At 40.8% G+C, this 144,179-nt stretch overlaps 2 protein-coding genes across 2 annotated transcripts; one reads left to right on the top strand and one right to left on the bottom strand.

The window, feature by feature from the left end:
• The first annotated feature begins 17,975 nt into the window (after positions 1 to 17,975).
• LOC149298298 (nucleoside diphosphate kinase 7-like) lies at positions 17,976 to 67,367 on the top strand. The gene is made up of 11 exons (XM_089487482.1): positions 17,976 to 18,101; positions 18,575 to 18,741; positions 19,498 to 19,608; positions 24,749 to 24,799; positions 29,039 to 29,246; positions 31,331 to 31,436; positions 42,084 to 42,148; positions 44,403 to 44,471; positions 49,271 to 49,372; positions 61,360 to 61,467; positions 67,335 to 67,367. The coding sequence occupies exons 1-11, from the start codon at positions 17,976 to 17,978 to the stop codon at positions 67,365 to 67,367; spliced, it is 1,146 nt and encodes a 381-aa protein (XP_089343608.1).
• Positions 67,368 to 68,639: 1,272 nt separating this feature from the next.
• Positions 68,640 to 75,526, bottom strand: LOC149298299 (sodium/potassium-transporting ATPase subunit beta-1-like). The gene is made up of 6 exons (XM_089487540.1): positions 75,396 to 75,526; positions 72,759 to 72,887; positions 70,783 to 70,938; positions 70,053 to 70,234; positions 69,824 to 69,904; positions 68,640 to 68,906 (listed from the first exon to the last, which is right to left on the bottom strand). The coding sequence occupies exons 1-6, from the start codon at positions 75,493 to 75,495 to the stop codon at positions 68,640 to 68,642; spliced, it is 915 nt and encodes a 304-aa protein (XP_089343666.1). The 5' UTR covers positions 75,496 to 75,526.
• Positions 75,527 to 144,179: the final 68,653 nt, after the last annotated feature.

The following is a 144,179-nucleotide window of genomic DNA, read 5'->3' on the forward strand; positions in this document are numbered from 1 at the left end:
ATGTGGACAAACCAAACAGGTCCAAAGTATGCCTAGAGGAAAATCCACTTAAAGGGCAAAAAAGGGAATTAACACCAGAAAAAAATTCATTGGTTACTATGCCAAGTATTTCACTTTTACCTCTTGGTAGAGTCATGGCGTGACTTCTACATGCTAATAAAATTACAAATCGGAGGATGTTACATTCCAGTGTTTTAATACACTGTTTTATTATAACTTTTGTATTAATTTTATTTTTTTGACAGCTGTTCTTAAAGAACAATGCATGCTTTTGAACTTTTATTATCAATTCTGGAGCTGTCACGCTTCAATAGTTATGTAAGTGTGAGACTTGATTTTTCATGCCTTCAAGTCTCCAAGTTCACCATCTAATAAGAGTCTTCCATCCTTCATCATGCTTCATCATGCCACCTTTACCACAAGTCAGTTTATGCCCTGCTAGATCTGCCCCAGTCCACTGTAAGTGTTATTGTGAAGTGGAAGTGTCCAGGAATAACAATGGCTAAGCAATGAAAAGGTAGATCACACCCTTAAAGAGTGGGGTCATCGAGTGCTGAAGCAAAATCGTTTTTTATGGTCATGATTTATACAACAAAAATAAAGTTAAAATGGAGAAGCCATGAATGAAAAACTAGGTACACCTTATGATTCAATAGCTTGTAGAACCACTTTTAGAAGCAATAACTTGAAGTAATCGTTTTCTGTATGACTATCAGTCTCTTGCATTTTTTTGGCCAACTCTTCTTTACAACGTTTCAATTTATTGAGGTTTGTGGGCATTCGTTTATGCACAGCTCTCCTAAGGTCCCGCCACAGCATTTCAATTCAGTTGAGGTCTGGACTTTTACTGGGCCATTGCACCTTGATTTTTTTCTTTTTAGCCATTCTGTTTGAATTTGCTGGTGTGCTTGGGATCATTGTCGTGCTGCATGACCCAAGCATTAGCTGTCTGACAGGTGGCCTCACATTTGACTCTAGAGAACTTTCCTATATAGAATGGCTCATGTTGACTCAATGACTTCAAGGTTCCCAGTCCCTGTGGTGCTTGATAGCTGGAATGATTTGTTTGTGCTGATATGCTGTGTTGGTTTTTTGCCAAATGTGGCGCTGTGCATTATAGCCAGACATCTCGACTTTGGTCTTTTCAGTCCAAAGGATGTTGATCCTTAGCCATGCTGCCATTTTCTTTTTAGAGAGAAGAGGCTTTCTTCTTGCAACTCTTACAAGCCAAACAAGCCATACATGTTTAGTCTTTTTCTAATTTTACTGTCATGAACTTTAACATTTAGCATGCTAACTGAGGCCTGTAGAGTCTGAGATGTAACTCTTGGGTTTTTTGCAATTTCTCTGAGCAATGCACAGTCTGACTTTGGGGTGAATTTGCTGGGATGTCCACTCCTGGGAAGATTGAAAACTGTCTTGAATGTTTTCCACTTTTGAATAATCTTTTTCACTGTAGAATGGACAACTTTAAATTACTTGGAAATGGTTTTATAAACCTTTCCAGATTGATGGGCAGCAACAATTGCTTCTGTAAGATCATTGCTGATGTCATTCCTCCTTGGCATTGTGTTAACACACATCAGAATGCTCCACACCAGCAAATTTGGGCTTTTATAAAGATGGTCATGGTTAATCAAGGTCATTTGATTAGCAGCACCTGTCTGCTACTTAGCATCCTAATTCCTATGGAAACAGTAAGGGTGTACTCACATGGCTTCTCCATTTTGGCTTTGTCGTTGTTGAATAAATCATGACACTGTCACAGCCCCAGATCCCGTCACGTCCCCACGGGTCCCCGTTGTCAGTGGTCGAGTTTCCGCCCCCCTACTCAGGCGGCGGAAGGATCCGTCTGGGTAGGCAGGGGGATGCCAGCCAGACATGTACTTACCTGTTCTGTGACACAGGTTGGGGGGGGTGTTTAGAGCTGGTGCAGAAAAATTAATAATCCGGAAATGCTCTGCTCTTTCATCCTGTTGTGGTCCTATTCAGCATATTGAAGCCTGTGTTCCTGATCTCTGAATTATTGACCCTTTGCCTGCCTGACTATTCTATTGTCTGGTGATTTTGTACCTCTGCCTGTTCTCTGCGTGTACCAGTTTGACTTGTCTATGTCCTGGTGTACGGCCAAGGTTGTACGGACCCTTGGCTTGTGTTACTGCCCGATTCGTGAACCGACCTGGCTATCCTAACTATTCTGTTGGTTTTAACCCTTGGTTTGCTGAGTTACTAGTTGTGCATCCTGTCCTGAGCAGAAGAGCAGAAATGTTCATTTGTGTATAGTTGGCTTAATTAGTAATGTTTCTTTTTCCCAACAAGCTTTATCTGTTCATTTCATATTACCTCTTAAAACAATGACACATGAGTAGGGCCTTTCCACTTCAGCTGGTCTCTTCTACCTGTCCTTTCCTGGCTGCTAGAAAACTCAAACAGGTTCCTAAGATGTGCATATGTTTCTTAGGGTTAGGTGGGACACTCACTTGAGCACCCAAAGATAGAGGTGTGTGGAGGGTTATTTTGGAAATACACTCTCTTTGCCTTCTGACAAGATGGGCCTTGCAGGACTGGCAGGAGTTTTAAATATACTTGAAACATGTTTTAGATGGAGATGTTAGTCTCTCAGAAATAGTTTAATTCTGCATGCACTACCGTAATTCTGTCTTTCCAAACTTTTTCTTTCTCTTTATTCCCTGTGTAACATCCTCGGTGTGCATGTTATCTGTGATTCTGCTGTAGTAGTCCTTCTCACCATGTCAACATTGCTCTGTCGTGGTTACAAACCTTTTCTCTGACTACCACTAGACTGCCAAAACCACTCCTCCTTTATCAAGCCTCTTCTCTTCACACATACAGAAGCTTTCTAAAATGTCACTTGCCTGGTGAAGTGCATGTTTTGTCCTCGTTGTTCACAAGCCACTATGCACCCTTAAAGGAACAGTCATGTCACTTTTTTTGTATGATATCTGTCAAGCCCGTAGCTTCATCTAGCCAGACCACTAACCTCATGCCCTATTTGGTTTTTTGACTGCTAGAAGATAAAAACAACGTGTTTGTAGTAGCAAGAGCACCCACACCGAGAGAGCCCCGGCAGTTGCACGACCACAGAGCTTCTAAGCAGATAATCATGATTTTAGGACAACAACTGTAACCAAAAAAACTGGATAGAGATTCAGGCAGGTCTAGAAACAAATCTACCAGAGTTCAAGGAGGGAAATGAGCAACAAGGTGGCAGGAACATGGAAAGAGTTACAAGCGCTCCTGTAGGGTAGCACTGATCATCTGAAAGTATTGATACATTTGTTAACATTTTGCCCGCTATTATGATTTTTGTCTGTGTCAGTTGTGAAAGAAGGAGCCAGATGAACAATGTTGTCTTTGTACCTCATGCTATTACAAGAGCTACCTCTGCCAGGATCTTTCCTTTCTTCACTGAAACCTGGAGCCCTGTGGAGTTTCCATAATCTCCCAAAACACAACTACATGCTGTCAGCTTAAATAATTCAGAGCTGTCTTTATTCAATCAAAATGATTAACGTAGCCAGGCTTCTATTTCCAGTTTGTACAGTCTCTCTGAACCATGCCTAGTTAAGTAAAAAAAAATTAATTTTTTTTTATATATAGTTAATAAAAATGATCTTCTTTTGGTAGGGCGGTATATTTAATAAACCACAGTTTTCACCAAGCGTGATTGAATGTTAATAAACATTCAAATGTTAGATATTTGTAGCCTTTAATACCAAGGTGTGCTGTGATATACAGTGTTGCTGTGGGTGGTGATATTAACCAGCATTAAACAGCATGATGTACCTCTCATCAACTCAGGAAGGGAATAAGCTAAGACTGGTCAGACCCAGCAAAAGCCCAGTAGGGCACTAAGCTTTTGGGCTATAGCAGAGAATCCCATAAGCACATGTTAACACAACTGCAAGTAGCCTGGTCGAACAACAATCCTATCCGAGCCAGCTTGCTACTCCCAGTCCCTCACGCTGGAGTTCATGATAAGTATTGTAGAAGAGTGTGGTGCCTATGAAGCAGGAACAAACTGAAGATGAAAATGAGCACTGGCACTTTGAGGCCAGCAACCCTGAAATAACATGTATAAGGACTCTTTCTGAAAACATTTACAGTTTGCAGCCACATATATCCAGCTCGCCAAAGCATCGGTTCAACCATATAAGCAGCCGATCTGGTGGTTACATACTCCAGACTCGCACTCAGCATAAACACAATAAAGCTCAGTGCTGAGCATCTGGTAAGCTACTGTGTTCATATGAATTTATAAGGACCTGCCATTACTAAGTTCAGAACATTTCACCCTAAAGTGTGGTCTGTCTTTAAACAAGATGCTCCCTGACAGCGTCTCACTCAGTTGCGACTCTAGAAACAGTATATAGGGGGGGCACACAAGATACCACAGTCAAACTGGGGGGGGCATTAATAATTTCCACCATTAAATCATACCACTGAAAAAACATATATATATATATATATATATATATATATATATATATATACACACACACACCGGTGTGTGTGTGTGTGTGTGTGTATATATATATATATATATATATATATATATATATATATATATATATATATATATATATTGCCAAAAGTAATGTGCTATGGAATGATACTTTTGTTATTGGACAATACAATACTTGATCATTCAACATGGGAAGCCTGAAGCCACAATTTAGTACGACTAATCCTTGAAATCCTTTAAACAACACAATACCTTAACTTTTGCACTAAATGATTTCAGGGCCTAATATTAGATCCTGCTGCTGATATATATATATATATATATATTAGCCCCTGCTGCCCATATATATTAATATTAGTCCCTGCTGCCGATATATATAAATATTATATCCTGCTGCTGATAGGAGGTATAGATCAACACTAACACACAAACCCAGCTTTGCATGTATAGATCAATTGAAATTCACTTGATCTTGATCTCAGCACTGAAGGTATATGTCAAATAAACAGAATCCTGTATTTGCAGGTATACAATAATAATATATGAAATGTAGCATTGCAGGTATAGATCAAATAAATACATGGAAACAGCATTGCAGGTATTAATCAACTGAACAAGACATACAAACCCTGTATTTGCAGGTATACATAAATAATGTATGGAAACATAGAATAGCAGATATGGATCTACAGAATAACACAGAAACCCAGCTTTGCAGGTGTAGGTCAATTGGAATTCACATAAAAACATTTATATTTTAAACCCCCTAAATTACAGGCATAGATCACAGGTTGCACACCCCAAAGTCAGCCCTGGCGTCCACACTGCCCACATAGAACCTGACCAGCACCCAGATAACACACATAAGATTTGCGATCTTTGTCCCATATACACCCTGCCTGTGCCATCTTGGTCCCTAAGGCTCAAACATCCTGCTAGTGCCATCTTTGCCCTTCCACAATTATAAATCTATGATACACACAAACACATTAACTCATGCTCTCCCTCATTTAGACAATTCATCCACATATTAACTCATGCTCTCCCTCATTCAGACAGTTCATCCACATATTAACTCATGCTCTCCCTCATTCAGACAATTCATCCACACATTAACTCATGCTCTCCCTTATTCAGACAATTCATCCACATATTAACTCATGCTCTCCCTCATTCAGACAATTCATCCATTTTAAGAAACTACGCCCCTTGGAGCTTCAAATGAGGGGCTACATGTATTTCTAGGACAAAAGTTAACTGCACAAATAATGATGGAAAATGTCGCTTTGGCTAGAAAATATGTTTTTTCTAACCATAGCGACATGTTCATTTGTGTTTCGCGCACTCCAGGTTTGTACTAGAAACACATACAGCCCCTCATTTGATGCGCCAAGGGGTGTAGTTCGTGCAAATGTGTACATTTTGTACCATAATTTAACTTCCTACGTGAGCAGTAATGCCACGTCAAGGCTTCAACCCTAATTACTGATCATTCACACGCCTTCCATATCTCCATTCACTCGCAGAAGCACACACCATACTTTCCATACATTCACTCACAGAAGCACACACCATTCTTTCCCCTTACAATCCCAAAGAAATGATGGTAAAGGGAGAAAAAAAATCACTTTTACAGCAAAAATAGGTTTTGCAGTAAAAATGCAAGGCGCTCCAGGGATAAGATGGTTACTCACGTACCACACAGGCTTAATGGCTGATTTTATTAATATTTGCAGTTCATCAGGATTTCAAAAATTGCCTCCCTCTACTGTTGGCTAAATTTAACCCCATGATCAAAGGGATCATGGGATTAAAAATGAGTATCGGCCATTTTTAAAAAGGGAATGTGACTTTTTATAGCTATATGATCACTGTGATAACATTGGCTACCACAGTGGATCATTTAGCTAGAATACTTCAACTTTTTTTTTTTTTAAGTTAAACTACTTTATGTTTAAATCATTTTTAGGGGCGGATCGCCGGGGTAGGTGGTGATGGAGGTCCACAGACCTCCATCAAGGTAGGGTAGTGCTAGTGACGGCATGGTGCCGTCGTTAGCACCAGACTGGGACTGCTAGCGACGGCACCATGCCGTCGTTAGCAGTCAAGGGGTTAAAGTCCCATTGCGGGACTCCAAATTCGGCGGGGGGGCAACAGGGGGGGCAAGGAATATCCTAGGAGGGGCAATTGCCCCCCTGTAGCGACGCCACTGGTCTCACTGAATTTTAGCTCCAAAACTCACTGAAAACAGATTCCCCTACCAAGGCTACAGCTGATTTTGTGGTTCATCAACACTGAAGAATCAGTCTTGCGTTCCTACAGCGACTATGTAAAACTAGAAAAATAACGGGGGTGACTTCTACAACTGTTTTTTTCCCCATTTGTACTTGAGCTGTGACCTAAGAATACACACTTGATCAAATGTTAATGTTTAACTGGACAAGCTTTAAAAAGTAAACCCCATTCACTCAGCTACTTTTAGTGCCATGTAGTAAAAAAAGAGCTAAAACTTGTTGTACTTCTAAACATTTTACTACTATGTACTTTCTTTTTGTGACTGAGATAATTGTTGGTCCCTTTTTATATACTCTTCTTGTAAGATAATAAATTGCCAAGTTCATTATGTCCTCACAAGACTCACATTAAATGGAAAATGAATATGCACTTTGGAACATTCACGTTAGCCACTAATTTCTGACGCTCCCTGGTATCAGCCGGTTGAAGGTTACAACGATGCTTGATTAGTTACAACGAGTGCACACCTTCCAAGACACCCGTGTCCGGCGTAGAAAAAACGTAGAATTTTCTTCCCTCCTTATTAACATACCAGCGAATCGATCCATTTGGCTTACCAGATCTATAATTTAGAAACCTCCATTACCAGTTTGTTACAAAACTGTTTCCATCACAGTCTCGCCATAGTAAAATCATGTATAAAAATATATCTATAGTAATAACAAACTGTAACTGGAATATATTTGAGTTTATACTGTTGTTAAATTGAAGGTATGTATATGTAAGCACAAGTCTGGCTGTTGCCGGTCTTTTTGGTAAGCATTGGAATGTCCTTGGAAGAGGCAGAGCTGTGTATTCCCATTTCTTATGTGCATCTTATCTGAGACCTCATCTTAAGTTATGGAAGTTTATAAAAAGAAAATGCATCCAGCAGGGCACTACTAGTTTAAACCCTCTAGTCATAATGAAGAATTCTGAAGGGTCCCAGGGTTTTTATTCTACATTATGAATCTCAGGGTGAAAGGCCAAATTCTCAAGGGTCAACCAAGGGTCAATGGTGGAGCCAGGAACTGACACCACCATTTTCTACAGACCCGTCATGGCACTTTAGACAATCTGTATTTTGTTCCTTAGCAGCACAAGTCTCCTTGAGGGACATGTATAAAAAGTGATTATAGTGCTTACCATAGCAACCAACGGAATATTACAGATGATCATATAATTGCATTGGTTGCTACGATGATAAGACCACTTTTCAAACTTTACACAAGGACTAGAGGTGGCTACCAGCACACTGCTACTTGGAGCTCTCCCTCTTCTAGGATAGTGGCTTTGAAAGACACCGGCACAAGCCTCACATGGGGTGATGCTAGCCTTGGGTAGCCTTTTAAAGGTCAGTGAGCAGGGGAAAATGGGCTAGGGTGTAGAAGGGATTGGGCATGGTCCTAGGGGAAAAGAAACTGACTCTAAGACTCTGGATCAAATCCAGAGAGTCCCCAGGTATGGTAATAGCCAAGCTAGTGTTATGTGCTGCAGACCTCATCTCAGTGACCTTATTTAACCACACAGGTCACACGGCTCTGAGTATTAATACTGTCTAGCAGGAGACAAGATTTTCAACATGGTTACACAGTTTATCGTTGATAATTATCTTAGCAAGAGCATGGTGATCATTTGATCCTGTAACCTATTGTTTAACAGAACTGTAGTATAGGCCTGTAATTGCTATAGTAATGTTCTTGATATTTTCCACATTATAATCTTGTTAGTTGGTTTCATACAGTGATTAAGTTGGATAAGCATTTTTTGCAGAGCACCTTTGATTATATTATTTAAGGAGATTTTATGTTTTCTGTGTGGGATTGTGAATAGGGCTGCAACAACTAATCAATACAATCGATAAAAATCTATAATGAAAATCTTTTTCATTATCGATTAGTTGAATGGTTTTTGTCAAATATAAGATGAGGGTTTTTTCCAGAGCAAATGCTCAGAAAAATACCCCTCATTTTATAATCCGACCTCAAATAAAGGTTGGACTATAACACTAAGATCCAGATCCCCGGGGGGCGTGCCCAACCTTCAGGGAAGATGGCTGCTTAACCGACTCGCTCCGCCATCGCTCACCGAATTTTCGCTGAAATCGCGTACACATGCTGCTATGGGTCGCAATAAGAAGCCTTCCTCGGACCCCTCCACCCCAGCTGACCTGGCCTCGCAGGCCTCTGAGGACCACGAGGCTGGTTCCCCCGCCAGTTTGTCTTCAGCTGATGATCCCCAGCCTGCTCCTCCACTTCCTCGGCCTCCTCCCACGCCTGAGGCACTGCAAATTTTTTCCTCTGCGCCGTGGAGGACAGACTTCTCGAACCTCATCGCGGAGCTGAGACAGGTTGTCCGCGATGAAGTGGCGGCCTTGCGCACCGACCTCTCCGTGTTGGAACGCCGGGTAACGACCCTGGAGGACACCGCGACCTCGCACCATCAGGCTGCTCGGGCCACCCAACGTGCTACTGACCACCACCACCGGCTCTTAACCTCTCTCCGACGCCGCCTCGAGGACCTCGAGAACAGGGGCCGCCGCCACAACATCCGCATACGCGGGATGCCGGAGGGCGACTCTACGGAGAGCCTACCTGACCTACTCATGGCCCTCTTCACCGACCTCATGGGGCGCCGTGTGGATTCATCTCGGGAGGTGGACAGAGCGCATCGGGCCCTGAGACCCAGAGGTAATTCGGCGAGCCCACCCCGGGACATAATTTGCCACTTTGTGGATTTCTCCGTGAAAGAAGCCATTATGGCTAGGGCGCGTGAGGTCGGCTCCTGGTCCTACCAAGGCCGTACTATCACCTTCTACGAAGATCTCTCGGATCTCACTCTCCAGGTGAGACGAGTCCTGCGCCCTCTCACGTCGGAGTTGAGCAGGCTGCGCATCCCGTATCGCTGGGGTCACCCCTTTTTGCTTACGATCAGGCATGGCGCTACCTCCTACCTCGTGCGCTATTACCGCGACCTTCCTGCGGTCTTATCTGCCTTGGGATTTTCGGACATCACCATACCCGATTGGTCCCTTTTGGGCCTCGACCCTGAAGCGGAACCCTCCAGACCGGCGTCGTCTCACCAACCCAGGCGCTCCGATCGCCCCCGTCGGCTTCCAGACCGCGCAGCTGCTACGCCCCCTCCGCGCCCACCACCGCAGCCTCGGGATGCGGAAGAATAGAGGACTCTTTTCCGCTAACACCTGGGACTTTTCGTATCCTTATTGATGTGTGCCCCCCGTGCGCTTATGTATGTGGGGGTCAGCTATTGTGTTTTTGGTCCGTTCGCCTGTTTATTTGTTCGCTGGTGACACCCTGGGTTCACCTTAGTTACGCTGTATGGTGATTGGGTTTTTTTTTTGTTTTGTTATTTTATTTATTTTTTTTTTATTATTATTTTCTCCAAATTGCACATGGTGCTCTGCAATGGGAGCGGTCGTTACCCGGGATGGTCCTCTTCGCCTTTGGGCGCTGGTTCCAACCACACTGTGGCCGTCTTCGCTACACACCTCATGCCTGCCTTACACACATGCCGCGGACGGCTCACAATCCCATATTCGCCACTTGTACACGCTCCTGGGCGCTGGTTCCACCCACACCGTGGCCGTCTTCGCTACGCGCCTCAGACCTGCCTCACGCGCAATCCCATACTCAACATTTGAACACGCTCCTGGGTGCTGGTTCCAACCACACTGTGGCCGTCTTCCCTGCACACTCATACCTGCCTCACACACATGACGCGGACTCACCATATTCAACATTTGAACACGCTCCTGGGCTGTGGTGCGTCCGGACGCGCATACCTCAGTTCGTGTGTTCGGGCCCCTGCGCCATTGTGCCACTCCTTGCGGCACGCCTCATGGGTTTGCTACACGCGGGGGGTGGGGGGGTGACGGTCCTTTTTTTTTCCACTGTACTGCTCATCACTCATGGTTTGGCCGGTACTCTGACCTGCTGTAGTTACATATTTACCGCCTGTTCATGTATTATGGTTTTCCTGTCTCACTGCATGTGTCGGGATTGTTCTGCACCTTCTCATGCTTTTGCTCTGTATGGTACTGGCCTTTCATGTCCGGCTGAACTTGCCTTCCTGCCTCCTTTGGCTGGTTCGTCACGCACCATTGCTGTTTTTCATTTATTTATCTATTTATTTACTTATTATTGCCTATTTTCTTTTGTTTTTCTCTCGTCCTACCGTGGGGCAGCGTCTCTGCCTTCTACTGTTGCCCTCTTCCGATTGCTCTAGGGTACTCCCCGTGTTTCTGTTCTGCTGTACTACTCATCACTCATGTTTCTGCCGGTACCTTCGCTCGATGTGGTTGCTTGTTTACCGCTATACTGTACCGTATGGTGCTGTTGATCGTTTTTTGTTTTTTTTTTACAATATATTTGACCGGTATTGCTCTGTATCCATTGACCTCTTTTACCTGTCCGGTTGATGGATTTTTATGGTTACTTCTGCCGATTGGTTGCGTACCGTTGACACAACACGATTCCTCTCTCCACACACATCCATGCCTCCTCTGGTGCGTTATCTGGACCCTCTACTAGCCACTCCAGTTGCACCTTCACGTGTTTTGCTGTTGCTTTCACTTCTGCTGGGCGATGGCGGATGCCTTCGCTGTAGTTATTTATACCTACTACTTACCTTGCGCCGTTTTTTTTTCCCTTGGGGCTGTGTAGGCCCTGTCACTTTGCGCCCTCTTTTGTAGGGGCTGGGTGATCCCTCTCTCGCCTCGGCGTAGCGAGGTTTGTTTTTTCACCCTTCCCGGCGCACTTAGTGCCTTTTTTCCCTCCACGTTTCTTCCCTATCTCCTCTCCTTCCCCCTCCCTATTGCCCGTTTCTTCTTCTCTACTTCCCCCTTCTCTTTGTGTCTGTTCCTCCTCTTCCCCCCCTCTTTTCCCCCCCTTTTTTTTTTTTTTTTTTTTCTCCCTTTGCCTCCCGTGCCCACTATGCCTCCCCCCGCCCAAGAGAACCCGCTCACGTTCCTCTCCCTTAATGCCCGGGGACTGAATATCCCGGAGAAGCGCTCCCACTTGCTCTGTGACCTACGGCGGGGGCGGGTTGATGTGGCCTTTATTCAGGAGACGCATTTTCGGGAGGGTTCTGCACCTCGGCTGTCCAACCATAATTACCCCACGGGTTTTTTTAGCAATACCTCCGGCTCCAAGACAAAGGGGGTCGCCATCCTGTTGTCAAAATCTGTGCCTTTCCGAGAACTGGCCGTGTTGACGGACCCGGATGGCCACTTCCTGTTCCTCAAATGCCTCATTGCTGCCCAGACGTATACCTTCGCCAACCTCTACTTACCCAACCGAGGCCAACATGTGGCCCTGAGGTCCGCCCTTGGTCGCCTCAGCGACTTTAGCGACAGTGTCTTGGTGTTGGGCGGCGATTTCAATATCGCCCTCCACCCATCCTTTGACACCTCCAGTGGCAACTCCCGTTCCCCCACGCGGGTCCTGCGCAGGATCGTTTCCCTCCTCTCCCGGTATCGTCTTGTTGATTGCTGGAGGGCCCTCCATCCGGATGCTAGGGACTACACGTTCTTTTCCGCACCTCATGGCTCCTACTCCCGAATCGACTATTTCTTTCTCCCGTACCACCATGCCGCCCTGTTGTGCGGTGCCCGCATAGGCTTGACCACGTGGTCTGATCACGCCCCTCTGACTATTTCCATTGGCTCTCCCCTCCTTCGCTCTTCCGAGCGTACTTGGCGTTTCAACGAGTCCCTTCTGGCGGATGCCAGCGTCTGCGCAGACACGGCTGACGCGATCTCCCAATATTTCCGTGATAACCTCGCGGATGACACCCCTCGTCTCACGGTCTGGGAGGCCCATAAATGTGTCTTGCGTGGGCGCCTCATCAGTCTCTGCTCACGGCGTAAAAAGGCGGAGGCCTGTCGGTCTCGTTCCTCTGTGCCCAAATAGCGACCGCGGAACGCGCCCATAAAGAATCTTTGTCTGGGGAACATCTGCAACGTCTGCTGTTGCTTCGGAAAGACCTAACCTCTCTTTTGAATGCCAGGTACCATAGATCCTATTTAGGCAATCGGGCGCTTTTTCATGAGCACGGAGATAAGTCGGGTAAATTCTTAGCGCGGGCTCTTCAGCAGTCCCGCCGTCTCACTTATATACCCAAGATCCGTTCCTCGGATGGTGTAGTGCATCTCCTCCACTCGGATATCTCGGCCGGCTTCCTCAAGTACTTTACTGACCTCTACAATCTTCCCACTCCTAGGGGGGATTCGCCTTCTCGGGCTCCACGCATCCGCGACTACCTCTCGCGCACCCTGACTCGGCGTCTACCGGCTGCGGCGGGCCTAGATGCTCCCATTTCCCTCGCGGAATTCTCCCTTGCTATCACATCTTCTCGGTCGCGGAGATGTCCCGGCCCCGATGGATTCCCCCTGAAATATTATTCGCGTTTTCGCGAACAGCTTGGTCAGCATTTTGTGGATGCCTTTAATTCCATATTGGACGGCGGCCGGATACACCCGCACTTTGGCATCCATTACTCTTATCCCTAAGGAGGGCAAGGACCCGGAGCACTGCGGCAGCTACCGTCCAATCTCCCTGCTTCATGCGGACGTCAAGTTGTTTGCTAAAATCTTGGCGAACAGACTGAAGCCCTTTCTTCCCGCCTTGGTGCACCCAGACCAGTCGGGCTTTGTCCCTGGCCGTGAGGCCAGAGACTGCACTATCCGCGCCCTCAGCCTAATGCACTTGGCGAGGTCCTCCTCCTTACCCTCTGCCTTTCTCTCCACGGACGCCGAGAAGGCGTTCGATCGCGTGGATTGGACCTTCCTGTTGACCACCCTCGAGCACATGGGCTTTGGAGCCGGCTACCTCTCTTGGGTCCGCTCGTTGTACTCCGCTCCTTCGGCGCGGCTTCGGATTAATGGGCTTCTGTCGGACTCTTTTCCTATTAGCAATGGCACCCGGCAGGGCTGCCCCCTGTCTCCGTTATTGTTTGTGCTCACCCTCGAACCTCTTCTACAAGCTATCCGGTTGAACCCTGACATCGCTGGGATACCGGTCGGCAGCACCCAACATCTCTCGACCCCGGTTGTCCCTGCCCTCCATCCTGAAGGAACTGGATCTCTACGGTTCCCTATCTAATTTCAAAATTAATATGGCCAAATCTGAAATTCTGGGGGTGGGTGTCCCCGCGGCTGAGAGCGCTTCCCTCGCGGCCGCTTTCCCGTTCCGTTGGTGCAACGCAAAATTGCGTTATTTGGGTGTCTGGTTGTCTGCGGACTTCTCCCAACTCTTCCCTATGAACTTCCTGCCTATTCTCTCTGAGTTGCGCGCTGACCTTGCTCGGTGGTCTCGGCTCACTCTCTCATGGATGGGTCGGGTTAACTCCATCAAAATGAATGCTATGCCTCGGCTCCTCTACTTGTTTCAGACCCTTCCCATTCGCATTCCACCTTCCTTTTTCTCCACACTTCGCACTCTCTTCCTTCGGTTCATTTGGGGCCGTGGCTCCCCACGGATTAAATATGGTGTGCTCGTCCTACCGAAGGACAGGGGTGGCTTGGCTCTGCCTTGCCCCCGCACATACTATCGGGCCTATCACCTGCTACGTGTCCTTGAATGGTCCTGTGGGGTGCGACGTAAGCTGTGGGTGGGGGCTGAGAGTGCTTCGCTCCCTGTCCCGACGAGTTCATTGCCTTGGCTTGCCGCTGCCTGTGCCCGTCGTGTAGCCGCCTCTCACCCCTTTGTCTCTGCGACGCTCGGAGTGTGGCACTCCTTGCTCCGCACTACCACCATCTCCACCATTCCTTCCCCCCTCACGCCGCTCCGTGATAACCCTGACTTCCCTCCGGGGATGGGCGTGGACCTCTTCCCGGAGGTGGCAGCTCGGGGTGTGTCCGGGATCCGAGCCTTCTTGTCCTCACGTGATTTGAAGCCGTTGAGGGACCTGGTGACTGCTGATCCGCCGACCCCTCTCGATCGGTTCCGCTATGCACAACTGGGCAACTTCTTTCGGACCCTGGTCCGTAAGCATGAGGTCTGCCGGGCCCTTACTGTTTTCGAGAATCTTTGTGCGCGGGACGAGTCTCCGGCTCACGGTGTGTCTTTGCTTTACGGACTCCTTCTGCCCGCTATTTACACCGCTACCCCGCCCCATGTAGGTAGGTGGGAGAGCTCGCTGAATCTGTCCCTTACGGAGGGGCAATGACATAAGATGTCGATCCTCACTCACAAGTGCTCCATCAGTAACAGGGACCAGGAGATGTCCTATAAGCTTTTGGCCGGTTGGTACCGCCCTCCGTCCACGCTGGCCCGGTACAATCCCGATATACGGGATGAATGCTGGAGGTGTGGGGCTTCCCCGTGTTCGATCCTTCACTTATGGTGGTCTTGCCCTCGGATGCTCTTCTTTTGGACTACTGTCCATTCTACTGCTCAAGCCCTTACCGACAGGCGGCTACCGTTCACCCCAGAGTTCCTTCTGCTGCTGCATATGCCCTACCCTGTCTCTTGGTATAAATCTACGGTACTCCGCCATCTTCTGGTGGCGGCTAAATCTCTGATCCCCCTACATTGGGGTGACCCGGACCCGCCCTCGATTCGGGAGTGGATCCTGCGGGTGGAGCGGAGACGTACCCTTGAGGAGCTGATGTGCTCGGCGGACGACAGGTCTGACAAACATCTCCGTCTTTGGTTTCACTGGGCGCAATACCTGTCTGGTCCCGAGATCCGCCCCCATCTGGCGGCCGCACCCGTCCCATAGTCCCACCTTGCTTCCCCCCCCTTTTTTTTTTTTTGTCTCTCTTCTTCTTCTCTTTTTCTCTCTCTCTCTTCCCGCTCCATGTCTACCCTCTGCTCCCTGTCTCCCTTTCTCCTTCCCGGATCCTTAGTCTTACCGTCCCCTTCCCGGTCCATTGCGATACCGCGCTTGCCGCTCGGTAGGTGCCTTCCTTATGGTTGGTCACGGTGCCTCGATCACTGTGCTGCGGCTATGCCCCTGACGCTTTTCGCCTCTCTTGTGAGTTGACGCTTAGCTGTCATCGCCTTCGTAGTTTCCCGGATTCGCCATCCCCACTCCACACGGAGCCCTTCACACATGCTACATCCTGTTGTGTCACGGGCCGCGATGGCATCACTTCTCCGGTAAACTATCTTGATTGACCAGTCTTGCTTTTATTGTCATTCTGCTGACCCAGAGATGGTTTTTTCCCGAATGTATACCCAACATGCTGCATAATTCTTCTTCCTGCATATGTTGTGATGGATTTGGATTGTACCCTTCTCCGTGTGTCCCCCCCTTCCCCCTTCTTCTTTTTGTGCCCCCCCCTTCCTTTGTTGGATTTCTCCGAAAAATACTTAATAAACATTGATTTACCCTTAAGATCCAGATCCCCTGCAGCTCTGCAGGGGACCTGGATCTACCTCTCTGGCAACCGGTGCTTTGCGCGCAGACTTACTTTGCTACTGCCCTCCACTTAGTACATGCCAGCAGCAGCAGAGGTTGTCTGAGCGCATCGCGTAACCTTCACCAGCTGCCAGAGAGGAGGATCCTCCGCAGCGCTGCAGGGGACCTGGATCCTCCTCTCTGGCAGCCGCTGAACGTGACCTTGCGGTGCTCAGTCATAGAAGCTCCAGCGAAAGTGCCAGGTAACAGCAGAGGTTGTCTGCGCGCGTCACAGTCTGGAGCACGAGGTACAAGTCGCGGGGGGGGGCAGGGTGGCATATCTGGGGGGTATAAGGCATATCAGGGGCACGGTAGCATATAGGGGGTATAAGGCATATCAGGAGGCACAGTGGTAATTAGGGGGTATAAGGCATATCTGGGGGCAGAGGCATATCTGGGATATAATGCATATCTTGCAGAGTTGCAAGCCTGGGCTCAGATGTGCAAAACGGGGGGGCAGGTTGGGAAATAAAAACAAAAAATGCAGTTTTTATTCTGCTGTTTGTTTTTAACACCCAGTTTGTTCATTAAATTATTTTAAATAATAAAAAAAAATGTACAATTTTTTTTTATCCGATTAATCGAAAAAATAATCGTTAGTTGCAGCCCTAATTGTGAAGCTATGTAAAAATACTCCTGGACTCTATCACCATTACAAAAATACATGTTATCATGTGTGTTGTTCAGTGCTTTGTGTATGATAGTAGTGTATGATTAGGTCCTTTTAAGGACGAGATGCCTCAGACTGTATTGCGTCGGGGTATGTGTGTGTCTGTGCTGTAGTGAAATTTTTAGCCCCTTGGCAAATTGACTCCATGTCAAGAGGCTAGCAGTTTTGCCTAGTGCCTTTTGAATTTACTAGGAGCTCTATACAGGAGCTAAACTTGATGTAAACATGGTGGCAAGTTTCTCTTGTCCTCCACCTCTTGCCAATCCTCAGCTGAAAAGACCTTATGACCTTATACATTAACATATAGGGTAGTTGTGTCTCATAACTAAATTAAGGGTACAGTTAAATGTAGCTGTTTTTAGGGTTGTTTACCAATGGTCCTTTGAAGCAAAGACCAGTTTAGGCCTAAACATCTCAAAACTGTCATAACAAATCTCATATATCAGAACTCATGCCAATTCAACCATAATTGAGTAGATTCATCAGACTAATGCACAAAACAACATGTCTAAAAACGGAGACCAGAGCATTTCTCTATAGCTGCAAACTATTTTACTAGTAACCTTTCTTGAATGCAGAGAATGATGTTACCATGGTGTTTGGAACAAAAGCTGAATATCTGAAGCTTCTCAACACCGACTTGTGCATTAGAACAAGCCACGTGATCTTTAGTCAACAGCTATAAATACCTGGGAATGTGCTTTCTACATTAATTTGCCAGCATACAAATTACAAACTAAATTTAGCAGTATTTTCTAGAAATAAATGAACCTTGTGTTCCTAAGTTAGGAAACTGATTGTTCAATAAATGCTAAAGCCATTAGCTTGCTTGATGTTATAATAAATACATTCCCACCTCACATTCCCACTTCGCCAACTCTGCACTTCTCAGGTTTAGCATAAATTGCAAACCACAGTGACATTTTACTTTCATTACTATCCTTCTTATGGCTACATACCATAGCTGTGTGCCTCCGTAGCCAGGACAATAAAGAGCAATTAAGGAAACACCAGGGCCATAAGGAAGTTGTTATGTGAATAAATGGTCTGAAGTGGATACCCACTTTAATCCAATGAACCCCTTGAAAAATTTACTCTGGTTTTGCTTAACTTTATTATTTAATGTTAATTGTATTTCAGAGTGAAGAGGACAGATATGTGTTTATAGCAGAATGGTATGATCCAAATGCTGCCCTTCAGAGACGTTACCAGCTCATCTATTACGCTAAGGATCAATCTGTTGAAATGGTGAGATATTAAATTGTTTATTAGTTGTGTTCTTGCCTTATCTATGACTAGATCACACTACATTTTAGTCTTTCGTTTTGAATAAAAGAAAACATTACAGATATGTTCAGCTGTTCTGATTTTAGAGGAACAGTAATTATGGCCCTATTTTGCATATCTTATTTTTGTTTTTGATACCTCTCTTTTTTCTCCACTTGATAATGACAAAAAAGACCTTGGGTATTGTTTTGAGTGAAAAACCAGTCAGTGTTTAAAGTGGTTTGCAGGAGAATTGCATCTTCAAATCGTTGATCTCATTATGCATTACAAAGGACCAACTTGGAAAGCTTTCTCTGCACAAAGGTCCCTACACACTGCGTAATTCGGTCAGTGTGCGCAATCTGACTCATTCCCTCTGGAGAAACTCAACCCCTTTCATAACACTTAAGTCATTTATGAAAATATTCTGCTAATACTTATTATACTTTCAACAGTATGATGTGAAGAACCATCGAATCTTCTTGAGGAGAACAAAATATGAAGAATTACGAAAAGAAGATTTATTTGTTGGCAACAAAATAAATGTTTTCTCTCGCCTCCTCCATTTAATTGACTATGGAGATCAGTACACTGCTCGCAAGGTTGGCAGTAAAAAAGAAAAGTAAGTTGGGATTTTTTTTTTTGTTTTTTTTTTTTAATAACTGTTCATGATCTATGAGAACAAGAAGGGAAGTGAACTACTTAATAATATGTTTCATTATTTAAGTCACTTTATCAGTATGTCTCAATGCTCAAAGAGACTGTTTTTTATAGGTGTTATACCAATACATTCATCCCCGGAAAAGTAGATTGTTGTAAATCTTAAAATTAATAAAAACTAAAGGTTGTAAACAAAGGGTGTTTGATAAAATGTAGAAATGTAATCAACAAGTAGTGATAAACTGTACCACAGATAATTTTGGAATAAATAGGAGAAATTAAGTCATTGGACAATGGAAGCAGTGTTGAGACACTGGCATGCCTGAGAGGCTTCCAGAAGGCATGAATAGAGCGCCACCAGCTCTAGCAGTAGGAGTGTATGAAAGAGCGGCACCAGTGCGTTTGCATTTTTTTTTCATATCTTTGAGGCCCATTTATGTGCATCCCGAATGCTGTATGGATGACCTTCTTACCACAGCTGGTAAAATTGCCTTTCTATGACACGTTCTTCGGGTGATACAGTCAGTAATGAGATCCTGCATCCGTCCACCTGTGCGAACATACTCATGATGAGAATTGGCCAGTGTTTTAGAATTTAATAGTTAATAGTGACAGTCATATCACTTGGATGTGTGTGTTCTGTAGATTGATGGATGTGCTGGCTAAAACATAATTGTATATGTGAAAGTTATATTAATTTATTTGTTTCTTCCTGTAGGACGTTGGCTATGATAAAGCCTGATGCTGTAATGAAAATGGGTTCAATTATTGAATCGATCTTAGATTCCGGATTCCTAATCACTAGAGCTAAAATGGTTCTCCTCAGTAGGTGAGTAGCTGTTTCTAATTGTGACTTCATTGTAGGGCTGAAACAACTAATCGATAAAATCGATAATAATCGATAATGAAAATCGTCAACGATTTTCATTATCGATTAATCGAATCGATTTTTATCGATTATAAAAATTATAATCCGACCTCAAACAGAGATCGGATTATAACACTAGAATCCAGATCCCCCGCAACGCTGCAGGGGACCTGGATTCCCCTCACTGTCGGCCGGTCTCTCACTTCCGTCTCTCTCCCCCTCCCATACACCCCTCTGACTCCTCCCCCCTCCCATACATCACTCTGCCTCTCTACCCAGCTCCGTTACTGACTTCATAGAAGCCTCAGCGTAAGTGAAGGGCAGTAACGGAGGCTGTCTGTGCGCATCGTTTAGACCCCCACCGGCTGACAGAGGATCATCCTCTCTGTCAGCTGGTGGGGGTCTGCATCGCACAGACAGCCTCCGTTACTCACCTTCACTTACGCTGAGGCTTCTATGAAGCTGCAGTGAAAGTTCCTGTCAGTAACGGAGCCGGGTAGAGAGGCAGAGCGGTGTATGGGAGGGGGGAGGAGTCAGAGGGGTGTATGGGAGCCACCCTCCCATACACCACTGTGGCTCCTCCCCCTCCCATACAGCACTCTGCTTCTCTACCCGGCTCCCTGGTGTCTTGTGAACCTCCGTGGCTGACAGGAGGCAGAGTGGAGTATGGGAGGGGAGAGGAGGCAAAGTGGTATATGGGAGGGGGAGGAGGCAAAGTGATGTATGGGAGGGGGAGGAGGCAAAGTGGTATATGGGAGGGGGAGGAGGCAGAGTGGTGTATGGGAGGGGGGAGGAGGCAGAGTGGAGTATGGGAGGGGGGAGGAGGCAGAGTGTAGTATGGGAGGGGGAGGAGCCAAAGTGATGTATGGGAGGGGGAGGAGGCAGAGTGGTGTATGGGAGGGGGAGGAGCCAGAGTGGTGTATGGGAGGGGCAGGAGCCAGAGTGGTGTATGGGTGAGTTATAGTGGTGTATGGGGGGTATTATGAATTTCAGGGCATATAGGGGGTATAAGGCATATTGATATTAGGCATATCAGGGGGGCATAAAACATATCTGGGGTAAAAGGTATATCAGGGGGCTCAGTGGCATATAGGGGGTATAAGGCATATCGATATTAGGCATATCAGGGGGGCATAAAACATATCTGGGGTAAAAGGTATATCAGGGGGCTCAGTTGCATATCACTGGCATATAAGAGATATAAGGCATATATGGGGGTAGAGTGGCAAGCTGGGGGTCAGATGTGCATAACCGGGGGCAGTTTGGTAAATAAAAAAATTTTAAACAAGGCTTTTTTCTCATAGTTTTTATTAAATATGAAAAATAATTAACATATGAATTAATATTTACTAATAACTTTGTATTTAAACCTAGTTTGAGAAACACTGTGTTTGGGTTCTTGTAGATTTTATTATTATATCAGTAAAATAAGAAGGTGAATAGAGAGAGGCCATTGTGATAAAGAGATGAAAGTGTAAATTGTACGTTTTTTATTACATTATTTTAAATTTAATTTTTTTTTAATTTTTTTATCCGATTAATCGATTAATCGAAAAAATAATCGGCCAACTAATCGATTATTAAAATAATCGTTAGTTGCAGCCCTACTTCATTGTGAGGCTGTTTGGTGGAATGAGACCCACACAGATAGTCTAGGAGCACATTCAAACAAAGATTACCTCGATGGTATGAATGGATTTTTGCCTCCTGACCGGTTAATGCGGAGGATAGAGAGAGTGTGGGGCCCGCGTAAGATCGGTTGCCCTGGCTGCACCTCGAGCCCTGCTACTTATCTGTGGGAGGGTCTTCCGTACTGCATAGAGGAAGTGGAACCTAGCAGAGTTTACATGACATCACATGACTCTGCTCCAGTCCTGCTTCCTCTGTGCAGTACCAGAGAACGCAGAGGGAGGCCGCGCCCTCTGCTGAAGTCTTTGAGCGGCATCGAGGAGCTGCAGTGCAGGTAAGGGGGTGGGGAGGTTGTTTGACTGAGTATGCGTGATTGAGGGAATGAATCTGAATGAATGAGTATATGAATGAATGAGTGTGTGTGATAGCATGGATGTGTAAATGCTGGAACCTAGGCATGATGGGACTGTGATTGCTGTTAGCAATCACACTCCTATCATGCCAAGTCAGCCCGTACATGCTGAAACCTAGCTAGCTGCCCCCTTGTGTATTGATGCTGCCAGCAGTATGGGGTCTGCACATCACTTACAGCCACCCTGTACCAGCATGTACTGGCTGACTTGGCATGATAGGAGTGTGATTGCTCACAGCAAGCACAGTCCCATCATGCCTAGGTACCAGCATTTACTGGTTGCCTGGGTATGATAGGAGTGTGATTGCTGTGTGGGCAGTGTGGATGCCAGGGCTGGCTTTGGGGTGTGCAACCTGTGATCTATGCCTGTAATTTAGGGGGTTTTAAATATACCTTTTAATGACGTGTTTTTATGTGAATTCCAATTGATCTATACCTTCAAAGCTGGGTTTTTGCGTTATTCTGTAGATCCATATCTAAAAGTTTCCATACATTATTTATGTATACCTGCAAATACAGTTTGTATGTCTTATTCAGTTGATTAATACCTGCAATGCTGTTTCCATGTATTTATTTGATCTATACCTGCAATGCTATGTTTCATATACTATGGTATACCTGCAAATACAGGATTTGTATGTCTGATTCTGTTTATTTGATATATACCTTCAGTGCTGAGATCACAAGTGAATTTCAGTTGATCTATACGTGCAAAGCTTGGTTTGTGTGTTAATGTGTTGATCTATACCTGCTATCAGCAACTGGGGCTAATATTAATATATAAGGGCAGCAGGGGCATCAATACACAAGGGGCAAAAACACTAAGGGGGGTATAAACGACAATGCAGTGTGAAAAATCCATCCTGATGTAGACGTCTGTGACGTAGATTGTGTCCTGCTGTTTGTGTGTTTTTGGTTATCAGTGTAGCAGAGCCTGTACTCGGGTGTGTGTGTGTGTGTATAGGTGTTGGTGTGGCAGAGCCTGTCCTGGTGTGTGTTTGGGTGTTGGTGTGGCAGAGCCTGTCCTGGTGTGTGTGTTCAGTTGTCAGTGTGGCAGAGCCTGTCATAGGGTGTGTGTTTGGGTGTCTGTGTCAGAGCCTGTCCTGGTGTGTGTGTGGGTGTCTGTGTGGCAGAGCCTGTCCTGGTGTGTGTGTGTTTGGTTGTCGGTGTGGCAGAGCTTGTCCTGGTGTGTGTGTGTGTTTGGTTGTCGGTGTGGCAGAGCCTGTCCTGGTGTGTGTCTGGGTGTTGGTGTTACAGAGCCTGTGTTGGTGTATGTGTTTGGTCATCTGTTTCCTGGCACTTAACTTACTGTAGGAATTATTTAATTTATATTGATCCAGAGATAAAATGCCCTCCTGAAGTTGTAGTGACTTCAGGGGACAAAACGTTCAAGGACCTGAAATCATTTAGTGGAAAAGTTATTTATTGTGTTATAATATTTATTTCAAGGATTAGTCGCACTCAATTGTGGCTTCAGGCTTCCCATGTTGAATGATCAAGTATTATTTTAGCCCAATAACAAAAGTATAATTCCATAGCACATTACTTTTGGAAATTATGAATGCCCCCCCAGTTTGACTGTGGTATCTTGTGTGCCTCCCCTATATATTGTTTCTAGAGTCGCCACTGCTCCTGACCCAGTTCATTTAAAATCCTATTACTTTAGAGTGTAGAGGCAGTTATTTAAAAAAAACAGGAAGTTGAAGAGTTAATTGTCAGATATAAATTTTTTTTTATCTTTTGTACCCTTTGGGACAAAGGCTGTTTTAACACTTTTGTGGTGCTCGTGTTTCGCTGTACCCACACAAGTTATATATTGTTTTTTGGGGGTTTTTTAGGACAAAAAGGGCCTTTTTCAGATACCATTTGTTTGATCATATCATCTAATTTCCTAAAAAAAAAAAAAAAAAATATGATGAAAAATTAAAAAAAAAACACTTTTTCTTCTTTGAAAAATCTTTTACTCATCCAAAAAGCTGCTATATAGATTCTACTATTTGTCCTGAGTTTAGAAATACCTAATGGTTTTATCTTTTTTTGCTTTTTTTTCTGCAAGTTATTGGGCAATAAGTACAAGTAGCGTTTTGCTATTTCAAAACCAATTATATTTTTCCAAATCTGGTCATTCTGCCCCATGTGCTATTTCGGGTATCTTTAAAGCCGGCCAATGCAATTTACCCCATCAAACCATATATTTTTGAAAACTAGACGCCTCAAGGTATTTCAAATGCTGCTATTTTAACTCTTGCCAGGCACGTCATTGGTCTTTACCTGACCGTTTGTGTCTGACGTCATTGGTCCGTCATTGGACGTTAAGGGGTTAAAGTAACACACCTTATGTTTCTGTTTTTAGTTTATGTTGGATTTATATGTCCTGTCTACCCGTTGTACAGCGCTATGCGAAAGGATGGCACTATATAAAACAAAAAATAATAATAGCAAATAGTTGTTATTATTATTTAATCCATCATACTCATGTTCTAAATTCTCAGCCTGATAAAAACAAGGCTGTATTTTTTGTCTGTAAAACAATAAGGTTAAAAGAAAAATCATTGGGGGAAGAAAGGGTTTTCTATAACTTAGTATATGAAAAATAATACATGGGCCTTTACTTTTTAGTTGAATTGTGTAACTCGTTACCCAGTAGCCACTTCTAAGTGATTGTTATCTCATATCCATTATATTGTAACTGCTTGGAACTAGAACCCGAACTGGTGTTGGCTGAAAGTTAATGTGCACAGTCCAGTAAACTTTATAGGTTTATCCTTGGTATGAACAAATACTTCTAACTGTATCACACTATACATAGTTTAAATTAGATGTACTTTGAATAAATACTTTAAATGGCACTACAGGCTGTGTTTTAAATGTTCATTGAAAATATATTTTAATATTTTTTTTTATATAATTGCTACCTGACAATCTTAATGTTTTATTCAATGCACATGATGTTATATATATATATATATATATATATATATATATATATATATATAATTATATAATGTTTAATTATATGTTACACATGATACATTAGTATTTTTTATTTATTGTTTGCAGAGCTGAAGCAATGGATTTCTACAGAGAACACCACTCAAAATCCTTTTTTAAGTAAGTTGGTGCTTTAGATATATATACATATTTTTATAACGGATTAAATATTAACAAAGTCACTGATGGTGGGCTTGTAAACCATAGTTTGTTGTAGGATCTCTATAAGAGGGTATGGCTGATGCCAAGCCACATGGAATCCCAATCTGGCTCCTCTTACTGTGCCATACCAGCATATTCCTGATTGATGGTTAAGTAAAAAATACTGTTGAAAAGGTACAAAAAATTGAAGCTTATCCTAACAAGCAAATAAATTGAAACTTTGAGATGCTGCTAAGATGATCAATATATACACACAACAAAGCAGGGGCTTAGTGCATATGCATAGCACAAATGCAGTATGTCTACCTAAGTGTCTACCTAAACATTGGCTGATGGTCATCACAGCAGGATATATGTTTATAAGAAGAAAATATGTTTTGTAGAAGGAGGGGAAATGGATACAATGGACAGGAAAAGAGGGGTGAGTGAACTTGACAGACATGAAGAACTGAATTGAAGTGTAGGTAAGGGGAACATAAACTGATAGGAGGCTTAACAAGACAAGTAGGGGGACAGAAGATGTTAACGAGGCCCACTAAAGAGGGGTAATTTAAAATGAGGAAAGAAGATAAAGGTGAAACCGTGGGGTATTCTGGTCCAAATGTCTGATTGTGGCTCTTGTTAGTTGCACACCACCATTGCCGTATATAGTATTGGAAATGTGAACACTTTTGGCATAATGGTGTTTATTATTTAGATGAACAGCTGATTGTGGTGAGTTTATGGGGAAAAAATGCTATTTGTAGAATTGTAATATCGCAAAAAAAAAAAATCTCCTAAAGATAAGTTCTTACCAGCTGAGAGAGGAGCATATGAGTAAATCATGTCCATGAGAGAAGGGTTTTAATGAAAAGATTAGTTCTAGAACTAAAGGGCATGATTTAAACTGGGTAGGTACCTACCTACTAAGCTTCCAGTGGATGTAGTACAGGCAAATTTAGTTGTAAACAATGGACCTGGTGAAAAAAAAGAAAACCATCATTAAACATGTCTTGTGTTGTGTAGGTTTGCATATATCTACGTTGGTAAATATCAGTTTTTTCACAATTTAATAAAACATGGTAGTTCTTTGCTTTTAAGACTTATCTTACAACACGTGTTTATCTAGAGTTACATTACAGGAGGAGACAACAATGTTTCATCTAAGATCTTAGGAAGTGACACTCGGGCTAAACTGAACTGGAAGTATCAGCGAGCAGCAACTTGAAAGCAGAGCCATTTTTAGAATTGACTCATGCATTTGTTTCATATATGACAAGTTTAAAAAGATACCTTAAACTAAAATTAGTTTTTGATATGTAGAACAAGTAAGTAGTAGAGTACTTTTTAAATGTATTCTTGAGCCACCAATACTATGTTTGTATATAGCCTATTACAGCTAACACAATATTGTATTGTTTATAAAATGTTAGGACAAAGCAGAAAACAGTATTTTATGTATCGGTCAGCTTTTGATGATTTATGCAATGAGTCTGGTTAACTCATTAAAATCACTATCACAGAATCTGTCAGTAATGGGCACCAGACACTGCCAGGCACCGAAACTGTAATATAAAAGCTTTAAGCTCTATGAAGTGTAATAATAGAGACAAAGTTAAATTTGGATATAGTATAAACTAAAAGCGTTTTTTATTTATTTATTTTTTTATAAAAGCCTACATTTTGCAGCTGTATTCACTAAATAAACCCATGTAATAACATCTACAAATAAAATAGGCAAGACATCAATATTAAAACCTTGTCTTGTGTGTATACTATGAAAGAAGCCATCTTCACTTAATGAATTCAGGATCTATATGATTATTCCTCCAAATTAAAATATTTCTCTACTATTGTTAAGTTGCTGATGATTGGGACGATCTAAAGGTGGATTTCATAAATTAATTTAGTTATGATAAAAGCCCGTTCGACCTTGGTTTAGTCCTGTGTGAGCAGTGTGATCATCAACTACAGTAGGATTCTCACTTGTAAAAGTTATTGAAATATTTTCTTTTACATTAATGACTATACATGTAAGTTATATCCGGTTTTCTATCCTTACTCTCTACCACCTCATAAAGCCTTTCATTACATTACACCTGAAACATTTATATAACTAGCCGTGAACCTCTTTTGAACATGTCGAGAAAGTCTTCACACTCACTTGATCACCCTGTTTAGTGACTATGGGAATAACCTTATGTGTTTTAATAAGTTCACAACCCGTGGGTAAATATTTTTACAATATGTTCCCTAAGCCTTTCGACATTGCTCTTTTGAGATCCAGTAAAACCACAAATCTCCATCAGTTGGTCTAACGTCCAAAACCTTCAGTTTCATATAAAATCTTTATATCTTTCTAATTTTTAAATTTACTATCCACCATGCCCCTTCACAATATGATATTCGCCACCGCTGGAAACAAATACATCTACCCACACACACACACTAGAAAAAGTGGACATATATACTGCGGAGTAGTTGAATATCAGTGGTGGTTGCTGCCCTAGGCCTGGCCAGGGACGGTGGCTCTAGGACCTTACTCAAGCAGAATTTCTTATTCGCATAACATCTCCTCTGCACTGAGGGCCAGTGCTTTACCTCCGAAGGACGTGCAGTACATAGGAAGAGATGTTTTGAAGACCTCCATGTGTAAATGGACCATATAACAGGGAGATCATTGAGCAGCTGCTCACCCAATAGTGTTGGCCTTGGCAGGAATATTCCGCTTCTGTTGAGGACCTCATGCTGTCCTTCCAAGATAGTGGAGGTCAGAATGGATTGTTGGCATTCCTCCAGCCTATACGTAAAAAGCGTTTCTGGACTTGGTCCCTAGGACATGCTTGAAAACAAGAGAAATCTCAATATATTCTTCGTGGTAAATAGTGATCTTACAAAGATCTTGTAATTTTTTTGTGTGCTTAGAAAACTGATTCTGCAACTTTCCCAACACAAGGCAAGAGCAAGAGGCAGAAAACAAGCAAGAAAGCGAATATAATAGAATATATGTGGCAGTAAACATACATGTTTCTGTGCATACACAAAGAGACATTTGGGCCGCATACTTTTGCAATTGTATGCAGCTAGGGATCTGTTTAAAGGAGCAAACCATCAATCTAACGGTTGTGAACGTGCTATGACACATTAATAAGATGAAATGCGAATTTCCATACATGGAATCTGTATTTCTGCTACCTTCGCAGACCCTGAGTCTTAGGGTAAACCTTTTGGAGAGTTACCACGTGTGTTTTATATACATTTTCCATTATTTATGTGCATGTTGTCAGGGAGCTGAATAATTCTAGTAAAGAAATTCACACCGCAAACACACAGTTTAAGTTTGCTTTTAAATGTAGATGGAATTCTGCAAGGAAGCCTAATGAGCGTCCTTTCTGCTACTACACTCTAGCTTGTTATGTCGTTGCGTATCATTCAGTTGCAATACCCTGGAGCAGTCCTTCTGTTCCACTCAATGTCACGCCAGTAAATAATTAAAAGGTCTCAAACGTAGGCCCTAACACATACTTCGTTGAAACGTATCTTTCTTTTTTTTTTCTTAGTTGTCCATAAAAAAAACCCCAAAAATATACAGGAGGTGACTTATTATTCACTACTACAAAAAAAGTGCATGTTTATGAATTAAATCCGTAGAAAGGTTCTTGGATCATGTTCACATTCCTGCCTGATTACAAGAAAGGTCTATGGCCATAAATGTTGGCAAAAAAAAAATACTATGTTTGTTTTGGAGATTGCTAAGGTTTATTTAAACGTTGATTTAGTGAGAGTATTTATAAATTGTTTTACAAGCAATGTATTTTTAAATGTTATAATGTTATAAGTAAAAGCAAAATACTCTTTTGCCTGAGGGGAGCCGAGGTCTGTGGCAAAACTAGGAGGCAAAACTAGCGTAATTCTTAGTTTGCTGTCTTGAAGTCCCTTCCACTATCCTTACTCTGAGATATTTAGAAGAACTAGTGATGCGTTGACTGACGTCAGTGCCGTTAGAAGGGCCTCCTGCTGTTTTGCTGGCATTTTTTGTGAAGAGTACTAAGATCCAATGGAGGCTATATTGAAGAATTAAGATGGCTGATTTCTTTAATATAAAATCTTATATCTTTATTCTAATAGCATTTACCTTTCTTTGGAGGCGGAAAACATGGTATTTTTACAATTTAGTTAATAATTATTATTAAATTAAATTGCATTTCTGTTTTTTAGTGATCTTATTCATTTTATAACCAGTGGACCCATTGTAGCGTTGGAGGTGGTTGGAGATGATGCTGTATCTTCCTGGAGAAAACTGTTGGGTCCAACCAACGCTGGCATTGCAAGAAGTGAATCGCCGGAAAGCATAAGGGCAAGATTTGGTACCGACGGCACAAAAAACGCTGCTCATGGCTCAGATTCCATTGCTTCGGCTGCCAGAGTATGTTCAGATTTATTGAGCCAGACCAGTCTAAAATCCTGAAAAAGCAAATACATAGATCACTTAATGATAAGTTAGTTTGTTCATCTAATGTATAGTAATACAATGATGCTGCAGCATATTTTCAGTTTATAAGAACATTATCATTAACTATATACATAATGTTATTGGGTGTTTTTTTATCTTATTTTTCAGTTTTATAGTAAGGTAGCTGTCATTCATTTCTTTCCATCTCTGTTTTCTGGTTAGTGGCCATAATTTAAAACCTAGCTGACTAGTTTCTCCTATTTTTTCCCTAAAATCTAGGGCTTTTTATAGTCAAGTCTCACAAGTTTTACTCATCAAATCTGTTAGTGTACTGTTTTATATTAAAAAAATTATTTATATTAAGGCATACTTGGCCTATTAAACTGATACAAAATACCACCCTAAACAAAAACGTAACCTTTGTTTAAAGTTCTGGATGTTCCAGTTCTTATAACAAAAAGGGAACGGTAGTAAATATGCTCTTATGTTTAAGAAGTAACTCTAACCCACCCAAGCTATTTTAAGCTGCATTGCCATTAACTCAGAGGTATTTCATTGGACTTCCATATACTCAAGACATTTCTTTTATGGCTTAATGACTGAGCACTGTACCTGATTACCCATTGACTATGTTTAAAAATATCAGTGTAAATCCATGCCAGGACTGGCAGTAACCTTTGAAGCCTTACTTTTGGTCTCCCGCCAGTGATCCTTGCAGGCGTCTAGCTCTGCAGAAACAGCACACCAAGTAGAATGTGCTAGTTTGTAGAATCTACCAATGACCTACAACAGGGTCTCAATGACCCTTACACGGAAAATATCAAGAGGGGTTAAAAGTGATGTTATCTTGGTCTGATGAATATCATTAAAATGACAAATACATCAGGGTTCATCAACAACTCACGTTCCCATCTCTTCACTTAGCTTGACTTGAACGGGATGTTTGACACATCGTCTCGCACAAACAAGTTGGTATGCTGATATGGCACGAATTAGATTCTCTAGTTTAGATTACTGAAGTATCCGGTGTTTATCTGCATTTTCTTTGCATATCTGTTATGCTGCATGGCTTACACTTTTTGGATCTGTTCAGCAGAGGCTCTTATTTCTTTATCAGGTTTGATCAAGTGTCAGGACCATACCAATACAGAAACCAAACGACCATTGCATATCTCCAGTGTGGAAATTACCACTTGGCCTAAGTTTACTACCCAAGATTCCTGAGAGATGAACATAAGATGCTGTTAATGGAAATTCTTGACTTAGTTAAACATGAACGACTTGAGCATATAATATTACAATGCAGTAAGGAAAAAAGACAGGAAGACATTTTGTTATTAATTACTAGTTTGCTGATCTTGAGTTAGCTTATCGCAAAGTCTGGAACCATTTTATCTCTAAACCTCATTTAATCTATCATTATTAAATATTATGTTTTTACATAATTTATGCCTTCTAAACAGATATTGCATATTGAAGTACATTGTAAGCACTTCAGTATGCATTTTTTGAACATGCCAAAACTGCTTTAGGGGACTCTTCAGCCGCAGTGCTAAAACAGAAGACCTCCTCCGTGGTGCAAATCTTTGATTACAGATGTGTTCAGCTAAATAGCTGGGGTGCAAGAAACAGGGCAAATGGGTGTGGATGCTTCTGCAGAATCCCCTTATGCATTTGCAGTGGGTAGCCCATGAAAATGTAACGGGACTCATCAGCTGTCATATGCATTATGGCTGGAGTGTCATTTTAATGTTCTGTTGCGCATCATGCTAGGTCCCTTCATATCTAAAGCTTCTTCTATGTCCACTTCTTACTCCCCCACAGTCTGAAAACATCTTCAGGATAATTTATCATCAGTGATGATAGGTTCTTGTAGGTTCTTGTCTGGTTTTACCTGACCTGAAATAAGTAAGAGCCTCTGATGAAGATATATGACTATTTTCTAGGTTTTTGTAGAACAATAGATAAAACGTCAATAGTTATAGATCATATAGTCGTTAGGAATGAATTATTTTGTTGTAACTTGCATTAATATGTTTACCTTTACTTATCTGTAGGAGTTAGAGTTTTTCTTTCCATCAAGTGGTGGTCCTGGACCAAAAAACACTGCAAAGCTTACAGATTGCACCTGCTGTATTATTAAACCCCATGCTGTTTCTGAAGGTAAGAAAGTTAGAATATTTTTTCCCACTAAATCAGGGAACATAAGTATGTCACATTGAGCATATGTTAATGTATTTCACTTCTGCTTTTGAGTTGAAAGCTGTCCATGAAAAACAGTGTTTTGGGCACGTGGATGCCCAGTGTTCATGTAAAATATTGAAAGCCTCTGAAGCAGGCTAGGATGCCCACTTCATAGAGTGCAGATAAAAGTAACACATTTTTTGAAGAATTAATAAGTAATTGGAGTTTTATGTGCTTTTCTGTAAAATGTAAACTAACACTTTTTGCATGAAACCAGTAAAATATTATCTTAAACTAGTTGGTCCTTGATGTTGCTAGTCTTCCAAAAAGGCAACTTGACTAGTCTTGGCAATGTAACTATGTTGTGGCTTTGGGCAAGCCACAGCATTATGGAGCCACATAGCGTGCCCTGGCTTGGTGGAAAGTGGAGAAGCAAAAACCAGCGCTAAGCCAAACCCAGTTTAAGTTCTTCCTTGCCCTCTGGCAGTGAATCAGTCTGTCAGTCTTCTGGTCATGCGCCAGGACTATCTGTGATGAGCAACACAGCAAGCTCCACAAGTTAGATTGGAGTGAGCATTTACACGATTATTCTTCAACATGAGTTTTTTTTTCCTACTGTGGTGGAAGCGGCCTACTTATTCCAAGTCGACCTCTGTAGTATCATTTCTGAACTAAGGTGGAAAGCCAGGATATGATGTTGATTGAGGGTCTGCACAAAGAAGACCCACATAAAAGGAGGAGGGCCTCCTCAGCATGGTAGCCTAAGGTCAGGCCGATGGCAGCAACCCTGAGTAAATACATCACTGGTTCTGGTACCATTTGTAAGGATCGATTTTAAGTTTTGTCATAATATTATTATTCCTGAGGTAAAATTTTCCTTTATTTTTACAATAGACGTCTGTAATATAACAAAAGCACATGACATGTGTGATTTCAATAAAGTATCGATATAATGATGCTGAAAGAGACAGTTAATGCGTTTCTATTTTTTCCACTAACACTGAATACTGGCCAACTGTTCCCTTAAATATGCATTTAGTAAATACCTATAGTTATATATACCAATATCGTTTGACTTGTGTTTAGGTGCATATATTTTTGTATATACTTGTGCAGTTCATTTGCCGTTTTCTTAATACTAGGTCAATATTTTTGGACAATTAAACGTTTTCCTTCTTTCCAAAGAAATCATGAAAATCCAATGTTGCTTGTTACAATATCCCAGAGGGTAATTCCAATGGGTGGAAAAGTCCCAAGGAAGAGTTGGATACTATTAGTGTACTTTTCACTCCACAACATTGCATTTGTATTTGATTGCCAACACACGCTTGGATAATCTAATATTTCCCTATTGTCTTAAATCTAGCACTTTCCCGAAATAACAAGCTTAAAACATTGACCTTGTTCCCCATCACTGGTCCATGTGGCCATTACTATTTATTAGGATTGGTAAAGCATTGTTTTGCATGAGCATGAAATGGCAGGTGGGCATGGCTGCAGGTGGTCAGGCTGCTGTGATGTAATATTAGAGGAGGGCTTTGGAGGAATCATAGGACTCTTTTTCTAGGCAACTCTACTAATTCAATAAACCTTTAAGCACAGTTTTAAGAGACGGGGAGCATTAAAGATAAAATGCTCTACATGATGCAGAACTTATCTGGGGATATTTTGAGAGGCCTCTTAGATGGAACAGCACCTTTAAGCACCTGTGAGTGTGTGAGCATATATCGGCCAGCATAGCATTCCTTGTGCTTAATTTCTATAAGTAAAGCACACATATATACACACACTCACTGGCCACTTTATTAGGTACACCTTGCTAGTACCTGGTTGGACCCCCTTTTGCCTTCTGCACCGTCTTCATTCTTTGCGGCATGCTTTCTACAAGGTGCTGGAAACGTTCCCCAGAGATTTTGGGTTATATGGACATGATGGCATCACGCAGTTGCTGCAGATTTGCCGGCTGCATATCATGATTCGAAATCTCCCGTTCCACCACATCCCAAAGGTGCTCTATTGGATTGAGATCTGGTGACTGCGGAGGCCATTGGAGTACAGAGAACTCATTGTCATGTTCAAGAAACCAGTTTGAGATGATGTGAGCTTTGTTACATTGTGCATTATCCTGCTGGAAGTAGCCATCGGAAGATGGGTACACTGTGGTCATGATACTCGGGTAGGCTGTCCCGTTTAAACGATGCTCAATTGGTACTAAGGGGCCCAAAGTGTGCCAAGAAACTGTCCCCTACACCATTACACCACCAGCCTGAACGGTTAATACAAGGCAGGATGGATCCATGCTTTCATGATGTTTACACCAAAGTCTTACCCTGCATCTGAATGTCGCAGTTGTAATTAAGACTCATCAGACCAGGTAACATTCTTCCATTCTTTAATTTTGGTGAGCCTGTGCAAAGTGTAGACTCAGTTTCCTGCTCTTTGCTGACAGGATTGGCACCCGGTGTGGTCATCTGCTGCTATAGCCTATCTGCCTCAAGGTTCGACGTGTTGTGCGTTCATAGATGTTATTCTGCATACCTTGGTTGTAATGAATGGTTATTTGAGTTACTGTTGCCTTTCTGTCATCTGGAACTAGTCTGCCCATTCTCCTCTGACATCAACAAGGCATTTTCATCAACACAACTGCTGCTCACTGGATATTTTCTTTTTTTCTGACCATTCTCTGTAAACCCTAGAGATGGTTGTGCGTGAAAATCCCAGTAGATGAGCAGTTTCTGAAATAATCAGACCAGCCCGCCTGGCACCAACAACCATGCCACGTTCAAAGTCACTTAAATCTACTTTCATCCCAATTCTGATGCTCGAGATATCTTGACCATGCCTAAATGCATTGTGTTGCTGCCATGTGATTGTCTGATTACCTATTTGTGTTAACAAGCAATTGTACAGGTGTACCTAATAAAGTGGCCAGTGTATGTATGTATGTGTGTGTGTATATATATATATATATATATATATATATATATATATATATTTATCAGACACTCCAACCATTTTAATGAATATGATATGCAGATATGTTTAAAAAATTGTATTATTTTTTAAAATAACTTGCATATATTTATTGGTATATTTTGCTTTTATGGTAACTGAGCTGCTTTAACTCTGTCTTTGGGTTCTTTACAGTTCTGTGAGGAAAGAAGTGAAGAGAATGAGTGGTTAGTTCAGGACAGGGAAACAATTGTATCTGTGTATATTTAATGATGCTAAAATAATTGTGTGATGTTCACACTTTAAGCAAAATCTACAGGCAGAGTGTAGTTTCCAAAATAAAGCACGTAGAAACATCTGGAAAATAAGGAGCAGTCTACTGTAGATAAGAGCTATTAATAGTTCAAGTGTAGCATCGCTAGTAGAATGGATACACTGTGTGATATCTGTGATATAAGGGTATCAGAGTGTGTAAAATCAGAAGTATAAGCAATGCATGCTATCAAAAGAACTGAAACCGAATGCGTCTAGAAAAACAAATGTCGTTAGTTCAGCAGTGTAGATGCATGGAACGGATTAGAGCAGATTACAGAATACCCTGATGGTATGAGTTTGAGTTGAGTGCCAGAGAGTCCTTTTGTGAGTTTCTTCTCAAAGAAGGAGCAACTTAGTTTTTCATGATACATAGTGATACCCGGAAGCTCGCTGTGTGTGCCCCAGAGGATAAGCTGATTGCTTGGCCTTTAAAGCGGCTTTTGACTTTTCAGTATGGAGTAGTAATACTTGATCCCACCAACTGCCCACCAGCTCATGGATACGGATACAAATGCTCCTAGATTAACTAGCCCAACCTCCACTCATCAGTGTCTAATCATGCCTGACTCCATATAAAGAGGCAACGGTAGGCCTCTGGCGAACATGCTTTAGATATAGAGTCTTGCATCAGCTTGGTGCAGTTCAATTCCTTGTATTTCTTTTTGTTGCTTATTCATCCACTATTTGTTTTATATTACATTTAAGAACTTGTTACTTACCAAATTGCTTACCTTTAACCCCTTGATGACAATTGCCGGTCCGGGCACGTCGCGGAAAATCAAGGCCTTAACGACAAATGACATGCCAGGACCGGCACGTCTTTAAACGGGTGCAGAAAGCGATCTATTTTCGCTTTCTGCACCGAAACGGCATTTCGAGGCATTCAGCAACGCCATGATCGGCACAAAGGGGCCATCTCTGGCCCCTCCCCGGGGCGTCATCATCCGCCATACTTTGTATGGCGGCGGACGCCCGTTTTAAAAGCGTTTAGGAGGCGATCAACGATCGCCTCCTAATCTTAAATGGTGTTTACCTCTCGATGGGCTGTGACCGCTCCAGAGAGCGGTCACAGCCGCAGCTGCCGGTGATCCTCTCCATCTGCAAGATGGCGGCGGCCCGGGAAAAAAAACAATAAAGGTGAAAAAGTTCGCTAGATGGTCTCCAGACCATCTAGAGAACTCTGGCTCCACTTGCAGGTTGAATACAGGTACTGCATTCACCATGCAAGTCAATGGAGCCCAGCTTTCTAATCACAGTGTGATTAGTAAAAATAAATTAAAAAATAAAATAAAATTAATAATATTTAATTAGAAAAAAATAGTAAAAAAACAGTAAAATGTAAAAATAATTTCCCACTGATGTCACTATCAGGGGAACCTTCAAGTTGAAAATTTTTTTTTTTTTTAAAAAGGCAAAAAAAATAAATATATATATATATATATAAAAAATATATTTTTGTGAGCAAGTCCTAAAATTGGCATATTAGCTTAAAACAATTCTCACATGGAAAGAGTTAAAATACTGGCATATTAAATGCCCATGGGGTGTCTACTTTTAAAAAATTTATGATTTGATGGGGTAAATTGAATTGGCCGGGTTCAACAATGTCCCAAATAACACGGGGGGAAGAATGGCCACACATCTAATTTCCAATTAGAAAAATGCACACGTACCAAATGTGGCCTTTTAATTCCCCCCAAAAATGACAAACCCATGCATGTGGGGTATCACTGCGCTCAGGGGATGTTGCTGAACACATATTGGGGTGTCGTGTGACAGCGGCATAAACCAGGAGCTGTAAATTCATACATAAAGTAGGTGTGTGGGGGAAAAATACACACAAAAAAATACTACTGCAAACTTTGAAAAAATTCTGGTGGTAAAATGTGTGCATGCAAAGAGTTAAAATACCAGCATTTAAAATACCCTGGGGTGTCTAGTTTTCAAAAATATATGGTTTTATTGGGCATACTGAAATGGCCCGGCTCCAAGATGTACCAAATAGGGCATGGGCAGTGGATCCCCAAATGCCAAAGTTCAACATTGAAAAATGCGCATGCCCCAAATGTGGCCCTTTTGCCCCCAAACAGCCAGGCAAAATCATTCATGTGAGGTATCGCTGTACTCAGGAGATGTTGCTGAACACATATTGGGGTGTTTTGTGATAGTGACATATACGAGAACCTTTTAATTCATACCTGAAGTAAAATGTGTGTGGAAAAACAAATGCAAAAAAATGACTACCACAAAGTTTGACAAAGACTGGTGGTAGATATGGTGCATGGAAAGAGTTAAAATACTAGCATTTGAAATACCCTGGGGTGTCTAGTTTTCAAAAATATATGGCTTTATTGGGCACACTGAAATGGCCCGGCTCAAAGATGTACCAAATAGGGCATGGGCAGTTGATCGCCAAACACCAAAGTTCAACATTGAAAATGCGCATGCCCCAAATGTGGCCCTTTTGCCCCCAAACAGCCAGGCAAAATCATTCATGTGAGGTATCGCTGTACTCAGGAGATGTTGCTGAACACATATTAGGGTGTTTTGTGATAGTGACATATACCAGAACCTTTTAATTCATACCTGAAGTAAAATGTGTGTGGAAAAACAAATGCAAAAAAAATGACTACCATAAAGTTTGACAAAGGCTGATGGTAGAATTAGTGCTTTGAAAGGGTTAAAATGCTAGCATTTGGAATACCCTGGGCTGTCTAGTTTTCAAAAATATATGACTTGATGGGGTAAATTGCATTGGCTGGCTTCAAATATACCCGAAATGGCACATGGGGGGAAGAATTACCAGATTCGGAAAAAATGGCTTTGAAATAGCAAAACGCTACCTGTACTTATTGCCCCATAATGTGTAGAAAAAAGCAAAAAAACATAAAAACATTGGGTATTTCTAAACTCAGGACAAATAGTAGAATCTATTTAGCAGGTTTTTTCATTACCTTTTATAGATGAGTAAATGATTTTTCAACTAAAAGTTAGAAACAGTCATTTTTTTCTACATTTTTCACCATATTTTATACATTTTTTTTATAGTAAATAATATGATACAATCGAAACAATGTCATCTAAAGAAAGCCCTTCTTGTCCTGAAAAAAACAATATCTAATGTGTGTGGGTTCAGTAAACGGGAAAGAAGAAAATTACAGCAAACACGAGCAGCGCAGAAATGTTAAAACGGCCATTGTCACGAAGGGTACAAAAAGTAAAATCAGCCTTTGTCACGAAGGGGTTAATGATTATGTTGCAAGCAATAACTTATGGGTAATGGTACTCCTTTATATGGAAGAGATCTTTTTAAGTGTAAGGTCGCACACCAATAAGGCCGGCCCTGACAGGAGTCCCCCAGTGACACCAGCAAAGCGAAGCCCTGATATTTTGCCTGGCAAAGTAACTCTCTCGATGCAGCGCAATGCACACAGCGTGTCAGTTCTGTAATACAGAGTGTGGGCTGATGCCAGCTGTCAGCCGCTTGATTTCAGAGCTTTTTTTGGTAGCAGCTCCCAACACAAATCTTCCCTCTTTGACATGACAGCATCTCCTTGACACAGTACCTTGCTGTTGCTAACAGTCCTAGACAACAGAACCATTATCGCATTCTCCACTACTCCCTTTTTTGCATAATATCATGTGATCTTTTCCCTGAATCCTTTCATCTCTTGCTGGCACTCAACTCCAGTTTTCACACTCCATCACACTTTTCCCTATTCTTTTATATGGACACTCCATGCACTCTATACACTTTAATGTATATGATAGCTGAGTGTCCCCCTTAAATCATAAATTCTTCCGCTTGCAAATACATTGAGGAATTCCTCAGAAACACTTCCTATGCATTTGCCTTTTTTCCCTGCCCTCAAGCTTTTTGGCTTATGAAAAAATTGTTTGACTGAGTGTCCATAAGTTAATGACTTTGCAACTATGGTCAGACCGTGTTCTGCTCAGAAGTTGGCCTTGACCTATTAAAAACTCCTGTTCATCAGTGAAAAGCAAGGTCTCATCTGATCTCTAAAATTCAGAGTAGCTGTTTTCTTTATCTTTGCTTCGAGATCACACAGTAAGATACAGAATTCCGCTCAACTACCTCTACAGCAGACTTGATGGCTCTTACTGGCAACTGACAAGATGAAACATAATCAATTGCAGGAGAGTGTTGGAGTGAGACAAAGAGCATGAGGTCAACTGATCATTTACACTTAGAAACTTTGGGCAACTTAGCAAATAACGTATTGATCCAGATTGTTCTATCGACATTTTGCTAGTATTGCAATTAACACCACTATGTAGATTTACCCCATTGCCTTATCCCATGCCACATGCATAACTCATACTATCTTTACTATTATTTAGATCCAGTAGAACCTGCTTGTTTCATTTTGAAAGAAACTCTTTTGTGTTGCCAAAGCCAGCTGACCTTCTGATCCACATGGTGTATATCAATACACAAGCAGCCATTGCCCACACTGTTGGCTTGTTAATTTGTAACTTTTTGTTTCACACATTTCAGAAAAAAATTTAAGCTATTTTTCTTTCTTCCCTGATTTACAGAGCCATGGAAAATTACTTAGTTTTTTTCTCTTGAGAGCAAAGGCTCATTGATCAGTCAAGACTTAAATGACAAATATCAGTAGCTAGGCAGCAAAGTCCAAAACCTAGGATTGATCATGCTGAGCGTGCAAAAGAAAGAACTTGAACAAGGGTTTTGTGACATGAAAACTAATACAATGGGGAGCTCTGTACTGAAAGACCTGTAGGAGCATAGCCACATAACTTAACTTTCAAATCTCTTAATGTTCTAATACTTTATAACTTTAATTTCTAAGTTATTGTACAATGCAAAATACACATAGAATATTTCTACAGTTAAAAGTGCCTTTCACATGGGTTTATAACTTATCATGGTTTTTGCTTGTTCTGAGAATAGTGGAATGCGATGGCTTAAATTCGATTGTGCATGAAAAATAAAAAAATAAAACAACTTTGTTTCTCCATGTCCTTTGTGACATCAGCTTGAAAAGCTTTATCCAAATCATTTTTATTTGAGAACTGTAAATTTCCATGATATCACAAACTTTTTTTTTTCTTGGTCATGTTCTAGAATAGTATGTGAATTACATCAGTGTGTGTGTAGTTCTGGTCACAAAGTTATTTACTGCACCAAAACAAGTGTTTTGTTATAATATATATAATATGTAATTATATATATACTATATATAATTAAAAACACAGTCCACATTAAAAGATACCCCAAAACACTTGTTTTGGTGCAGTAAAATAACTTTGTGACCGGAACTATACACACACACACACTGATGTAATTCACACACTATTCTAGAACTTGACCAAGAAAAAAAAAGTTTGTAATATCATGGAAATTATATATATATATATATATATATATATATATATATATATATATATATATATATATATATATATATATATATATATAGATATATAATGTAATTATTTAAGGCAGACACTTATCAAGATTGTGAATACATATTCTTCATTTATAGAAGCCAAACTAACAAGCTGTGTGTTATGGGTCTGCATCTTTTTCTGTGTTGGGCCAAGAAGAGGTATCTCCTACTTCCTTTGTTCCCAGAAATGTCTGGGAATAGATCCAGTTTGCGTAATTGTTTGGTGAAATTCAGAGCTATTGCTGTACGTAGAAGAGTTTGTTAATTGTCTGGTCTGCTGAGTGTGACGGTTAAAAACTATTTATTATGCCATGTATTTATCAGCTGTTCTAGCAGCTGTGACGCAGATTTGCACTGGTATGTATTCCATCCTGTAAATGCCGGTGATGATTTTACAACCTTTTTCCTAACTATGGGAACCCACTCTTGATAAGGATTATGAATGAATGGACTGCTGTGAGGTTATTTTGTAACTTTCTTCCTAGTAATGACAACATGCTTTTACTCCATAAACTTCTACAGTGTTGGATAAAATAGTTTTTGTCTTTTTACCGGTTTATTTTATATACGGATGCACACTGCCTGCTAGAGGCGCAGCCTTACCTGTGGGTTTACAAATGATTCCCATCACCAGCAGGGACCACAGGGAGAGCAAGCACAGGGACATCATTGCATTCACATGGACACGCTGCTATTATACACATGAAAGATCCTATGGTGGCTATAATGTCCCTTTAAAATGGATCTATCACTTCCTGAGCTCTAGCTTCTACACTTCAGTACACCAAATATACCTAGGTACCAGTCTTTTATACATTATAATAAGCAGTATATTTATTAGACATCCACTATGCATGTGTACCATTGAAACATCCATCTGGCACAACCATGCAGATATTTCTACTGAATGTGAAATGTCCTCAGATGAGGACGTAACCATAGAAGGAGAGGAACCGTCTCAGCTGACTGGACACACCGGAAGCATTGGGTTGGGTTTATCCAGGCATACCTTTAAAAAAAAAGTCCATTAATTGTGCCAACAGTGAGCAAGAACAAGCACACTAATTGTTACAGTGTAAGGTTATTCTACTGACCTTGGCTGCCTTTGACAGCAGCAGGAAGTAGAGTATCACTTGAGGCTTCGTCTGAAGGATAACTTGCTCTCTTATTACCTAATATTATACTGGCACCCTGCTACTCATTGGATCCCTTCGCTTTTGTTGAACTGGCTAGTTTATTCTCCTGAACACCTGCGAGCGGAGCGATGAGTGCACAATACCAAGGACATGCTTAGCCCCAGAACTTAACCCACAGAGTTAAGTCTGGTATGACATCACCACCACAGTGAGACGATTATTTGTTCATTCATGAATAAATGATGTTTGTTGTCTTCTTGGCCTTTCGTTTGTTTTTCCAAACCACGTTGTTTTTAAATATGTTAGGCAGCCACTTCTTTTTGTGGACGAAGGGGATTTACTGTGAATCAAACTGCATTCATTCTTATAAATCTGCATGCAGATTGCCAAATGAATAATCCATAGATTCGGTAAAATGAGATGGTGATTTCTGTACTGTAATTGGAATCTTTACCAGCAAGCCTGTAGGGGGCACTAATCTCTCCCACTCAGAAATACACAAAGAAATTGGATGCATCCACATTTTTTCCAGAGTTTATCTCAAACGTCTCTTCCTGAGATGGACTGTAATCCATACCATCTGAGGAAGAGACCTCTGAGTACATTACATGTGTTTATTTAATAAACTGAACTACAGAATATAATATTTAGGGAAACTAACTGAATGTATGGCAATATTGTAAATACTCCCCAGTAATACGCCAGTATTATTTATTTAGTGTCATTTGTTAATATTTAAGAAAAACTTGTAAAAAAAAAATATTATTCCTTTTTTTCTTATCATTCAGGTCTGACAGGTAAAATACTAAATGACATACTGAGCACGGGTTTTGAAATTTCTGCAATGCAAATGGTAAGTTAATTTAGATATTCCCTGCATTGTTTCTGAAGGTATTCTCTCTGTATTGTTTTTGAACAAATTATAACTGTATACGGGACACATTAAAAAAACTGCTGTTGTTTTCATCCTTAGAATTTACTCTAAAGACTCCATGTCACCATTTCACCAACAATACCCCTCCCTCCACTCAAATAACTATTTGCATTAGGGGCCCAGTAACCAACTGCAGAACTCTGGGGCAACCATATAGCGTTCATAAGCATGTCTGTCTGATGCATGCTTACGTACCTTCGCTGCATAAACCTTTACAACTTTTCCAGGGAGGCTATTCCACTTAGCTTGCCCTTTTCATATGAGAAACACATGCTAACATATATATATATATATATATATATATATATATATATATATATATATATATATATATATATATATATATATATATATATATATATATATATATATATATATATAAGAGAGCACACCCTCTTTGAATTCTATGGCTTTACATATTAGGACATAATAACAACTTTATTCAAAAGTGGGAAGAATTCAAGACTTTCCAAACTTCTCAGGAGTGGGCATCCCAACAAATTCACCCCAAGGTCAGACTGTGCAATGCTCAGGGAATTTGCAAAAAAAAACACCCAAGATTTACATCGCAGACTCTACAGGCCTCAATTAGCATGTTAAAAGTTCATGACAGTACAATTAGAAAAAGACTGAACAAGTAGGGCTTGTATGGAAGGGTTGCCATGAGAAAGCCTCTTCTCTCAAAAAAGAACATGGTTGCACAGCTTATGTTTGCAAAGTTGCATCTGAACAAATGACACAAGACTTTTGGAACAATGTAATTTGGGCAGATGAGACCAAAGTGGAGATGTTTGGCCATAATGTACAACGCTATGTTGGGCGAAAACCAAACGCATCTGTACAACAGAATGGCTGAAAAAGAAGAGAATCAAGGTGTCGCAATGGCCCAGTCAATGTCCAGGCCGCAACCCAATTGAAATCCTGTGGCGGGACCTTAAGAGAATTGTTCATAAACAAATGCCCACAAACCTCAATGAACTGAAGCAACTTTGTAAAGACGAGTGGGTCAAAATTCCTCCACAACAAAGTGAAGAGGTTCTTCAAGCTATTGAGGCATAAAGTGTACTTAATTTTTCACACATGGCTTCTGCATTTTGGCTTTATTTCTGCTGAATAAATCATGTGTTGTTTTTCATCCAAGGTTGTAGTTGCCTAACTTTTAGACCTGCTAAGGAACAGATGATTGTTAGTATGTCCTGATATGTAAAACAATAGAAAAGAGGGTGTACTTTCTTTTTCATGTGACTGTATATGTATATATATACTGTATGTATGTCCTTTTATTTGTCCTAGAATGGGTTTATTCAACATGTGAAGACCATATAACTGCTGTTTTTTCATCTGTACAGGGAATTGATGTTACCAATCATAAATCTATAATATTTCCCTTTGAGAGAACCCCTGCTCCATCTCCAAGCAATGTAAACGCATGTTTATGATATGTTTAACTTTCTGTTCCTTAAAAATCAGACAGATTAGTACTTGGGCCTTTTCTGCTTTCTTAACTTCTGTTCATGCAATGTTCTGTAACATTTCTGAAGCAGCCATTGTTGTTGTTAAGGAAGTGGCAAATTTGAAAGCCTGTATTTCCTCGTTATTGTAGCACAGTTGCTATGAGAATATACCATCCAGTGTTTCAAAACTAAGTTAAAACATGGGTTGCTTCTCGTCTCCTTAACCCTATGGTCTGTATCAATGTGTAACTTGTATCTCTTATTGTATTAATACTTATGAAAACTCTTATTTGCGTGTCAGTACATCTACCTCGGACTTGGTTTGCTGATATAACACTGTCTATGTTTCCTCCTAATAAAGAAACTTATCTATTAATGCTATTAATTTACTCGGATGTCTTATATGATGTATCTTCAGAGCTCATTCTTGACTCTAAATGCAATAAAATGTGTGTTTTCCAGGTGCTAAATTCAATTCCTTTAATCCTGTGCACCTGCTTTTTCTACATCCAACTTCTAAGTAGCTTAAAGGGAGCTCCCACCATGTTTTCTTGCCAATATCGCTTTATGTTTTAAGAATATTGTGTTGTATTATGTTGTACATCAATTCTAGTTTCATAGAAACTTGACTGTAGTATACTGAATATGAACTAAATGCTAATTGTTTAGTCCATTTTAACGACAACTAAAGCATATGGTATGTTGTTTAACTCTTTTAGTTTACCATGGAGAAAGCCAACGCTGAAGAATTTTATGAAATATACAAAGGTGTTGTAGCAGAATACAATGTAAGTATGATTACATTTACAATGGCCACCAATGTACAGTATAATACTGCAAGAAATATTTATTACTTATTTATTTAGAAAAACACATAAATCACCTTTGTTATATTTTTACATAATATATTCTCCCGGCAAACTGTGTTAAGAAGGTTTAACAACACTACAGTTTAGATGAATAGAGAGAACTCAACTCCTACATAGTAGAGTATTTTGGGAATTTAATAAATACCTAGAAATATTTGAAGAATGACCATTTGTCATCTCAAATGCTCTTCTTGATGTCTTGGCATTGAAACATGAGAAATAAATGTTTTGTTTGTTTTTTCGGGAAATAAGACCTGAGTGGATATCTAAGACATTGGTTGAAGTACTATGGTAGTGAAACGGTTACAAATGGATTACTGCAAACAGTAGGAACTCCGTAAACCAATTGTTTAAAGCATACAGTGGTATGTTTTTAATGATTATAGTGGCAGGGATTAGATCGGGGTAGTGTTGGAGGCCAATGAATTATTTCACATGGCACTTACAATGGATAGACAAATGAAGTGGTGTAGACGTTCACAGCATCCATTTTTTGCTTCTCTAGAATGATCTGTTTACTTCCTTTAAGAAAATCCTTAATATTTGGTAATATCCCCCCCCATTTCTAAATAGAATGTTACATTAAACCAGAGGAACGTTGAGGCATTTATTATATAAATTATAGGCAAATTATTATAACTAAGATGTATTTTTATAGATATACTTTTGAACTGGATAGCTACTTCGTTATGGATTACCTCCTGTGGCGCTTTAATACATTCAGAGTGTTTCTAAAAGGTTTTATAATGTGCTAACCAACTCCTACACACACGTGTACGCAGGTAAAAAGATTACTACTCACAGGAGTCACGGCAAAAGCTAAGACGCAGGATCGAAGCTCTATTTTTCGGTTCTTCATGGCTTTTATTTTGCCTGATTTACAGCTGTAAGATGCTGTGGCAGTACTAAAGTTAGACATCTTGCATGCATGTTTAACCCGTTGTTGTAGCTGCTACCTAAAACACAATGCAATTACTGTAGAATAAAACAGCTACTGCAAGAAGAACACAATAGCTTTGGAGAGCATTTGGTTTCATAAAAATACACTCTGTAGGGCACAAGGTGGCTAAATGAACTAGTGTTCTAAAAAAATGACATTATTATTCCTTAGAAGGTGGAATAATGAGAAAATCGCCCTATATTCTGTATAGTGCTCACTGATACTGAAAACTTGAAAAGTTTCACGACGTGGATAAATGTTTTCTAGGGGTATAGCAGTCAGATGTCACCTGACTAATCAAAACTGTTCGCTTACGCTTTAGCTTTTTATAAATCAGTTCTAAAATATGTAGTATGTGAATAAAAATTCTTTTTCCCAAACACTATTTTGTTGGACGGTCTTTTGATGATGCCTGTGAAACGTTAATATCTTCAAACTTTCTGTCTTCACTGTGAAGATAGCAAATGTTGGTAGTGTCACGATAAGCCTAGAGAGAGGAAAGTCTAGTATTTACATTGTGTTTCTTTTAAAGCATTTCTTACACGTTAAATGCAGCTTCGATAGTTTGCCACCCCACTTTATATAACTTTCGATATAACAATGTTAATGATAAGACCAAGTTAGCTAATTTAAAAGTAGTAGTACTAAAGATTTTCCTCTGTTGTCTTTTGTTCTGGAAGCCAACATTGAACTAACCTCTTCTGAGTGAATTTAAGAACACACTGTTAAAAACATTTCATTTGATATAAAGAGTCGTGTTAAATTGCTTAACACTGTGGAATGGTAGAGATAACCATTAAGATATAAAACTGACAATAGCACTACATACATTAAGACATGTCGGTAGAGGAGAAGAAGGCCCTGCCCTTTCGAGCTTACAATCTATTAGAAAAAGTTTTGAATAAGTGCAACAGGGAAAAAGGTGCTGCTTAGATAGGGCAAATCTTTATCCCAGATTTCCAAAGAGGCTTCCAGAATTTTCTTTTGCAGATAGGTGAATCAGATACAGTAAGTTCAAGTTGTAGTGCCTTGTCACCATATACCCCCTAGAAAAGTTGGCATATAATTGTGCAGGACCCAGAACATATACTTTCACTTATTCTAGCTCTCTTTTGAAGAATAGACAGACATTTCTATATAAAACCAGATTCTGGTTCTTTTTAAATAGTGCATAGTTATTAAATGATGTAAAGTCTATTTCTATCAAATATAATGTTATGCAGACAAAATAATTAGGTGACTCACATTCTGCTATCTTTTTTTTACCTCCAAATTGTCTTAAGCTGTGCTTCTGTGTAAGAAAATGATCCTTAAGTTGTTCTAATGCATAATAAATTCAGAGGCTGTTAACGTGAATAAGCCCAGAGGTCTGTTTTCTCATCCAATGAAAGCTTGTCAGTTAGTTAATTGGTTTAAAGTTAATTCTCTTTAAATCTGTTTTTAACATTCTGCATTTCACTGCATGTTAACGTAATAGGCTTAGATGACAAGATTAATCCTTTTCGGTATATGCTGCCATTGTTATTCTGATAACCCAACATGTTTACATACCCTGAGTAATTGTATTGCTTTTACAGCTTGGGGTAAATGTATTATTATTCTGATTATTATGTTTGCATGCAGTAACTGAAGCTTACAACGTACAGTGTGAACTTTATTATAACATAATATATATGATACTACAATCGGTGATGTTCCATACAGGGGTTTAGGTTACATGTCCAAAATGCTGACTATTACTGCATTTAATAGAAAGCCACTTTTACACCAATTCCAGGGGGAAGGGGCAGATTCCTAGAATCACACAGTTTGGAGTTGGCTTTTTCCTGTTTGAGACTGCTGTGATCATATTTAAGACTCTTAGTTGATGCTTTTGCTATCAGTATATTATATTTGATATCCCACCTTGAATCCAAGTGTATTTTAATTTTTATGACAATGCAAGGTTCCCATTAAGGATGTAATTAGAGCCTTTGGGATAGAAAATAGAATCTTCACAATAGATTTTTAATACCTTCATGGCAAAGCCCATGAAGCTTTAAAATTGTTGCAATTTTGGGAGGAAAGCCCCCCCCCAAATAGCCAGTGCTGAACCGATCAACAAAAATGGCAGCCAGCTAAAACAGAGCTTAGGAAGTGAACAGCAATTGCTTTCTAAGCATACTCTGTGTTGCTGAAATGCCGCGATATTGAGGCATTCAGCAACACACACCCCCCCCCGAACGCCCTGTGCTTGCTGTGAAGAGCAACCACAAGGGATCATCAGGGAGTGACATTGCTGCCACTTACAAGATGTGCGTCCAGATCCCCCTGAGAACTCTTTAGCTGCCCTTGCAGGTTGAATACAGGTACTTCATTCAACCATGCAAGTCAGTGGAGCCCAGCTTACTAATCACAATGATTAATTAGTAAAATAAATAAAAAAAATGTAAAAAAAAAAAGATTTGGTAACACAATTCCCCACTGATGTCACCATCAGTGGAACCATCCAGTTCCAATAAAATGTAAAAGAAAAAACCTCCAAAAAGTTATTTTATGAACAAGTCCTAAAATTAACGCTACACCTTCAAAAAAATTCTCGCATCGAAAAGAGTTAAAATACTGGCATTTTAAATGCCCATTGAGTGTCTAGTTTAAAAAAAATGCAGGTTTTCATGAGGTTTATTGAATTGGCCCTGTTCAAAGATGTCCTGAAAATAGGGCATGGGCACAGACTGACCACAAAGTTTGACAAGGGCTATTGGTAGAATTAGTGTTTGGAAAGAGTTAAAATGCCAGCGTTTGAAAAAGTTTACAAAAATATATGATTTGATCGGGGGACAATTGATCTGGCCAACTTCAAAGTTGTCCCAGATAGGACATGAGCCCAGGGTGACCAGATTTGATTTTTTTTAATTTTTTTTTGAAAAAGCAATATGCTAATTGTACTTATTGCCCTATAAGTTGTATAAAAAAAACGCCAAAAAAATTCAAATTAAAGTCAGAAAAAGACATGTCACCATGTCTTGTATTTTTTATGGTAACTTAGATGATATGATATAATTATATCTAAAGAGAGCCCTGCTTATCCTGAAAAAATATATATAATGTGTGTGGGTGCATAAAATGAGAAAAGAGAAAACTACAGTTAAACAGCAACATTGCGAAAACGTTAAAACAGACTTTATCCCAAAGTGTACTACAAATAAATAAACAATCTTGTTAAAGTGTTAATATTTCATGAATCTCATTGTCAGCTCATTAAGAAAGTTCCTAGGTATGAATATAGGGTATGTTCCCTAATGTTTAGCAAATGCTAAGTTTCTACTGCGAACTGTATCAGCGTCTCATACATTTTGGTGAATGCCCCAAATTTAAAGTTTTATTTTTTATAATGTCTTAGGCAATATTTGTCCATAGCATAATCACCTTAGAAAAATGCTCATGTAAATTCAGTATAACTTAATGATATTATAGATTTTAAGCATGGGGTAACTGTGTTATTCCTATTGGCAATACAACTGCAATTGACCTTAATAATTGATCTGGACATTGGCATTGGGTGCTAAACTATTGCTGGAGGGACACATTTGCCCTAACCTGCTGTTACAATAAAAATAAAATGATTTCACTGTGCGAACTCAATAGTCCTAGTAAAGCAAGCAGTTTTATTACTCAGAAAATACAATGTATTATATTGGGAAACTATGTATGAAAGGCTTTAATATGCAATTAAAAGGAATTATCTATGTACAATAAAAATATATATATATTTACGAAACAACACAATTCATTGTAGGAAATGGTGGCTGAATTATGTTGCGGTCCTTGTGTGGCTTTGGAAATCCGTGATGCTGACGCTCCGAAACGTTTTAGAGAATACTGCGGCCCTTCTGATCCCGTAAGTACAGATAATGTAAAATCTCATAGGCTGGATGGACCAGACTTGCAAAGCTCTAAATTCATAATTTATTGATTTTGTATTCAGTCTCATTGTGTATCTTGCCAAAAATAAAAACAAGAAATGCATTTTTCTCAATCATAGTTTTTATTTAATATGAACAATAGTTTACATGTGAATTCATATTTACTAGTAGACTTACTAGTCTTATATTCAGGCTTCTTTTTTTCTAAATTCATATTCAAATTTTGGGTGGTTGTCTTATAATCGAGGAAATGCGGTACATTATTCAAATAACTGTAGTGAAATCACAAAAAATAATTAAAATAAAATGAGGGCATTGTAGCCTTTACAGCTTTCTGCTACAGATCTCAATGGTCTCCTGGCCATCAATGGACTCTGCACTGGATGAATTTTCTAACTTCACTATATAGTAATGATCTAAGAAGCCATTTCCTCACAATTCACGTGAACCTGTACCCATCCAGCTCTACGCTTCATCATCTCCTGTATATCACATTTCCTATCTACGCTTTAAATTTGCATTCAGCAACCGAAACCATACCTGACAGATCACATTTCCAGCACAACCAGTGTTTTACGTTTGCAAAGCAATCAAAGCCTCCCAGCTAAAATGATAGGATCCTCCGTAGCCCTGGGGATCTGATTTCCTCTTTGCACTATACCTTGCCGTAAAGGGGACTTTCTTTGTGTGGCTCTCACAAACAAATTAGAATGCATTTCTAAATGATAAAATACACCTTTCTTAATAGAACATATTTAACTAGATATGAAAGTAAAGAGCATTATACGTGCCCATAAATAGAGACCATGTCTTTTTCACACCGGAATCCTTTTCACATTCCGAAGCTAGAGCTAAATGGGAGCTTAGAATTAGAATTAGCAGATAAGAACCATTCAACCCAGCTAGACTTGCCTCTTTTTCCTATATTAAAGACTTAAATCAATCTGTGATCTTGTCTTAGATTCAGGTTAGCCGTATGCTTGTCCCATGCAATTCCCTTACTTAGTAACCTCTACCACCACAACCAATAGCTGGGAGGCTATTCTACGTATCTACCTCCCTTTCAGCAAAGTAAAACTTCATTGCCTTACTTTTAAGTCTTTGGCTTATAATTTAATTTAAATGTGTCATTCCCACCCCACCTCTCCCTTCTCTCCTCCTAGATATACATATTGAGATCATTTAGATACATATTGTGATCCCTTTATGTACTTATAAATCTAGCAGAAGTAATACTAGTAGTAAATAATGTATAATATTTATAACTATAGATTTATAATAATAATAACTATCAAAAATAGATCTACAATAAAGTCCAATTTTAACAACTGACATTGAAATGTTATCAGTGTTTTATGTCATTCTTCCACTGCTGTCTCTTGGAGGTTTGCTATTCAATTACCTGTGTTAGCTTTGTCTTGTATAATTGAATCCAGCCTATTACATTTTTTTTTTCAGTTGGCATGTTTCTAAGCATTTAGTTCCATGCCACATGCACATGAATCATTTTTCTTTTCCAATAAATGGGCACTCCCCAATGTTGTCCTTGCCTGTCTCTACATTCCACCATTGTAAACTAGAACAATGTGTGCTGCCAATGGGAGGCAGACAGATATTACATTTCCCATTGGCTGCATTCAGTTCTTTCATTCCACAACCAACCTTCCACTTCACACGGTGGATTCTCTAAGCCATTTTTGGGGGAGTGGGAGTGCATGCTAGCTTCTAGAAATAATAACCCATCTGGTGACATCTATAGAAAATTGTATTAGGTAATAGTTAACATAAATAAAATTAGAGGATTCCGTATAGTGTTCTAGAAATAAACACCATGCATTCCATGTAAAATAATCAGCCCATATTACACAGCTTACTCCATCTATAGTGTATAGGGTTATTGTTGAAAATTATACCCGACTTGGTTTTTATGCGTGATCAATGTCACCTTGACAGCTTTGAAGGTATTGATCAAAACAGTCTGTTGTAAATATATTTCTATTTCATTTACCCTCTGTGTAATTGTATTTGAGACTAAAGGCTTTGTGGCTGCTTTTTGAAATTACAGATGATTTATCATCTTAAAGGACAGCTGTAGTAAGCGAAAGAGGCACGTCCCCTTCTGCTTGCGCAGTGTCTATTTGTTACTGGCGTGGACATGCTAAAGAATAGTGGCAGCCATTTTGTTAATTGATGGTGGCCATGACTTTAAAATCTCTTAATCCTTGAGCCCAATCTCCATAGCTGTTCAAATATATATATATATAAATTTAACCAGGTAACTATTAATATGTAGTATTTGAACAGCTGTGGGGGGTGGGCTCAGACTCTGCAGTAAAAGATTTCAAAGTCCTGTGCAAAAAGGCTGCTGCCAATAAACAAATGGCCACCGCCATTCACCATGCTGCCTGTGCCAGTAGCAAAAATGGCAACTCCTACATTTTATAGTTGTGAATAATAAATATAATTATGAGTTAACATATTAAAATAAGCAGCATGTAAGCAATCATCTCAAATTCCTGTGGATCTTCATGATTTTTCCTTCCTATTTAGTTATCTTTCTCTCATTTTTAATTTGCTGATTGCTGATGAGACCTTGATCTCAGATGAAATTCATATTATTCTTTTGGACTGTAGGTATGAGAACGTAAACTCTTTCTGGATGTGGTAAGATATAGTGATGCACCGAAATAAAAACAAACCAAAACACACTTTTATTTAAAACCAAAATTTTATTAACACACCAAAATTGGACAAAAAATCTATATCTATATATCTATCTATATATATATATATATATAGTTAACAACAATCACACTTCTATCATGCCCAGGCATACCCAGATTCCAGCATGTACTGGCCAACTTAGCATGATAGGAGTGTGATTGCCAACAGCAATCACACTCCTATCATGCCCAGGTTCTAGCATGTGCTGGTTGCCTAGGCATGAGAGGAGTGTGATTACTGTTAGCAATTATATATATTATATCGGTGCATCCCTAGTTAGATACAATTGGACTTGACTTTAACAAGATTTTTGTTGCAAATCTCACTCTAACCATAAATAAATGCATTTTATTTTGTCAACAAACATTGCATGAATGCATTGGAATGTAGATGGCCACAGTACCTGAGTAGTGCACATATCTTCCTTCAGTTATCAATTGTTGTTCATACAAGAAAAATCGAAAAGTGCAGGGCCCTCTCGACCTGTGTGTCTTATAGGGACAGTATAATCTCCCTGTACTATATTTTAATATGCAGTGTTTCAAAACGAAAAACAAAGCATTTAGAAAAACAAAGCATGGAAGTGGCTGTTCTGCTTTAGACGATACCCTCCTCCTCCATGGTGTAACTGTTTTTGCCACTGATTGACTGCTTGATGCAGCCCATCAGTGGTAGGAAATGCTCCCATTGAAATGATTGGCAGAACTTCCACACATGCGCACAAGGGTCCTTTTCCCGATCCAGTGCTGGAGCCAATCTCCTGCATGTCTTTTAGCTGGGGAATGTGAAAAGGGGCAAATCCAGAATCCCCCCTCCATACATTTAAAAAACAGACCGTATGAAAATATAAAGGGACAACTCAGTTATGATGAATGGGGTGTCCCTTTAACATGTTAAAGTTATTTGAAATTGACAGCACTACTGAATCTGCCGCCACTATATATATATAAATATATATATATTCTCCAATTTTCCCATGTTTACAGAGCCTGACATTTATGTAAGGGAGATTCTATATTATTGTAACCTCAAACTGATATGTGGTGTCTTATAGTATGAACGTGTACAGCTGCTGCCTGTTAGCTGATATAACACATACAATGTGCTACATACAGAGTATAATAATCATCAGGCACTGCACATTTTATAAAAGAGAAGAGTGGAAAAACATTGTGATCCAGGGCCAAGGACTTTTAACAATGAACACATATCTGTACAATTCTTAGATTTGGGGTTGTGACATTATATCCACTATTGAGCTAATCATTGTTTGTTAGCAACTTGTAGCCCTCACCCAGCGATCACTTTTGTGTGGCAAACTCTTAACATAACTTTGGCTACTCTTGTTTTAAATAAATAAGTAAATAAATATCTGAGACCATTGTTTCATCCAATAACCTTACAGGAAAAGCATCCACCATATTGCTGTCTGCTTCTCCCCCCCAAAAAAGCAGCTTGAAATGTCTAAAGTACAAGCTGTTTTCTTGGTATAAATTAAATATGCCTTATTAAGAATGAATATTAGAAAATAAAGAGAGCTTGAGTACTGTGACAGGAATGACCTGTACCCCAACTGGGTACACCCCCCAGACAATCCTTCCTTCTCCATGGCCGCCAGGAACACGAAACTTCAACCGTCAGGCAGGACTAGTGTCGAAGACAGGAGGAAACATAGCTCTTCGGGAACTCTTCGGCAATACAGTGCTTTACCACCCTGACAAAGGCAGCACCGAGGCCCACCTTAACAACAAGACAGGACACATACTGAGGTAAAACAGGAACTAACTTTATTAGGAAAACAATCACCACCAGCCTCCAAGAAGTTCCTTCAGAAGTGGAACAGCAACTTATTTTGGTAAGATATTGAATTTAACCCTTGAGTGCCATATGTATACCATATGACAAAGTGTACTAGCATTAAACGAAAAAACGTCTGATCCCTGTTAACAAGCAGATCTGTCTCTATGACAACCCAGGCACCTCCCCTCACTGTAAGCCCCCTCCCCCCAGTTTTTTCCCCTGTAATTTTTTTAAAGAACAAAAAATACATATATTGATATAAAGTAGCAGGCTGGTGATGAATATACTGGGCATGGGCTTAGGCTGGCAGAAGATGTGTTTCACCAACACAACTCCTCCAAGCATAGAAGCTTGGGGGCAGGGAAACAGGTATTTAGCAGAATCCCCCCATGTTCTTTCAAGGGGCACTAAACAAAAATTGAATGGGGACACTCAGCTATCATATGCATGAAGTTTGTACCATGGCTGGGGTGTCCCTTAAATTCTTGTAAATGAGCAGTCTGGTACTCCATACAACACCACCAATGAACAATGCATATTAACCTGCTTTAAGTACTTTAATATGCATTCTTTACAATTAAAATATATAAGGGACCAGAACTACAATGCACCACATCCTCTGCTGTCCATATTACACTTCAGGTTTGGCTGAGGACCTACATGTTCAGGGAGTCTCTTTAAACCAACTGGAACTCTTGCTTCAGATGTGTTCAGCCAACCTCATTTATTAAAGGTGACACTCCACTATCACATGCACTGAACGTAATAAACTTCACATATATCTTAAACAGATAATCACCTTGGTTTAATGGTTTTATAAGATTGTATATGTTCAATATGAAGTTCCTATTAGATAACAGAAAATGTGATGTACCTAATGACCTGCTTGTTAAATTATTAATTAACTAGGTCAAATAAGAAAATATTCTTAAACCTGACTTGAAGCAAAGGGCAACTCCACCCAGGATCATAGTGTTTGAATGTCAGTGACACATCAAAGAATGCATAGAAAGTGAGTGCAAACTAGCCCAAAAGGATCGTTTTAGAGACAGACGTGTTAACCATATTATGTTGATCCAAGTTGGTTTGCTTACAAAATCTTTATATGGGCTTATATTAGTGGCTAATTTTACACTAAAAACAATGTATTACTAAACTGCTGTACCTCTTCCGTTCTATCTCACTGCCGATTCAACGTAGAGATATTGCTAGCCTTCAGGGAGCTATTGAGAGGTTTGTTTGGCAGGGCCGAAGGAGCAGGTTCGCTAAATCCACTCTATACAGATTAAAGAAGGCTGGAGGGCTATCTACCCCCCTCCTCTATGAATACTATGTTGCGGCCCAGTTGGCGATGCTTTTGTCTCTATCTGTGCGCCCCTCTCCTGCCCGTTGGGTTCAATTAGAATCGGATGTCTCCTCCGGGCTGAATCTACGTTGGCTTATGTGGCACCATACACTGGATAAACACAGGGTCTCCAGTAGCCCTACCCTTCTTCACTCACTCTCTCTCTGGCATCAAGTTCGCCACAAGTACCGACTCACGGCTGATAGTTCTCGACTAACATCATTATTTCAGAACCGGGACTTCCCTGCGGGCCTTCAGGCGCGCCCGTTCCAGTGGTGGGTTGACAAGGGACTGGTCACAGTGGGAGACCTGCTCCTGAATAATCGACCCTACTCCTTTCAACGACTGACTTCGTTGCACGGTATCCCTGCTGCTGAACTTTTTCGATACCGCCAAATTTCTCATTTCCTCAATCTTTTTCTTAAACGCTACCCTGACCATGTATCCACGTTTTACGAGCTGGCGAGCAGCCGCCCTCACAAATCCAGATTTCCGATCTCTACAGCCATATTTTGGGGGTCAAATATCCATCACCGCCTTCATTTGAATGTCGCTGGGAGTCCGACCTGGATCAGCATCTCGACCCCTCTGATTGGGGGGAAATCTATGAGAATGTATGGAAGGTCACAGCTTGCACCCTAGTGCAGGAAAACTGCTTTAAGGTATTGTCTCGCTGGCACCTTACTCCTTCCAGACTGCATCATATGTTCCCGACGCATTCTCCCCTCTGTTTTCGCGGATGCAACGCGACTGGGGCTCCGCTGCACATTTGGTGGACTTGCCCCAAGATCACGCCTCTGTGGTCTCATTTCTTCAGTCTGCTGAGTGATGCCCTCGGGGAGCCTCTCCATCCAGAGCCTTGGTCGGCTCTTCTCTGCAGATGTTACCCTTCTGACACTTTGACGAAGCCAGCCCATCGTCTCATATTCCGAGTCTGTACAGCGGTCCGCCTCGCCATTGCCCAAGTGTGGAAATCGGGGACTCCTGAAATTCCTGCTGTGGAAGCAAAAATTTGGCACATGCTGAAGATGGAAAAAATCACGGCATAAGTCACATCTTTTTCTTCTCACTTGGGAGCCGTGGCTGGAGAAGTTCGGAATGCCCTCTGCGGCCATTTCCTGGATCTGATGATGTGGTCCTCTACGGTGGACGTTTTCTGTTCGGTTAGCTGAGTCCTTGAGGTGTTATCACTACGTCTGGTCCCTCCCCCCCCCCCTCCTCCTTTTCCTCCTCCCTTCTTTATTATGTCTTTTTCTCGTCTTCTGACCCTACTCTCTTTTCCTCTATCTTTCTTTCTGTTGCTATTTTCCACTGATTTCTACAGCCCTGTCTCAGGTCTTCCTGTCTCGACACTCAATGAGCATTCCACATGCCTTTATGGCCATCCTCCCGCAGGCACCACCACCCGTGCCTGTTGACGTGAGGTGGCCCACTGTTTATGCCGGGCTCATTTGTGTACATCCTCTATTGTGCTGAGATTGTTTGAACTGCTCTGTTCTGTGTTCTGTATTCGGTATGTTTTGTCTGTATTTCGGTATGTTTTGTCTGTATTTGCTTTCCTCTGGAAATCATCTTTTCTTTTGACAAAATAAAAACTACTTTTCAAAAAAAAAACCAAAAAAAAAACAATGTATTACTTTTTTTCTAGTCTCCCGAATTAATTATCTATATCATTCATAGTTGCCCACATGTGTATGACAGCTAACAGGCTCTTCTGTGTCTTTGAGGCATAAAGATTTGAGATTAATTCTACAGGTTTCCAGAAAGTTCTTATCAGTGATAAAACATTTGGTTAATCCATCATGAAATATCGTCACACACTAAAAATGGTCTAGTTTTTTGTCCACCATTCTTTAACAAATATCTACTAGCATTCTTTGAAAAGTCTGAACATTTTTTTTAGGATCAAAATTGGTTCCCCATGACCCGCCATTTTTAGAGTTTCATATGAACGGCTAAAACAATAACCTGCATTTAATTTCAAAGAAAAAAGTGCAACGAAAAGCCTGCCGGATTGGGACATAAATTAGACCATTGAGAAATAGTCTAGTAAATCAAGATAAGTTTTAGTGTCACATTTAGGTAATTATTTCCCAGAAGCTACAATTAGGTGTACAGTGTACTAGGGAATACATAAGGATTTGATTTATAACCTTGTGGGACAGATTGTGGAGATCGTGTTTTCTAATCTTGAGCTGCTTCCTTTGTGTACCCTGATCATCTAATCCTTTTTCTGGAATTATCACAGAAACAACTGATTTAAGATAGTTTTATTACTTTGCAAGTTTCTGCTTATAAGGCCAAGGTCACAAATGACTCGATATAAGAACTTTCCATTTACCTTTTTTCCTAAATTATTTAGATGTGTTGAATGTGTTTTTGCATAGTCAATTTTAGTTGACTTACTGTCCCTTTTGCACACCAGTTCAACAAAGTGAAAATGGACTAGTACACATGATTGGACAGCTTAGACTGAACTGATTTTATGGAATACCTAGCTAAATCCATGGGATTTTGCTGTTTTAACTATGCTTTTGTATGACCAGCTCAGCTTGTTGAGTAAAAGCTCACTGTTGGCTGGTCCTTTAGGGATCTTCAATGTTTAACCTGCAACAGTGAGTATGCCCCCATATACCACCCAGTCAATTATATTTAATTTTTTCTTCCCCCTATTGCATGGTAAGCCCAAGACCATGGAACCTTATAATTTCAATAAAATAAATACCAATTGATCTTTCTACTTATAAAAGATTGTAAGATCGTTTGAGCAGGGCCCTCCTCACCTCTTGTCTCTAAGTCAATTTGTTATGTTACATATTACTTATGTCCTGTCTACCCATTGTACAGCGCTACAGAATTTGATTGCGCTATATAAAACAATAAAAAATAATAATGATGTTGAGTTGTGTGTTGAGTTGTCACATGGTACCTGCAGGCACCATTAGTGGCATTAAGAAACCCAACCTCCAATTACAGGTATGTAACTAAAGAAAGGCTAAAGTCCTAGAGAGTTTACTGAAAGAGATTATACGTTACAGAGAAATTGGTGCTTGGAACCACACATAATAGAATAACTGTTATTGAGCCGTTGTAAACATAGTAACATCATTTTTGGTGCCCAAAGTGTAACATGTTTGTTAAGTGGGTCTGGTGCGTAATTAAAAACATGACAGGACCATTAACTTGCCTTTGCAGTCACCTTGCGATTTCCTAAAGGAGAACACCAGGATATGATTTCATATACTGGCACTCCACTTTAGTAGCTTGTGAGGTGGCCACTTGGAATCTTATATAGCCAGGCCTCGATTTGCCATCTGACAAAGTGGGCAAATGCTTGGAGGTCCCATGGCTGATGCCGCTGCACACATACCTTAACTGGCATTTATACTGCAGGTCTGGTCCCTTAGAGTGTGACAGCCACACACTGTGACAGTGTAAGAGTGTAGTGTGTGGTTACGTGTGTCCAGCAGGCAGCTGCACATACGTTAGATATTCGCTACTAGCCTTAGAGTGCAAGGGCCGGTTTTATCCACAGTCTGGTCCTGTATATAGCCACAGTGATTTTAGGGTGCAGTGCCTTAGAAAATTATTGCCTTGCGTCATTAGAACAGGACCTGCGTCTTATGGATCTCAAGGATGATGTCTTGGTTCAGCTCCAAGTCCAGTTAATAAATTAAATATTAACTTAAAGGAATGTTTTAGTGAATGAAAAATGATTTGCCAATACCTCACTACACATTCTGTCAAGATTTGTGGACCCTACTTTATTACGCTGATGAAAAAACTGTAAAAGTTGTATGATATGAAATGTAAAATATAAATACACTACTGTACGAAAGTGTCAGGTCATTTAGGAGTTTTCATGGGAAATAGGAAATATATTGCTCTGCAAAAGGGTTTTCTAATGATCAATTAGCCTTTTCAGATTTTCAAAAGTCTGTGGGTAGGATTTCGAAGCAGTTTAATTAAACTTGATTTGCTATATGTAATGCATTATACATTTACAAAAATAATACAGTAAGCAATACATACCTCAATTTTGTTATTTCCCCAGAAATTACCTCTTTGGAGTATCAGTATTTGGAGGTTATGTGTTGCCTGTCTTTATTCTACATCTAAATTATAACCTATTTATATAATATGTAGTGTAAAAATCACCTATTTTGACCTGCAAGGGTTAAAACACTCCTGCTTGCATTCTCATTGCCTACTTCTCACATGTGGCGTATATAAAATGGTTATTAGTCATTGGTGAAGGAATAATTTATGATATGTTTTTCTATCCTGGAGGTCAGTGTGAGCCTGATAATTTGCCCAAATGCCCCCTGAGACACTGGCATTGGTGTAAAAATCCCGAGACTCAATAAAAATCTTTCCTTGCGGGACAAGAAGAGTCTCATCATTACAACTGTGCACACTAGTATAGGCCTAGTGACCTTTAGCCTTTTTTTTTTTTTTTTTTTTTAATTCTAAATTTAATTTTTACTTGGCCTTGTGCTTTAGTGTCACCTGACCTTTGTAGAACTCTTTGTAAGATAAGGCAGAGTTGGTTTCTTATATTTTATTTTTATACATTATATATAGTGTTTGCTTGAAAGAAGTGCTGGCAGGAAGGGCAAGGGGGAACTGCACCATGGGGCAGCAATTTTATGATTTTGGGCCATTACTGCCAGCCTTTTTTTTTTTCTTGCAATTCCACATGTAGCCACTAGGCTGGTTTATTTTGCTTATCTGCTGGGTTTTGAAGACAATATCCTTAATTGTGCTTGTGCTTATTATTATTGTGATTGCGTTATACTTTCACTGTCATTTGTACATTGTAGATTGGTAGTTTATGTACTTTTTTCTGTTGTTTAGCTCTGTCTGGACCTGCACATAGGTCAAGGACTTTCTTATTTTTCATGTCTCCTTTCTCGATGTGTTAGATTATTGCAGAAGAAAAATTTTTATTTTTACTTGAGCCAAGATTTCTGGATCTTTTTATCCTTTTAAGGCTTGCACTGTGCTTAAGCACTATTGATGACGCAAGAAATCAGTTATGTTTTTACTTGAAGTCTGTAAGTCATCAATGGATATAAATAAAAATGTGAATTCCGTGTTCCACTTTAAATATTAATATTATTATTTTTATATATTCTCACCTGGATAACAAAACATTAATTGCACTCTTCAGTATGTTAATGTCAAATTATGATGCATTATTTTATTATTTGATGGAACAGTGCTGTTAAAATCAGATGTGGGGCAAATGGAAGTGAAATCTAAGGTCTACCACTCAACAACTTACCTAATCTAACCAATTGACTGAGGTATCTGAGCTGTTACTGAGAAAACCCGGCAAAAATCACCTCATAACTTTCTCATTACCTATGATAATTCATTGTTGACTTCATATGAAGTTTTCTGCACTTTGGGTTCCTACCCAGACTAGTTTCTCGACTATTATCCCTGCTTACTGAAGTCATTCAAACGTTGTCCTCTAAAGTAAATTAATACAATCATTATGTGGAGTTTTAAATATGAAAGAGACTCCGCTCCAGGATTGTATGGGTTCAAAGCAAAAACTTAAGGGCTCAGACTGATACACCTGGCAGATGAAGGTCATGAAATCGTGCACTGCACTCCACCGTAGGGCCATCCCATGTGCAATAGGAAGTGCTCCCTGACTCGGGCACCAGGAAGCTGATTGATTTGTGTATACTGTATATAATTTTTTATAAACTTTAATCTTTGGCTTTTGGTCAATTGTGTAGGTTGTCACCTCCATATCTTTTCTATTAGTATTACTTTTTCTTTGTACAAGAGCTAGAATGGATACCCAACAGCATTATATAGTTATATAGTGGGATTGGGTTCATTAATGTGTGGCTGAAGGCGTCATTTACCTGTGAGCAATGTGTGTTTCCCTGAGAGTGATCATGTTAAATGTGGTGTAGTAGTCAGAATGAGATTGCCTCAGCGGGGCTGTGTCTGTTTGGTATAGAGGGGAATTGCCATAGCAGTGGGTTAATACGATCTCTCAAGAGAATTGACTTTCCTCTCAAGATGCCAAGATGGTATGTAGTATTATTATTAATATATTTTCTTTTTAAGGAAATAGCACGTCATCTACGACCCAGGACCCTCCGTGCTCGTTTTGGAAAAAATAAAATAAAAAATGCAGTTCACTGCACTGATTTGCCGGAGGATTCAGTATTAGAGGTAATATAATTTACTTTTTATCTTTTCATGCATTTATGATCCATATAACTATATACAGTATGTATATAATGTGTGTGTGTGTATATATATATATATATATATTTATACGTGTGTGTGTAATTACTGTATGTAGAAAAAAACAAAACATAATACCATTCTACATTATGTATGTATAAATGCATGTTCAGTATAAATGTGGCCTTGTGTTGCATTTTAGATGTGCAGAACAGTTACAGATATCATAACTAAAAGTAATTATAGTGCATCCTATCGAGTGCAATTTGTGGACTCTGGAGGCTCCAGTACCTACACTTAGTGCAACACTATCGCAGTATTTAGCTACAAATACAGCAAAGACCAGCAGAAAATAATCATCCGCAGGGGTCAGGCTGCTTACCTGTGCGTTGGTCACACGGTTTGCAAGCAGTGTCTCTTGTACTAGCCAAGAGAAGCAGGAACCCAGCAGAGTCATGTGAATGCAGGTCACATGACTCTGCTCCGTTCCTTCTTCCCCTGGGGGTGGGCCAAGAGAAGTTGTTCACACAGACAGAAGCAACAGGCCCCCTGCAGAAGTTTGCGAGTTAGAGATCTGCAGTTCAGGTAAGGGGGTGGGGTAGGATTTATGAGCAAGTATGCGTGATTAAGGGAATGAATGAGTATCTGTGAATGATTAGTATCTGAATGAATGAGTATATAAATGAGTGAATTAATGTTTGTGAATGAGTGTGTGATAGCATGGGTGTGTAAGTGTGTGTGGGGAGATAGCATGGCAAAGTGAGACTGTAATTATTGGGTTTTTTTGTCCAGTTTTGGTGTGTTAACCACACTTTTGTTAAATGTAAGTAACACACCAAAATTCAATAGCAATATTAATAAATATATATGATTGCCTGGGCATGATAGGAGTGGGATTGCTGTTAACAACCAGTACATGCTAGAACCTGGGTATGATAGTAGTGTGATTGCTGTTAACGATCATATATATATTAATATTGTTATTGATTTTTTTTTGTCCAATTTTGGTGTGTTACTTTTTTGGGGGGGTCATTTTCGGTTTCAGTTTCGGCCAAGTGAATCCTGAATTTTCGTTTTTGGTCCAGAATTTTCATTTAGGTGCAACCCTATAGTGTGCAATCGTATAGAGGGTTAAGAAGGCATTTCTGGAGCCAGAGTGGCATTAAGGGGGTTAAAAGGCATTTCACAGAGCACTCTGCCTCCAGAAATGCCTTATGCCCCCCATTTAACACTCCCCCCTCCCAACTTTCCGGTGCTTCTGACTTCCCTGTCATGTAGCCGGGGCAGCGTGTAGATCCCACGCACTTACGCTGCAGCCGGAAGGAGACGTGGCTAGCAGCGGGGGGTTGTCTGTGTCCATCGCGCAGACCTTCCCCGACTGTCAGAGATCAGAGTTGCCCGCACCGGTGCGGGGAACTCTGATCTCTGACAGCCGGGAAAGGTCTGCGCGATGGACTCAGACAACCCCCGCTGCTAGCCACACCTCCTTCCTGCTGCAGCGGAAGTTGTCTACGTGAATCCCGTAGACATCTACACGCTGCCCCAACTACACACCGGGGACTCAGAAGTACCGGTAAGTGGGGCGGGGGGGGGGAGACAGGAGGATCCAGGTCCCCTGTAGCTGCGGGGGATCTGGATCTTAGTCGTCTCATAGTCAGACCTATTTGAGGTCTGATTATAAGACGACCCCGATTATAAGACGAGGGGTATTTTTCAGAGCATTTGCTCTGAAAAAAAACCTCGTCTTATAATCGAGCAAATATGGTACACATGAATGGCTCCTTTTCTGGATTTTCTTCCTTTAGCAAACTCTTTTCCCCTGTTTTCAGCGTTTTTTTTCCACCTCACTTCTGACATGTTTTACTCACTTTTTTCTATTGTTTTCTCTTTTTTCTTCTACTTTGCCTGCCTTTTACATTTTTCATCCTTTTTAACTGGTATTCTGCCCTAAGGCACGAGGTGGATCACATGCCCGGATTAAGGCTGCCTGGGACTCGGGACTCCATTGCGGGACTGTCCCAGGCAATCTTAATCCGGGACAATGCAATGAGAATTCTGAGTGAAGAAGGTCTCCGCCAATCAGGAGAGACTTCTCAACTACTCCTGATAGGCAGATTCCCTCCTTCACATTAAGCTCAGTGTAAACTGCAGCCAGTATGTGTGTGACTGTGTTTGCCTGTTTGTGTGTGTGTAATGTCTGGTAATAGAGGGGTTAATTCTTTGAATCTGGTAATAGATTGGTTAATTCTTTGAATCCACTCATGTCTGGTAATAGAGGGGTAATTATCTGAATCTGCTCATGTCTGGTAATAGCGAAGTTAATTATCTAAATATGCTGATGTCTGGTAATAGAGAGGTTAATTATCTGAAACTGCTCATGTCTGGTAATGATTTTACGGACATTATAAGTATATTATTAAATCTGAAATCAACATGGTTCCCAAGGCTTCCTAATAATTTTTATGATATAAAATGCATTTCCTATGTGTATGTGGATCAGTGGGCATGTGATATATATATATATATATATATATATATATATATATATATATATATATATATATATATATATATAGCAGAATGTATTCACCCTATAACTCAACACACTCATTGTGTATGTATGTGTATATACACACACACACACCACCACAGCTCAAATGTTTGGGGTCATTTAGTGGTTTTCATGGAAAACGAAGAACTTTCTAGCTGTGTAACATACCGTATTGGCCCGAATATAGGCCGCACTTTTCCCCCCCACTTTAAGTCTTTAAAGTGGGGGTGCGGCCTATATTGGGGGTCTAGCGCCCGATGCCCGGGACATGCAGTTCCGGGCGCCGGGCAGGGTTAGGATACAGATCCCCTGCAGCGGTGCAGGGGACCTGCATCCTACTCTGATACGCTCAGACAGCCTCCCCTGCCAGCACTTCCCACAGGGGGAGTGCCGGCACGGGAGGTTGTCTAAGCGCATCGTGCAGACGTTCACTGGCTGCGGCGATGCGCGTGTAAACAACCTCCGCTGCTGGCACGTCTGCACGATGTGCTTTAACAATCTCCCTTGGCGGGAATTCCTATGAGGAGAGATTGTTAAAGCACATCGTGCAGATGTGCCGTCAGCGGAGGTTGTTTACGCGCATCGCCGCAGCCGGTGAACGTCCGCATGATGCGTTTTACCTCTGCCCCCCAAGACTTACCAGAGCAGACTCCCGGGTGTCTTGCGGGGCCGGCGGGGGACATCTACGCAATACACGTATACAACTACCGGAAGATGTATACACGTATTGCCGTAGATGTCCCCCACTGGCCCCACAAAACACACCTGGGAGTCTGCTCTGGTAAGTCGGGGGGGGGGGACACAGAGTGGCAGCATATCTCGGGGGGGGGGACAGAGTGGCAGCATATCTCGGGGTGGGACAGAGTGGCAGCATATCTCGGGGGGGGCAGAGTGGCAGCATATCTCGGGGGGGGAGGACAGAGTGGCAGCATATCTCGGCGGGGGACAGTGGCAGCATATCTCGGGGGGGGGCAGAGTGGCAGCATATCTCGGAGGGGAGGACAGAGTGGCAGCATATCTCGGGGTGGGGGGGACAGAGTGGCAGCATATCTTGGGGGTGGGGGGGACAGAGTGGCAGCATATCTATTACAAAACTTTTAGGGTGCGGCCTATATTCGGGTGCAGCCTATATCCAAGCCAATACGGTAACTGCAAATTATCAATTAGCCTTTTCAATTTAAACTTGGATTCACTAACACTACGTGCCATTGGAACACAGGACTGATGGTTGCTGATAAAGAGCCTCTGTACACCTGTGAAGAAGATTAAAAACCAGTTCCAGCTACAATAGTCATTAAAACATTAACAATTTCTACACTGTATTTCTGATCCAATTTATGTTGTTTTAAAAAATAGTTTTTCTTTCAAAAGCGAGGAACTGTCCAAAGTGATCCTAAACATTTGAATGGTAGTATATATATACATGTACACACACACACACATATATATATATATTTATATGTATATACATTTACACACAAATACACATATATATATACGCAAAGTACCGTATTTGCTCAATTATAAGACAAGGTTTTTTCAGAGCAAATGCTCTGAAAAATAACCATCATCTTCTAATCAAGGTCGTCTTTTAATCAGGTCTGACTATAAGACTAAGATCCAGATCCCCCCGCAGCGCTGCAGGGGACCTGGATCCTCCTCTCTGGCAGCCGGTGGAGGTCTGTGCGATGTGCGCAGACAACTCCCGCTGCTGCCGGGGCTTCTATGACGGCGCAACTGTGTCACATGACCTTCCGGAAGTGCCGGCAGCAGAGGTTGTAAGAGTAATGCCTAAGTTCAGGCCTGTGACAGTACCCCTCAAATAAAGATCATTTTTCCTCAACCCACCGTTACAAGAACTGACAATTTGCAAATCCCAAGAACTGAAATGTAATACTTATTTCAATCCTTAAACGCTGTTACATGGGTGTAAGGGTTTTTGGTAAAATAACAGATCTGCTTTTACATACAGTGCTTTAAAAGAGGAATGATCTTTGAAAGATCGGTAAATGCATCAATTGCCAGGACATGAAGGGGAAGATCAACCATTAATTAATTTCCTTCTATGTGTTTAGAGACTGTGGATGTTTGATTGGTTGACCTAAACCACATCTGGTATTAACCATATTTGAAAATGCATGCTTTGTGATTAAACCCCCTCATTAGTTGGCTATATTGATTTTGGATTCAACTCTACAACTGCGAAAAAAAAAAAGCCACACTAATCAATAGAAAATAGTAATCTAAAAACAAATAGAAAACATCTAAGTGATTCAAAGTGGTGCACATCAACTTAAAACAAATTTTTTTACATGTATGCTCCAAATCGTTAAAAAAAAAAAAAAAAAAAAAAAAAAAAAAGCTAAATACCCAAGATACCTAAAAAGAAATGTTACACGCATAAACTGAAATAAACACCCTAGCTACTTGCAGATGGGCAAAGCACACAACCTTAACACACTAAGCTTTTGTGGCCACAGCCTGCACAAACAAATGTTTGTTTTATCTTATTGGACATGCGATGGTTTTGTGTGGAATTGGGCACATGCTTTGCTGTGCTTAATATACATTTGCGTTTGAGCAGTTGACCAATTTGGTTGGGATTTTTGCTCCAGGAGCTGAATTGCTTACCGAGAATATGCTTTTAGCAGGCAATCTAAGGACACAAAGAGGTAATTGAATTGGGCACTAGATCAATTTATGCAAACGTGAAGAAGTGGACTGGACGGGTTATTAAAACATTAAAAGCGCCCACGAGGTTAGCATTGTATTACCTTTCCCCATGGAATTTATTTTTTACCATTCTTTGCATGAAAACCCATTCACTGTTGAGCTATTGTAAGCCCACATGAGCAGGTCCCGACTTCTCCTTCTGTACTTACTGTCTTAATATCTGTTGGCGTGTCAAGTTTGTAGATTTTTTTTTTTTTTGTTAAACAATTCTAGATGACCCAGCAACATAAACCATTTTGGGGTTCCAGGGAGATTAACACAATCTTATAATATAGTAAATTTTAATATTCAGAGTATTTGCAGATACAGTAATCCAGGAGCTGCTGAGAAAAATGCTTTTTTATCGTATTTTAAATCCGATATTAAATCTGGCTGGTTGGAAATGCTCAAAAACATGGTTCATAATGGTGTCCTGAGAATGTCCCATAAAGATTTTATTTTGTTTTAGTATTACTGAATGTATTTTTTCCTTTTAATCTCAGCACATCCTCTGTTGGGTTTGTGACACACTAGGATGGTTTTGAGTGGCAATCGTAATCCATGTTTTATCTCCCCCCCGATCTCTTAGGTACAATATTTTTTCAAAATTTTGGACAGCTAAAGATCCACAGAAGAAGAAAGACACAAACCAATGACTTGGTTTATTAATTTTATTTGTCTGATGTTCCAACTTGACTGATAGAACAAGAGCACTGTACTCCTGGCAAATGTTACAGATGTTCGAACAATGTGCGCACAGTAGACATTAATACATCCTATGGGATACTGCATTGCCTTTTCTAAAAGTTGTTTAAAATAAAGATTTATTTTTCAACATGTGACTTTGGTTTATTTCATACATTACTTTTTCTTGAAGAAAAATAAAAATTGTACAACTGCATAAATATAAAATTCTTCCACCATGAAAATGGTTAAAACATTTGTAAAGACACAGCACCAAACTGTGATGCTTCCTGAACAAAACGAAAAAAAAAAAAAAAAGAAACTATATATATATAGAACGCAACACAATAGCCCTATTCCTCGCAATAGTCAGTCGGACCCAAGCCTTTCACACCTTCATACTATTAAGGGGGAGGGAGGATTTTTGAAAGAAGCATTAAATAAAATGGAGGGGGGGGGGGCACAGCAAAACCCATCACCGCTTGCATTAAAGTGAAGCTTTAATAAGAATAATAAAAAAATTAAGGTAAAGAAACCCCTCCCCTTTCATCCAAATAAAAATTAAAAGCATTAAAAAAAAAGGGCTTCATGGAGTGCTATTAACCCAGGATGAGAGCATATGCATTTGAAACACAAAGGGTTAAATGATTTTGCCGATTGGCCACATCCACCCACCTCTCACTTCTGTTTCACGTTGCAACATGAGAAGAAAAAAAACAAAAATGTGCCAGTATTATTCCCATTACAGAGTATTTACAACCCGAACTGCAAAGATGCTCACAAAGAAGGAAAATACAACAAAACATGGCTTGGCAGAAATTGCAAAATGTGTGGTACATGTGTTATGTTTACAAAGTACACACAGAAAAAAAAAATAGAATACAACAGTAGCAACAGTTTGGGGCCAGGCACACTGCTTGAAACTACATTTTGATTATGGAATCATACATTTAAAGCAAAATGGGCATGTCCCAAGGTTCAAGTCATTCAATTTTTTCTTTATCATTTACAGTAGAATAAATATTTGTTGCTATTGCTACACTTGATTTTACATTCTAACCTAGTAAATGCCGAAAGCTAGTGTAAAGCATATATATATATACTTAGTGTAGGTCCCATACATGACAGTTTGTTCAAGACTAGAAGGGTTTGTTTTTTTTTTTCGTTTTTTTAAATATTTTAATTGGGTTTTACACAGATTGTGCTATGATCAGCTACTCTTTATGTCAAACTTAATATCAAAACGTCCCTGGAAACGGTCTTTGTCGCTATACTTTATATTTTCACCGTATGCCGTGCACTCGATGCGAACTTCCTCGTCCAAGGAAATGTTAGTGAATTGCACAGCAATGAGGGGCTGGCGGTAGTCGGGTTGGAGCAGCTTTCCATAGTAAGGATAGTATTGCAGGGGAAATCCCGCTTCCCCGTTCATTCCAAAGTAAGCAATCGATTTGATATTGGGCACATCTGCCTCTCTCTGCAATGTAAAGTGTGTGTCAGTACAGTCAGGGTAACTGCATTGTTCATACACAAATTGTAAAGAAAGCCAGTTACATACAAAATCTAATATGGCCTAATGCAAGAGCGTGCCGTGGGAGATCGTCATGTCATATTGCTCAAATTCAGCCCACAAAAGATCACACCCTAATCTCACTTGGACAAGCGTTACAATTCATTTTGCATCTGGGCAGAGTTAACTTTCAACAGAAATACCCGATACACACATTCTGCACACCCTTCAAGCGCCTATTATGTTAAAGCCTTTTCATCTGTTCAACTACAAGCTATATTAGCAGCAGCATAACCATGGAACTCTGGCAAGTGTCCATTAGGCCACCTAATGCTATGTGGGCCACAGCAAAGAAAATCTGCTAACGGATGAAATGAATACGGCCTCATAGCTCAAATCCCGAGAGGCGGTGTACGTAAGCGCAGACAAGCAGGGGTAGGGCTGTGACTCATTGTGCTTCTCGTGTTTAGAGGACATCTAAAGACAGTAGTGACAGCATGTACCCTACGCAGGACCAAAGGAAGTGTGGTGTTTGGGAGATGAAGAAATAGAGAAGTTGGGAAGAAGCAGTGAAATGTCATGTGACGGGAACACGTGGGACAGTTTCTGGTTAGGAGAGACTTTGAGATTCGAGACAAAACCATAGATGTGTATTAACTGCCAAGAAAGCTTCCTACTTACTATATGAATCTATATGGAGGCCTGATACCCAAACTCTTTCCTCTGCGGGGCCCAACCCAACAAGTATTACTGTTCTGGATAGTTCTATTTTACAAAATGAAAGCACACCTGTATTGTCTGTATTAGAGCTTTTCCTTAACCAATAACCCAATTTACTTTATACGGAGCTGTTCTTTTCAAGTCATATACCTCGGACATCTTACCTTGCCTTGGCAGTGAATTGGAATGGTGAATGGGTTGAAAGAAGCAATATCTGCTGGTAGGCTGCTGTTGTCTACAGGAGGCTGCAAAAGATTATTAATATTGTAAAATATATATCCAAAAGATAGAGGGACAAATGCAGGTTTGGGATGCCACTCAAATATCATACACCCTCACGCTAAGTGGCATTATCTTTATGTGAAGGTGGTTGAGGATATCAAAATATATCACCTTTGGCTTGAAGCCTACAATCCTGTTCAATTTAACAATCACGCACGGCTTCCCATCTTTGAATCCATAAGTTGGGTCATTCTGGCCAGAACAGTCCCCAAGCCAGACACGGTCAAACACACATGATTTCCTCTGTTCATGAGTCTTCAGAGTTCCCCTGTCATAGTAGGTACCAGGCACCTCTAAACAAAATAAAGAGAAAAAAAAAAAAATTTAGCTTGGATATGTTGGTAATATCGTGCTCATATTACATTTAACGGAAATTCATTCGTAATGGGAAACTTCCATACAAACAGCAGTATATAATCCCTTAAGAAACAGATGATAGAGGCAAAGATCAATCATAAACTTTGCCATCGTATATGTTCAGGAGGTGGACAGAGTTCAGCCAACCTTTATTTTGTGATGGGTAGGCAAGTCTTCCAGACACACAAGATGTGCTTGATGTCACAGAGGGATCTCACAAACCACTAACAGGTTAGTTACTTATGTAACCCACGTCAGAATTAAGTACTTGAAGGAAACAAGTTATTGGCGCAGAATTACCACCATAGATCATCTTGGTTCCAATGGCTTTTTTTTTTCCTTCTTAAAATATACACACACACACTTATATTTAAATATACATTGTACAGCCCAGTGATAGATTTAGCCTAAAAATTTCGACAAAGGCTCCAATGAGTGGGAACATCTTAAAAACAATACTGTCATAAGTTTAGTTTTCACTCACTTGAACAATCTTCAAAGACTTTTGGATCACGCTGTAAGCTTTCATTGTATTTTGCCAAAAAGTTCTCGATGCTTTTCACATACTCCTCATACGATGCAGGGTCGTTCAGTGTAAAGGAGATCTCAGTCTTAAATGCCTTAGGTACCTGTGTCAATCCTTTTAACGAGAGAACAGAGGGGCATTGCCACCGAATAAGAACTTGCATTACGTGTAGCACCGCAGAATATTTACTATTTAATAGATTTCTTCTTTAATAACACATTATCTGTATTTTCAATGCAAACATTTTCTGATAACATAATCACTTTGATTATTATGACTAACAACCTTACAATGAATCGGAAATCAATATTGTAAGTTCAAATCCCTAGTACGTAGTACTATGGCCTAGAATTTCTCCATTTATTAAAAGATTTTTTTTTGTTTTTGGGTGCATCCATCTGCTCAGCGTTACCGCAAGATAATTATGCTGCAATTGTTCTTTTCTTATTTTTTTGGAAAGAGGAAGCAGATTGATCTGGCAATTCACTAGCACACAAATAGATTATTGCTCAAGCAGCTGTAAGGTCAGTCAGATATTAAAATTATAAAAATGAGAAAAAACTCCCAGTATTCCAAGTTTGTTTTTTAAATTGCTAGTTGGAAAAAATGTTTTACCCTAAAAATAGACCGAACAGGACGATGAGATCTTTAACGGAGGATTAGTGACTAATTGGTTTAGTAGTATGTAGTAACAATAAACCTATTAGTACTAAAAGATTTTCATTTTGGCATTAAAAAAGACTCTTACAATGTTTAAAATACACAAAAAAGTTAAAATAAATAGCATTTAAAAAAAATGAAATTAAATAACTATGTGACTGAGCGGGGGTGCAGCTGTATTGTAAGATACCACTGCTTATGTTGCACACTTATCAGTACAGTCAGTGAAATACAAACATAACCTTATTTTTTGGCAAATGTCTTGCCTTGTGCATTTGTTTGCATGTCTTCAACTTAAAATGAAAGAGCTTACGACACCTTTCTTCCTAACATTTATAGTAAACATAGCTAACATGGTAACAAACCACTATATACCCCCATTTAGCAGCTCTGTATTTGTAGAATTTGATAATTTCCGCTCTTGGTTCTTGTTACCTGCTGTTGCTATGTCAGCCATGCTTCTACGGCAAAAGCCATGGCTTTTATTATTATTTGGCCAAACGGATCATCTGCATTGAAGTGCCTATAGATGCTGGAGCAGGATCCTTGCTTGCAATACTCTGATTGTACAATATAAAGGCAAATGTCTGGGAATAGGATCAGACACACCACCGCTGACCGGGAATGTTACCTACAGCTGTGTATTTACCATTCATAAGACCATCGTTTGGGAGGGATTTATTGACCTTGGCTAGGGAGACAATTTACAGCCTTCACCCCAGAGACCACACGTTCTAAAACATAGTACTTCACGGTGACCGACACTAACAAATCCACAGTGGTTTCTCAAAGGATAGCCTTATTTATTTCAAAATTGTGGATAATCTAATAGAGAATTCCTAATATCATATTAAAAAGTAAGGGGCTAATGAAGAGCTTCCATTGTGCTTAATACTAAGAGGCCTGGAGCTTACAGTTGATATACCTTATTGTATTGATTTGTGTGTGTGTGTGCGCGTCACTATGTAGCCACAGAGTTGATTGAACTTACAATCGGGCAGATTTGAATAGTCATGTTTTCCCGACAGACCGAGGAACAGGAACACCACCCTTTCAAAACAATAATATAACGAACGAACAGGATGGGTGGAATGTTTAAGACTATAAAACCTACATCCCTCATAACCGTAAAAATATTGAACCCTTTGAGAATTCAGACCCCCGAGGGCAACGTCCCACATTTAGGTAAATAATATGACACCAATACATTTTGAAAAAGGTACATTACAGATTTGTTAAATCTCCAATTCATTCATGAATTTATTCATTTTTACCTGGTGGTGCCACACGATCTTGATACTTTGGTTCATATTCACTGATCGTTAAAAGTAGCACTTGAACGGTCCCAATAAATATACCAGCTAAACAGCCATAGAAGACAAAGTAGAATAGCAAGATTTTAACTGCAAAACAAAAACAGAGAACACGTTACACATGCTTCGCTTACAATCGTTCTTTCATATAAATACACACACACACGCTTGTTTTGTAGACAGGTAATGTCTACAACATAAACAAAGCTTAACATACGGAGCAATCCCCATGGAAACCAAAATATATAGAGTTGACATTTCGGATGCTAAAATGGCAACTATGGTGGCATTTGTAACTTCCTCCCCCTAGAACAACGAGGGTCATTTTCAGATTAGAGTCACAGAAAACTCAATTTGGGGCATAAACCGCTTTACAATCCAGGCATTTGAATCACTTCCAGCTTAACCTTGTTTGGCGAACACCGAGAATGCCCAGAGTGGGTGAGTTAATTAAAAAGAGATCAGAGCGCAATCAGAAGCTAAAGTACAACGAGGCCTGGTGACTCGGTTCACGTACGGGAAAGAGTTAACGCTGGTATCCAGGCAGCAATGAGCAAGTGTCAGTGACGTCAGGAGAGATTTGGAAATTTTTTCCACAGCCCTACCATAGGAGAGAAAAGACGCAGCGTTTTTTCTTTTTTTTTTGTTGTGTGTGCAGGTCTTTAGACACTGCGCATTCAAACATTGTGGACGCATTTCTACTGTATGGGGAGCGGGGCAAACCGCATTGTGCAAAACACATGCGCGACATGAGATATGGCAGTGAGTCATCTTCTCCGGCACTCTGCTTCTTACACGTTTAACCTTGCGTGTAAGCTGATATCGATAAGGAGATCCCAAAGTCTGTTAATGAAACGATTGCCTTTCATCTGGCAATCAGGAAACATTCAGAAGGAATCCTGGCACAAGCATCGCATTTGTATTCTTGGTCGGTTGCCATCAAATTGTAGGTTGTGCAAGTAGAGCGCCCCCCACAGTTGGTAAACACAGAGAATTATAAACCTGTATCGATTACGCCCACGCAACACACCACCTTCACACTTGCAAGGTTAACTGCTTGAACACCAGATCCCCCAAGTAAAGGGTTAATACAGGTCAGAGGTGAAAAATGACTAGCTATCAGTTACGCGGGATTAAGGGTCAGGTCCGTCTAAACGATGGTGTGAAATTCCGAGAATATAAAATGGTCAATAAACAGGAAACACCAAGACTGCGCTTGTTAGACGGTACACACGCCATAGTCTCCAGGCCCCGTGAATCGATTCAGAAGCACCCATGTCTAGCTTTAATGTATGATTAATCCTTTTTGGATGAAAGATTTCATTTTTCTGAACTGGTGGGGGCTCACAACGTGTGGAATTTACACACGCGCTTGTATTACACACAAAATACCATTAGAATTTCCCTAAACAATAAAAGGGCATCTGGAAGATTTAGCAAAACGAAAAACAGATTTTGTTTTTTTAAACAAAATTTGAATAAGGTTTTTATAACAACAACTGTGCATGAATTACATAGAGAAAGGCAAAGCCTACTGCAGCTGTTGCTGGACTTTGAAATGGCAGCTCTATTGTGCACCTTTGAGGCCTAACTCAAATTACAGCCTGTTGCTAGGATACGACCTTTCAAGGACCTGTTCCTTCCTGACTATTCTTCTGCCTCCGGCTAGGTGTACCTCACACACCTGAAAATGCATTCAAATTGTTCCCATTCTCGAGTGCCCACATCCACATCGCCCACTGCAACACACTGCTGAGCACCCGGCGCACAAGCCAAGGAAGCAGCCATGCACCCAGCCAGTCACCTTGACTAACCTTGAGCAGTGATGCATTATTAACTCCATACCTACTTCATCTCGGTGACCCCTGACTGGAGTCCCCTACACCTCCTAATACCACCCAGGACATCTAGGTACCCAAACAAGCACATATCTTGAAGGTTTCTAGAAAAACAGCCTTGGAGTGCCCACTGCCCCCCCCCCTCCTCCCCACACAGTCTAATACTCGCGTCTGCGTATTTTCCATGGCAAGGCAACAACTGCAACCCCCCCCCCCGTGTTAGCTGTGTAGTGGGTGACGATGACAGAGACACACAGAGAGGGGGCTTTCCCCTCCCTCTATTCTCAGCGCGTATAGATTGGCTACATAGGCGTCCTTCAAAATGACCTTTTCCGAAAAAGAAAAAAAAAGGGTATGTAATCATACACTTATAAAAAAAAAAAAGGAGAGTAAAAAGGGAGTGTGTGTGTTTGAGTGAGTGACGGGGGGGGGGGGGAAGCAAAACAAATAATAAAATAGTCTAACGCAACCATAACACACTCCCATTAACCGCTTGGATGCTGGGAAGGCGAGCTTACGAATTCATTCGGCGCCGAGAGAGTTAATGCATATATATTATATATTAAGTCTCGTCTGCCACAAGCACCTGGCACACATCTAAAGGGCATTCTCCCGATGTAAACAGACACTGCCACCCACAAGAGGCTATCTTAACCCATTGAGTGCCAGTTGTGCTAACAAGCTCTTTCGGCACCAAAGGGGTTAAGCCCAGATCAGGGGGAAAAAATAAAAAGACACATATATAAGGCCAGCTACTTACACCAACTGCCACCCGTTCTTCCCAAAAACTCCTTCTTCTCGGAATTCCAGATGAATTTCTTCCAGCCTCCGCCGTTTTCTTTCGCTTTATCTCTGGCCATATTTCCTTCCTTCTTTCCTTAAGCTGCCTTTTTTTTCACTGGATTTGGATCGCTTTGAAAGAAATGCCCAAGTCTCCTCTGACTGACGCCTTCTTCTGGTTCTTTTCTTGGCAGATGTTGTGGCTTTTTTTTTTTTTCTTCAATTAACAAGAACAAAAATAATCGACGTTATTTCTGCTTTTTCGTAAGAATTGTGCTTCCTTCTCCTTTTGTTGTATATTTTGTGCTGTTTCAAGGCTGAACGTGGGGGGATCAGTTGGTGTGTGTGGGGTGGGTGCCAGTCGCTGGTGGGTAATACATACAGTAAAGGGGATGAGAGGGCAGCGGTTGTATGGGAGGCGATTTCAATGCCTGTATAGATCACGGGAGATATTTGGACCCGGCGAGGACCAACCTTACGCCCAACCTCTGAATTTATCTACCTTCTTTCCCGGCTAGGTCACGCCCACCAGAACCAAAGGACCAATAGGCGGAGGAAGACGCACACTCTCGCCTGGGGGTGGGAGAGGGGCGGAGCAAACAGTACTCCCTCTTCCAAGGACGGGGAGGCTGCTGACTTAAGGGTGCTGGAGACTTCGTAACTACCTCAGCTGGAAATATACCTTCTATAAAGCCTAAGGGTGGTGCAAAGTACAGAGGGGGCCGCAATCCAAGGTACATTGTGTAATAAAAGCACTGGTCCAGAACAGCCTGCGGTTTAAACGGCACCTTGGCCTTCTCTCGGTTCCAAGGTGCACTTTGCTATTCGTGTTCTCGGTGATGCTCGATACTGCTGTATCCCCCGACAATGTCAGGGAGTGTTCCAGCGAATCGAATGTTCCAGACAGAATCTTAAAGGGCATAAAAAACACACTGCAGCACGGCACGACCTCATGCATAATCCCGCCGTACGCCCTGTCAGAAGTCTCCTTGTGGCATTAAAAGCCCCCCGTAGACCTTGGTGTCTGGAAGGTACAACGTCAGCTGTCTGGTCCTGATGAGCAGGACCCTTTCAATGCCTTAAGAGTAAAACATTCCACCCGCCCCTGGCAATACAGACTAGTGAATGGGATTTCTAGTTCAGCAGACCGGTTCCTTGAGTCGTGATAGAAGCATTTGAGTCGTGACAGATGCAGAGGCCGATCGGAGGCACGCTGCTGTCGTGGTGTCCTTTAACAAGGACAGGCAGGGAAGGAGGGTATTTGATGGATGGATCAGTGATATGATGGCTGGTAGGGGAGATCATATATATATATAATATATATATATACACACACACACACGATGCATCTCTATGGGCAACAGCCGGTGATTACACTAAGTGCCTCTATGCCCCCTATTACGTACACTCATCACCTACTGTACAAATACAGGCAGTCAGGTACGTTTCCACGGACAACGCCCATAACCCCACTGCCTCAAGCAAATGTACAAGCCGTTATTTCATCACAGCCCGATAATCCCTTACAGGTGTATTGTTCTGGAAAGGGAGAAAAGGCTGCTCGATTAACCATTAAACATACACAAGGCTTTCCAAGCTTGCTCGGTTAGATATACATGCACGCGATCCACGGCTGCCCATCCACCGCGAGTTTCGACCGGTAACGGGTTGATTTCTTCACCTATTTGCCCTTGAAGAACTTTTCAAGCGTTTCCCTCCCCGTCCTCACATCACGTGACACCCGGAGAGAGCCATCAAGCGTTAAACTTTAATGCAGAGAACCGCCCATAGTTAAGGGTTTTTTTTTTTTTCTTTTTCTGTTGCAGCTCCTGGTTTGTACTTTAGCAAAGGGTTAATCTGCACACTGGATGGGCCTGCATGTAACGGGGAGCAGATGCCTCAGTGTACGTAAACACAGCTAGAATCTTAATAGAGAGTGGGGAGTGCACCTAAACGCTGCAGAAACCACCCCCCTATACAATGGATTCGTTAGACTGTCAGCTCCAAGGGGCAGGGACCTCATTTCCATACATTGAGCTGACCCTGAGATGCTTGAAACATTAACCCTTTCATGGGCCATCATGGAGATTCTCGTCATCGTATGTGTTAAGCAAGTATATATAATACGGATGCTTGTGGAAACCTTGATTTGTCAATATTTAATGGAATCACCTGCATTCAAGCAGCGATATCAACCATAACATACCGGTAGCAAAAGCACCAAATGTTATATGTAATCACAGCAGTGTAGAATAGGAAGGCGTCAGCTCCAGACCGTGTGACCCTGAGAATCTGCCCTCTCACCCTTTGACCCTGATATTGGGACAGAAACCCTAAAGGTTGCCAGGAATGCTCATTTCCTAATGCATTCATATCTATTGCCCATTAAAAGGACTTATTGAGAGTACTTCTTTTATTATACTGTACACTGTAAAGCGCTAAGTAAATCTTTTTGCACCCAATAAATACATATATACTGAGGGCCATGACCAGTAGATGGGCAGCCAGCCCCATTAAATGGGAGCACATAAAATACACCAAGCGGCATTCTGTAAAGGCTATTGCCGTATGTATTGTGGCTATGTGATGGCAGCAGGGCCGGAGTGGCGATCGTGACCAGTCCAGGAGCCGCTTGATGACATAGGTGCAGTCGTTAGCGCTGGAGCAGCAGATCAGGTGAGCATGGGGCTCTGAAGACCAGCAGCCCACCGGACATTGCCCCAGTGTGCCAGGTGGCCAGTTGAGGACTGGATGGCAGCATTGCTCTCAGTACTGAACTATGAGCAGGATGTGTGGACCTTGATTAATTTTATCTTCTGGTGAAACAACCTCTTCGCTGCTTTTCAGCGGTCCCCTCCCCGAGCAATGGTCCTTAGTCTATAGCAGGTGTATGAGAGGGGGAGGGAGGAAAGGGAGGATTTATTATTAACCACTTTGTACAAGGTCACAAGCACATTCGGTTCAAAGGCATTTCTTCCCCTGCCATAGGTGTCTCGTTTATTGCTAGATAAGGAGTTCATATCCCCGCTGCTGTGATAAAAATACAGATCCTTGTTAGTTCCATAGTAGACAGTAAATGAGTTCATATGATACATCAATGAAATCGGAGACTGTTGTGTCAAGAGATGCCAGAATGTTGGTTTTTTTTTTGGCAGCATATATACAATCGATTGTTTGTTAGAACTGGAACATACAAGGAACATTTTCTATATGGGAAGCACTTTCTCATATAGAACATACTGTTTTGTGTGTCCCTGTTATGATGCATTCTTCATTCTGAAGATTATTATATCATTGTTCAATATTAAAATGTTTATTATAAATATTGTACATTTACAAATACGGCTGATACAGTCTAAAAAACCAAGAAGAATCTCGCCCGGTCATACCTAAGCCTGTCCAGGGGAGGCTGAATCAGTCTGGGTAGTAGGCCCTGCCAAATGGTGCCCGCTAGGTGCACACAGTGTGTAAAATGATATAGACACACAGGCCCGGCCTATTCACCACTGTGACTGTGGATGGGACCAGCCGGTGGAAAATGACCTCTAAATGTTTTTGAGTGATTGTGTGCCATTAGGAACACACATTCTTTACTAAACGGGTTAGTGCGTCATGTCATAGAAACACTCACCAAGTAGGTTGGTTGCCATGACTTTTCCATAATGCATATATGTTTAAAATTATAAATATGCAATAACATTTTTGGATCTCTGCTAACCATTTTCATATGCCCCCTTGGTGAGGGACCCTGACTCAGGGTAGTGTCAGTTGGACCGAAGGTTGCATTTGACCAGTGCAAGCTCTTGGCCATCTGGCCTTAAGGCTACGATTGTGTCATGAAGCCCGAGGGCTCCTCATAGTGTCCCTCCGGATAGGTCTGCCGGGGTACTTGGCTCATGAGTCCTCTGCGGCCACATTGTTCTATTCCACATGATCAGGTTGGTAAGCATGTTATGTACTCTTCAGACCCATTCATTTTTGCATGTCTTCTTTATTATTATTCACCTCTCATTTTAATTGACCTGGCCTATGGCTGTTGGTGGAGGGGTATTTTATTTTACTCTACCAGTCATGACTGGGGAGTGTGTTTTTGTAATTTTTGGTTTCTTGATATGGTTCCACACTGGAGCCAGGTACCTGAAGACTCATGTTTGGTGGGCTGACTCCAGTGGGTCCAATATTCACGGAGGGGGCTAGACAATCCCGTCCTTGTCAGGCTTCAGCCTAGGCAAAAACAAAGGGGTTGCCTTTTTGACCATGGACTTATCACTTTGGAGCACCATCCAGAGTTTTTACATGACAGAATTGAGAAGCATATGTTGTCTCACGTATGTCAAACAGATGTAAGTGGCTGTAAGGGCATGTTAGTTCATCAGTGTTTAGGTTTGACCTAACCTTTGTTGGGATTAGAGGTATTCTGTATGAAGGAAGAAGGCCGTTAGATTTTTTGTGACATGCTAGTATTTTTAACTGTTTCATTCACTTTTTTTCATAGATGATGACAGATATTCCTAAATCGTCAGGTTGTACATTTGGCTGCCCACGGTCTCTTTGAAATTACTCCACTTTGTAAAGCAGTAAGCTGAAGTACAAGGGATCCAAATAGTGAATGAAAATATATTTCATTCACTGAATATGTTTCAACCCAAGTCTTTGCTTAACCTTTTTGTGTGTATGATATGTAGATATGGAGTACTTGTTTCAATGGTCTAAAACTATATATACACTATATACCTTCCAAGTGTTATTCTTTAGGAGGAATGGGCCCTCTTGGTCACCCGAACCCTTTGATTGATAATCCAGCCTTATCAATCACAATAATGAGTATATGGACAGCAGAAGTATATTTATATTATTTATATTCTAAATAATATACATTACTTTCTTCTAAATGCCTTGTCCATTTGTATATTTATATACAGGTCACAAAGGCTTAAATCGAAGCCCTACACCTTAACACAATCTCTAACCTTACCTCAAAACACAAGTGTCTTTTTGGGGTCATTTGAAATATTGGGCAGTGTGAAAAAGTACCAACTACAAAAATCAACAAAAAAAATGCTTTGAACTTTAAAACCATATCATACAATAGGCTTTTGTCTTTATGTCTCTTTCCTTTAAAATAGCAACAGCACCACCACAAGTTTTGGTCAAAATCTTAAAAAATACGTTAAAAAAAACCCCAAAACATACTACAGCTGAATTCCGTGTATATTTTTCATTTTATCATTCAGGAAATCTCTATAAAACTTGGCCTGGTGAAAAGCCTTATTATTAAGGCTATACCTATTTAGGTAGCCCATGAAGACGTGCCCAACGTTAAAGAAACAGAAAATAGAACATTTTTGCACCGGACATTATCCTCATTTCTCAATTTTTTCACGTTTGTCTTTAGACCACAGACTCCATTTTTTAAAGAGGAGGTATGTTTCTCTTGTTTTAAGATTTCAGTAGATTTTTCTTTATTTGACTTACGGTTTTCAACTGTTATCTCTCCCAATCTGCTATATAAACGTGCAAATTTCACTGCATTGTTGGAAACAATGGAATGCTTGACAATAGACTAATTAAGCCTGCGAGGCTGAAAAAAACTCTACCATACATATAATGAGCACAGTGTGGATTTTGTGCAGCCAGGTGGGCAGTGGACACAGTAATCCCATTGTCATTTACAATTAGGAGCTCCAGGTCAGCAAACAAAGTAAAAGCGAACATTAAAGCACAAAACACATCATGTGTCTATGGTACAATACACTTTATAGCACTTAGTGTTTCAACTAAAACTTCCCCTTTAATTAAGGTGGTATCACGGCTCATTTCCATTCCAAAGGATGAGTAATTTGATGTTAAGACCCTTGTGGGAGTGGACACCGTAGCCATCAAAGACATCAGTATTGGGTCAGAAGCGAAGACATCGATTGTCATTGTATTTGTCTGCATATCCAGGAAGTCCTGAAGAAGTTTTCTTTACTTTAAGTAAATAGAACACCCCTGCTGTTTATGAACCCATCTCTATCTCATTTATCTAGCATGGCAATGGGAGGTGAGGAATATGCATTTCCAAGAGGGACGCCAATAACATTTAAAGGGATCACGCAGCTATCGAATGCATTAAAGTGCATATAATGGCTGAAGTCTTCATTTCATTTTATATGCCCCAGATAATGATAAAATGACGGTAAAAATCTTTTAGACACAATCCTCTTTATTATAACACGGATTGCTACTTACAGACGTTTAAGGCATCATTTTTAAATTTGTAAAATGAAGGGAACACCCCAGTTAAACATTATTGTCCCATGCTAAAAGTCCAATGCAGGTGAAGTATGGCATATCTATATATATATACACCCCTCACATTTTTGTAAATATTTTATTATATCTTTTCATGTGACAACACTGAAGAAATGACACTCTGCTACAATGTAAAGTAGTGAGTGTACAGCCTTTATAACCCTTAAAAATAACTCAACACCCAGCCATTAATGTCTAAACCTTGGCAACATGTCGGTGTCATGTGACTCGTTAGTGTTACAAGGTCTCGGGTGTGAATGGGGAGCAGGTGTGTTAAATTTGGTGTTATCGCTCTCACATTCTCTCATACTGGTCAATGGAAGTTCAACATGGAACCTCATGGCAAAGAACTCTCTGAGGATCTGAAAAAAAGAATTGTTGCTCCACATAAAGATGGCCTAGGCTATAAGAAGATTGCCAAGACCCTGAAACTGAGCTGCAGCACGGTGTGCAAGACCATACAGCGGTTTCACAGGACAGGTTCCACTCAGAACAGGCCTCGCCATGGTCAACCAAAGAGGTTGAGTGCACCTGCTCGGCGTCGCATCCAGAGGCTGTCTTTGGGAAATAGACGTATGAGTGCTGCCAGCATTGCTGCAGAGGTTGAAGAGGTGGGGGGTCAGCCTGTCAGTGCTCAGACCATACGCCGCACACTTCATCAAATTGGCCTTCATGGCTCTCGTCCAAGAAGGAAGCCTCTTCTAAAGATGATGCCCAAGAAAGCCCGCAGTTTGCTGAAGCCAAGCAGACTAAGGACACGGATTACTTGAACCATGTCCTGTGGTCCAATGAGACCAAGATAATCTTATTTGGTTCAGATGGTATCAAGCGTGTGTGGTGGCAACCAGGTGAGGAGTACAAAGACAATGTGTCTTGCCTACAGTCAAGCATGGTGGTGGGAGTGTCATGGTCTGGGCCTGCATGAGTGCTGCCGGCATTGGGGAGCTACAGTTCATTGAGGGAACCATGAATGCCAACATGTACTGTGACATACTGAAGCAGAGCACGATCCCCTCCCTTCAGAGACTGGGTCGCAGGGCAGTATTCCAACATGATAACGACCCCAAACACACCTTCCTAAAGAAGCTAAAGGGAAAAGGTGATGGACTGGCCAAGCATGTCTCCAGACCTAAACCCTACTGAGCATCTGTGGGTCATCCTCAAGCGGAAGGTGGGGGAGTGGAAGAGAACTCCAGTGGCAACCTGTGAAGCTCTGGTGAACTCCATTCCCAAGAGGGTTAAGGCAGTGCTGGAAAATAATGGTGGCCGCACAAAATATTGACACTTTGGGCCCAATTTGGACATTTCCACTTAGGGGTGTACTCACTTTTGTTGTCAAGGTTTAGACATTAATGGCTGTGTGTTGAGTTATTTTTAAGGGAACAGCAAATTTACACTGTTATACAGGCTGTACACTCACTACTTTACATTGTAGCAGAGTGTCATTTCTTCAGTGTTATCACATGAAAAGATATAATAAACTATTTACAAACATGTGAGGGGTGTACTCACTTTTGTGAGATCCTGTGTATATATTATAAGTATACTACCTCACTTGAGCTCTTAAAAGGCTTATCACCAAAAAAGCAGCCATTCTTTCATCTCTGTGACTCGCATATTGGTACAGGAAGCATACTCATACGATGAAAGACAGTGGGGAGTAAAGCCGTTGTAGTTTGGCCCATGAGGATGTTCAAGTGGTGTCTTACAGAGTTTATTAGTCTTACTATGTTGATACCAAATTGAAGTCACGGTAACAGAATTCAGTAAAAGCAAAATTTCCCAAATCCTACATTTGACATTTCTATGCATAAAGTATATAACTCCCAACAGTCTTGCTTTCCATAGGACAGTCTCGTTTTCTTTGGCACTGTGAGGGGGCAGTCTGTCCTGGCCCTGCCTTCAGCCACAACAGAACATCAAATCAGGTAGAAATGGTTTAAACCAAATCCAATCAGTAATTAAATTTAGCACTTTTCTGCAGTGGGGTGTTTTGTTCTTCCTCTGATAATCACAAGGCCACTGTCACGTGCACCTTCAGCAATGCAATGATGTAGCATGCCAAACACATGGGTTGCATTTTTGGAGCCTGGGTTGATGGCTGCCACAATGCCCACTTTCTACAGATTGAAATCTTTATTCAGTATATGTATTTGATTTGAAATTGCAGGGCCCTATATACACCTGGTTGTCCATGTTAATCAATAAATATTATTGTAAGTCATCGGCCACAGGTCCTTTGCTGTACAAACTGGTGGGGCTTTATGTTAACTTGACCTGTCTCCCTTTTGTAAACTGCAGGTCAGTTGTGATATTTGCCCCCCATTCTTTTTACCTTGCTAATATGTGTTTTCATTGTGAATGTTATACAAACTCAGATTTCACGTACTGGTCTCCCCCATCTCTTTGTCACCATGCATATAGGTTTTAAGTGATTGGGAATGGAAAGAATTAAATGAATATTCTGTTTAAATATGTATGTTACTATTGGAAAGCTGTGACGATGTTGTTCCTTAAATAGTGCCGCTTATATTATTAATACTAAAAGCCACTAGAACGAGAGGAACTTTTCAATTATATTTATGAATCTCTGCTTTACTTTTTTATGACCAGTGCTTATCATTGCTAACGAGGAGTATGAATGACAAATATTTTGCTTATAGAGAAGTGCACACATCCCATCATCTAGGTCAGGTTTCCTAAATAAGTGTACCAACCAAGTTGAGAAGACAAATGTACTTGGGACTCAAACCCCTCTGTCCCTCTTTTATTGTAGCTCAGAATGTTTGGTGGGTATGAGTTTTTTACACTCCTAAAAGTCACAATAATGTATACAGAAGATAAATTAAAAGATGTAAAAAAGTTGCATTATTCTCTATTACTCTATTGCAGTTTTACTGCACATTTACTGCACTTTTTTTTTATATTGCAAACCTACAGTTGTACTTCAATGTACTGCAGCTTTATTTCATTTGTACTTCCGTACAAAAACAACTGCAGTAAAACTGCAGTACAGTGAAGTACAAATGCAGTAAAACTACAGTAAATGTGCAGTAATACTGCAGTAAAAGTGCAGTATTGCAGTTTTTTCATGTCCAAAAAACTGCAGTATTACTTCAGAATTTTTTTTTTCGTAAGGGTTTGTAGCAGCTTTCAACCCTAGCCCTGGAATAAAGGAATACTAGGGTGACCACATTGACCATTTTTATCTAGAAGACATATTTCTCACGTCACTGACCTGCAAATATTACACATCCCTTATGCTGCAGGGCAGCACCTTACTCTACAACGCAACATCTGAAATGTACATGTATGCTGGAAAAATGGCTAACATACCCCTCATTAGACCTGACACTAGTGAGACACCAGTGCTATACATGTAGATGTGTAGATGTAGGGCAGGGGCGTCCAACATGCGGCCCGCGGAACCTCGAGGTGCGGCCCGCGTGAGATCGGCAGCCAGGATCACAAGAGCCCTGCTGCTTACTTGTGGGAGGGTCTATTCTCTGCTCCAGTCCTGCTTCCTCTGTGGGGAAACGAGGGAGGCCGCGCCCCCTGCTGAATTCAGTGAGCGGCATCGAGAGCTGTAGAGCAGGTAAGGGGGTGGGGAAGGTTGTGTGAATGAGTATGTCTGATTGAGGGAATGAATCTGTGAATGAATGAATTTGTGTGTGTGTGATAGCATGGATGTGTAAGTGGTGGAACCTAGGCATGATGGGACTGTGATTGCTGTTAGCAATCACACTCCTATCATGCCAAGTCAGCCAGTACATGCTGAAACCTGGCTAGCTGCCCCCCTTGTGTATTGATGCTGCCAGCAGTATGGGGTCTGCACTTACAGCCACCCTGTACCAGCATGTATTGGCTGACTTGGGATGATAGGAGTGTGATTGCTAACAGCAATCACAGTCCCATCATGCCTAGGTTCCAGCATTCACTGGTTGCCTGGGTATAAAAAGAGTGTGTTTGCTGTTAGCAATCACACTCCTATCATGCCAAGTCATATTGTTGATTTTTTTTGTCCAATTGTGGTGTGTTACTTTTAATAAAAGCGTGGTTACACACTAAAATTAGACAAAAATTACAATGCCCAGCTAACCAGTACATGCTGGAATCTGGGTATGCCTGAGATTGCTGTTAACAATCATAATATATAATTTTTTGTACAATTTTGGTGTGTAACTTACTTTTATTAAAAGTGTGTGGGGGGGTCACTTTCAGTTTCGGCTAAGTGAACCCTGAATTTTCGGTTTTGGTCCAGAATTTTCATTTTAGTGCATCCCTAAAATAAATAGAACTATTTTATTTTTACTTATCCAGAATCCTGAATTTGTAGGCACAGAAATCCCAGAAATCAGTGAGAGGAAAGTAAAGGTTTTGTGTAATTTAATTTATTTTAATCTGCATATTTTATTAAAGGCCATATTTTCTCTCAGTGAAAAATGAGTGTGGCCCTCGCACGTATACAATTCTGATGAAGTGGCCCACTGCAGAAAAAACTTGGACACCCCTGATGTAGGGTATGGAACAACAGGTTTTGTGTGAATGGCCATAGCCACCAATCAATCATATTCCAACGTTATATGGACAGTGAGTAATTGTAAGCAAAGGGAGTGCCAGAATTTCACTTGTAGAAAATCAGATGTATATTACCGCTGCAGTTTATTTCTTGAGAAACAGTGCAGGGCAACGATAACTGCTTTTCGATGTCTAGTCAGCTTCCAGTTGGAACCGTATAGTCACCTTTAAGCTGTTCACAGAATAAATGAGATAAAGCAGGCTTGTGCGCTTTGTACACGCTACACGTCGCCTCAGCTCTTAACTACAGAGCAGATTTTGGCCTTGCAGGGCCAGGTGCTTGTACCTCACTAGGGAAATCTGCAAGGATAGATTAAATCCAGAATGAGTATTTGTTGTTTAATCTTCAATAGTAAAATATTATTGGACCAAATGTTGGAGAATAGCTGCAATGTTTGTATATCTGTATGATTTTTTATTTTTTTTTTAAAAACCCAACCAAATAACACTGTTTTTGCCTTGAATTTCTAAAAGGCTGCAGAAAAGTAAATGTTATCTTATGTGGTGTAGTAAAGTTCCAGACACCAATTGATTGAGGGTGGTGGGTTGTGCTCATACCTGGAAACTTCCAGATCTACTGTCACCTTGAGCTTTACCTCGCCTGCTTTTTATAAGAGTTGGAAAGGGGTTGTGGGGTGGGAAAGGGGCAGCTGTACGTAAGTTCTTAGCTTACCCCAAATAGTAGTAAAAGGGGCAGGGGTGAGTGGAACCTGTGAGTGTGGGAGTGGGGATAACCAGAATCTGCTAACACACTCAGTGATTACTGTAATATCTGAGTTATAATACGAACCCATGTATAATACACAGGTATAACTTTACACTCCATTTTGTAGGAAAAAAGAAGTACTATAATATGCACCCACCAGGTTAGGCCAGGTTAGGTCAATGATTAGTGACCTAACAAGCCTCTGGGGACTGAAGACACAAGCGTTTACCTGTGATTGGGGCATTGAAGGCATTGACTTTGCACAGGGCTTCTCCCCACACTTGTGCCAAAGATACCCCTAGAGTTTGTCCCTGAAGCTGCCTTTGGTAAACACATTGCCGAGAGTCATGTTCAAATTTCCAGACCAGCCCCACTGTTCTACTTTGGATTGAGGATCACGGGCCGGTTTGGAGACCCTATGATTTCCCTGACCGGCCCACTGAGCTGTGAAATTATTTGCATCCATATGGCCTCCTCGCAATGTAATATCCCTGCGCTCAGCTTCACTGCCTCTGGTGGCATAAGGTAGGTGCCTCTGGATCTGCCTGTAGCCCTCAGTGTCCTGATAGATGGAGAAAAAAGTGTATATTTTTTGCCTTTGATCTTTATTAATGATCTCATGATTTGGCACAGCATCCAGTTTCTTTTTCTATGTAGCTGTAGTTAATTTGCATGCTGTGGCACAAGGTGGCATTTCAGATAGGGGGATGACACAAACATGTTTAAAATTGAGTCTTCTCTCAACACGTGTATTTCTTATTACACTATGCATATACTAATATTAAAGGAACAGCCATGTCAAAGATTTTTGGAACGATAGTTGTTTTTCTACATCTTAGTTTCTCCTTCCCTTCCTGCTCTGAGTGTTTCTGAATGAATCACAGAACTCTCCTTTTCCATTGATGGTGAGGTAGCCTCTTTCAGCATAATACTGTGCATTGTGCCAGACTCACTCCGGGCAGGGGGAGAAAACACTGGAAAAAATACACATTTTTATACATAACCCCTGATTTCACATACAGTGTTCATTACAGAAAATCAAAGAAAATGGTCCTGCTCAATGGCAGCTTACTGGAGCTACAACATTTTAGGGAGGTAAGAATTTCTAAATGCCTTTGTAAGAGTGAAGGAGCAGAAGGCACTTAACATTAGCACAACATGGGCCATTGCTCTAACACCCAATCCCTTTAACAGTATATACTAAGGCCAGCACCCTGACACTATCACCTTACACTAATACCCCCGATACTTGCTCTAACATGCACCCATTGACACCATACACATACACACACCCACTCTCCTCATTTTTCCCTCTCTTCCCCATCCGCTGACATACACATTAATGCTAACATACACTATAATGCACACACTTTTAACAACATATGCTGACACACATGCTAACACCACACAGTAACACACAAACACATGCTAACCGCATACACTGACACCAAGCACAAAATAAGAGTAAAGCGTAACATGAGCAGTGCTCCTAATCTCAGCTTGTTACCTGTATAAAAGACACCTGGGAGCCAGACATTTTGCTGATTGATAGGTGATCAAATCAATTTATAATTTATTTCTAATGCGTTATTCTAGATTTTTTTTTTGTTATTCTGTCTCTCACTGTTCAAATAAACCTACCATTAACATTATAGACTGATCATGTCTTTGTCAGTGGGCAAAGGTACAAAATCAGCAGGGGATCAAATAATGTTTTCCTTCACTGTATGTATTACACATGAAGTTAGAACCAAAAGGATTAAATATACCTAAAACAATTACAATGAATGACAAAAATAAAGGTGAGCAGTTTTAATAAATACGGTAATTTGTTAGTAAAAATATCTCATTGCTGATTGTCGCTTTTATCTTATTAAATGTTACTAAAAGGCTGCAAGTGGCTACTGACCAAAGAATAATTGTGTAGAGGGATTATTTACACACAATATTCAACTGGAACAGAATCTCTACATTTCCCGAGCTGCCAAGTCAAAACTAATAATGAAAAAGCAATCAGACCTGCAGATCCTGGTATAACATTGCCAAATCTTCATGAATGAGAACAGGTCATATATTTGTTACTGGAAATTGTTTCAGTGATTTTGTCTAAAAATAACATGGGAGAAAAAAAAACATTCTTATAGCTTTGGAATTTTCATGACTTCAGATAAGCAAAAATATTATTGCAATGAATTAACACAATAGTTCATTTGCACAACATGCTGAATAAAAGGCACGTGGGACAATCTGTACCAGCGATTCATTTTCTTTTTGAACTCCATCGCTTTTTCAAAATGCACATTATGCAATTTTGGAGCTGGAAGCAACAGCTGTGTTTCATGCCAAATATATTGAAGAACTCCTCTACATTGATAAAATGTAATTACAAAAGTGCCAACTACTATTGAGACAAGTACCAATTATCTACTATTTTTTTGTTATTAGTCACAATTATACATTTGCTTAGGTTCTGCCTCTTCATGTCGATGTGGATTAGCTGGTGTAATTTAGCATCCTATTAAGAAACTCTTCCATCTGGAATGCAAAATGCATGCAGCTTTACATTTACTTCATTTGTTCTAGTTTTTAGTTTAGGTTGATTCAACGAAGCCAGCTAATCTTTACATTTTTGTTTGCCTTGATCTCTGTAACATGCAGAGCTAACTGACCTCCTTATGGCTACTGGCACACTAGCCTGCCTAACAATGCCGAATCCAACCACATTGGGGGACCAGTGGGAGCCCATACGTCTAAACGGACATATTCCTACTCAAGCGCACTAGCCTAGCACACATGGAGAACTCATGTCAGGAGGCTGCAGCTGGATAAGTAACAAAGATGCATTTCCTTCTAAATCATGGCTTGTGATGTAGGCAAACTAGTGTAGTGAAGTAGATATTGTTAAGGGGAATCCCCCCCCCCAACAACAAAAAACCTATTAAGGCATAGGTGTCCATTTACCAACATAAAACACTGTCTACATTTGTATAAACCAGAAGGTTTATTCCAAGCTCCTCCTTGTGTGCCAGCTAATTACAAAAAATGGTCTAAAAACCTATTTCAACATTCCAGTTGTTTTCTGTGGATAGAAAAAATAGAGAAAAAACTGAACCAAATACAAAATATAGAGAGAAATAATGATGACTCTCTTAATGATGTCTCCGCAAGGACTCCTCAGATCCCGCGGTCTGCTCGTCTTTCGTATGACCACCCAAGTCTTTTGAAGACTACCAGGCCTATTATCCAATAGCATTGTGGATATCTTCCGTTTTCTACTACTACTATTCTGTGGATAAAAGCAATTTAATAATTTAGTTGGTAAATGATTTGCCTGTACCTTATCTTTAGATAACCATACTATCCTATGATTTCATTTCTGCTATGTTACTTGAGGTTGTTGAGCCTATTCATGTAATCCGATAGGCTGTTGATACTATTTAACATACTTAATGTTAATACTTAATGTCTATGATTGTTAGTTCTATTATGGTTAAAGTTCTTCATCCACTAAATTTACATCTGTGCCTGCAGGATTATTTCCAGAGGAGGGCCAGAAATATCTTCCCTACCTTTGCTCTCGCCTACCCCAATGCCTCCTTACATCCTCCTCATTGCTTACCTTGGTTGGTTCAGGAGAGGGGATTTCTGGTGGGAGGCAAATGTTAGTTACCCATTAATAGGAAAAAATATATAACCAGGGTAGTAGTAGCTAATAGACCATCAGGAGCCTGTGCAACATGAGAACTTTGGTTTACAATAGCTAGGGTGAGAAAGATTAACCCCAGTCTACAATTCTTATGGTGTTCAGCCAGTAATGGCTGACTGTATGCCATGGGAGCTGTAGTTAGTGTGTAGTGTAGGCCACCATAACCCCGGTCAATAGCTACAATTCCCATGATGTTTAGCTAGCAATAAGGCTGGCTGAATATTATAGTAGATGCAGTCAACGAAAGTTAGTGTTTGCATTGCAGACTCTGTCTCGTCCCCCCCCCAAGCCCAAACTACAGTTACTAGCTACTATTCTCCTAATCATAGACTAGCAATGTTGCTGGCTCAACATCCTGGGAGTTGCAGTTGTGTAGTGTAGCTCTGTAATCCACAGCAAACATTCTGAGGCATTACAAAAAAGATTTTAGTTAGAGGGGAGTAAACAAGGCACATAACGGCTTGACACAAAATAGGACACTTGGTACTTTTCCAGCAGTTGTGGCTAAAACTTGGCACTCCAAATGCTGTTATTACATTTCTCATGATGTTTAGCCAACCAAATGGAAGGCTGAGAATCATGAAATGTGCATTCCATGGCAGCTGCGGTACCAATCCATAAAGATACAAAAGCCAACCTTTGTCACTCTAGTTGTTGAGTACTCACTTTCCCATGATGCTTAACATACCGCACTGGCTGAGGGTCATAGGGAATGTAGTTTCACCAGCTGGAGTATTAACTAACCTTAAATGCAATACATGTTTGAAATAAACTACATTGTGTTCTAAAAATAAACCCTTCCATACCATATGGACGAACCAATACAATGATCACAAGATGCCCAAATAGACGTACCGCTACGTCTTATAGAAAACACAGCCATGCACTCCAATGCATGCCACCTCCTGCCAGTTCTTCCTTCAAGGGACTGCATCAGATGTGAGCCAGACCAGAGAGGATCATGTAATCGCTGTTAGTTTGGTGGTAGTAAGAGAGAATTGAGGATAGTGTAAAGGGTTTTGGGTTTTAGGGAGGGAGAAAAAAATATTTTTGTATATAGTGTTAGGGTAGTTTAATAGGTGGCTAGAGGCAATTGTGTAGGCAGTTTAGGTTAAGGAGGGAGAAATATTTTTTTGTTTAGTTTACAACCGAAGAATAGAGCAGGCTCACAAGAACAAGTTATTATTAGTATTATTATTATTTATTGTTTTATATTGAAAGCCAAAGGATGCGATTAGTTTGCCAAGTGAGCAAGTGTAGAGAGAGAACAGAAGGGGTCCTAGAACTGAGCCTTGGGGTACCCCACTCAGAGGGGGAGGGGGAGTGTTTCCGGAGACAGAGAAGCTGAAGGTACGATCAGAGAGGTAGGAAGTGAACCAGGAGAGAGGATGAAGAGTTTGAAGGAGAAGAGGGTGGTCCACAGTATCAAAAGCAGCAGAAAGGTCCAGAAGGATTAGCATGGCCCTTGGATTTGGCAGTTAGTAGGTCATTTGTAACTTTAGTAAGGGCTGTCTCAGTAGAGTGTAGAGGGCAAAAACCAAATTAAAGAGGGTCAAGTAGGGAGTTTGACTAAAAAAAACGTAGTTAATTGGGTATAAACAATTCTTTCAAGAAGCTTAGAGGTGAGAGGAAGTAGAGAGATGGGACGGTAATTGGACAGATCAGTCAGGTCAAGAGAGGGCTTTTTCAAGAGTAATGGTAGCATTCCTGAAGGAGGATGGAACAGATTAGTGGAAGTTGTAGTAGGGATAGGTCGAAGAAGGGAATTGAAAGTGCTTAAGAGTCATTTAGGTTTATGAGACAGGGAGGGGATGAGGGAGTTGAAGTAGGTTTCTTTAGCAGGGTTTGAGAGCGGAGTAGTAGGAATGTAACATAAATTTGTAGTGCAGAAAGTCAGCCATGGAATGAGACTTTAGCCAACTATGCTCAGCAGTGTTACAGTTGTGTGCCAGGGCTGGAAACGTGAGCGTCGTGAAGAGTGAGTAGTAACTGGGGCTACATCCTCAAGAGCAGATATGAGAGTGGAGTTATAGAGAGATAGCGTTGTTAGAGCACAACATGTTAGAGATAGGAGAGCGTGTAAATTGATTAAGAACTTCTGAAGGTTAATAGAGCTGAGGTCTCTGGTTAGGCGAGGATAGGGTGCAGGGGAGTGAGTAGGAGGTAAGGTTAGGGAGCATGAAAGGAAGTGGTGGTCAGAGAGGGGGAAAGGGGAATTAGAGAAGTTAGTGAGAGAGCACATGCTAGAAACAATAAGGCCCAGGGTGTGACCATCATCATGAGTAGGGGAGTTTGTATGTTGTGTGAGATCAAAAGAGGAGGCAATAGAAAGAAATTTTGAAGCCATGGGACTTAATGGGGTGTCAACTGGGATGTTGAAGTCTCCAAGGATAACAGAAGGAATACCAAAAGAGAGAAAGAGAGGCAGCCATGAGGAGAAGTGGTCAATAAAGATGTTAGCCGTGCCAGGGGGACGGTATATAACAGCTACGCGTAAGGAGATGGGCTTAAATAGTCGGATAGCATGGACTTCAAATGAGGAGAAAGAGAGTGATGTAGCAGAGGGAATAGGTTGAAAAGTATAAGTTGTGGAGAGTAGGAAGCTTACCCCACCACCCTCACTGTCTTCAGATCGAGGAGTGTGGGTGAGGTGGAGGGCACCATAGGAAAGAGCAGCAGGAGAAGCGGTGTTACAAGAGGTTAGCCAGGTTTCAGTTAGAGCGAGAAGGTGCCTGGAACTAGAGGCAAAGTGGTCTTGTAAGGCTGTTAGTTTGTTACAGACAGAATGTCCATTCCAGAGAGCAAAGGTAAATGGGGGGTAGGAGGAGCAGCAGGGTATGTGGACAAGATTATTGACATTTCTGGAATGTTGACTGGGAGAGGATGAGGAAGAGAGAACCAAAGGAGGGTCATGATTTGGGAAAATATCCCCAGCCATTAAAAGAAGTAGAATAGAGAGTGAGAGGAGGTGGGAATAGGACTTGTGTGAGCAGAGAGATAGCTGGGAGTGAGGGGAGATGGGGGGAAATGGAGGAGGTGAAGTTAAAAAATGCTTGGGATGAGAGAAGGGGAGAAGAAAGTAATGATGGTGCAATACAGACATAGCGTGGAGGTGCTGGTGGCTCGAGAGAGATAACTGTTCCACTAATAAGAAATAGAGGAAAGTGAAAAGAGGAACAAGAGGATTGTGAGCATGGTAACTGGGGACAGATGTTGATGTAAATGGAGTGGTGGCGGAGCAAACAGAATAAGCAGTAGGCAACACTTGATGTTTCAGATTAAAGTTTACGAAAAAACAAAACATGGTATAAAAAGGTTGCCACCTCTCTGACCCGGGTTGCCATGTTCAATTTGTACGTGCTGTACAAGAAATGACCAATACTTTTTTAGAATTCCAATTAGATTTTTAAAAAGAAAAGGTGTAAGATGAAAATGTTCTGCGTCTTCCCAGCAGATTTTTTTATTTGCACAATATCATACCAATGCAGATAATTTGATTTTTTTTATATAATATATTTATCTTCTTTTACGTTCAGTTATGGTGAGCCACAACGGGAAAAGGGGGTACTTTGAATTGGCACTACGTTTTTGCTCTGGAAATTAAAAAACAAACACAAAAAACACGTGGGGTATTTATGTAATCAGGAGGTGCAGCTAAATAAAATGGGCTGAATTTTCCACATAGCCTGTGCAAAAATTCATAAGCAACACAGAAGTGGCCAGATAGATGTATGAAAAGGGTCCAAACACTCTGGGTTGTCTGCTTTACATAAGTATATGCTTTTACGGGGGGATTTTGAATTGAGGTAGGCATGCTTAACAGTCCCAAATGAGACATAGGACAAGTAATACAAAATGTGAAAATTGTTTGTAAACGGTAAAGGGCATATTCCACACTGTGCAGAAAAAACAAACCTATACATGTGGGGTATTTCCGTAATATACAGCTGAACAAGTATGGCTAGAAATGTTGGTGAAAAACTTTTTTCTATTTTTCTCTAGCTTTTAATAAATTACTCATACTAAATGTTCGGCTATTCATGTAATTATAGTATCAAACGAAAGCTCTATCTCACCTTGAAAAAAACAATATACAGTTTACATGGGTGAACTATTCGCAGGAAAGGGGAATAATGGTTGAAATGGTAAAATAAAGTCCTGGTATTTGAATTTACAAAAAAACCCTGGTATTGAAGGGGTTAAGTTTAGCAAATACCCTGTCTGATCAGTGACGATAGTTATGCTTTCTCTTCAGACCTGTTCGTACCTGGGAAAACATGTAGGTTGGAGCTCACTGCTGTCTGAGTGGGAGGATGCGATAGAGTCCCAAGGGAATAAGAAAGATAGACATGACATTTATGTAAATCTGGCAGGTTACATCAGACTTGGCATACAAGAGATCTTACATCGCAGTTAGTGTAAGATATTGTGCCATTATTATATTATTTTTTCTCTCCTGTTTCCTGTTTCTGCTAATTAACCACAACAGGGGCTGAATCTCCACAATAAATTAATTCAGTCTTCCAAAAAAGTTTCTCTCTATGATAGATTTCTAACTCTCACGCCCTAAAAGCTATATGACATGTCCATAGTCTTACACCTTGAAGTACTGCTGGAGCTAGAGCTATTTCTACTACTTAAGATGCATCCATGTTCGTTGGTCAATTAGCATTTTTACTTTTGATTCTCCGTTCTATGCTCCGTCTTGTTTTCTCATAATATTTATACAACTCAGCTTTTAGGAAATCTGTTCTTCATTCCCCCTTTCAGTGTCCTTTGATCTTTACCTTAAGTAGGTCATAATGCAACTTTTACACATTAATTTAATTTTTTTAATTCTGGATCATCTGCAGTTTTTTTTTAATCTGTAGTATTGTGTGTTGGGCAATTGAGAGGCAAACAGGCTATTTCCCAAGGGTGTACCTAGAGTATTTGGCACCAAGGGCGGATCTTGCATGTGCCCCCCCCACATTAAAATGTAAAAACACCCACACAAAAATTGATGTTGGCAACTGTAAATGTATGTCCACTGGAAAAAACTAGACATCTGAAAAAATAATTAACTAAAAATTTAATAATTAAATACATTTAAATAAATACAATTTACGGAACAGACATGGTACAGCATAACTCCTATTAGCCAGACATTGATAGTGGTACAGAGTAACTCCTATCAATATATACTGAACTAACCGTTGACGGTAGGTACTGTAAAAGTTGCTTAAGTGTGTGTTTTGTTTTTTTTTAGAACATCTCAATTAGATACACTGTATATGGATTGCTACAAATGTTATTAGTTATGTCACAGATATAAGAAGAAAGGCATTTAACCAGATCCATGAGTTTTCAGTACACCATTTTACAATGTAGCATGAATGAAACCCTTAAAATGTCTGGATTGGTGGTAGAAATATTAATTAATTGATTGTAATAGTTCATAACAAGATTGTATACTAATGGCCAACAATGATTGGCAACCAAATGGTTATAATAATAGCCCCTATAAAAACCCATATATGTGAGGAGGTAAAAAAATATTATGAATTGTCACCTGTATTCAAGCAGGGATTTCATATGTCATCTAAGTACAAATTAGGATGTTTGGATATAAACCAACTTAATATAGAGGACGAAGCTGGCAGCTCCAGATGGTGTGACACTGAGAATTTGCCATTTGGATCCTGAGATTAAGTGAGAGGCTGTGCAAGTTCTCAGGTATAACAATAATTACCGCATGCCAAAAAGCATATCTGGGAAGGCATTACATGCCTGGACACTTTGACTCAGTAATTTATTAATAGTAGTTTGAGATAAATAGCCTCAGGTTTTTCTATTTCATCCAAATGAGAACATGACTAAGTAAATGCTCATGAGCTTCCACTAACAAAGACACTGTGTACACATCGGCATTTTGTGTATACAAAGAAAATATTTTATTGGTGTCTGTCCCTGAATTGCAGGCAATGTCTTATAGACAGAGCTCTAGTATTGCGTGCCTGTCTCTGTGTGCATGAAAGTAAGATGTTACCTACTGACACTCAGGCATAAATCCAAAAATGGAAGTCGTTATCTGCTTCTAATTTGTTATGCCATACAAAGAGTGCAATTAATACATACGTTTAAGTAATTAAATGTATGTAAATATCAAACATTAATTCCCCCGCCCTTCTTATATACATTTTGACTATCTAGCATAAACCATTATGCTATTACATTATGTTAGGTTGACATGCAAATTCCACTAATATTTCAGTACATATATATAATCATACTGAATACTTTTTTACAAGATGACTGACCTTAACCGATGTATCAATGGATACATTTCCTCGTATGCTAACACTCACAAAACAACGAGTATATTCAGTAATATACAAGCTGTTTGTGAGAGCATGAGAGTGCCTGTGACTGAATTTAAAAAAAAAAAAAATAAACCCTTTTTCCCTGCTTTAACATAAGTATATGAAATGGTTATGAGGAGTAAAACCACAAAATAAATAAATAGAAAGAAATGGGGGTCTCCAGGACCCATTTTTAACCTTTCTCCTGCGTGCTGTGTTCTGTAAGTATAATATATTAATAGAATAATAAGAAGAATAAGGGGGCTTCTGTTTCCCCCTTCCACTCCCTGCCTATTGAATTGAGGGGGATTCAATTCCTTGGAATTTAATGCTTTCTATGGCACCTTGCCTCCCCCTCCCTTTACACTTGCCCTTTGGGGTGTGAGGGGGAGTGACTGTTATTATTTTAGAACTATAAACCCAACCTACCCCTTATACCCATATGCCCTCACCACAGGTAGTGGGGAAAAATGATCGATTCAAGCCATGACATCCTAGTGTCCTCATCTTTGGCCCAGGGAAAGTGGCCCTACAAACAGTAAAATTAAGAAAATAGAGGCCAGGTGCTAGATAAATAAACGAAAATGTAATCTATTCTGTGCTAATAGCAGTGTATTAAAAAATGACCAGTGGTGGCACTGGGATGTATTTATAGTCTTGTCGACAAGAAGCTATGTTATTATTATTTTTTTTTGTTGTATAACATTTTTTATTAAGGCATTAAGGCTAAGAACTATACAGGTTGGATGTCACAAGGGGATAATTAGAAACCGCTGGGCCCTGGTGCGACAAATTGCAAGTACACATCCATGATCACACATACAAGTACACATTTATGATCACACACAAGTACATATTTATGATCAAACACACACAAAGTACACATGCATGCGCACACACACAAAGTACACATGCATGCTAACACACGCATATACACATCCATAAACACAACCTCACACAAGTGCACATCCATGCTCAAACACAAACAAGTGTACTCTGGCATATAGGGGATTAAAAGGCATATCATGGGACAGAGTGGCATATAGGGGGGTTTAAGGCATTTCTGGAGGCAGAGTGGCATATAGGGGGGTTAAAGGGCATTTCTGGAGGCAGAGTGGCATAAAGGGGGTTAAAAGGCATATCATGGGGTACTCTGCCTCCTTTAATTTCATTAGGCGCCGGCGGCTGGAGGAGGCGGCTTTCAATCCCGCTCGCAGCCACTTAGCGGCTGTTTTGAATGTCATTCTGCCGGACGCCCAGCCCACAGACCTGACGGCCCACCGGGAAATTTCAGTCAGTGATTCAGGTAGGGTATCGGTTTCGGCATTGGAGCAGTACAAGTACTCGTGCAGCTGCTGTGTATCTGCACCGATACCAATACCAGTATCGGTATCGGTGCATCCCTATTTACAAGTAACCCATAATACACATACAATGGGTATGTTTTTATCTCTCAGCCAGGTGTCAGTATCCACTTTATGGATCAATAAGCCTTGTTTGAATTGTGGTAAGTGATACCTTTCCTGTTGATTTTGAATGTTTGGTGAAGCTTCTAGTTACGCTAAATCTCGCTCTTTTGAATTGTTGAAAATATTTACACCCGATAAGGGGTCAGTGCTAAGCACAAAATTGACAAACTCAAATAAAGTCAAGAAAACCAGTCAAGTAAATGTGAATTTCATGAGTGAGAAGGTCACATTTGAGCTTCTTCCAATTGCAGAGTAAATAAAGTAACCCTTATAAGACAAAAAGTAGTTTTACTCCAAAACTTGGTGAAAAATATACAAAACATGTATTGCTCAAGAAAAAGTACAAGAAAGAAAATTCGGACCAAGGGTTAAAATCAGAACAAAAAAATCTGACTAAATAGCAGATAAATGTATGATCGATCCAATATCCCAACACTTTTCTTCCTTTACAAGCATTTTCTTCCATACAAAATATTATATCAAGTAGACTGGAGTAGAGCAGTGTACTTAGTCCAACAAGTCTAATGCCCGTTAAGCCTTATTTTTGCGGAAAGCTAGAATTGTCTGCAGCCAAATGTGGCATTTCAGATTTAATGATGGGTTTCAAATGAAATCTCTAAGAATCTTTTCTAAGGTTTCAAACCAGGAACAATAATTATGACAAGGCCACAACATAAGAGGGATACTAATTAAAGTTTCCCAAGAATTTACTCTGCAGGGTCAGACTATACTGAATGTTGTTAAACTTAGTTACTGGCATAAAGTCAAGCCATTCAATGTGCAGGTAATTGACAAAACAGTGCAGGCATTGTTTGAACTTTCTCACTGGCTATTTTCTTGTGTACAATAAGCTAAAGGTTAATTCCCAGGATTTAAGAAAAGACTGCCCTGAATTTGGAGATCATTCAAGTTACTCTTTTGACGGTCTGATTAAGTAGGCTTGTTTTGTTAAATAAGAAAAATTGTGATCAACAATTTTGTTGCGTCAAACTTGGGCCATAAGGTACTCTACTGCACTTTTTCTTAAAAACTGTGCTATGATATCTCTTGATAGCGTGTATAATATCCCAGCATATTTCAATCTATTGAGACTATTAAAATGAAAGCAGACATTGTGGAGTCTCATATATAGATATATATATATGCAAACAGGGAAAAGAAAAAATGTCGGTGCGCTAAGCTAGTCTCAGGCTCAAATAATACAAATGTATAATACGAGGCCTACCAAACAGGTGTAAGCATGCTGCAAAAACAGTGTATTGGCTGTACAATGTATACAAAAAACAAAAACTGTCTGCGCTTCTTACCCTAATAAAGTTGGCAACAATATATAAACATAATATAAATGAGAGGTTTTGGTTATATGAATTGGCCAAAGCATCATTAAGCTCACCCGCCACGTCAAGGCACACTCTCAATAGGGTGAGAACCTACTCTCACCTCCTACATAGTGGACACACAAAGCAGTTTATACTGCTACCAAAACCTTATTAATGTGTTGGGGGAGGTGCAATTAAACCTCCTCCCTTTTTTTTTTTAGATATATATATATATATCTATATATGAGACTCCACAATGTCTGTATATATAATATATATATATATGATATAATATATATATATATCTATATCATATATATATTCTGGTGGAACAAGTCAGTTGTGTTCACTCACTAAATACACATTGATAATGAGACTTGTTAGGTGCTGCAAACTTAAGTAAATAATTCTTTATTCCAAGGTAAACAAGGAGTAGAGTTCTTAGGGGAAGTGAATGACAGCGGTATAAAGCCTAGGTCATTGGTTGTGAAAAAAGTCTTATCTTTAAATCTGAATGGGACATTCTGAACTGGAAATGAAAACAAATGAATTAATGACACAAGAATGCAGATTATTATCATCCTCCTAGAACCCCTTTTTTTTTCCTACACTTGTTAACATGTGCTTATAGCTTCCTATTCGTCTTATCTCTTATTTATATTTGTTCTGCCCATTTTCAATGGCATTATTGTCCTTGTTTCACTCTATGTATCATCCTCTATTCTTATATGTTTTACATACTGTCCTTCTTCTATCGATGGCATTATCCACCCTTTCCCTATATGCTATTTTCCTTCTTGTTTCTCAATTGTCATCATCCATATCATCATTCTTCTAATTCTTCACCAATATTATTCCGTTATTCAAACCATGTTTGCCAAGCAACTCCATAACTTCTGTCTCATTCTCCCTCAACCCCCTAATGAACTCTCGTGAGCAGGACCCTCTTCTCCTTCCGTCAGATGCATATTATAGCCTAGGCCAACTAGGCCTTGGATGGTAGGTCCAAGGGGTGTGGCCCCTCTGCCACTTTACTGGGGCATATTCTGCCTTCCCGACTAGTCCATGAGCCAGTTGGGGAGATCAGAAACCTCCATTGTAACTGGCCCATTTACAGTTATTTCAGGTAACATATAGTATATTAATGGAAAGATTTATAGTATATATTTATTTAGAAATAAAAAATGTGCTTTATCGGTGCAAGTTTTCATCTCATGATTAGGCTGTTATATATATATATATATATATATATATATATATATATATATATATATATATATATATATATATATATATATATCCTTTGTTCCCTAGGTCCTCTTGCTTGTGTTATGTTTCAGCAAAGGAATTGTACCTTCATAGGAACCCATAGAGTTAACTTCTTTGTGGTGGCTTTCTAATTGTCATCTGGTGGTTGGTTGAAATTGCCGTTCTAATGTGAACAGGTTTTTCCTGTTTGCCAAAATGCTTTAAACTTGTGCAACTTAACCTGTGATAAATATTACGGTACTTGAAAACATAATTGCACAACGCAGTCAATCCAATGTCAGACGCAACAGAACATTTTTTAAACTGAATTTCAATTAGACCATGAAATCAAATCGACTCGCATGTCAACGTTACACCTGCATGGTACAAAATCCAACAAAACATAATAAAGTGCTTATTTTAATCTAATGAACAGCTTAATAAACGTTTTGCATAAAAAGTACTAAATGTTATTCTCACAAGGAATACTAACCTGAAATCTGGCTAGCTGCCCCCCTTGTGTAGTGATGCTGCCAGCAGTATGGGGTCCGCACTTACAGCCACCCTGTACCAGCACTTATTGGCTGACTTGGGATGATAGGAGTGTGATTGCAAACAGCTAACAGCAATCACAGTCCCATCATGCCTAGGTTCCAGCATTTACTGGTTGCCTGGGTATAAAAAGAGTGTGTTTGCTGTTAGCAATCACACTCCTATCATGCCAAGTCATATTGTTGTGTTACTTTTAATAAAAGTGTGATTACACACTAAAATTGGACAAAAAATACAATGCCCAGCCAACCAGTACATGCTGGAATCTGGGTATGCCTGAGATTGCTGTTAACAATCATAATATATAATTTTTTTGTACAATTTTGGTTTGTAACTTTTATTAAAAGTGTGTGGGGGGGTCACTTTCAGTTTCGGCTAAGTGAACCCTGAATTTTCGGTTTTGGTCCAGAATTTTCATTATTAGTGCATCGCTAAAATAAATAGAACTATTTTATTTGTAGGCCAAGAAATCCCAGAAATCAGTGAGAGGAAAAGTAAAGGTTTTGTGTCATTTACTTTATTTTAATCTGCATATTTTATTAAAGGCCATATTTTCTCTCAGTGAAAAATGAGTGTGGCCCTCGCACGTATACAATTCTGATGAAGTGGCCCACTGCAGAAAAAACTTGGACACCCCAGACTTATATCAGTATATTTAAATAATTCTTACTGTGTGTGTTTACATAAAAATATCAGGGCCTGATACAGGACTTCCTTGCGAAAACTCTTAGTAACAAAGTCCACAATTATTCCATTATGATGCAATATTGGCAAGAGGAAATGCAAATAACTGAGCCTCGCTTGGCTTACAACTCGTTTTTAATCTCACCTGCTCAGCTAATTATACTGCATTGTGGTGGTTTAGTGTTATTGTAATAAAAATCCAAGGAAAATATGTCACCTTCAGGAATGCAGCACCCAATAAAACATTATTTCGATATTTAGGCTCAGTTCTGTGTTTCAAGTCATGGTGGAAATGTTTTATTAAATATTCATGCAACAAAAAGGAAACAATAACTACAACTCACAATACCGTGTACTTCTCTCCTTCACATACATGTCTTTAAAGCATCAATGATCAAAGTTCTTACAGACTCAACTGATAACACAATTTGTCCAGTCATGGTGGAGTTGCTGGGGAGGTTGTGCTTTCAAAAACATTTATACCTGAATATGTTAATGCTTAAATGTAACAGACCAAGCTGTGTGTTCTCTATAGCACTGCTCAGCAATGTATTTATACTTGGCACTGCCCTAGGCCTATCCATGATATGATTTCATATTCTGGCTCTCCAACTTTTAAGAACATACTGCACCAGTTAGGCACAGTCCGCCTTACTGTGAATAGGATGGTTGGCTAGATCAGAGATCTCCCTTGTAACTTTCCCATTAAGTAGGAGTACACCATGGAGCCTGATTTCCCAACAGAGCGATATGTAGTTTGGGGCCTCCGTCATGCAAGACTTGCCGCTCTAGGCCTAGAATACACCACTGATCCTTCGTGTTGAAATGTGTCAAGTAATCCAAAAATGATTTCGAAAAAAATGCTGGGAAAATAAAGTAGACTAATTTTACCAGTTTGCAAACTGAAATTCTGAAATTGTTGAAAGAAGAATATTCCAGAACCAATAAGAGTTTGGCCATACAGTAAACAAAGATCAGCACAGCTCAGGGAACACAGGGGGTGAAGGCCTAGTAGGTGAATAGACTCCCCAGTTCACAGCTGAACTATTGGCCAGTTACAAGGGAGATCTATGATCCCCCCAGCTAGCCTAGTAACACTATGGAGGACTATGCCTAGCCTATACAGCTTCCATAGAATGCAGTACCTGTCACCACATGTCCTTAAGATCTTACTACTGCACCACAGAAAGGGCAATGGCTACACAGGTGGGTCCCACGGGAGAGGCTGGGGAATCACTGGGTCAAGAGGGGGTTCAGTGATAATTCTAGGATGTGCTTAAGCCTGAATGAAATTATAAATTGGCATTGATACCAAGATGTACATATGTATGTTGAGGTTGTATACAGGTAAAGTTAAGTGACTCCCAACACACATGCTAACACTCTCGCTCTAACACACACTCATACTACCACTACTGTGTGAGTAGCCGTGCTATTAGTGCAGGGTCACAAAATGTTACTTAACATTACAATATTTGGCCTCAGATTGTGATCTAGCCTCAGTGAGTGGGCTGGCTCAAGTTGGACCAGTCTTGTTTAAAGAATTTAGATCAATCTAGGGGAAATTAGCACCTATGCTCGCTCCCAGTGGCTTAACACAAAAAAAGCCGTGGCCCCTCCTACGAGACTTATGGTAGGGGCCCGAAGCTACTACACATACACACACTACTATAACCACACACTAACATACTAAAATATTTACACAGACATACTCAAACACACGCACAGTAGCATACTTACACACAAACATACCAACACAAACCAACATTACACTCACATACCATATAAACATACTTACACGCAGTGTCCTGGTGCTCAGACTGAGGGACTGCAGCCTGCTGGCCCAGTGCACCACAGAGAAGGGATTTGTGGCAGTGCCATAGGGGCTCCTACAATGATGGGGGCTGCAAGTGCTTCTGTTATGCCAGTGCCTGCTCCCTTATGGTCCACTGGTCAACCATTTTTGGAGTTATTTCCATGTAACCATTTCTTTCTCCACTTTTATTAAACAGTTTTGGAAGCCATTGCAAGTGTGGAGGTTTTATTGTTGTTTGGATTCATGGTGTTGATGGGAGCATCAAATACCTTAGGCACCTGGCTTCCTGAGGGTGATTTGAAGGACATACTGATGTTTTGGGAGTTGGTTAGATGCACGTTCACCTTTGCAGCCTGTTGAAGTCTGTTTATATGGCTGGTTTGAGCCTGACTTACTAAGGTGTAATGAGAAAGCTGAATCTTGTAAAGCTTAAACCACCTAGTCTACTTACTTGTGCCTAGCATAATTGCAGTCTATTTACAAACCAAAAAGACATGGTTTAGGTCCCTTTTCAGCTTAATTTGCCCTTGCTACGTTGAGAATGTAAGTCATCTAAGGTACTAATAGTGCATTTTGACCTGTTTTCCTGTTGGAAAGCAGCAAATAGTACTGGTTGCTAGGAATCTAGCAGATTTTAATTGAGCTATGAGATTATATATATAAATATATATAAATACATGCAGAATATGCGTTACATCTCTGGTAGCTATGTGTTCTTGGGTATAACTCTATTTAGGTAGTAGCTTATGGAATGCAGGAGTTAACAGTGGAATGTGACACATAAACAACATTTCATCCAGTTACTTGCATTGCTTTAAAAGAAGACACTAAGTTGTATGTTTCTAAGATAACTCTTTAGCTCCACAGAAGATGGTATGAAGACCCTCACCAAACCTATTACTATTTATGTCACAAGGAATTTAATCATCAATGACAATGCAATTTATAATATCTTGTCCTGTATGACCATCGTTAGGCATAAGTGTATATATCTTGCATGGCTTTAATTTAAAAAAAAAATCCCGTCTCTTGAAGCTAAGATTGATTGTCCTCTCATATACCGAGTGGCTGTTGCTACTGTGGACAGTGAACCGGTATATCAAAAGCTTTCTCTGTAAAGATTCCCTCTGCATGAGCCATTATATTCAAAATAGTATTCTTTTGGTTATTTCCCTAATGCATATACTTATGGTTACATTGGTGTGCATTTAAGAGACATTATCTTTCCAGTCCACTTATTTAAGCAAATCCCTGAAGACAGAACAAACATCCTGCTATGGGTTTACAATGAAACACAATTTGGCATCCTGTGTGCATTTTCTTTTATGGTCCACTTTGAATTAAAGAACAATCGGCTGCATATTAAATCCAGAGGTACTCTACTATCCACAAAAGGCATCTGGGAGACTTCCATTTACAGTAATGTATATACTGCGAAGGATCATTGTTTTGGTTGTCGATGTAAACATAGTTAACAATTAAGTGCTGACTATTTAACGAAGATCAGGAAGACTTGAAAGTAAATCTGAATGAAGGCGCTATAATCTAGTCTTTAAGTTTTCTCTCTTTTTTTGGCCAAGTTTCTTAACCCTTGAAGTGTCAAGGGCCAGGACACATTTTTCTCCTGGGAGCCTGGGCCATTGTTTTAGGACAACTCATAGATACCCAGTTAAAGGCAAAATGTGAAACCCATCAAATTATATAATGGTGAAAATACACAAAATCCCTGAAAAATATAAATCCATATTGCCACTTGTAAGCACTACTACAATAAACCCCACATATTGTGCCAGGAAACCTATGCCTATAGTTGACAGTGTGCGGTCGCGTTGTGCCAGCAGAAAAAGTAGCCAGGGCCGCCAGGCCATCTCCAGTCCGGCCCTTGGCGCAGCTTGACCTGCTTTACACCTCTGCTCCTCTTTCCAGCCAGTGATATTAGTCTAACTTAAACCCTACTGTGATTATAGTGGTTATACTGCCTTTTATAAGCCCAGAAAACTACATTTAATTACACAAGTAAATTATTAGATAAAGATATGCTGACTGTAATAATTTTCCATGCTCTTGTTTAGTTCTGAAAATATAATCTCTTGATAAATAAGCCACTCTATATATTAAAGTTTATCAGACAAAACAAAATAAAGTCACAGCGATCAATGTTCAATAGCGAAGACTTTTACCAAATGAAAGTTGCGGGGAATATGCTTTATTTTCTCAATCAATGTTTCTGGATCCTTTACCATCCAGCTGTAATATCCTACTGTAAAAGGCCAAATCAAAACAATACAAAATAATATTAAAAATGGACAACTTCTGATCAAGATATCAGACTGTTAGGTTAGGACAGTGCTCAACTCCAGGCCTTGAGGGCTGCAACAGGTTACAATTACAATATCCTAGCTTGAACACATATAAAAATTCACTAAATGACTTTATTTTAGGCAAAAATACTTACAATCCTCGACCTATTTGCAGCTTTAGAGGACTGGAGTTGAGCATCTCTCATGTAGGATAAGTTGTTTATTCAACAAGACAGTTATAGATCTTACATTGTTTCACAGCCTGTGAAGGTTAGAACTGTTAACTTTGCTGGCATTCTGCTTTCCTCATTTGTAAGACATACCACATACCATGTTATTTATGAACACTATGTATGTGGGGTATCAGCAGTTTTAAATAGATATTGGGGACATACAGGCCCGGACTGGACATCAGGCACACCAGGCCCCTACCTTAAAATAGGCCCAGTCAGGACCAAACTGACTGGGCCTATGCGGCCTCTACGGCCGCATTAACGCAGAGCATAAGGGGCACCTGCCCCTTAAGCCCGCCGCAACTGCGACCGGGTCCGCCACTCTAAGGGGCCGGGAAGCCCCCACCAGGGCCGGCCTTAGGGGTGCGCGGCCGCACAGGGTTTAAATTAAAACATCGGGGGAGGGGGGTTTACTTTATTTAACATCCTCCATGTTAAATAAAGTTTTTGTTAACTTTATTTAACATGGAGGATGTTAAATAAAGTAAAAAAAACCCCCCGATGTTTTAATTTAAGCCCTGTGCGGCCGCAGACCCCTAAGGCCGGCCCTGGTGGGGGCTTCCCGGCCCCTTAGAGTGGCGGACCCGGTCGCAGTTGCCGCGAGCTTAAGGGGCCCTACGTTAATGCGGCCGTAAGGAAGGGCCTGGAGCTGCAGCTCCATCAGCCCCTAAGTCAATCCGGCCCTGCTGCGGGCCCGGTCGCAGTTGCTGCTTGCTCCGGCAACAAGGTAAGTAGGGTGAGGGAGGGGGTTAGATAGTGAGAAATGGGGAGAGGGGATAGAAAGTGAGAGGGGGTACATAGTGAAAAGGAGGAACATAGTGAGAAGAGGCAGATAAGATGGGGAGAGGGGGTAGTGTGAATGCGTATGAGAATGAATGAATAAATGTGTGGATGAATTGTGTGAATGCGTATGACAATTAAAGAATTCATGTGTGGATGAATTGCTTGAATGATTTGTGAGACTGCATTAATGATTTGTGTGAATGAGTGAGTAAATGCAAAGATGGTACATAAAGGGTGGGCTTTAACAATAAATAAATAAATAAAAATGGGTTGCTCAGGCTTAAATGCCCGGGCCTATTTTTGTCCCAGTCCGGGCCTGGGGACATATACATGTTTTTCCTGTGGCTTTAAAGACTTAAAATAGTAGACTTGATGTATTGTTGAGTCCTTCCAGCTCCCAAAACCTTTTGATGTTGTGCCCATTTATTTCAACGGGGGAGACATACAACACCTGTTTTTTGGCAAATTGCAATGCACCTTACATTTCAATTAGTCATGACCAGTGTTCCCTCTAAGCTGTGCGCTTGTGCACGTGCACATAGCTTTTTAGAGAGCGCACATGTCCAAAAATTTTGCGCACAACAGTTTTTCCCAAAAAAAGAAAAAAAAATTTTTTTTTAAACTTTATGTGGCGCGGATATTGTGCGCACAAAATTTTTGCTAACTAAGAAAAATTAGATGGAACATTGGTCATGACCCTGCCTGAGTTAATAAGCAATCCCAATGTATGTGTCCTGTGGGAGGCACTAAGTTTGCCCTGCAAGGATCTTACGTTTCAGTTAATTAATTTCACGATTTTATTTATTTTTCAATTAAAATCAAACTTTTAACCCTTTATGAGTTACCCTTTTGGAAATGAAAAATAATCTCTTGGTTAATGTGGGTCTGTTTTCCAAATCTTACATTTAAATTTCAGTTTTAAAATGTACACTTCAATGAAGTAAACAAACCTTTGCAATTATGTTTACAGACTAAACTAAGAAATATATAAAGAGGGCATGCGGAGGTGGGTGTACTAGTACCCTGCACCCACCCACCCTGTAATACTAATGAGGTGCTCAGTAGGGTTACATAAGTAACACCAGTAGTAAAACTGTGTGCAAGCTCCACACAAGGTAAGGGTATCAGTTTGTGTGGGGGGGGTGGTTGTGTTAGTGTATGGTGTTAGAGTGGGTGTGTGTTAAAGTTTGATGTTTGAGTATATGTCCAAACATTCTAGATTTCCAAAGACTGACACCCCTATTATAGGCCTACACTTTCTACACATCTCCCTGCCCAGTGATTGACATACTGACATTTGCATGCACACATACAATATATAAACCAACATTGACAACTCTTGTGTACTAAGATTTGCTATTCATACAAAACCACACGCAATCTAACTAGCCCACACAACTCTGACCCTGATGCCAACCCTGATATATACACATAGAGAAGCAGGTGATGTGTGGCTACTGCTTGGTTGCTTTGGTATCCATTAAGACTCATAGTCGCAGTGTCTTTTTTGAATAAAAAACATCTTAAAATCTCTGACTAATTATGAGCATACCTGGGAACTTCTGGGCTCCGGCTATCCGGAGCCTTCCCTTGCGGGAGGCGGCCAGGACTGCACATTGACGTCCGCAGGCGGTCCCACTGATGTTGGTGGGCGTTCCCGCTGACGTCGAGGGAGTTCCCGCTGATGTTGGGGGTGTTCCCGCTGACGGCAGCGGGGAAACACCCCAATTTAATGGAAAAATGGGTGGGGAGCGGGGCGTGTCAATACCCTGCTCCCGCAACCCGGAGGATTTGGGTCTTGACCCGGAGAACCGGATGAGCAGCGCTCACCCGGCAATTTCCAGGTCAAACCCAGAGAGTTCCTAGGTATGCTGACGAATGACAATTCAAATTTTCTTAAGGAGGGTTCCCCCAATAATATAAACACAAGGTGTGTTTCTAATTTTTAATGGAATATTTTCGTAGGCATACGGAAGCCCTTTATCAGAAACCATCACTACCGTGTTTCAATGGCATGGTGTGATTTCTGTTCCAAGTTTAAATTGAAGTGGCTAACTGATCATTAGAAAACCCTTTTGCAAATATTTTACAGCTAGAAATTTCCTTGTTTTCCATGAACACAGCTAAGTGAAACCAAACTTTTGTAGCGTTTGTAGAGCATATATATACACCTTAGTACTAAACAACTAAGACAGATTCCTGTTCCTACTCCTTTTATCTTTATTGGTTTTCTGATAAGGGAAGACCAAGGGTAAAGAAATAACTTGATAAACAATGGTTTTGTGTCATTAGCTGAGAAAATAAACAGCCCAACACTTTGTTTTATTTGTCTGGTTACTTAAAAATGCTTAAAGAAGCTTTCAATGTTAATTAATTTCAAGTTTTATCACCAGGGAGATTTGTGGCTTTCCATCAAAGCACAAAACATCAATGATGGTAAAGTCGTTAAGTTATTCTCTCCAAACTAAAAGATACATCACTTTGATCTAAACAAGTCTTTTACCTAATTGAGTAAATTATCCAGGTCCATTACATACATTTCAAAAAAAGTTTCAAAAGTAAACTCTTGGTGGCGGAGTAAATGCCAAAGGATTAAATAACTTTGACAACTTCATAAGGACTCAATATTAATAAATACTTCATGTGAATATACAGAAAAAGGCATGACCTAAGGACTGGGAGGCAAATGTTAGTGGAAAGGTGAGATATACATTAAATGTTCTTTTATTGTGATTTACATATTAGCTCATGTACATTTTGAACTTTGTGCCAGGTATGTATTGTGCCAAAAATATTTACTTTATATTTGTCATTTATGTCTTCCTGCCGAACATCATGAGAAGTTATAGTTAAAAAGTGGAAAGTTTGGGGAAAAGACGGATGCTTGGAGTAGAATTTCATCAGTGGTGGTAGAATGGTAGAACATTTAAAAAACAAAGGGTCTAATTCTATCACACTTGTCCACTATGGTGCTACTTAAAGCTTTTCTTGAAAAGACATGAAAATATAGGTGATGGTAACTTCCAATTACTATCCTCATCACCTGTGCAGAGATTGAGTGATATGATTAGTTGGCTTGGGGCCACTATCTACACTGCAAACAAAGGAAACACTGCTTATAAAGAACCTGAAAAAAAACTGTACTGATTTTTGCATCAATGTATATTTGGCATAATCAAATTGGGTCTGATATTTTAGTTTTGAAATGGGTGGACTCTTTGTTTGCCCCTTTTCCCCCCTACAAACAAAAATATCTATATTTGTGCTTATTGATTGCTTGCACACTTAGTGTCCCAAATGGAAATGTGTTTGCAGCAAGAGAGCAGAGCTGTCACTAGTGCTCTTGGATCCTAAGGCAGTTTGGAGGGCCTTGCTGGTGTCATAGCTGCTTATGGAGGTGGACAGATCCGCGGGGGGTATTGCCGTTGCGTGGCTGAAATGCACCCCTCACCTTGTGGTACACTGGGCATCTGCCTCTCTTGTCCCTTGGAAGTTATGGTCCTGTAAAAGCAAATACAGATGTTATTTTGCTTACTTGTAAATTATTGCTTATGTAAATTATTAGTGTATAATCTCACGGCATATCATAGCCGTTGGAACAAATGACATATGATAGATTGATTTTAATCTTTGTGTTAGCTCTGGTGTGCCATACTTATTATTTATGGTAACAAAGCCGGAGCAAACTGCCCACAAAGCATATAACTGGCCTCTTTACAAATACAGTAATTTATTGTAAATTCATGTTTACAGGAAAATTGTAACTTTGTGCTTTTATTATTAATTTCCATTCAAATTTGTTAACGTTTCTGTAACGTAAGCAACATAATTAGCTCAAGCTGGTTAGTACCTATTTACAACACTATAATAGACAAAAATCCAACAAAACTTAGTTGGTCCCTGGGAATTTAATTATATATATATATTCCTTTTCCTCAACAAGGCAGAAACAATGTAGTCTTCTGTTCTAGACATCTATGGCCTCCTTGTTGAGGACTCCTTCCTTTACCATGCTTGTTAACCCGTTCAATATATGTATTGTGTTTCCAGTCAGCTAAAGGTAACATCCATTATGCAAAAGTTGATGTTCTGATTTCTCGTGATACATCTGCTTCAATTTCATTTGACAATCGTATTCTTTGTTTTTGTTTTAATCATTCTTGATTATGTAGTCATGTTGATCAATGCCTGACTTGCTTTAAAAAAAAATCCTTTATTTTGTTGTTAAAAGAAAACTATCCTAAGCTTGCAGTTTTATTTAATAAAAAAAAACATGTTTCATATTCACAAATATAATGGGGACTAACACAAAATACAGATCCCATAGAAAGCTGCATTGAGGAGTCCTCTCCATGTGCACATCCTGTTTTGGGCTTAAACGGCTTTGTCTTGGAGCACAGGCAGGCTGTTTAGAGGGTAGAGATGGCACAGGCAGGCAGTTTGGGTCACAGACAATCTTTTTAGGGACAAAGATGGCACAGACATGTTTGAGGGAACAGATGGCACAGACAAGCTCTTTGGGGCAAAGGTGGCACTGTGGAACATATTTGTGAAGATGGGGTGCCCTGGGACAATTTTTGCAGCAGGGCCCTGTGGTTTCTAGTTGTGGACCTGGTGCGGTGTGTGGGCACATGAGCTCAACTATGCAATAAAATATATGGAGCTGGTGTCCAATATTAAATATTTTCATTTAATATTAAGTAAATTGGTTGGTGGGTAGTTTTATTATAATATATACTAAATTAAATGTTGATTTTCACCATGTTTCTTTCTTACTTGTATCACTTAAAAATACTGTTCATTTGTGAAAGGTTTCCACTTTTTGATAACTGCATATTTGCTATATATATGTGTTTTAGCTCTGTTATCTTATCAGAGTCTACTTAGACAAATACGCTAAATCCTTATCATATTACCTTGTGGTAAACAATGAATGCCCCAGTCTTAATAAACCAAATAGACCTCTAAATAATGAAAGTAATTAGATTAGAATGGTAAAGGACCTAATTAATGGCAGAGCTAATTATTCCCTGCTAATCCAATTATCAATTCACCCAAATTTAGTGAAGGAACCCTATTTTGAGCTGTATGTGTAAAGCAAAAGCGTTTCCCATGTGACTTCCCCTTTTAAAGTCTTCACTGTACCTGAAGTCATCACCTCTACAGACAGGACATTTGCCAGCATTAATGTCCATACCCTAAAGAATACCTTTATCTGCTTAATTGGCTTCTATAATATATTTTTTATTCTTCTATCCCTATGATGAACGCAATGCCTAGGATTACTAAAACTGCCCGCAAATTGAAGTTTAAGAGGATTTGTTTTTATCCAAAGTCAGTCGCTGCTCTAACATAATCTCCTCAAAGTACAGAATCCTTTACATATTTTCTTAATACGCCTTGATCAATGTTTTTACGGCACAAAATGTGCAACATTTTCGCCTGCAGTATGTTCTCTCAATATGGAATACTGTATTGTGTTTATTTTTGTTACTTTCTTGGATTTAATAAAAAAAAAGATCACGTACTATATTCTGACCAAAGAGATCAGAAGAATTGTTTTGCTGGTATAAGCTTTGCTAGCTTTATAGTAAAATACATTTTTGGTTGATTAGTTTGGTAGAAAACATTTGAGTTCTCTGCAGGTGATGGATAGGTTGCCCTCATGTAGAGATTGAACAAATCATGTTGTACAACTGAGATAAAAACACAATTTTTTATCATGTAAAGGGCTCACGTAGACCTTTATATGGAAACATTTGCCATTTTTTAAGTATTTTTAACTTTGTATGTAGAATAGACATGGTATTGTCAATTTTACAGATGTTTACATTTTCTATGCTTTGGGTGCAGTGTGGAGAAATTCAGCAATGCATGTACATAATTATAACATCTTTCTCAATACAATATGTATCCTTATCGTGACGAACCAAAGAAAACATAAAAAAGAAAAAAAACTTTAAATAAAAAGAAGTTTAAAAAAAAAAAAAATGGTGTATCAAATCAAATACCTTTCACTGAGAGGTTGGCAAAGTGCCCGTACTCAAGACATTGTTTCTTATGGGGCATCTAGTCAAATGTCCTTCACTAGGAGTGTTGCTACCTTCTCCTGCTATGACTCAATATTTTGTTCCTGGGGGTAGCCTGAATAGTAACTGCTTTCTTCCAGACACTGTTCATAGCTGCTGAAATAACCACTAGCACATATCACATCAGACCGTCATAATGTATGGCTAGGCTGAGGCTTAGCCATTAGGTTTATTGAAACAAGTCAAACCAAGTTATTGGCTATCTATTCATAGGCAGCCTTGTTACTTTTCATTTTATATTTTGTTGCCATGGCTTCAACGTAAAGGAGTTGAGTGACCTAAAGAATCGTATATACTTACTATTAACTTTTATTTAATCTATGAGCGTTTCAGGATCTTCAGCTTTTCTGTGCATCTACCTCGTGCAAAGCATGACTTTATGACAAGCTGGTCACGGTACTGGATTACTCCGGTGCTTCAATAAAAGTAAGGTTTTATAAACCTAAACTGCTCAAGGGCCGATGAAACCAAGGAGATTTTTAGAGCATGTTTTGGGGTGGAATATGAAGCCTCCCTAAAACACAAGTTCCTCTGAGAAGATTATATATAATACCAGTGGTACAATTGGCTCAATTGCAATGTTTACAAATTACAAGTAACGTAGATGAACCACCTGACACCTTATAAAATCATTTCTAAAATGAAGATGTGACTAGGTGAAATTCCATCCTGTACAAACAAGAGAGGTGGTAGGTAAAACAAAGACACTACAACATACACAAAAACACACAGGAAAGGCAAACAGGATTGTTACCAATGTCAGGCACACTGGATGACTGATTGTATTCTAAAATGCAATTGTAAGGCCTTTCCAAATAAAATGATGCAGGCCACCTCAGAAAATGCTACCATGAGGCAAATGGTGTCACCAGTGGTATACTCTCAACTAGGCAGATTATGCTTAGAGGGGTAGATGCAGGGGGATGACAGGCTCTGAGCCACTTTATCAGGTGCTAATCACCAAACTGGGCAATTGGCCTCTCTGCTACACCCATGGGCGTAGGAACCCCTAAAAATCTGGGGGGGACAGCATTTCCCCCCATCAGATCCCCACTTTCTCCCCAACACTACCACACTATCTACCCCCTCTCACACTTTCTTAGTATCTACCCTCTCCCTACCCCCCTTCTCACTAGCTACCCTCTCCCTACCCCCCCCTTCTCACTAGCTACCCTCTCCCTACCCCCCCTTCTCACTAGCTACCCCAGGGGTGTCTAAGTTTTTTCTGCAGTGGGCCACTTCATCAAAATTGTATACGTGCGCGGGCCGCACTCATTTTTCACTGTGAGAAAATATGGCCTTTAATAAAATATGCAGATTAAAATAAAGTAAATGACACAAAACCTTTACTTTTCCTCTCACTGATTTCTGGGCCTAGAATGTTTTGTGACTACAAATTCAGGACTCAGGATAATTAAAAATAAAATAGTTATTTATTCTAGGGATGCACCAAAATGAAAATTCTGGACCAAAACATTCACGGTTCACTTAGCCAAAACCGAAAATGACCCCCCACCTTTAAAAATAATAATAAAAACTCACATTTTTACTAAAAGTAGGTAACACACCACAATTGGACAAAAAAAAAATAGCAATATGACTTGGCATGATAGGAGTGTGATTGCTAACAGCAATCTCACTCCTATCATACCACGGCAGCCAGTACATGCTGGTAAAGGGTGGCTGTAAGTGATGTGCAGACCCCATATTGCTGGCAGCATCAATACACAAGGGGGGCAGCTAGCTAGGTTTTAGCATGTACTGGCTAACTTGGCATGATAGGAGTGTGATTGCTAACAGCAATCCCAGTCCCATCATGCCTAGGTTCCAGCACTTACACATCCAACCAGTAAATGCTGGAACCTAGGCATGATGGGACTGTGATTGCTGATTGCTGTTAGCAATCACACTCCTATCATGCCAAGTCAGCCAGTACATGCTGGTACAGGGTGGCTGTAAGTGCAGACCCCATACTGCTGGCAGCATCAATACACAAGGGGGGCAGCTAGCCAGGTTTCAGCATGTACTGGTTGACTTGGCATGATAGGAGTGTGATTGCTAACAGCAATCACAGTCCCATCATGCCTAGATTCCAGCACTTACACATCCATGCTATCACACACCCACACACTCATTCATATACTCATTCATTCACAGATTCATTCCCTCAATCACGCATACTGATTCAAACACCCTCCCCACCCCCTTACCTGCACTGCAGCTCCTCGATGCCGCTCACAGACTTCAGAAAGCGCGGCCTCCCTCTGCGTTCTCTGGTACTGCACAGAGGAAGCAGGATGTGATGTGATGTCACGTGAACTCTGCTGGGTTCCGCTTCCTCTGTGCAGTATAGAAGACCCTCCCACAGGTAAGTAGCAGGGCTCGAGGTGCGGACCGAGGGCAACCGATCTTACGCGGGCCGCACCTCGAGGTCTCGCGGGCCGCATTTGCGGTGTTTCTATTTTGGGGGGTTCCTACGGCCCTGGGGGGGATTTCTTCATTATCGGTCCCCCCCGCATGAGTTACTGGGGGGGATCTGTCCCCCCCCATCCTCCCCGGTTCCTACGCCCATGGCTACACCACAGCTCCTAGCTGGCAGGTGGCCTGGAGTAGGTCCAAGAGGGTGGCTGGGTGCCCATCCCTGGTTAAGGCATAGAGTATCTAACCCCATAAATACATCACTGGATATGACATTCATAAATTTGGCAACAAACATTATATTACCCCTTAATGACAAAGCCTGTACATGTACGGGCTCAAAATGCATTGTTTTCAATGGGTTTAGGGACCGCCCATTGTCCTTAAGGGGTTAATAATAATATTATTATTAAGACATTTAGCATCCACATGTTTTTCTAGAAACATGTTCATCATATTGTTTTTGATTAAACAATCTGATTGGTTGAGTCATTATGATGAATACTTAACAGACTTCGTGGATCAAGGTAATTTCTGCTTTGTACCTGATGAATTCCACTGTTATTGGACTGTCTTGGTTGTCACAGCTGTAAGTTGAAGCAGCAAAAGCTATTTCAGCTACTGAACACAGCAAGCTTACAATAGACTCTTGATCGTGTACTTGTTACCTAGGAAAAAAGTATGAGATGGCCTACAGACACTTGAAATTAAAGATTGTCCTGCTGGGATGCTAAGGTTCTGGAAACCAGTCCTGGAATTGTTAAATGTGCAATACATTCCCAGAAATAACATTTCGAAAGCAACACTTAATAATGCAATTTGGTTTGTATAACGTAACTTTAGACACAGACTAACTGTTCAAAATAGTTTTAGATCCAGGCAGTGCCCAAAAAAAAGCATAATACCTAAAGCCTAAATGAAGATGGGGAGAGAAAAGCCACAAAACAAAAATTAAAACAAGTAACGACACAATGCAGTAATTTCCACATTTCCTGAACCAGGCAGACATGTGCTGCAATTTTACAGTTTGTCAAGGATTTGGAGAATGAGTCAAACTCCAGGTGATGCTGTTAACTCAGATACCGTATATTATACAGGATTTTATATGCATTTTTGCTGAGGGCACATTTATTTCTCTTCTGTCTTATTTCTTAACAATTGTATTACACACCAAGATCTGATTTGCATAATCCAGAACAATTCCACAATTCATATTTTGTCAGAATAAAAAAGACCATACTAAAATACTCTCATGTGATGCATTGATTGTATGGAATTTCCTGTGCATTTTAGGACCTCCATGCAAATTTTACTGCCGTAATTACACACACACAATGCAAGGTCATGTACATACAAATACAGACGGCTTATATGCAAACATTCCAGTGTACGTTTAACGAGTTTAAACCAGCAGCTAAACTCGTAGATCTTTAGCTCCCTCTCTCTTCAGTCTGAGTGCATAAAATCTGTTTTGGAGGAACACAAGCGACAAGACCATTTTACGCGCTTCCTTCTTGAGGATGTCTTACTATATGTAACTAGTGGTTTGTAGCACAACGTGGCGATGCATATAGAAAACTTTACCAAACAAATAAAAAGTGACGATATTACACTACACTACTGTAACTTAGTGAATACTACAATATTTGGATTAAGAACCTATTGACTGCAGCAAATTCCCTACTTATCCTCGTAAAATCTGTCTTTTTTAAATTGAACCATACAGTTGCACCTGATCATAACCCTCTGTGTATTTTACTCCTACTAAAGGCATCACCTCTGTTCCACCTTATTTTACTTTTTATCAATATGTAATGCTATATCGGTTTGTACCTTGTACTGCAAATCAATAGTACATAATAACGTACTGTGATAATGTAGATATGACCTCTGCCTCTGGATCCAACAAACATACACTAGAAAGACATATATGTATTTTGATATATGTACATAAATACTGTTTACACTACATACATCAACCCCTTAATGACCAGGGAAATCAAGGCTCTTTTGTACACCTAAGACCAGAGCTCATAATTTACCTTTTTCTGATTTAATATATGCTTTATGTTGAAACACCTGTGTAAATGTCGGTACTATATTGGTAAAAGCTTATAATATTATAATAATATTTATGGTAGGGGTAAAACAAGAGCAAATGCCCAGTGGGTCTGAAATGTGCCTAGACCCTGAAAATGCCCCCCCCCCCCAGATAGGATAGGGACCTACCTCTTGGAAAAGAGAAGAAAAAGGGATAGGAACGAGAGAATATAGAGAATAGAGATTGAGGGGAGCATAAAGCGTGAACTAAGGGGGGGGGGCTAAAGCGCTAATGAAACATGTGATATAAGGTTCTTTAAGGTTCTTCTCACCTCTTGTTCCAGGTTTGGGATGTGGAGAACCTTATGCTGCTTTGTATAACTAGATAGTGTTGGGGGAGTTTTAGATTTAGTACTGCAGAAGGTGACAAAAGGTAAAACTGAATGTAGGTAGAAAGTATTTTTTTTTTTTTTATTAAGCACCTTTAAGCCCTTAACTCCTCCCTCACATATGAAACAAGCACAGCCCCCCTTACCTCCCTATCTGCACATGAAACGAGACCCCCTCCCTTCCTGCACATAAAAGGAGTACAGCTGCTGCCCGTGCCGAGAATAGCCTCCATTTCTCCCTCCCTGTGCATGAAATGAGTAGAAAATGAGAATCCCTCCCTCCCTGCTCATGAAACAAGTAGAGCTGCTGAGCAGCTCTGCCTAAAGAAGCCCTCCCTCAGTGTACAGCTGCTGCCTGTGCCGAGAATAGCCAATGAAAAGGAAATTAAAGTGCTTACCCTGTCTGATGAAGGAGGGAGTGGATGCTGAGTGAGAATGTCAGGAGGCACAGAAAGGGACACCCATGGACGTGAGGGACTAGACGAGGTGCAGCAAAATGCAGCAAGGTGAGCACCAAAATGCCCAGGAAGAGTAAACGAGATGCCCTGGGAGAGTGAAAGGAAGGCCCTGCAATCTCTAATGAGACGCCCAGTGCTAACGAAAGGCCTTGATGAAGAGGGTCCTGAATGGGGTATAAATACCTATCCCACTAATACAGGCTGAAAACACCCTTTAAATACATGTAAAGATGGTTTGAATATAGGTAACCCATCATTTAATCTGAAAAAAAATAAATCATGCACGAAATGTATTTATCTTTCTCTTCACTCATGAATGGTAATATGATGTAATTCACCAAATATGTGAAGGAATAAACGCTATAGACATCCCTTCCAATATGCACTTGTTCATCAAATCCTCAAATCTTACAATTGTGTAAGATTTTCTCCATGCTGACCTATTTGCATGTCCCAGTTATTAACCAATTCGCCTTTCCCCAAGATAGCGTCCTCTGAATTACCATTCTGTAGCCTGTATGAAGATATATATATCTAGACATGCTAAGAACTTTGTAATATTATGTCCTAGGGAGCCACTATTGAACTTGGATCATTCAGGGGCTAGATAAAAGGTTGTCTATATGCGAGCAAAAATGAAGTCAACAAAGGCCTTCATATTGGGACACATGAAATACATCCACTGCAGACACCACTGCCATCGATCAGCTTTTTTTGATGGCATTCACCATATTGCTCTTCCTAGTAATCTCCAGTGAGACCGGAATAGTTACATTGTGGATGCACCTTATATCTTGGCGCTCTTTAGTGAAAAAGATGAACCTCCTCTGCACGATAGGGTTGGGTATGCTGGCTTGGGAAATAAGTAAGACATTGATCTTCATAAATTCATCACTGTCAAAGGCGCCAAAAAATGCATTAGTGAATGTGAGTCTGCAATCATGTGAATCGACAGGTGTGTATGGAATTATCTTAGCATGTAACTATGTGCATTGCATGCATTTTTGAAATATCATGCAAGGTGTCCCGTGACCAGGGCAACAGCCGTGCTAGTCACATGAACGGTGTAGTAGAACTGCAGGATGGACCTTTTCAGGTTCCTTCATGATGGTAGTTAACAGACAATTTCCCATTTTTAATGTGGTCTCATATCATAGGTTTTCCTGACGTTGTGTCTCTGCTTATTTGCCTAATAATAATAATAATAACCACCGTAATAACTCTTACAAAAACACAATCATCTTTAAATCACTCCAATGTTGATAGTATAAACACAAAATGTAATAACATATACATTACTATGCTAACAAAATGTTCTACTGGTGTTTAAAATATACTGTTGTGAAAGCTGAGTCAAAATGCATGAATTTTAATAGAATAATAATGTTTAAGCAAATAAATGCAAAATACAGAATTAAAAATGTATTTTAAAAACCCCCTTGCTTTATACATTGGGGTTATGTATATAAAGTTATTTTGATGCATTTAAAAAATATGTCCTATCACAGTGACAACCACTTGAAATGATCAAATTAGCAGTTGATAAGGACACTTTGCCGAACACTACAAAATAATTATGTTTTATACACATTTATTTTACTAACGTATACAAACTGAAAGCTTAAAATTAATGTCCTTGTTGGAAGGAAAACAAATAATTAACCTACCCAACTGTACTCCACTTGTTCTCATATCAGGTAAATATTACAATCTGTGTTTAAAGGCCAGGTAACTATGTATTTCTATAAAGACACAACAGACATACATTTTAGGCTGAGGTTAGTCCTTGATGGTATTCATTAACTTTGCATTTTGCAACATACTAGGGAACACCCTTGACATGTTTCTCCTTGTGTGTTCTTGCAAAATTGGTAAAAATGCATAAATTATTCTTATCACTGATTAATTATTAGTCATTTTTACATTTGTCAAATTATTCAGCATCCAGTTGCTAAACATTAGAGACATGTAAGGTTATGTTGAAGGTCATATGCAAAAAAAGAAAAGGATCCTTTCTACTAACATTTTCTTATATTTATGAATTATTTTCATCTTCAATATCTGACTGGTTGGAAGGAAGCACTGATTTTCTTGAATATATGTACCATCAACTGTTTTAGATGCTCATGAACCAAAACAGGTAGCAAGGTTACATTTACATTTTTATGTATTTTGTATTTTTCATGGTAGCATTATAATTCTTGGAGCCCTGCATGGTGAGTTTTATTAGTCTCTCCAGAAAGAAAACACCACCTCAAAAAGTAAGTATAAATCCATAACATGGAGCTGCCAGAGAGTGAGCAGTGCAGCCTAGTGCAGAGAGCTAGGATATGATGTCATATATAAGTACCATGCAGAGTACACCTACTAGAAGGACCAGTCATTGATTTCTGCAGAAGAAGAGGTCCTGGGGTTCAGGAAAGTTGTAATCTTTTGCAGGTAGTCCATGGTTTTCACTGCTCACTTACTCATTACTGGTAGAGAACATGACTAGTTGTAGAAGGGGCAGGACAAGGTAAGTAGGAGGCAGCCCTATCAGAGGATGAAGGATGGAGGGACAACAGGATCATGGCAAACGGAAAGGTGCTTGCAGATGGCTGGATGCTGGCAAACAGCAGGAGACTAGAGCCAAAGAGCTGGTGGTCAGCTGGATGCTGACATATGGTAGTGGTTGTAGCAAATATTAAAATTAGGAGGTAAGCTGAGGTCAAAGCCAGAATACAATTTCAGACTGAAGGGCAAAGAAAAATCATAGTCAAGAATGAGTCCAAGGTCGGTACCAAAAGATCAAGCTGGGGGTCACAGAAACAAGGTACGGTGGGTAGACTGGAAGCAGGAGCGGGAATGGGTACAAGTACAGGATCAGGAACAAGGTAGGATATCAGACGCCATGTTGCAGCAGGGTAGCCAAACAACAACTGAGCACCTTGAGAATCTAGCCTCCCAGATAACGTATAAATTAAGGGATACCTCTTCCACTTGCTTGTGCGTGAAGAGCACCTCAGGTCCTGCAGGCCATGCAGTCATGAGGCTCTTCGAGCAGCAGGTACACAGCCACCCGCTGCCCAGGTAAGCCATTTTTTAACTATAGTATCTGATCCTCAAATAGTTAAATAACACTTAAAAAATTCTCAAAGAAAATAAACATAAATGGTGGCTTTGAAGATAAAGTCACATGAGGTCCATCATAATATTTTGTTGTTACAAGGTACCAGCTTTTAGTTTTCAAGAGCATGATAAATAATACTCTTCAGCAAAAGATTGTACAGATAGGGCAGCAATTTTGGAAAGGCATTTTGTACCATAATTTATGTTCTTAGTGAACTTTCACAGTCCTAAACTTTAACAAGAGCAAATATACTTTAACATTTTATGTATGTCTGCTTTAGAAATGGTCCAACATAGTTAAAAAACACAAGGCAAACAGAAATGGGGAATTAAGAAAATTTGCAGCGTAAACAATACACTATTCACACTTACTGTACCTCCAGAGGGGCCTTCACCAAAAAATGATATAAGTAATTACATTCTTCTGGCTATTTTATTAATACAAATTGATCTGTTATGCTTTTTAGTGTGCCACAGTATCTCTTCATGAAGATACAGCATCACATTATTTTTTTCTCGCTATCTTTGCCTGTTGTGTCACTAATCAAGTTAACATCACAGAAGATTTCTTCAGTGCAAGTCATCCATCAATGCTGTGTCTTAATTAAAATGTAATGTGTAATGAAATATATGGTAATAAATAAGATCTTATACGTGGTATAGTATCCATAGCTTACCCTACATAACCTAAAAGAATCTGTCTTGCTGTCTTCCGAGGTAACTTTACCAAATGGACTGGACATTGGAAGATCATATAGTGGCTTTATTTCTTTACCAACCTTATGGCTTGTGCCAAGATCAAGATATCAGCCATTGTTCTTTGTTTTATCTTGTTAATAAAAGTAAAAACAAATTTGTGGGGGTGGGGGGGCAAACTCTATTCATGTGGCAGGCAAAGCCAATTGCAACACCCACATTCACTCGCACACACATACTGATTGACACTTATTTATACACACCTACACATACTCACTCTACCATACACTCACACAAAAACATACCTGTGCGTGAAGGAAAATGAATATAAAAGAGTAATATCCTGTAACTGGTATGTGTGTAAATGTATACATAAAACTTACATTATACATGCTGGATATAAAGAGATAGCTGTTTCTTACAGCAAAATATTCTCCAAACCTTGCCTGTAAGCAGTTAACAGTGAACTTAACTTACAACTTAATGTAAATGCAAATTACCATTTTTTTTAAAAAGCCCTGCGTGGGGTGCCTGGTGCGAGAGGAAAAGCAGAGTGTTTTTTTCCCCGTCCACACACTGTATAGGTTAATCGAGCGATAAAATTCACAGAGTTTATCTAATCAATGCATGAGGGGGCAATGTTTAACGTAAGGGTCTACCTTCCCTCTGCCCCCTTTTATCATTTCCTAAACCTTGCACAGCAGCCCTCTGGGCTGGGAGTCCTGGATGATGTTGGTTAGATATGGATTTTGCGATTCAGGTCAACTCTGTGGGTGTCTTTTTGCCTTGTGTAGGAAAACTTAATAAATGGTCACAGTTATTGTTAAATCAACATGTCAACACTCAGGAACAAGTCTCCAATCATTGCTTACATGCAGACATGCATAATTGGGGTATATAACTCCATGAAATGAGGGTGATCAGTAAGCAATCTTTGACTACATAATCTGTATGTATGCAATCTGTAAAACTATACAAATTTGATAAACTTATGTAATGGTGCTGTGGCTCCAGTTAAGCACCTTTTTCGAGCCACATAGTGGTGCCTTCCTGTATTTGTACTCTTTTTCTTATGGTTGTATTCTTCATAGCAACTGCTACCTCTGACCTTTGCAGGAGCCATTTTGTTCAACATTCATTTATAACTGAAGTTATAACTAAGAGAGCTTCTTCACATGTATTTGGTCCTAGATTAAATTGTAAATATTCGTATAATCATTCCTGGCAGTTTTTATTTCAAAAATAAATTTTTTCCTTCTTTGTGTTTAATAATATGGTTAGATTCTTTACTCGTTTACTGTTTATGTTACCTCACTAGTTAGCCAGTCTCCATAACCTCCATTTTGTGTTATGTATCAATTAGACTACAGTTCTATACTGATGTAACCTATCTTAGTTATTATACTGCCCCATTTCTTTGTATGCTATTTGTTCCATTACCGTAGTAACTTTACTCAGTTCAGTTATATTTTACTTTGTTTTTGTGTATTTCAGTTTTACTCTTATGTATTGAGGTAAGGACAGAACAAACTTGGGGAAAAATGCTTATCTTTTGTTTCTTTTATAATGTGGTTTGTCATACATATGGAAATATGCATTAAACATGTGTCTCATCCATGGCATTCAAAGGGTTAAACATAAGATTCTAGTGAACATGTTCGTGAGGACTGTAAATTTTTAAGCTAAATACAAGTTACTTATTAACACATTTCTAGGATTTAGAAAGTTGGAAGGCATATTGTCTTATTAACATGATCTTTAAACTGTTCAGATCTGTAGGGAATGGCAACCCACAGCATATGGATACAGAGCTGAAGGTGACACCGTTAAAGGGGAAGTCAGCGATATAATAATAATAATAATAATAATATAAGATTAATTATAATGTGGAATACATTAGTGTAGTGTTTAACATAAAGTGTATGTTGCTTTTTATTGTTGTAATTAGATTAATGTCAGTTTTGTAAAAAATCTATATTTTAAGACAGAGCTGTCAAGTTTGGCAGGGGAAAATCTCCCCAACAAGCAGGGATAGGCACCAACATTGTTAATGGTGGACATTTACTGGGGTCTGTGGTGGACGATTTAATGATGTTCTATGGACCATCACAAACCTTGTCATGGACACTTTGCCAACAAGTGAATAAAATGTCCAACTTGAATATTACCCGTTGTCAAGACGACTACCCACTTAACAGCAACTCAGCTTCACTCAACCTGACTGTTAAAGTTGTTGAAAATTAACAGCAAATTAAGCTATTCGTTAACCTCCCAGTTGCTGTTGAGTTGCAGCCAAATTACAGATTCAAGTTGTGATTGTGACATTCTTCCAAGGCACAGATGTCACCTTGGCTCCTCAAAAATGGATCCCTTTACAATGGAAATAAAATTATTAAAATTGCCTAGGTATGCTGAGGTGAGTGCTGTGGGCACATTGCACCCAGGATGCCCTGTAATCAGACTTGTGCATTCACATTTGGGCGAACATGAAAACTAACACGAAGGGTGTGTTTCCGTTGTTCAGTCCGAATACCGAAGAATGAACATGGCTGGGGCAAAACGTACACGAAGACGAAGACACACAACACGAAGAATCTTCGTGTTCGTCTTCGTCTAATCTCCCTGGTCCCTTTCCCATCTAGCCTACCTTATCTACACAGCATCGCAGGGGTTAACGAGAGCGGAAATCCGTACGTTTTCCATCAGGAGTTAAAGGTCCATAAGAGCAACTCTGTTGGTCACTGGCAGAGGCCTCTTCTAGCATCAACCAATTGGTTGATGCCAGAGGAGGCCCCTGCAGGCGACCAATAGATTTGCTCACACGGACCTTTAACTCCTGACAGCGGAACTTGGCCTGGGGAACCATTGTCTCCCGGCTCCAAGAGTTAAAGGTACGTACGAGCGACTCTATTGGTCACTCATACAGACCTTTAACTCCTGGAGCGGGGAGACTAGTGGTCTCCAGAGGCCGAGTTTCGGCACCAGGATTTTAAAAGTCTCTACGAGTGACTCTATTGGTCGCCAGCAGGGGGCTCGTCTGCCATCAACCAATGAAGTGCATGTGCACATTATTGGTTGATGGCAGAGAAGGCCACTCTGCTGCGTAATACATACCGTGTTAACCTTGTATTAACCCCTTCTTAAAAAAAAACTAAGAAGAAAAATGTACACGAAGAATGAACACGAATATTCGCCTGAATTGAACACAGGAACGGAATACGACAAATTTTCCCCCACGAAGACGAACATGAACACAAACACGAAGAGTTGGCCGGCGCCCAAGTCTACCTGTAATTGAGACTCTGAGTAGGGTTGCATGATGTAGTGTTACATGACCAGTTGCACTGTGTGTGAGATGCTCTCAAAAAAGCCTCATATAAGGCAATCAAGAGTCAATATATGTTTTAGTGTGTGATATTAGAATGTATGTGTGCTAGATACAGGGGTGAAACCTAGACTAGCCCCCACAGGCCAGAAGATGTCGTTGACATTAGAAGTGTCATGCTATGGGGTTGCCAAACAATCCTGTTGCCTAGGCTTACCCCTGCACAATATATAACTTGTGTGGGAGACTAAACAAGAGGAGAAAAATGCATTCATAGAGAAATGTTTCGTTAGTGAAAAAGTTGATACAAAGGGGCAGAAAAAGTATCTAATAGTCCTAAATGGCCAGTACTCGGCATAAGATTTGACATTAACAAAGACTGATATCTGCAAATTGCCCTTTGCCTAATTAAGACTGGCATGCCTCGAAATAAAAATGATTATATTACCATGTATCAAATGGATTTAGTATATCTTTCATTTAAAACTTCAAATATATTGTATTAAAATTAGTGGTATATTTAACATGGCAGCTCTTAACATAACAAAACAAAAATAGATATTATGAGCTACCACGAAATTATATTTTAAATTACATTCACTGGACCTTAAGGACAGCAAGGCCAGCAAGGAATTAAAAGTTAATTATGGTCATTTGTTTTTATATTGTTGTTTTTATTTGATTTGCTCTTATGCTAATACAATAAAAGCTGAAATTTATAATTGATTTTCCTCTGCTTCTGACAGGTTCAGTGCGTCATGAGCAGGCCACGTGGAGCTCTAAATGCTCTAATCTGTACTGCAAAAGCCCAGACCTCAATCCATTTCACAGTTGGAGGGTCAGATGAGATCTTTTGACCCCGCTTGAAAGCCTAAAAAGTTAACACACATTAATACATACATCTTCTGGTTCCATGATATATCTATTACTTGGCAAACATCGTGGATATATAAAACAGAAATTGGTAGAAATATATTAGATATTAAAGGATAATGTTTCTTGTATTGTGGTGGTGATGGTCAACATAAGGGTTCTTTGCCAATAACAAGATTTTGTATTGAGAACAAGTGGAAACAAAGTCCAAATTTATACGACCGGTCCAAGGTATGGTATCGGGGGTGCTTTTGCAAAAGAAAAAAGTAGTACAGGCGTAACCCACTTTAAGAACACTCACAAGTAAGAACAACCATACCATGTGCTCGTTTCGTGTGTGTACGCCAGCACATCAGTCTTTTCGAGCTTCTTTTGTGCCTTTTGAGCGCTTTGTGTTTTGTGGTGGAACTGACCTGAACATTGCATTGCATGCATTGACAAGTGATAAAAGTAGTGCTTAACTTTAAGTACATTTTTATTTTACATACATTCTCTGGACCCCATTGTGTACATTAGTGTGTGGTAAGTTTATTACTTTCCATGCAATTAAATCATCATCAAAATAGTTTAAAAAATGTATTACATTGTAGGCACCCGTGGAGATAAGATCTTTCTGTAACTAAAATTGCCAAATTCCCATATTTACTGACTTTTTTGCATTAAAATCACCGATAAGCCAGTTTGGAAAAATCTGTAATATACCAAGTGTCAATTAACTCTTCAAACTTTTCCCCTTATAATGCTTCTAAAACTAGATTTTATAAAATCTTGTAATCATACCTGAGAACTTCTGAGGCCCCTGGGCCACCCGGAGCCTACCCTTACGAGACGCGGCCAGGACTGGCCACTGACGTCGGAAATACACCCCATTTAAAAACATAAAGCGTGATAAAGCATGGGAAAAAATTACCAGTAGTTATCTTTAACCCCTTAAAGACCAGTGGCGTGCCATTAATTAAACTTAGAAAGCCTGATTTAAAAGAGCGTAGGGGGCGATTGCCTAAACAGTGTTGCAGAAATCCACCCCAGGATGCACTGTGACTGCTCCAGAGAGTGGTCACAAGCGCCACTGCAAGAGTTTTTGCCTCTTGCAAGATGGCGGCGCCCGTTGGAAAAAACAAGTTTCCAAGAGGGTCTATCTAGAAAGGTACTGCATTCAACCATCCAAGTCAATGGAGTCCGGCTTTCTAATCGCAAAAAAAAATAAAAAAATTTAACATTTAAAAATAATTATGCAATGATGTCATCAGATGAACCATTCAGTTCCAACAAAATGTTAAAAAAAAACATTTAATTTTTTTATTTTTATGAGCCAGTGCTAAAATTAGCACTGTATCTTTCGAAAAATCTCTCAATGGAAAGAGTTTAAATACTAGCATTTTAAAAGCCAATGAGGTAACATAGTTCATAAGGTTGAAAAAAGACCAAGTCCATCAAGTTCAACCTATATACCGTATTTGCTCGATTATAAGACGAGGTTTTTTTCAGAGCAAATGCTCTGAAAAATACCCCTCGTCTTCTAATCGGGGTCGTCTTCTAATCAGACCTCAAATAGAGGTCTGATTAGGAGACTAAGATCCAGATCCCCCCACCGCTGCAGGGGACCTGGATCCTCCTGTCTCACCCCCCCCCCCATCATACACACACTTACCGGTGCTTCCTGCTGTACTGCCGGGGCAGCGGGTTGACGTCTACGCGATTCGCGTAGACAACGTCCGCTGCAGCCGGAAGGAGGTGTGGCTAGCAGCGGGGGTTGTCTGCGTCCGTCGCGTAGACCTTCCCCGACTGTCAGAGATCAGAGTTCCCCGCACCGGAACCGCACCGGTGCGGGGAACTCTGATCTCTGACAGCCGGGGAAAGTATACGCGACGGACGCATACAACCCCCCCCTGCCAACTCCACCTCCTTCCGGCTGCAGCGGAAGGCGACGTCAACCTGCTGCCCCGGCTGGAAGCACCGGTAAGAGAGGGCTTAGAGGGGAGAGAGGGAAGAGAGGGGTGAGAGGGGGGGGAGAGAGTGTGTGTGTGTTAGTTAAATGGGGGTATAGGGTGTGTGTGTGTGTGTGTGTTAAATGGGGGCATAGGGCATTTCTGGAGTGGCGTTAAGGGGGCATTTAATAGAGCACTCTGCCTCCTGAAATGCCTTATACCTCCCTATATGCCACTCTGCCCCATAATATGCCTTTTAACCCCCTAAATGCCAGAGTGGCATATAGGGGTATAAGGCATTTCTGGAGGCAGAGTGCTCTATACAATGCCTTTTAACTCCCTTAATGCCACTCTGCCTCCTGGAATGCCTTATACCTCCCTATATGCCACTCTGCCCCATAATATGCATTTTAACCCCCTAAATGCCAGAATGGGATATAGGGGTATAAGGCATTTCTGGAGGCAGAGTGGCACATAGGGGGTCAAAAGGCATACCATGGGGCACAGTGGCATATAGAGGGTTAAAAGGCATATCATGGGCCACAGTGCCATATTGGTGTGGCAAGCCTGGGGGCAGATGTGCGTAACTGGGGGACAGGTTGGAAAATACAAGGAAATAAAAACAAAAAAAATATTTTTCTCAATCATAGCTTTTATTTAAAAAAATAGTTTACATGAATTAACATTTACTGGTAAAACTTTTTTCCTTTAGGGTCGTCTTATATTCAGGCTTTTTCTTTTTTTCCTAAGTTAATATTCAGATTTTGGGGGGTCGTCTTATAATCAGGGTCGTCTTATAATCGAGCAAATACGGTACATATTGTGTCCCTACTGTGTTGATCCAGAGGACGGCAAAAAACCCTTATGAAGCAGATGCCAATTGCCCCATACCAGGGGGAAAATTCCTTCCCGACTCCAAATATGGCAATCAGAATAAATCCCTGGATCAACGTTCTGTCCCTATTAATCTAATATCCATAACTTGTAATATTATTGCTTTCAAGAAACATGTCCAGGCTCCTTTTGAACTCTTTTATTGAGTTTACTATTACCACTTCCTCTGGCAGAGAGTTCCATAATCTCACCGCTCTTACTGTAAAAACCCCGTCTGTGCTGGTGTAGAAACCTTCTTTCCTCCAGCCATAGAGGATGTCCCCTTGTTATAGATACAGTCCTGGGTATAAATAGGTCCTGGGAGTGATCTCTGTACTGCCCCCTTATATATTTATACATAGTTATTAAGTCCCCCCTAAGCCGTTTTTTTTCCAAACTAAATAACCCTAATTCTGATAATCTTACTGGGTACTGTAGTCCTCCCATTTCCCTTATTATTCTGGTTGCCCATCTTTGAACCCTCTACAGCTCCACTATATCTTTCTTGTACACTGGTGCCCAGTACTGTACACAGTATTCCATGTGTGGTCTGACTAGTGACTTGTACAGTGGTAGAATTATTTCCTTGTCGTGGGCATCTATGCCCCTTTTGATGCACCCCATGATTTTATTTACCTTAGCAGCAGCTGCCTGACACTGGTCGCTACAGGTAAATTTACTGTAAACTAAAATTCCTAAGTCATTTTCCATGTCAGTTGTCCCCAGTGTTTTCCCATTTAATACATATTCCCAGCCTGGATTTTTCTTCCCCATGAGCATAACCTTACATTTATCTGTGTTGAACCTCATCTGCCACATCCCAGCCCAAGCCTCCAACCTATGCAGATCCATTTGTAATCGTGCACTGTCCTCTATTGTGTTAACCACGTTACAGAGCTTAGTATCGTCTGCAAAGATTGATACTTTACTATATAATCCCTCTACACAGTCATTAATAAATATATTAAACAGAATAGGACCCAAAACTGACCCCTGTGGTACCCCACTAGTAACAGTCACCCACTCAGAGTATGTACCATTAATAACCACCCTCTGTTTCCTATCACTGAGCCAGTTACTTACCCACATACACACATTCTCCCCCAGCCCAAGCATTCTCAATTTATGTACCAGCCTTTTATGTGGCACCGTATCAAATGCTTTGGAAAAATCAAGATATACGACATCCAGCGATTCAACCCGATCCAGTCTTGAGCTCGCCTCCTCATAAAAGCTGATCAGGTTAGTTTGACAGGACCGATCCCTTGTAAACCCATGCTGATATGGAGTCATACATTTATTTTGTCTAGTTTAAATTAACCCCTTGACTGCTAACGACAGCATGGTGCCGTCGCTAGCAGTCCCAGTCAGGTGCTAACGACGGCACCATGCCGTCGCTAGCACTACCTTACCTTGATGGAGGTCTGTGGACCCCCATCACCACCTACCCCAGTGATCTGCCCCTCATATTGAAGGGCATCACTGGGACCACCCGATCCCGCCGGTGATGTCGCGCGTAATGACGCGATTACGTCACCGCGCAACTTTATTGAAAACTGACAATTGTCAGTTAAAGAGGTATGGGGGAATGCTGCTTAGATGCCTGTATCTCAGGCATCTAAGCAGCTACAGACCCCCAACATATACCATTGGAAAGGTAATCGCCTTCTGTGAAAAAAGAATAAAACATATTAAGTTAAAAAATAAAAATGTACAAAAAAAGTAAAAAAAATGATTTGGGGATCTCTAAAGGCAGATAAATAAAGATCAAAATTGCCTAGAGAGCCCCAAATTAAGTTATCTAAACATAAACTAGTTTAACTTTAAAAAAAAAAAAAAAAAAAAAGTTTAAGTATTCTAGCTAAATGATCACTGTGGTAGCCAATGTTACCACAGTGATCATATAGCTATGAAAAAGTCACATTCCCTTTTTAAAAATGGCCGATACAAAATTTAGCCAATGGTAGAGGAAGGCAATTTTTTGAAATCCTGATGAACAGCAAATATTATATATATATCAGCCATTTAGCCTGTGCTGTACGTGAGTAACCATCTCATCGCTGGAGCGCCTTGCATTTTTACTGCAAAACATATTTTTATATGTTTTTTCATATATTTTTTTTTCTCCCTTTACCATCATTTCTTTGGGATTGTAAGGGGAAAGAATGGTGTGTGCTTCTGTGAGTGAATGTATGGAAAGTATGGTGTGTGCTTCTGCGAGTGAATGGAGATGTGAAAGGCGTGTGAATGGTCAGTAATTAGGGTTGAAGCCTTGCCGTGGCATTACTGCTCACGTAAGAAGTTAAATTATGGCACAAAAAGTACATATTTGCAAAAACTACACCCCTTGGCGCATCAAATGAGGGGCTGCATGTGTTTCTAGTACAAACCTGGAGTGCGCAAGACACAAATGAACATGTCGCTATGGTTAGAAAAAACATATTTTCTAGCCAAAGCGACATATTCCATCATTATTTGTGCACTCAACTTTTGTCCTAGAAATACATGTAACCCCTAATTTGAAGCTCCAAGGGGTGTAGTTTCTTGAAATGTGTACTTTATGTACCCTAATTTAACTTCCCAGATGTCTAGACCACTTTAACTTCAGATATGGCAGATTGGAGAATCTTGTTAAAAAATTGTCTTAAAACATTTAGGGGTGATGCCTGCATTTAGACAGCTCTAGACAGCTGGGAAGTTAAATAATGGTACATAAAGTATATATTTTCAGAAACTACACCCCTTGGCGCATCAAATGAGGGGCTGCATGTATTCGTAGCACAAGACTGGAGTGCGCAAGACATAAATGAACTTGTCGCTTTTAATTTAATTTTTTTTTTATTTTTAGAAGTGTGATATTCACTTATTTGTTGTGCACGTCAGATTTGTGATACAAATACAACTAAGACCTAATTTGCTGCAGCTGGGTGTGTAGTTTCTAAAAATATATAGTTTTGTTGGCATATTTTAACATCCCGGGCAGCTAGAGCTGTTTAATTGATGGCAGCCATGCATTAAATTTAAAGATGTCTTTTGTGATAGTCTAATAAATTTAACTTTTAGCTATAAAATATTAGAAAAACACAGTCTACTGTTCTCAATTTCTGTTTATTTTAGACCGGTTACCTACTACAAATATTTAGCAACACAGCTTTTGATATTAGAGTTTAGAAAAATAACATTACGAACTAGTTTTTATTGAGTCGGAAGTGAAAAATTAAACTTTTTTCCCATTTTTGGCTTTATTTTGCAAACCTAATGAGACATACACATATAAAAATGGTATACTTGGAATCTGCTGGGTGTGCTGAAAAAAACAATATATGGTTTGTATAGTTTATTCCCAAGAAATTTACTTCTAAACGCGTTTAAACGTGAGATGCACCAAAATGCCGAAAACCAGCTTAGCACCAGGGTGGGAAATGGCTTAGCAGCAGGGCCGGCCTTAGGGGTGTGCGACCTGTGCGACCGCACAGGGCGCCATGGTTGCAGGGGCGCCTGACTGGGACTTAGATTAAAGCATCGTTTTGTTTTTTTTTGTGTTTTTTTTAAAACTTTATTTAACATCATTCATGTTAAATAAAGTTTAAAAAAAAAACGATGCTTAAATCTAAGTCCCGGTCAGGGGCGCCGAGCGGTTGCTCGTGAAGTTCTCGGCAACCGCTCGGCGCCCCTTACTCTCCGTGACTCCGTCGCTGTGCCGGCATCTCATGTTGAGCGCCGGACTATTCCGGCTCTCAACATGAAATGCCGGCACCGCGGCAGAGAGAGAAGACGGATGCCTCCCGCTCTCACCGCAGGACTCCGGCAACAAGGTAAGTGGGGGGGGGGTGTAGCTTGAAGGGTGTAGTTTGAAGGGGCAGAGGGGGGGGTGTAGTTTGAAGGGGCAGAGGGGGGGGTGTAGTTTGAAGGGGCAGGGGGGGTGTAGTTTGAAGGGACAGGGGGGTGTAGTTTGAATGGACAGGGGGGGTAGTTTGAAGGGGCAGAGGGGAGGGGTAGTTTGAGGGGCATGGGGGGGTAGTTTGAAGGGGCAGTGAGGGGGGCGCCAGAGGAGTAGTCCGCACAGGGCGCCACAACGCCTAAGGCCGGCTCTGCTTAGCAGCCAAGGGTTTCAAGAAATTGTTTGGCTTGAAGGGGTAAATGGAATTCTTCATAGATGTCATAGTTTAGGACATAGGGACAGACTTACCAGACATCAAAATGAAAACAAAAAAATGTGTACCTCCCAAATGTGGCCTTTAGACCCAAACAACCAAAAAAATGGGTTTGAAATAGCAAAACTTGTAATTATTGCCCCATAACTTGCAAAAAACATAAAAACATTGGGTATACTCAGGACAAATAGTAGAATCTATTTAGTAGTTTTTTAAATTATCTTTTCTCGATGCATAAAGATTTTTCAAATAAACGTGAGAAAAATCAACATATATATATATATATATTTTTTTTAAATAGGAAATTAGATGATGTGATGCAAAATGGTATGTGGAAAGCCCTTCATGTTCTGGAAAAAAAAACAATATATAACTTGTGTGGGACACTAAACAAGAGGAGAAAAATACAGCTAAACACAAGCACTGCAAAAATGTTAAAACAGCCTTGGTCCTAAAGGGGTTAAAAAGAGCCATACATGTGACCCATATGTCCAGTCTTTTTTATAGCTCTGGTTATGTGGGATTTCTGCTGAAAATAGATAAAAAGTTAAACCATGCAGCTTACACGTTTTATATTGCTAAAAACACCCCTTTACAGCAAAGATAAACCATATAAAACATGCATTGTAATAAAAATAGAAAAAGCTATTTAAATATCACTGTTGTGTTCCTGCTTTCTATAACCAGCCTCAAAACGTTCAACACCATCAGAACTTAAATAGGAGTTTTCTTGTTGTTGATGTCGATTGGGAGTCTAGATTGTCCCCTGAATTCCTCCTTAAAGAAGAATAGGTAGGTACAGTATACTAGGTAGATCAGGAGAACTCATTACCTGGACCTCTTTCACCGCCATCACAAAGGATTTTCCTTTTAGCTATGTCGATATTTTAGTTGTTTTACTTGGCTTTCTGTTTGAAAGCCTTTCCTTTTCCGCTGAACTTCATGTTGGCCGAGGACAATGGTTCCTCCTTTGGTTTCTGCCTCCGATATCTCCTCTTTCCTGGCCCTTATCACACTTTACCACAATCAAAAGAGGGTGCTGCCATGTCTTTGTTCTCTTTTTCCACCTGTATATCTGTAGCTTTGTTCTAAGTGGGGAGTGTTCCTCCATGCTGTTTAAATTCCTAGGGGACGTATGCATATCAAAAAATGATATTATGAAAAAAAAGAAGACTGTAATGCCATAAAAGTCCCTGTTGGTGTAATGGTCAGGTGTCCCAATACTTTTATCAAAATAGTGTATACAGCAAATGAGAATAGGGCTGTGTAGACCAGTTATCAAATGGCATCAACCAGAAAGGTTACAAAAAGTACCGTATTGGCTCGAATATAGGCCGCACTTTTTTCCCCCCACTTTAAGTTTTTAAAGTGGGGGTGCGGCCTATATTCGGGGTCTAGCACCCGACGCCCGGGACTGCCAGGCAGGCAGTGGGGTTTGGATACAGATCCCCCGCAACGGTGCAGGGGACCTGCATCCTAATCCCCGATACGCTCAGACAGCCTCCCCTGCCAGCACTTCCCACGGGGGGGGTGTGCCGGCACGGGAGGTTGTCTAAGTGCAGACTCCCGGGTGTCTTGCGGGGCCGGCGGGGGACATCTACGCAATACGCGTATACAACACGTATACACTGGATGTGCCGGCACCGGAAGTTGTATATGCGTATTGCGTAGATGTCCACCGCCGGCCCCGCAAGACACCCGGGAGTCTGCTCCGGTAAGTGAGGAGGACAGTGGTAGCATATCTCGGGCAGGGAGGAGGACAGTGGTAGCATATCTCGGGGAGGGAGGACAGTGGTAGGATATCTTGGGGAGGGAGGACAGGGGCAGCATATCTCGGGGAGGGAGGACAGTTGCAGCATATCTCGGGGCGGGAGGAGGACAGTGGTAGCATATCTCGGGGAGGGAGGACAGTGGCAGCATATCTCGGGGGGGGGACACAGAGTGGCAGCATGTTTTTTTGGTGCTTTTTTAAAGAAAAAAACTTTTTCTTTAAAAAAGCACCAAACTTTTAGGGTGCGGCCTATATACGGGGGCGGCCTATATCCGAGCCAATACGGTAATATTTTTTTTAAGAAGTATTTTATATTGGCTTGATGACAGAATAAAAGCCTGTCTTTGAAACCAATGGCTTCTCATTTTCTTCTCTGCTGGGGTCGCTTACAGGTGCACCAAAGTCATGGGACAGGAGATAGCCAGGAAAGTCCAGAGACGAGCCATGGTCAGAAGCTGGGAGGTCAAATAGGGTCAAGCAGGTATAGCAAGCAAACAAACTAGGGTAGAGATGAATGGCACCTGAACCAAGACAGACACCAGAGCTTAAAACCCACAAACACTGACTGAAGCAAGAACAAGGGTTATATAGGGTCAGGGGATGAACCTGCACCCCCTTACAGATGTCCCTATCTTCCTGAAGAGGCATCAGCACTGAACCACAATTAGGAAGCTGCCCTGAAACAAAAGACATGGATTCCCCCAGCCGAGAACAAGTCGCGTTGCAGGATGCGGCATGCAAGTTATGCGAGGCTGGGGATGCGGCCTATGCCATGAGCCTGGTCCGCCATTGTCACCAGTAGCAGGTAGGAGACCCCTGCTCTGAGTGGGCCTCGTGGCCTGACAATAATATTGAAGCCTTTCATCTTCTATGGACTGCAATGCTCCCTTTTTACAGCTAAAATACTCCTGTTTTCCTACATATATTGAAAGTTATCTCAGAGTCTGTCACCATATCCAGGTCACAGGTTAAATGATTCCTTGCAAGATGAAATCGGCAACAAAGAAATATGTGGCCATTGATGCAACAAATCATCTTCATTTGGGCCCCTCACTGCGCTGTATATTTCGACTGGGGGCACTGTATATACAGTATCTCACAAAAGTGAGTACACCCCTCACATTTCTGTAAATATTTTATTATATCTTTTCATGTGACAACACTGAGGAAATGACACTCTGCTACAATGTAAAGTAGTGAGTGTACAGCCTGTATAACAGTGTAAATTTGCTGTCCCCTCAAATATAACTCAACACACACCCATTAATGTCTATTTTTCAACACTGCCTTAACCCTCTTGGGCATGGAGTTCACCAGAGCTTCACAGATTGCCACTGGAGTCCTCTTCCACTCCTCCATGACGGAGCTGGTGGATGTTAGAGATCTTGCGCTCCCCCACCTTCCGTTTGAGGATGCCCCACAGATGCTCAATAGGGTTTAGGTCTGGAGACATGCTTGGTCAGTCCATCACCTTTACCCTCAGCTTCTTTAGCAGCGTTGTCACTTGAAAAGATATAATAAAATATTTACAAAATGTGAGCGGTATACTCACTTTTCTGAGATATATATATATATGTATATGGCTGAGAGTGCTTAATGCAAGGGTCACATGTATTTCCCTTACAAAAAATTACTGCAGTTTTTCTGAAGTAATACTGCAGTTTTTTGGACATGAAAAAACTGCAATACTGCACTTTTACTGCAGTATTACTGCACATTTACTGCAGTTTTACTGCATTTGTACTTCACTGTACTGCAGTTTTACTGCATATTTACTGCACTTTTTTTTTATATTGCAAACCTACAGTTGTACTTCAATGTACTGCAGCTTTATTGCATTTGTACTTCCGTACAAAAATAACTGCAGTAAAACTGCAGTACAGTGAAGTACAAATGCAGTACAACTGCAGTAAAAGTGCAGTAATACTGCAGTAAAAGTGCAGTATTGCAGTTTTTTCATGTCCAAAAAACTGCAGTATTACTTCAGAAAAACTGCAGTAATTTTTTCGTAAGGGTTGTATTAGGAAGAGGCTGTCAAAGTAAGTGCAGTCTTCCATCCTTCTGAAAAGAGACTGCAAGAAGTAAGCATTTAATAAATTTCCCCACCCGATTGGACTTGCATATACCGGAACATCAACAGCAATAATATGGTCCTCTATCGAAGTGCGAGCTGCAAGTTAAGTTTACCAAGTTTTGTCAAAATGTGATAAGCCTGTATGAAAGGAAAGAATGTTAGCAGTAAGACAGGTGATAAGACAGGTGATTTAAAATATGATTTAAATAATGCGTAACAGACAACACACTGAAAAGAATTAAATTTAATGCAGAAAAGGTTAAAAAAAAAAAATCACTATTTTCACATCTATACAATTCTGCTGTTAGACATTGCAGGCAGTCCATAGAATATGGTTGTGCTATATATTCCACATGGTATGTACACCATCAGTTCTGGCATCCACCAAACATTTTCCCTTTGAACTCAGCTACTTTACAGATGGAAAACTCTTTTCCAACATTGTAGAGCAGATGACAATGCCAATTCAAAGAAAACTTTTTAGGCATGTTTTTTCAATAAATATTCTTACACAAACATCTTTGTGCAAGGTGATTTACCATCTTTTATGTTGGAAATGAAAGTCTTGATAGAGCTACGCACGGAAATAAAAATGTTCTTTATTGTATAGCGGGATATGACCGCCAATATTCATTGTTATAGTGTGCTTAATATTGTGCTGATGGTATGGCACTGAATAAGACCAGCCCCGGAGCAAGAAATAGGTGTAGGAGCACCATGACCGGGGAAGGAATGAGGAGCACCCCATGACCTAACAAGGGGTTAAAATATTGGTTAGATACATACATCCTCTGTGACTACTTGGCCCCTGTGTGAACTTTTGCCCCACACTATGAATGTTCAGGAACAGGAAGAAGGGGAGGGCACTGGGTGGCATCAACTAAATAAATTTGGGAACCTGCTCACAGATGAGCTTGTAGGTTTTTAAGTAGGCGAAATTCTTGTTGGTCCACGTAAATATTTCTGCTGTGATCATGGAAGATTTGTTGCAGGAGCTTCGTTCCAGGCTTACATCCGAAGGGACGGGTTTGCTGCGTGATCGAGTGGCTGAGCTGTTGTCCGAGTCTCAACAACCTGATGTGCCGGTGTCACCCGAACCGGCTAGGGCCCTGCGCTCCACGAGGACCCGGATGACTCGCCCCCGTCGCGCCTTAGTCCCGAGGCGTCTGGGCGCTCACGACCCGCTTCGGTTGAGGCCAGGCGTTCTGGCCGTTCGTCCGCTAAATGGAGCAGGGCATCGGCGAGGACTGGACGTTCCAGGGAGCCGCGGTTACCGAGACGGTCGAGCCCTGACGTTCCACCTACCTGCGGTTCTCCTAGCGGCGCTTCCGAAGGCGAGATGGCGGGCGTTTCGGATGTTCCGGTGCGGCAGGATCCGGCTGCGTCGTCTGGCTCAGCTGATGGGGTACGTCCTGACGATGCTTCTCGTCCCTCACGCTCCGGGGCTCTCGCCCGGAGGCAGCAGGTGCCTGAAGGTGGTTCCAGCGGTGGTCAGGATTCGCGTCGTCGCGGCAGAGTGGGCGGTTCTCGCGGGAGCAGGGCTGTTGATGGATGTCTGGATGACCTCCTTCCTGCCAGCACAGTCGAGGACCCCGGTACGCCTGAGCTGTTCACGCCGGTGCCTGTTACTTTGCCAACACGGGAGGCTATGCCCTCTGCATCTTCCTCTGCAGCTGGCCTGGCGAGGAGTGAGCATACTGCTGATCATTCTTTTCCTAATTTTTCTTCCCATGCTGCTAATATCCCCAGTAGTTTTTTAGGTTATGCTGGGTCGCGGGGTCAAGTGGGGTCACAGGATCTTAGGGGTTCAGTGGTTGCTAGTGCAGGTTTGCCTGGGGCTTTCAGTGTTTTTTCTGCGCCTCATGTGTCTTCGGCGGCTGTGGATACTGCGGCTGGACATGTTTTACCTATGCAGCAGGGTGCTATCCCTTCTGGGCAGCAGTTGTTAGCTCAGGGTGCTAATTTGAATCCACACAGTGCCGTTTTACCTGCTTTGTCTCAATTTGTTGATGGTTTTAGAGATTTATTAGTACGTTGTGGTTTGCAGGGTTCTGGAACCCCGGCGCAGGCTTGGGGGTCTTATGGCATTGCGGGCAGTCAGGCGGTGTCAGTGCCCCCTGTGGCGACAGTGGCGGGGGTAGGATCTCCGGTAGCTAGTCCATTGCAAGGTCCTATCGGACCTGTGGCGCCTGCAGTGCCTGCTCCTTCTGGATCGAGCGGTTCGGGTCCTGTTGTGGGGGACAAACAGGGTGATCAGGCTGCCGTTCGTTTGGCTGATGCAGCCAGGGGTGAGGTTTATGTGTGCTTTGAGGCGCCCTTGGGTGCCCATCTGAAAGACGAGGTCCGGGAAAAGATTTGGAAAGGGGAGTACGTCGAGATTTTTTCTTTGCTTCCTTTGGGTAAATTTAATTTGGACAGGGTGAAGAAAGGTGAAGAGGTTAAGAAGGAAGAGGAGGAAAAAAGGCGTTATCGTTTAATTCCAAGAACCTTTTCAAATTGGCTTCAGGCTTTTGCCATTTTAGCCAGTGTAATCGGGCAGAAGAATCCTGAGCACTGTAGCGGTCTATTTGGTTACATGGATAGTATTGGGGAAGCTTACCGGGTTTATGGGGGTCAGTCGTGCCTCCGCTATGATGAGCAATTTAGACAAAGGATGGCTTTTCAGAAGGGTTTGCGATGGGATCATAAGGATATTTCTTTGTGGCTCAGTGTTACGACACCTGGCCGCAGTCAATCCCAGCCCTTTCCAGCAGCGGCCGGTGACAATTCCAGTTCTGGCTCATTGGCCGGCATGCAAAAGGGCTATTGCTGGAAATATAATGATGGGTTGTGTAAATGGGGGTCCTTGTGCAGATTCAAGCACGAGTGCTCGGGGTGCAATGGGTCCCACCCCTTCTCCAAGTGCTTTAAGAAGCAAAAGAAGGTTAAAGGGGCGGCTGGAGCAAAAGGGGGTGACTCCGGTAATGGTAGAGAGGATGGTACCGTGGCTGACTAAATATCCTGCTCAAGAGGCGGCTGCTTTGTTACTTTGTGGGTTTAGGGACGGTTTTCGGATTCCTTTTAAGGAATGCGCAGTTACTACTGTTGTTCGGAATTTACGCTCCGCCTTGTCCTTTCCTAATGTTGTGTCTGATAAATTGAGTAAGGAAGTGGCTTTGGGGAGGATGGAAGGCCCTTTCCTTTGCCTAATTTACGTTTATCCCCTTTGGGGGTTGTTCCCAAGAAGGAGCCGGGTAAATTCCGGCTCATCCACCATCTGTCCTACCCGAAAGGGCAATCGGTCAATGATGGAATTGACCCGGATTTGAGTACGGTGTCGTATACTTCCTTTGACCGGGCTGTGGAGTGGGTGCGTTCTTTTGGACAAGGGGCATTGATGGCCAAGACTGATGTGGAGGCGGCTTTCCGGTTGTTGCCGGTACATCCGGAGTGTTTCCATTTGCTGGGGTGCAAATGGGACGGGCAATATTTTGTGGATAAATGCCTCCCGATGGGTTGCTCGATCTCTTGTAAATATTTCGAGGTTTTTGTCGAATGGGTTGTGCGGGAGGTATCGGGTTTACTGTCCGTCATTCATTATCTCGACGATTTTCTATGTATTGGCCCTCCTTCTGCGTCTCATTGTAGTGTTTTATTGGCTACGGTGATTCAGGTTTCGCGGGATTTCGGAATACCTTTGGCCCCGGACAAGACGGTGTCCCCTTGTACATGTTTGAGTTTTCTGGGTATCGAGTTGGATTCGGAGGAGATGGTTTGTCGGTTGCCATTGGATAAGGTGTATGATATGCGTTTCATGGTTGCAAGTTTTCTGCAGGTTTCTAAGGTTACCTTGAAGCAATTACAGTCATTAATTGGCAAACTTAATTTCGCGTGCCGGATCATGCCCATGGGGAGGGTTTTCTTACGACGGCTGTCCTTGGCTACAGCCGGGGTTAAGGCCCCCCATCATTTTATTAGGCTGACCGTGGCTTTGAAGGAGGATCTGAAAGTTTGGGATACTTTCCTTTGCGAATATAACGGTTGTTCATTGTGGCTTGCGCCTCCGGTTTCCAGTTCGGAATTGGAACTGTGGACCGATGCCTCGGGTTCCTTGGGTTTTGGCGCTTATTTTAAGGGTTCTTGGTGTGCTCGGCATTGGCCTACGGGTTGGGAATCTAGAGGTTTGACTAGGAACCTGACGTTTTTAGAACTCTTTCCAATCTTGGTGTCCTTGGAGCTGTGGGGGGACCAATTGGCCAACAAACATGTTAGGTTTTGGTGCGATAATTTATGCGTTGTTCATGCTGTGAATAATATCTCCTCTTCTTCTTTGCCGGTTTTGAAGCTACTGCGTTGGTTAGTGTTGCGTTGCCTTCAGCTGAATATATGTTTTCGGGCTATTCACGTGCCGGGGGTTGATAACGGTGTAGCTGATTCCTTCTCTCGTTCACAGTGGGACAGGTTTTTCCAGCTGGCGCCTCAGGCTGCCCGCGAAGGCTGTCGGTTTCCAGATTGGATGTGGACACTGGCAGAGTGATGGCTGAACAGCTTCGATCGCAGTCGCTGGTTCCTTCCAGGCGGGCCTTTTATGACAGAACATGGCAGGAGTGGGAGTGCTTTGAGCGGATCGCAAAGGAAGCTGACGGGGAGGTGGACAGGGCTGAGGTATTATCGTGGTTTATTGGGTACTTGTTTAGCAAAAAAGTATCCATGTCAGGTTTGGATCGCCGTATGGCGGCCCTGGCTTTTGTGTTCAAGGAGAAAGGTGTTCCTGATGTGACTAAAGTTTTTTCTGTGCGACAGGCGGTTAAAGGGTTTAAAAAGGGCCTCAAGGTGGCGGATTCCAGGCGTCCCGTGTCGTATGGGATGTTGGTGGGTCTTGTGGGCAAGCTGCAAGGTGTTTGTTCATCGTCGTTTGAAGTTTTGCTCTTTCGTTGTGCATTTTCATTGGCCTTTTTCGGTGCATTTCGGATTGGGGAATTAGTGAGCCCCTCAAAGTCCGTTCAGGGTGGGATTCAGGCTGCGGATGTGGTTTGCCGTGGCAATACGGTTAGTATTCTGATTAGGCGTTCCAAGACTGATCAGGGTGGTAAGGGGCTGTATGTTGAGCTCATGGAGTGTCCAGACAGCCCGGTTTGTCCGGTTGCCTGTTTGCGTGCCTATGGGGCTGTGAGGCCGGATGGCCCGTCTTCCTTTTTGGTACATGCGGACGGTTCCGCGCTGTCCCGTTTCCAATTTAATTCGGTTTTTAAGCATGTTTTGCGTGCGTTGGGCCTGGCTGAGGCTGATTTTGGCACGCACTCCTTTCGCATAGGTGCGGCCACCGAGGCTTCGAGGTGGGGGTTGAGTAGGGACTTAATTAAGAGAATAGGCCGGTGGGAATCTACTAGGTTTAGGTCCTACATTCGCCCTCATTTGCTTTTATAATTGTTTCTGTCGGTTTTGCGGCGGTTTGTTTGTGCTGTGCTATGTTGTTTGTTTTCTCTTTTACAGATTCCGTCCGCCGGGAAGTGTGGATTTTGGGGCACTCGTATGTGTATTGGGCGGCCAGACGGGCGTCGGTTCGGCCTTCTGGGCGGCAGCTGGGTTTCGATAGAGATACGGTTGCTATCAGATGGCTCGGATTCAGAGGTATGCGCTGGGATAGGGTTTCCCGGGAATTGTCTCGGCACGTTCAAGTGCATGGTGTGCCCCATATCGTAATTTTGCATGTTGGGGGAAATGATCTGTGTTATGTGCCGCTGCGTGAATTGGTGTGTAATATTAAGGCCGATCTTCGGCAATTTTGGGCCGCCTACCCGCGTACGATTTTTGTGTGGTCTCACGTTGTCACGAGGAAGGTTTGGAGGGGTGCCAATTCCCGGGAGGGAATCGAGAGGGTCAGGCGGCTAGTTAATAGGACTATCTCCCGTTTTGTTGTTTTTCAAGGGGGTCTCGCGGTGAGGCATGTTGATTTGGAGGGCGATTTGTCGGGTCTCTTTCGTTGTGATGGCGTCCACTTATCGGAGGTGGGTTTAGATTTATGGAATCTGGCTATTCAGTCAGGGATAGAGCGGGCCTTGGAGGTTTTGGGGGGCCAGTAACGGTGCAAGGGGTCGCACGTTACAGGCTGTGGCGGTTGGTGTTTATATTTTGGTCATTGTTAATATGTGGTTGGCTGGTTCGGTGCTTGAGACAACTATCTAAGGTATGGTTGTACTCGTGGTGCACATGCCTCAGGGCGGAAGTGCAGAACACTCCCTGGGCGCCTTGCTCAGGTGATACGTTGGGTGACGTGTGGTTGCTGGGCTTTGGACGCCGGCAGCCTCTACAGGTGACGTGGTTTGTTACGCCCTTACCAGCCCTATAGATATACGGTGTTATATGGTTGGCTTGTAGCCAAGAATTTGTGGTTTATAACGTTTAAGAAATATGATAATGAGTGTCACGGTTGGGGATAATACTGGGATTTTGACCGTGGCCAAATTTATCCAAAATCGAACAATAAAGCAATTTTAATTACATACATTGTCTATGTGTCTTATTTGGGGAATGGGGCCGAAGTTGACGATACTAAGGTC

The sequence above is a fragment of the Sceloporus occidentalis genome, unplaced genomic scaffold (assembly GCF_023333645.1).
Source record: "Sceloporus occidentalis isolate IW3139 unplaced genomic scaffold, rSceOcc1.0.p SCAF_33, whole genome shotgun sequence".
Taxonomy (NCBI): Eukaryota; Metazoa; Chordata; class Lepidosauria; order Squamata; family Phrynosomatidae; genus Sceloporus; species Sceloporus occidentalis.

Bases quoted from the DNA above. Each gene is read 5' to 3' on its own strand.
- LOC149298298 (XM_089487482.1), top strand. From the start codon at position 17,976: ATGTTAATTGTATTTCAGAGTGAAGAGGACAGATATGTGTTTATAGCA. The intron at 42,149-44,402 runs GTAAGTTAATTT...TAACTCTTTTAG, and splicing joins AAATTTCTGCAATGCAAATG to TTTACCATGGAGAAAGCCAA. The intron at 44,472-49,270 runs GTAAGTATGATT...AATTCATTGTAG, and splicing joins GTGTTGTAGCAGAATACAAT to GAAATGGTGGCTGAATTATG.
- LOC149298299 (XM_089487540.1), bottom strand. From the start codon at position 75,495: ATGGCCAGAGATAAAGCGAAAGAAAACGGCGGAGGCTGGAAGAAATTC. The intron at 72,888-75,395 runs GTAAGTAGCTGG...TTTGTTTTGCAG, and splicing joins AAGAACGGGTGGCAGTTGGT to TTAAAATCTTGCTATTCTAC. The intron at 70,939-72,758 runs GTAAAAATGAAT...TCTCGTTAAAAG, and splicing joins AGATCGTGTGGCACCACCAG to GATTGACACAGGTACCTAAG.